General features: G+C 44.7%; 1 protein-coding gene and 1 long non-coding RNA gene across 7 annotated transcripts; both read left to right on the plus strand.

Moving 5' to 3' along the window:
- The first annotated feature begins 8,365 nt into the window (after positions 1 to 8,365).
- On the plus strand, positions 8,366 to 11,581 carry LOC119028856. The gene is made up of 3 exons (XR_005077826.1): positions 8,366 to 8,402; positions 8,538 to 8,569; positions 11,493 to 11,581. It is a non-coding gene; the product is annotated as an uncharacterized LOC119028856 (long non-coding RNA).
- An 8,472-nt stretch (positions 11,582 to 20,053) lies between these two features.
- On the plus strand, positions 20,054 to 80,206 carry LOC119028652 (ephrin type-B receptor 3-like). 6 transcript variants are annotated; one of them, XM_037114875.1, is made up of 16 exons: positions 20,054 to 20,812; positions 51,682 to 51,746; positions 56,329 to 57,001; positions 60,724 to 60,879; positions 61,817 to 62,152; positions 64,581 to 64,717; positions 65,325 to 65,487; positions 66,016 to 66,124; positions 67,729 to 67,781; positions 68,030 to 68,248; positions 70,200 to 70,447; positions 70,955 to 71,170; positions 72,365 to 72,514; positions 72,939 to 73,138; positions 76,251 to 76,406; positions 78,434 to 80,206. In XM_037114875.1, the coding sequence occupies exons 1-16, from the start codon at positions 20,749 to 20,751 to the stop codon at positions 78,540 to 78,542; spliced, it is 3,054 nt and encodes a 1,017-aa protein (XP_036970770.1). In that variant the 5' UTR covers positions 20,054 to 20,748; the 3' UTR covers positions 78,543 to 80,206. The 6 variants fall into 6 exon arrangements, with proteins under 6 accessions (XP_036970770.1, XP_036970772.1, XP_036970771.1 ...); XM_037114877.1 differs by having other exon boundaries at positions 68,030 to 68,164; XM_037114876.1 differs by having other exon boundaries at positions 64,581 to 64,705.
- The last annotated feature ends 63,973 nt before the right edge of the window (positions 80,207 to 144,179 follow it).

A 144,179-nucleotide genomic window follows, 5' to 3' on the forward strand; every position in this document is an offset into this window, starting at 1 on the left:
AGCCAGCTTTATATGCTGATGAAGATTGAGAGAAAGCTCGAAAAGAGATGGTAAGTTGACCTTTGAGTTGAGTTAATTTTGCCGCACAGCACTGTTTCGTTTCAGGGTAAGCGAGTATCGGCGTCATGAAACTAATGATCCGACACGCACATCCTCTTCATGCCGTCATTGGCCAGCTGTGCAGTAGTGAAAACAGAACAAGTTCTCTCTTTGACTCTCGTTTTTCATTCTTGGCAAAGCTATTTCTGACTTTTTCTGTATTCGTCCACCAAGATGCCCCACCTATCCATTTACCCCACCCCCACCAGAACCTTCTAGGAGATTGAACAGTATGAAGAAGCGATATTGGAGTCATTATGTCAAACTTACTGGAGTGGCACTTATCATAAACCCATTACCTTTTCATTCAAGTGATATTTTCATTTCTGCAATTCTGATTCTTCATATGCAAATCATATTATCAACCCCAGCTCTACAGAGAGGGTCATTTTATTTTCTTTGCCCTTCTACCAATTTCTACCATTTGCCTCATTTGTTACGGTTGGAACTGAGCAGATCTGGCTCGAAGGTTGACCGCTTTGAATCTCGGGTCCAAAAGCCACCTTGAAAATCTGTCGGAACAAAGGGTAACTTGACACCACCTTTCGTCTTTGCTGGCTGCAGTGAAACGGGGGGGATACAGGTGGACTCCAGGACCAGATGCCATCACTGCTGGTTTTTGGTGACGGTGAACTTTTCCGACCACACCTATCAGTGATCCTGGGTGTAATAATCAATAAAAAAGCTTGAAACTTTCCATGGGAGAGGGTAGCAAAATCAAAAGTGTTAAATTGTACCCTTACCACCCTATTTATTTTAAGAAGCCCAACCACCCCTGTAAAGAAGGAGGCAACAATGAGCAGTTAGCACCTTCATGTTTCTGTTAGCTGTAAATAACCTCGAGGGGTGATTTGTAACCCAAATCTTAACTGGACAGTCAGTGTTACCTTTTTCACAAGTGGTCAAGAAACAAGCTGCCAAAATGTTTTCCATGACATCAGTCATCAGTGAAGGCTACAGTTGAGAATGGCGATAGTTTGTTTCCATTCTACAAGGCCACGTGAGTTATTTGGTCTGTTTTCAACACTCTGACACTCAGCAACCTCCTCCCCCAGCTAAACCAACAGAGCACCTTGAAAACAAAAGCCACACCCTAGCCACACATCCCTGACCAACCGGCAACCCTTGATTTTAAAGTCCGGATCCTGCCTTTTCTGTTAACATCCTACAGGGCCGGACCCCCTTGAAGGATTAAAATAAGTAGGGATGGAGACAGAGAGGAAAACAAGGAAGGGACGGAGGACAGGATGAGTGCCGGAGCGGCAGCTGACAGAAGCCACATTGTCAATAGGGTGTGAAATTCCTGCTTGGATGGGACCTCCGTCTGGTAAATAGCTGAAGGGACAGTGGGGGGTACGGAAACGAGTCAGCCTGTCTGCCCACACTGCTCCCATGAGCCTTCCCATCATGCCCAGGGAGAGAGGAGGGTTTATCTATGCTCGCCGATGCCCAACCACTGACCTCTGTTGGCAACCAGCAGGGAGGCTGCCAGAAAGGCCGACCGAACCCTCGGCAAAGAGGCCTTGTTGTGCCACTGTGTGGCCTGAAATAGCTCCGGGTACATCATAAAATAACACCGCCAGTCGGGACCAAAGAGGAACAAATGAAGAGAACGTTTCACATAAATGAATCCGAGACCGCACAGAATTCGAACACACATATTGCCTCAGCACATCACTGTAATTTCTTAGTTGATGTAATGTGAAGAAACACATCCTTTGATGAAAAAAGGAAGGGGGATAATAGACTCAGCTGTCAACTCGAATGCGCAGCTGTCACCACAATATGGCTTCAAAGCAGCCTGAATACTTTACATATTGCTACCATAATACAAAGAAATGACAGTGTTAGCCGTTTGACAGGAAAGTCCAATGGGGCATGGATCATTCTCTGCTTTCTGGGATGAGAATGATACAAAACTTAACACAGAAGTCGACGAACTTGAAAACTTCCATTTGGCTAAGATGTGACCTGGTTCCATCCTATTAGCAAGGACCTCGACCTTTATTGGACTGCTCTACATCACCTCACCTCAAACTCCCGTGACACATTTCTTCCGATAACAGCCCATTAATTAGTTGAGCGCATTGCACTGTTCAGAGGTGGGACAGTTCGTTGCCTGAAGCTGGCCACCCCGTCTCAGGCGGATAGACACATGCAAATCTGTTTGTTTCATCAAGTGTGAATTCAATTTGCGAGGTTCGTTTTAATCTAGAGCACCTTTGCCCCCAGCGCATAGGAGGAGACCACAGAGCTCCCGTTTTGGTGAAGTTTTGATGGAAATTAGTAAAAAAAGGAAGGGCAAAAGGAGAAGGAAAGGAAGAGAAAAAAAAGAAGTAATGAAAGACAAAGGTGGGTCAGAGGAGCACTGAAGGTCCTGCAACCTTGGGAGTCTGTATGAAACGCTGCCAGGATCTTTTTTTTTTTTTTTTTCCCACCAGTAGCCATGGGAAACCACTAAACATTCACATGGAACAGCAGAAAACACCCAAGACAAAATAGCAAACAATGACAGATAGTTTATTCCCTGATGGAGACAGGGGGGGGGGGGGTGAAGAGATGAAAAAAGAAAAGACTGACATTATCAGCATTTCTGTACCCGTGCTCGCTGTTTGTAGTCTGTTTTGTCAGGGTGTTTCTCAGGCTTGTCTGTGGAATGTGTTCTGTTTCCCCGGTGGATGCAACCGGTTGCGAAAACGGGGATTCGCTACAAAGGCAGAACACTACTTTAGTGCTGGAGTGGGTAGAGGAGAGTATTACGGTCCCTCGTGAAAAGTTTTTTTTTTTTTCCCTGAAAGCATGAGAGAGGAAGTGAGCCTGGTTTGTTCACTGAGACGTGTCAGGATACTCACATACTGTGCATCCATACAAGAATGCACACACACACACACACACACACACACACACTCTCACACACACATATACAAGCTTAAAAAACCCACTTTGATCCATGTTCTCACACACCAAACCCTCAGTCCCAGATTTTGTTCGAATCCAGTCACCACCTGTGAATAAACACACATAATAAATCCAACTCAGACTGATCCTCGTCTTTCAAACTGCTGATTTTTTTTATGATTAAGTGCAGTGGAATGTGTTTGGGAGTCCAACAGGAGGCACCTTCCTTTTTGTACCCACGATGCCTCACTCCGGTCTGAGTGGGTGTGGGCCCGGGATGTGTCAGCGTGTGCCGATGACAGACAGCCAGTGTTGGCCCCACACTGTCAATGTCGAGGCGTGCAGTGGCATGACATAGTCTGTTATCACATGAATGTGAATCAGCCCCAGAGGAAACGGCCACAAATCAACAAGACAACATTTTCCATTTTAGGAATGGGGTTAAGGGGGATGAGTAAAAAGGCTCCCCGGGCCAAGCGGAGATGTTGTCTGCGGCAGGCTGCAGTTTTGTCATAGGGATGATTACATTTTGTGAGGCATCATTGTGTGCACAACATGACATCATTTCTTTGAACTTGTTTTCTTATACTGCGCTATGGCTGATTTAGTCATTTTCATTTGCAGCCTTTATTTTTCCTTTTCTCCTTTTTTCTCTTTCACTGTGAACAACAAATAACTTTTCTTTTTTTTTCTTTTTTTTGGGACATGCTATTTATTCCAAAAGAAAAATCTTGCCAAGAATCAGCTTGGCAAGTGTCACCATGAACAACTCAATGAGCAATTACACCACGGAGGACCCCAGTAACAGCAACTGCACGCATTATTTCATCGGTTCTTTTCTCTGTACTTTTGGGGGGAAAAAAAGGCAGAGTAAAAAGGCAGCAGAGGGAGTAGGAGGTGTAGAATGGGCTTGTTAGCAAATACAATAACAGCAGGGGTGTGTGTAACTGTAAATATATGTAAATACGCTGTTCAATTAAAAACAGCAAAAGGAGATGACTCATCACAAGCGGGTATGGGAAACAGATTAAATTCTCAGATACAGCAAGGACTAATGGCTTTTGAGAGAGTGTTTACAAATAAATGAATTGTCAACTGATCACATTTGTTTTTTGTTATTCTTTTGTCTCATTAGGTTTTCTTTTTATTGTGTTGCGGATATTAAAGTGCACAGCGTGAATCCCTTCAAGCTGATCAAATTATCAGTGTTTCAACTTGAAACTGAGGCTACTGTAGTTTCACAATTATGTCCCAATGTCCCAAAAATATGTTTAGTACAATTTGGTTTGATTTGGTGGTTTGATTTTGTACTGTGAATTAACCAATGAAATGCACTTCTTCCTCCAGTAGTTTGTAGTTTTGGGGTAAAACAAAAAAAAACAACCCCCCCCCCAAAAAAAAATAACAATAATCAGAAGACGAAAGTGTTTATTGATTGATTTTTTTATGCATGAAGAAATAATAAATGATCAAACTGATCTTAAAGGTGCACAGTTTTATTCTGTTTTACTTTGAGTATATTTGGCGGACCCTGTCACCTTTTTCTATCTTTAAACAATTGAAGCTTGCTTTTTTTCAGTTCGGGGAAAAAATATTCTGAGTTTGTGTTCATTACCTCATTAGTATTGTAAACATAAAAAATCCTACCTTTCTTCTCCAAAACTACATAGTGCTCCTTTAAGCTGGATGAGAAATTCCTCCTCTTGTTAGGTCCTGTATCGAAAAACTTTTCTCCATCTACACATTTTTCTTTCTGTATTTGTACATTCTCACACTTGGCTTACACTATGTGATGACCCCTGTAATTTCACCCGATTAACAGCGTGACGGTTTGAGATCTGGCTTGGCTCACTGGCTAACTGTTCTGATGACAGGTCGAGGCAGCCCGCAGGGACGAGGACAGACAGTCTTGACACACACCACGCCGCGGCACTGCAGCACCTCTGAGGGTCGCAGTAATCCTACCGTATACCATTACACCCGGTATAGACTAAACACAAGGCCAGGTGAGGGGATGACGGAGCAAGTGGTGTATGTGTGCGCGAGCGAATGCGTCCGCCTAAGCATGCATTTCTCATGCAGTAGTGTGGATGTGTGTGTGTGGGCCTGCTGGCCTGTCTCACCCCGCGTCTCCTCCGCCCTCTACACATCGACGGTGACCAAAGGCGAGTGTGCGTGCCAGCATGCTCGTGTGTACGTCTGCGTAATGCAGAACAGCCTCGCCTCTCACCCTAAACTTGAAAAAAAAAAAAAAAGTCACAGCCAGGAGGCCACTTTGAAATACCAGGTGCTCATTTGGCAAATCCAGGCAACTGGGGTGTTTACATTTCAGCGACTGAGAGGGGAAAAAGACCAGATGCCCCCGTGAGCTGCTCAGCAGCGTCCATACAGAGATCACTCACAGCGCCATGGGTGACAGACCTGTGTGTGTGTGTGTGTGTGTGTGTGTGTGGGTCTGTGTATGGGAGGGGTAGAGGTATATAGAGCGCTGGGTAAAGTCACTAAACACCCTCTGATGACTTGCAGCAGGGCGACATGATATAATGCAACAATGCTGAAAATTAGCCTCTTTGGTTAGTTTTGTTTGTTTGAACAGCACCATTTTCTGTCCCCGCAAACCGCACGAATACACACACACACACCTCGCAAACACACGCTCTGTTTCTCTTCCCCTCTTTCCCTCCTTATTCCTTATTACTCGGCTCTCCTTCTCTGTGGCTTATGAATAGCTCTATTGTCCTCTCCCATTGTTGACTCACTGTTTGCAAACAGCTCAAGTGCTTCCTTATCAGTTAAGAAAACAATGGGGCATGAATGAGAGTACGTGTAATGTGGAGTTTGGGCCATCTGCAGAGGCAGTAGATCTCTTCTAACACACACGCACGCACGCACATGCAGTCACACATATATGCAACAACAGAGCACCTTGTCCCGGGGCTGGCGCTGCAGACGTTTTTATTGTTTCATTATGTCTACTATCAATTTACCGGCAGTAAATTCACTCTGTCTCGATAAAACATTGCCTGTCAATTTTCTTCACAGCACCTGCTCATAACAAATCACTGAGGCACTCTTTTCTGACTGATTGCTTCTTGGCAGAGCGTTTTGTGTTGTCTGTTTGTATCAGCGGCAGGCATAAGGCGGCTGAGCGGTAGTCATGGGTTGGTGTGTGGGTAGACGCTGGCATCGCAACTGTTTCCTTGTGTGTGTGTGTGTGTGTGTGTGTGTTAGCCATAAAAATGGGTGGGGCTGCTTAAAGAAAGAGGGGAAAAACGGGCAGCGCGTTCCGAACTGGTCTCCCGTGTGTGTGCACACGCGTAGTGAAGCGCGCTTACTTCTGCGGACATCTCAACATCGAATAAATCTTCGAGACAGAGACTGCAGACATGCAAATATGCTCGTGCAGCTCTCTGTTTGCGCTGCATGCATTGCTTGGTGAGATTAGAACTTAAATACCATTACGATATCACCTTCAAACATTTCCCAAAGCTGCTTTAATGTTTTCACAAGTGTGCGTCATGTAAATGTCACCGGGGATTGGAAAGTGGTTGAACTTGGCCCTCCTCCTGTGTGTTGCTGTCTGTCAAACGCTTGTTGGGTACAGTCATGTGTTTGTGTGCGCGCCTGCACAACTGCATGCATTCATCCCGACTGCCATGTGCACACTGTGCAGGCTTGTCCGTGCATGGGCGCGCGTTCTTGAATTACATATCCGCTTTGCAAAAAAATTACCTTCTCTGCCAGGCATCTTGCTTTTCTCTCCGCCCGCCAGTCGTCTGTCACGGCACGCATGAGTAGAGAAAGTGAGAGGGCAACGCGCCGTGCTATTATCCCAAACCTCGTATTTAAGGCTGCACAACAAGCTGCAGTCTTCACGGAGCTTCTAACTAGGACTTTATGTAGCGTCTAGGATAGGAGAGGACACTTAAAAACATGTCCTTTTCAAAGATAGAACAGCACTAAAAGTTGACATCTTTTACTCAAAAGTACACAAAATGACACATCTTAACAACAGAAAAACGAATATGCACTTAAAAAAAAAAATGAATCTAAGTCCTTGTGTAAGTATTTTCGAGCTCAATAAAAGCTGAATCAAAAACTCATCTGTAGTCAGTCCATGATTATTGGCTCTGGTGGCTGCTTTCTCCGATACCAGACAAAATTCGATAGTGACTACGTGTGAAGCAATCCGGCTGCAGCTATAGCAGCAGGACTGGTTGTGTGACTCACAAGTAGGTGAAATATTATGAGTTGCAGCCTAGCAGCTGAGTTTCACTTGTTGCCCAAAATATTGATGATGTAATCATGTGTAAGTGCACGGACAAGTCGGAGCCCCGAGGCAAAACAATAATGTTGCCCTGCTGTGTCTGCCTCCAGTCTAGCGGAGACAACTGCGAAACTGCAGGGTGGTTGTGTTTGTTTCATCCACGGCTAGACTTTTTTTTCTTCTTTTTTTAATGCTTTTGGGTTTCTCATCCAGGCGATATGTACGCAAAAGCTCAAAATAAAATTGCAATAAAGACAAGTACAGTCATATCAGCATGGAGCTGTGAACAGACATGAGACTGCTGCAGTAGTTTTCTGCTCGACAGAAGAGCAGTTCGCTGACATACATATCGTTTCACTATTGCATACAGGCTTTAATACTGTGTTGTACAGCATCATCTGAACAGCAGATGTGGTGAGTCAAATTTCTAAAATGTTTAATTTTAATCTGATTATTAAAACGCGGTACATCACGAGATCTAAAGTTAAATATAAATCAAACGGCTGGTTTACCAAAATTACAAAGGAACAAACAACAAATACAACCCCAGCATTGCCACAATTACAGTCAAACACGTATTTAACGACAAAGTGCTTCATAGCATCACCAACAACAATGAATTAAACATACCAAGGATATGTTTAACAGAGCTGTTTGCATCCACCTCAATACAATGAACATTAATGACACCTTGTTGTGGCGCTCGGAGTATCACTGTTCCCGAAACAACGTCCTGATTGCTCTGTAAAATCCACATTTTCAGCAGAATAGGAACTATTTCACTGACACGAAAAGGTTCAGAAACTGCTCAGACCGAAGCCTGTGGATTATCCGGAGTGAAGCTACCAGTATGCCTTATCAGAACGTCTCATCTGATGGTTGAACAGCTTCAGAAACCCTTTTGATGAAAGATTAGGATGGGCTGTCTCTCACAGTTTCTGAAAGTATAAACCACCAATTTCACATTAGTCAGTATTCCATGAAGTATCGATTTCCGAATGTGATGTAACATGGGGGACAGTTAAGGTGGAACGCTCCTGTCTTCCGGCAGCAAGTATCCACGCGATATCTCACGTGACTTTTCCAGCCTTTGATTTTAGTATTGTTTCTTACACGAGGCTCCTTTGTCAACTTTGAGGTAAATATTGTTTTTTGCTAACAACAAAACAACAAATTGTCCGTGTATTTATATGGAACTAAGCTTTAAGAGTGGTCCATCTTAACTGTTCGCCATTTTTCGCCGTATTTGGAAATCGATACTTCTCACTGACAGGACGGCGGCTAGCGGAACAAACAACCGGTAAGGTGAGTTGTTCAAAAAAACTTTCTTTTTAGTAAACTCTGTGTACACAAACAATGTTCTCAATGCTCATGTTCATGTGTAGAGACCCTGGTGATACTACGATACTACAAGTTTCATGTTGAGTCGAGACTTCGTAGTGTTTTAAAAATAGCGATTTTGATGCTAGCGTAAAAGCACTCCCACTGAAAATGAGCTTGACTCTACAATATAGTTATGCTTTTACACAAACTTTTGATTCGGGTACATTCACATAAAAAGCCTAGGTTGCATTTTGGCGAGAGATTCACTTTAACACCAGCGCGATCCGCTCCACCTGCTGACGTGACATTCAGGTCACAAAACATGTAATGCCAACATACTGTTCTGCGAGTGGGCTGGCTGTGTTGGACAGCACTTATGAGCATGAACGACTTCTTTAAAAGCATAAGCCGACCATTTGTAGGAGGGTTCCCGGGAAGACTGCACCTGCTATCAAGGTGGCGACTTTTGATTTTGAGACTCATATTTTCCAGTGCTAAAATCTGGACAAATGAAACAAAAACGCGACATGGCTAAATGTTCTTTCGTGCGTACAACCTTTAGGTGAACCAAATGTTTAATGGATGGCGGTCAATATCTGAGTTTCGGCAGCAAAATATATTGTGAGCGATTGTGATTTATTAGTTTCATTAAAGATCTCTTGCATCTGTGTGAGTGTCATGACAGTTACTAACCTGCGATGGGGTGAATTCAGTTTTTACTTGATGTTTGTAGTAGTCCTGGCAGGTCCCTTCTGTCATTTGTTGCTTTACATGCTAACTAGTGCTCAGGAGGTATCTGGGTGAGAAGAGGGAGCTAATAAGGACAAACACATGCACATACATGCACTCAAATGCAGTGCTACGCCAGGGTAATAAGTACGTTGGTTTCATTACGCATACGCTACAGTAATAAGGACTTAGCACGCACGCACACACACACAGCCCACCTCACACTCACCCACGCTGAGGTAATAAGGGCTTGGCTTACACATAAACACACTCACAGACATACACACTGACTGACTACAGTCTTGCACCATCTTGCCAAGTGTCTGCTCTCTCGCCACATGCCCAGCAGCCAGCGAGCCAAGTAAAAGACCAGTTAACCAATTGACCAGCTGACACCCTGTCGCAGCAGCACCTCTGCAGCACCATCTACTCTCATTCAGACACATTTATTCAGGTTCCAGATCACTCAGCTGAGCCCTCTTACCCAGAAAGCCAGGAGTCATTAGAAATATTACAAGCATTTACCCTAAGATGTGCATGACATATCGTTTTTGGGTGTCCAGATTTTGGGGCTGGCGGTGGTGGTGGTTAAGCCTCCTCTCTGCTTCCCATTACACGGCTTTTGGGTCATGGTATGTCGTATACGTGTGGTGTGATCACGCAGAGAGAGAGCAACCAGATGGGAGCCCCGTCGAATGGTAGCGAGGGCTAAACTGAAACCATGTGCTTTTGCGGTTAGAAACTCTGTCATGACTAACTACCTCTGGGAGAGCCGCAGTAGAGCCGGACGCTGAGGGGGGAGAAAGTCGCATTTCACCTGACTGACAGTAACTACACAGGGATGATTTGTTGTATTTGATGCTCGTAAAAAGTAGACACCAGAGCTATTGACCTCCGCTTCTGTCAGTGGCCTCAACTCGGTCTCCTGGATGAGATCGGAGCGCGGCAGTAACTGCACAATCAGGAATTCTGACATCCTTTCAAATAGCAGAAAAAATTCCTGCAGGCCTGGTCAATGAGCTAGTTTTTGAGCCTGTTTATGAGAGATGTTCATAGTAACCTCCAGTGACCTACAGTAGAGAGGATCCGCCACCATCTGCCTCTGTTGGCAACACTCGGGGTCACAGCCTGCACGGAAGATTGCATTTTGCAGCTGGACATGCTGAAAGGTCATGGGTCAACAGTGGGTTTCTGGGTACGGCGAAAGAACGGCGCCCGCGAGGGAGGCACCGTGTTGACATTGTGTTTGGACACTTTGAACAATGTTATCTCAGACAGTGTGGGGCTTTGGGCCAATCAATCATTCTGTTATTGGACCAGCAGCGGTGATTATTCATCCTGGACCTTTGATTTCGCCTGACGTCAAATGGTCCGTGCGTGTGCCTCCTTTTTTTCCCCCCCCTTCCCCGTCTGGACTTTGTCCTTGGGAATTTGTCATGGCTGCATTTATCGCATAACATTTAGTTATTAAAAGTAAATTGAGTGTTCTTTTCTCAGTCCAACGTGAAAGCAATCCACTGCCGCAATGGAAACGTCCAGAATATTTATGAATCAAAAGCGATTTTGTTGGCACGGGTCGAGCTCAAGATATTTCAAGCTCAGCCATGGATGCAAGGAGACAGCACATAAATCTGGAATGTACAGGCAGGAGTGCCTCGGGAGCAGAGAGGGAGCAGGTCGCACACTGGGGAGGCCATGCATTTACAATGGCGGTGATAGTAGCAACCAGCGGACTTTTTTCCGTCGTGTTAATGGGAAAGGCTCTGGAGCGTACAGTGGTGTTTCTCCTGGCCACTGCACCTGCCTTGACCCCCCACCCCACGCATACTCTGTCACTCAGGCCAGACAAAATACAGTAATACAGAAAAGGGAGGCATTGTGGGGAAAAAAAAGAGAGAGAAAGAGAAAAACATGTTGGAGGGATTAAGGGTTGACACTGAGACGTTTGTGGACTGATGTATGTTTGCTTTTGTTATGTTTTCAAACAAGTGCTTTTGAATTAAGACCATATCCATTTTGGAAACACGCTCGCCTCCTCCGCAACAGATGAGTGTGAAAAACGGCCTTCGAGTGCAAAAATCATTCTGAACAGTGAAGGTCAAAGATTCAAGTGAAGAGCGATGAGTAAAATACATTTAAATGGCCGCTAATTAATTCCACTAGTTTTCTTTTTCAGGTTACCATTTGTGATACAAGTTATGCCCCAGTGTTTTGTCAGGTTTTGGAAAAATGGCAAAGCGGAGAAGAGAATTAGTCCTCCGAAAGGTAAGTGTTAAAAAATCCAGCATGCAGGCTTACCTAGATTATGTATGTGGTCGTAAATATTGTGACATTCAGTAATCTGAAATCCTGGATAAGCACTGGCTAAGTTAAGCAAGTTAAGCACCTTCGGTTAAAGGCACAGTGTGTCATTTCTGCTGCTAAGGATGTTTAAATTAAAGATGTGTTTTGATGATGTCGTCAAGTGGCATGGGATGATGGGAGTTTTTTACTTCATTGTATAAGTATGATAAGATACAGTAAAATTTCATTGTCAGTTTACACTGAGGTTCATTTTGCATCCCCAGCAGGGGAGGCAAAAGTAGAGTCATTGTACAACGCACATGCAGTGAGTGGAATTCTGTACTTCGGCTGAGAGCAACGAGAAAAGAAGATGATTCCCCGGGACGGAACTGTCAAAGCAACATGCAGATTTCTGATCTCTATATAGTCTATATTCATTTAAGGTGCAATCTGATTTTTTTTTTTCAAGATGTGTTCTTTGCAATGAGTCAATGACAATGTTGAATCATTAGGAGGCATTTGGACTGAAAAAGGAGGTAGCATTAGCAATTGGACTGGTATTGACCACTGAACACACTGAGAAGCTCACTCAGACACACGGACTGTTAATCACTGGACGACAACTTTTGGTAGCTAAGCTAACAGCTGATGCTGCTGACAAGCCGGTTAGCACTAACCCAGAGTCCTGCCACTTAAGAAGCATATATAAATGTATTAACATATGAAATGTCATTTGTTAATTGTACACATAGTATATTGGATTGTATATAGTTAGATGGGAGCATATGAAGGGTATACAGGTTGAGGAATGGAAGTAAATTGATAAATGTTAATTGCTAAGTTGTGGAGAAGGGGCAGGATGAAATAAGTGTATACTTCTTCCTACTGCTTTTCAGGCATGTCAGTGCGGAATATACTTTGTAACATGCTTTTTAAAATGTTATTCTTCTTATTTGTAGAACTGATCAAAGTTTTTGTTTGTCCGAAACACATTTTCATTCATCCATTCACTCGTTGCTGATAAAAATCTCGGACAGAACTGTTCGTCACCTCCTGACTAATCATCTGATGTTTCCCCAGGAGTCAAAGCCACGGGAAACCAAGTGGAAGTGCTCTTGTTTGAGGTCAGTATCGGGCTTTTGTTGTGGTCTGAAATCTCTATGTACAGTTACAAGCTACCCCTGAAGTCGGGAACTGAACCTCACTAGCCAGAGCTGGAAGCGAGAGTGTCAGCGCTCTCTGCGTCATCCTGCAACAGGTTATTTCCCTCGCTCTTTGTCCACACATCATATAATTAGCATGCCGGGGCTGTTTGTCAGCCATACGCATGTGAGTGCCTGTGTGACACAGTGATCCTCATCCCTCATCTATGACTGCCTGTCTGCCTAAGTGCCTGCCTGTCTGTCCGTCTGTCGGCACAAAAAGACAGCGGGGTCGTGGTGATGGGAGGTTGAGTCATAAATCTACAGTCAGCTGAGACACTGAAGTATATCTTTTCTCTGTTAGGTAGAAGAGGTGCTGAAAGCTGAGAGATGCTCACCGGAGACGCGCGGTAGCTGGTTGTGGCAGAAGCTGGGGTGCTGGTGGTGGTGAGGGAAGATGAAGGGTGGAGGGGTCAGCAAGGAGGTGCTGATTTACAGCGCAGGACCTTGGCTAAAAGCGAGACAGTAGATGTGGTGTTGGCTGTGTGTGTGTTTGCGCTGGTGTGTGTTTGGGGGGGGGGGGGGGGGGTTAGGGTGAGGGTATGCAATGGTGGTCTTGAGGGGGTTCAGTCCTGGCTGCAGTTGTGATCCTGTGTTAAGTGCTCGGTCAGTGGTGAAGGCCTTTAGGATTAGACCCCCCCACCCCACCCCAGCCCCTCCCCACCCACGCAACTCTTGTAAACAGCCCCCTCTCTCTTTCCCATGAACACACACACACTCACGAACAGCAACCCGCCCATGCACCTCCTCTCTGCCTGGATTCCAGCTTTGAGCCCCTGTGAGATTCTCCAGAGCCACCCACCACCAATTCCTCCTCTACCAGCACTACCAGTACTCTTTGCTGTTCATTGACACACACACACACACACACACACACACACACACACACACACACACACGTCAAAAGACACTCTAAAATACCAGCGGCTCACCATTCCCTTAATATTACCAGAGTAAAGCGATCCCCTCACACTCACATCACATTAGTGCTGCTATTAGACCATACCCAGACATAAGAGCTACGGGGTGTGTGTGTGTGTGTGTGTGTGTGCATGCGTGTGTGAAGTCTGCCAGAGTTTTATGCATGCTGAAGGGGGGTTTACGTGTGTGTGTGTGTGTGTGTGTATGTGTGTGTTTGTGTTTGCGTCCGGGCATGTGATTTGTGAGGGAGGAAAGGTTGGAGAAGTTTAGTGTGTGTCAGAAAAGCCTTGAGTCTATGTTTGTGTGTGTGTGTGTGTGTGTGTGTGTGTGTGTGTGTGTTGCATTTAAAGAGAGAAAGTAGGGGACACTGATATCCTGGCATGAGATGAGTGGGAGGAAGGATGGATGAGGTTAGCGAAGGTCTGGCGAGGGCGCAGTAGGTGTAAGCTTGAGAAATTTCCACATGGCGGTAAAATGTCTGCCACTTTACTTATTGACTTCCTAATGCGTGCCAGGTGCTCCTCACGAGCACTTAGTGGACCATTTGTCCGCGTCTGTGTACAGTATTTGGGTGTATGTGTTTGTTTTAAGTCACATTTGGAACAAATTGTGGACTCCAAAACCAGATCGACCGCGGCCTCGGGACAAAAGTCGGTATCCGCAATTTGGTTTTCGGAGCAGTTGCATTCAGGCCCAGCTAAAATATCCTCCTGTCCTCATTGAGTTAGATTATAGGGTAAAGGTAGGGACAACGGTTAGGGGCAGGCATGTTTTGGTTATGTGTAATGGTTACGGTAAGCCTCCTAGAAAAAAATAAAAAATAAAAATCAATCCAACATTATTAGATTTTGTGTGTGTGTTGGTGGGTGTTTACACCACTGTGACTTTCACCAGTTCTCACCAATCTTGACCAGTGACTAGTTAAATGTCAGCCATCAGGAAAAATATCAACTAAGTCGACTGTGCAAGCAACTCATCAAGACTCATATTTACGTTGGTCGTTTAGCAGTGACCTCTATTGGCCACGGTCATAATAATTACCACAAAGGAGGAAGTCAGGTGACGGTGTACAAGGAGAGCCGAAGACCACATATGGTGGAGAACTGGGTCGCTGGATAGATCGCACCAAAAGTCATCAGCGAGTTATCGACTTGACATCATGTACCAAACGGAACTTAATTAACTAAGGCACAAAAGTTACATAAGTAGCCAAAAACACAATCTTTTCGAAAACTCATTTGTTTTATTTTCCTGCCTAAACCTAACCATGCTGAGACTGTATAGAAAGTATAGTTTGCCTTGATTATGTGTCGTAGGCACATGCAATTGAATTATAAAATTAAGGTCTCTGTAGTCTGTTACAATTACTGACGGAAAAATAGTAATGACATCCCAGTCGTAATCCATAGTACTTTCATCTGAATACCTTATTTTTGGTATGTAAAAGAGAACATTAACTCTGTTGACTTGGGGCTTTACGTCAAGCATGGTCTTATTTCACATCTCTGGAGCACAGCTGCTTGGACAAATATGAGTGCGACACCATCAGGGGTGGGAGCGGCTTAAGAGGAGATGTATCCGTCTAGACAGGCTCCGTTCATCACTCAAACTCTGAGTGCTGTTTGCGATACAATCTTTTGAATTTGCTCGTTTGCTAATCAAATCAGTGCACATCGCCTACATTATAATTGTATTATATTGCCGAACATCCGGAAAGCTACATGTTTATATTTCATTTCATTTCATTGTCCAGTTTAATTTCTTTGTATTTATTACATTACAACTGGTAATCGGTAATCTGTTACTTCAGTGACCATCCCAATACTGACAGTCAGTCTATAGCAACAAGGCTGTATATAGAGTATTTCTGCTGCCATTCATAGATGGGGAAACTCTCAGCCATACACTATAAAATGTAGGAAAATAAACCCGCTCCATAAGTTTTGTTAAAAGCCGATGGTAGCTATAAAGTACACAAGCGTTGATTTATTAATGTGGACGTTCCAGTCATTGGAAAAAGTCCTCCCCCCTAGTGCGTTGGTTTATACCAAGCCCATATTTATGGTTTGACACACTTATATTCTATGCTGGCAACAGTCGGGGGTTCAGGAATTCTTTGAGCCTTGCCCCTGGTAATCTTTTGTTTATCATGGGCCGAGATTTTTGATCTCCTGGGAGAAACCTTCAAAGGTGTAACATACTCCCAGCAAAACTCTGCAAAATCCTTGTTTTCTTTTCTTAGCAAAGTTGCTCTAAAGTCTTTCTACCTCATTTCCTTTTAAGAGCGGCCATAAGCGTATAGAAGTAACCAAGGTGGCAGCCGTGAACTCCGTGTGCTTCTGGTTGCCCTTTAATGGCGACCAGGCAGGAGGGCTGGGGCTTCGGTGGTTTTGGCAACAAACGAGACGGTCCTCTTTGAAGCCGCCACAGATCCTCTTACCCACGTCGTTTCTTCACTTATAAAATGATTTTCCTTTTAAACGGACTCTGTCATTGCGATATATATGGGCATCTGACAAATTTGGTGTCATTGAGACAAACTACCCCTAAAAATACCTTGACTGCGTCTTTTCATCCAACTTTTACTGCCCTTTTCTTGTCTGCCCGTAGTATTTTGATTGTTTGCTGTTTGATTGAGACCAAAATACTAAAATTATTTATTGTAAAAAAAATTAATAAATAAATCAACAATGAATGTTAACATGAAACCAATCTGAAAATAACAAAGCTACTTTAATATATATATATATATATATATTTTGTATTTTATATGAACAAAAACAACCTGTATGAGGCACCAAAACAGCAAAGCACGGTTAATGACACAGTAGTGTTGTTACAAGTGCAGTAAATATGTACAACTGTGGAACAACAGCCTGTATATGGCACCAACTCTAAATAACTGTTGACAGCCATGTGAGTATCATGTGCAGAACCACTTATCATTGTTATTATTATTTTCATATACAATACAACAGTCAATATCATGTGCATTATTGTGTTGATTATCTGGTGCAGTATGACCTTTTCTACCTTACAGTTAGTTCATTTTTAGTCTACGCTTAACTTGTCTTCCATCAATCCTTCTTTTATTAGGCACTTGTTTTAGCAATTTACGTTTTGAATATAATTTATATTTCACTTATATTATATCTTCTTGCCTTCAAATTACTGCGTGTCCCAGTGTCTGATCCTGACCCTACCAGCTGTTGCTGGATTTTCTATTGTACTGTACAATTTAGCAGAAATCTCTGGCACTAGATTTTCCCTCTCAATTACAAAAGCTCTATTTTATCTTATCTTACAACAGAGTTTATATTACTGTCACAGTTATTACGATTTCTAAGAGTTGTATCCCACATGCTGGGCTTTAGAATCACAGAGGGGAAAGACAGACTTGTTGCACATTTCTTTTCACTTGGCATTCTTCTCGCTCTGGGTCTGTTAGCCGATCTCTCTTCATAAAAAACAGCGTGGGTTAGTTTATCTCTTAAAATCTTTTTCTATAAAATGTATTTTTACAACGCACAAACCGATAAGTAGTTTCCAAACGCTAGGGAACACAAAGTGAACAACAAAAAAAAAAAAAACTCCCATTGACAATTTTGGCCCTGTAATACCAGGCTGGAAAACTTTTACTCATTCACATCCAGGAGTCCAAGCGTCGGAAGATTTTCGGCCAGCCGACTTTCCACACTTGGAAAGCAGATTTACAAAATTTTAGCGAGACTTTAACAAAGTACAGCTAGAGAAGGCAATTTCTGGTGACATTACAGCGTGAATGCTGGGTGCTGAAAAGCTGATGCTGAACTGCACTTCTGGCTGTCATTTTCTTTTTGTTCCCCTCCTTTTTTTTCTTTTTTGGTAATAAAAAGTACTTGCAACATTTCTTTCTAATAAAAGTCAGAAAAAAAATAATAAAATTCACAAATATTAATTAGGGAGATAAAGTTGGAAAAAAAATGAATTACACAAATTAGCAAAATTGTCTGAGATGATCTTTTTAAAAACTATTTATGAGGGTGGCAACACTAACACACAAGACCAGAGACACAAGACAGAGACGCACGGTTAAATCTATCTGCCTGCACCTCTCAGGAAATGGCATCCAACCTCTCAGCTCCCCTCCAGCAGACCAGCCCTTCTGCTTCACTTGGACACTTCGCAGGTTTCCCTCACCTAAAGCGTCTCCTCACATACCTGCGGAACAGGCCTTCAAATTCCACTGTGTCCACATAATTATTATTCTTTGCATACTGATTGAAAAGTTGAGAGTCGACTCACATTAACTTTAATAACTTTATCCGAGGAGCTGCGTTCAGCTCTCCAGCTCCTTCTTATCTCCAAATACAGCAGAGAGCACATCAATATTCAACATAATTAATAATGGAATCGACTTCGGCTATTTAGCAGCTTTTTTTTTTTTTTTTTAAATATATATATAATTTCTTTTTTTTTTAATGCTGACTGTGCCAAAGTTGGGCCTCTCATCTCTGGCTCTGTTTTATATGTCTGACTTAATTAAATGCATCAGTTGGCTATTACTGATCTGAACCAAACAAACTGGACGCAGCACTCAAGTCAGCATTAAAAATCAAGAGAGTGACCGGGTTCAGCTGAAACACCTCCTGTACATCAGGGTGAGAGCTGTGGCTGCTGTTGTGTCAGCAGAGCTGTAATTCCCCCCACAGATCACAGGAGTTTATCTGAGTGAGCAAATGGCTATTTCCGTCTGTTCAAAAGCGGCATAAAGACTGAAAACTGTGAGGGGAAAAGTTTTATTTTTTCTTTTTCTCTCTTTTTTTAATTTAAATAAAAGTAACTTATCCCGAGGGCAGCCGTTTGGACCCTGATGCATATTTTCTTGGCAGATTCCTTCACTTTGTTTACGGCTGTGTTGAGAGCGGGCTGAAGCGCGCCCCGACACAATAAAAGCAGTGTAAAGACTGAGGGGAGAGGCTGTTAAAGGCTCGGGCGTGACTGATGCCCCCCCCTGCTCCAACATATCCAAAGGAGGAGGAAAAGTACATTTCAGGTCTATAATTCTGCAGGGGGAAAAATAAATAATTAAATTAAATTCACTGCCCGCTGCCCTTTTGCCGGACCGACTGGGTTAAATGTCTCGCTGTATTTGAGGAGCGATTAAGAGGAAAGCGCAGTTTTGTTCCGCACCAGGGAAAAAGCGACGCGTCTGAGGAGAGTTCCTCAGCTTTGTTATTACTGTAAATTAAAAGAGAGAAACTCCAATGTCACTGACCCTGAAACAGAAATTGGTTAGGAAAGTGTTTTGTTTTTTCTTTTTTTTCATGAGCACATTCTGCAAGAAACTTTGGATTTTTTTTCTTTTTCCTTTTTTAAAAAAAAATAAAATAAATAAAAATCCATCCATATTTATTTTATCCTTTTCAAACGAAGTCTCGATTATAAACGCGCAGGACGTGGTGATGTCACTTTCATACTCACAGAAAAATCTCCAAACATCCGAGGTGAAAAAAACGTGAGGGGTGGTGGGATGTCCGGTGTCCGCCGGAGCGCTTTTCAAACTTTTCCAGCATTTCCAAGTCAAGCGTTTGATGAAAGAGAGAAAGAGTGCGGGAGAGAGAAAGGGACAGAAAGAAATGTTTTAATCAAAACAAGAACTCAGCAGAAACTTCCTCTTCGCCTTTGGATCGTAACGGAGCGACCCGCAGGGAGGCGCTGTGCGTCCATGCCTGTGCACGGGGCTCGGAGTCCCAGTGAGGAGAGGCAGGGTGACGCGCTGCGAGAGAGGATAAAACAGAAATAATGATACTAATAAAAAAAACAACAACCTGACAATCGCTGCAAAACTGTCAAGTCAAGCTTTGCGCATCCGCGAGTAAAATGCAAGTGGAGATTTACTGCAAAATGTTGCGCAAACTGTTCCCAAAACAAAAAAAAAAATCTCCCACATGATAGTATTTGTGTCTCAGAAGTGTTTTAAATCAAGTGTCTGGAGGGGAGGATCGTTTGGTTTGTCGCTGTCGAGATGTGGGGAACAAAGACTGCTCCGGGAAGAAGACGTACAAATGTTTCAAATGCTTGAAGAAAAAGAAAAGAAAAAAAAAACACGTTTCAGAACAGACAGAGATGTCATTCAGATTATAAATATGAGACTCGATGATTGGCAAGGTAGACATTTTTTTTCAATGCAGCTGCTTTAAGCGTAACCCCTCCTCCTGCTGGTGCCCCCCTGGTCTCTCTCTCTCTCTCTCTCTCTCTCTCTCTCTCTCTCTCTCTCTCTCTCTCTCTCCCTCCCTCCCTCTCTCCCGTTATTCCTCTCCACAGCCTTGTGCCTCATTCCAGCACAAGCCTTGCCTTGCGAAGACACTTTCCACGCAGCAGCCGAAGCTGATACATTTCGCTCAGGGAATAAATATCCACAAACCGCGCGGCTGTGTCTTTACAGGAATACCACTCGATCGCGGGCGCATGTGAAGCGTGCACATGCCTGGCTGGGACTAACACACCATGGTTGTGACACAAGTGCGGCTATCTCTGCCTCTGCTCCTCTGACCACAGAGAGAAAGAAAAGTCTTCGGATCTCTCCGAGAAGGCTGTTATTTTTCTTTTCTTTTTTTCTTTTTCTTTTAATTTTCATTTCAGTGACTCTCAGCGAAATATTACTGGAAATATCGTCCGGATGGTGACCGCGGACTGGACTACCTGTTTTCAGCTGATTTGCTCCACGCGAGGGGAAGGGACCGGGAGACTTGCGCCCGTCGCCTTCTCTCTGGTTTAATAAGGCGCATTGGAGATCAGTGAAAAAAAAAAGGGAGAAGGGCTGCTGTATTCACACGTTTTACACCAGAGGGGTCTTACTCCCCCCCCGATCTCCACCTCTACGTGTTTTGGTGAATGGGGGTAACTGTGTTCCCGGAGGCTTGACACAGCTGGGACAGGGACAGGGACTTGGGACGGGACTGGGTGCGCGGAGCGTCGGTCACCCAGGATTGTACTCCCTCCTCTCTCTCGTGGGTCTATTTACATGTCCGACCTGACTGCTTTATGACAATGGATTACTTTCTGCTTTTATGCAGCCTCTTGCTGCCCGCGGTGTCCGCCGTTGAAGGTAAGAAAATCCCATGTTCGGTTGTTGTTGTTGTTGCGGTGCCTGAAGCCTGTTCCCCCTCGTTCCCAGCGAGCCAGCACCCTTTTGCCTCCCGGAGGCTTTGGGCGCCGCAGCGGGTGAGGCTCCTGTGCACCCAGATTCATTCATATGCTGTCACCCCCCGAGTTAAAACTGACGTTTTTCATCTTCAAAGTGGCCATCTGTCTTCTTTTTAGGGCTCACTAATGGAATTATTGGCTTTACGCAGCAGAGTCGGCGCGGTCGCCGGCGCAGGTTTCGGCACACAACACAATTGTTATGCGCGTCAACGAAAGCTCATCCATTTCAATGGTAGTTGTGTATTCCTTTTTGTTGGATCAGCTCTCTCCGGCTGCTGGGGCTTTCTTCGTCGCTTAAACGAAATTAGCGCCACAGTGTTGCCCACCGGGGAGCCGCGGCTCCGAGCCCCCCTCCTCCTCCTCCTCCTCCCCCGGACACTTTCCCTCAGGTCGGCGGCGTGTGTTTTAGGGCTTGTGTGAGTGTGTGGCCTTTTGACATGAGCACTACGAGCGCGAGGTCAAAGTGTGCCCTTAAAAATCACGAGAAAAGTGTATTATAATACTGACTTGATTTGGGAAAAGCCGCGGTATGATTTATTTATTTATTTATTTATTTTTTCAAACGTACACACAATTGCTTTGAAACGCAAAAATGCGATTTATATAATCAAGTCAAATGATCTTCATTGATCACTGTAGATATTTCATTCTTACTTTTGTGACTGTTTCCCTCTCTGTCTCTCTCAACGTGGCATCTATCGATTATTCATATTTATGCAGTCGCCTGCAATAACAAAGCCATCTGTGTGAGCGGAGTGTTGATGTTTGCCGTGCGTAAAATCGATGGGAAATTCTAGCCGTCTCTCTTTTCTCTCTCTCTCTCTCTCTCTCTCTGTAGTGGTGTCCCACTCTTCTGTTATTGCTTTCCTATATTTTGGGATGGCTCGCTTTGCTCTGTTTTTTGGGGGGAGAGTGGGGGACGGATAAGAATGGGGAATAGTGGAAATAAGGTTGGAAGGGGCCTAGAGCTTGAACTCTGAGTGCTGGAGCCCAGGCGAGGCTCCCGGTTGGTTTGTGATGCCAGTTGGAAAGTAGGACAGTGGGCCACTGGCTCAGTGAACGCCTTCTCTCTCTCTCTCGCTGTCTCTCGGTTCGTTCCTCGGCCTGTCCGCAAGATGACTTAAGTGTTTTTATTCATTTTCTTTATTTTTCATATTTAAAACAAAGTAAAAAAAAACAAACAAACAAAAGAAGTCAAAGTCCTAATTATTTACTCCAAGTCGAGTTTAACTTTGCCCGAGGATTGTCGAGGTGACGTCAGTGAATCGAAATAAAATGGAAACAGCCACATACAGCGGACAGACTGCATATATACAGCAAATACACAGAGACACCGCCGGAGCAACGAGAGCAGAGGACAGTGCTCTGGAAGGAAACTTCATTTTCCCTTTTTTGTTTCACTCGTGTTACTTATAAGCCACCAAGTTAAATCTTTTGAAAAAGAAAAAAGAAAGAAAAAGAACACAAAAAACACACACTGTGTTTGGCTCGATACCAAGTCTGAGTGCGTTATTTCTTTATTTATTTATTTATTTTTTATTCAAACTCCTCAACTCGCTGTCAGTGTCGTGACCCTCATTTGGGAGAAACATCCGTGTCGGTGCGGAGAGAAGACAACGCCGCTGCTTTCTAAAGTCGTCATGAAATCACCATTCCGACTAAATTGCTTTTTCACAGTACAGTCGGCTTCTCCCCCTCCTCTCCTCTCCTCTCCTCTCCTCTCCTCCTGCCACGACCCGAAGGCGCACGGCGGAGGAAAGTGCCACACAGAAATAAATACGGTAGATCTTACCTGATAAGGTTTTGTTGTTTTATTGGCACCCCTGAATAACACAGCGAGTGATAACAAGAGGCACTGCGCAGGAGTTACTTTAACACGCGACATCTCGCTGGAATGGAGTTTTTATTATTATTTTCATCATGAAATAATGAATTAATTAACGTCCCACTCTCTGCGCGGCTGGCTACAATTACAGGTTAGTTGAGAGCAAACTTCTAAACAAAAAAATATTTCTGAAATTGTAGTTCCTTTACTCCCCACCACCACCCTCACCCCTCTGGACCCCCTCGCAGTGACCCCTGTGGGTCACCGGACCCCAGTTGGGAACCACTGACTTAAAACACATGGCTCGAACGGATGAGTGGATTCTTGTTGTTCAGAAGTTTTTTGTTTTTTTTTTTTTTTGGTGTGGGGGGGTTCTCCGGAGGTAGACACACAAACAGAGAGATGGGGGGGAGAGAAGAGAAGAGGAGGAAAATGGAGTGAGAGAGAGAGGCAGAGAGGTCAGAGGCAGGGGAGGAGAGAGCGCTGTGTTTTTCTCGCCGGTGATCGCAGAGGTGGCTGCGCACAGACCTGAAGTTGATGTATTTCGTTAGAACAATCTTTTCCCTACATAAGTGATGCCATAAATTGTACCCGGCTGACCTGGCTGGGGGGGTTCACCAAAGCTTTTTAATACAGCCGGATGATTTACGGCCGCTGCTGGGACTTCTTTCAGGGATATCTGGGCTTTACGGCGATTTAGGGAGAAACGAGCGGCCTGCTGGGGAGGTTTCCCCCCCCTCCTCCCCGGTCCCACCGTGCTCCTCTCCGGGGTCCCGGGGTCACACAGGCCGGGGGAGAGGCTCCTAATGAAATCAGCGTTTTCTTCTTTTTTTTTTTTCCCTCTTCTCTTTTATCCACTTCTCATCTTCTCATCTAATAGTTGAACCTCTTCCATCCTGTCATTTTTTTTATTTTTTTATTTCGCTTTTAATGAATTAATTATGGTCCCGTTATACACAGAGCGGCCGCAGACAGCACTGCTCAACGATCATCTGAATCTGTTCAGACACTTTACCACATTTAACTAACTGCAGCGAGCTCCACTGGAGGAGCGAGCGGCCTCTGAGCGCAGGGTTAGACGTCTCCTGCCACGATGGTCGCGTTTAGCGGCTCCTCTTTTTTTTTTTCTTTCTTTCTTTCTCTTTCTTTCTTTCTTTTTTTTTTTTTTTTAATTCGATAGCTTTTCTCAACAGTCTCAACATTAAGACGTTTTAATTGTCCGAGGAGCACGACCTCTTAATTCCTCTTTAGTAACTTTTCTGTCATCGTTATAAAGTGAAATTAAATCTTCTTTTTTTTTCCTTTCTTTCTTTTTTGATCAAAATGAGACGCTGATCCTCGCTCCCATGTTGAGGTCAGCCCTGCTCGGTGGCCTCGGCGGCGGCGGGCCTGGGTGGTTGAGAGACACACACATATATATATATAGAGAGAGAGAGAGAGAGAGGCCTTGACTGTTGAACTTAGAGCTGCTATCAGTGCGCAGAGGAGACAAATTGCGTCGATGACAGTCTGTGCAGCGCGGCAGGCCGTGCGGTCACCTGCCCGGTGTAAATGACTTGTGATGTGGGGAGGGAGCGCAGCAGCGGAAGGCACCAACACGGTGACACTGGGGGCCACACTTCAATGCCCCCACTTTATTTATTTATTGATTGATTTATTGTTCTAATTCCTGTTTATCTGATGAGCGAGTCTCAGATGAACCGACTCGCCTCGGGACACGTCTGGAAACGTTTTGTTTGCATGTATAAAGGCAAATGAAACGTCCAGCTCACATGATCTTTGCCCCAAAACACGCCAAACCTCCAGCTGAACAGCTCTTCTCTCCCCTGAACTTAGACAAACGGGCTTTTATGGTCGCAGCTCAGGGTCTCCCCCCACCAAGCATCACCCTCCATGTTTCCCCCTCTCTATTTATGGCGCTGTAATTCCGTAGCGTGATTATGCACAAACGGGGCCTTTGAAGCGCACATGTTAGTGTTTTTTTTACGTGGGTGAGATCACACCTCCACAGGAGCTTCCCTGCGCCTGCTCGCAGTTGGCACAACTCTCACCTAAACCTCTCTTCCCATGATTCATATTCTCCCCCCGGTCTTTATTTAGCAGAGGAGGTCCCCCCGTCCGCATCATTATTTCATTACACGTGTATTATCACACGGTGAGGCGGTGGCAAATCATAGAAGAAGAAGAAAAAAAAAAAGGCGAGGGGAAAGGGGGCTGGGTAATTTATTTCCAGTCAGGCAAAGACACTCTAACAGAAGAAAAGTAAGCGTTAGTTATAGAGTCGAAACGCACAAATAACCTGTCTAATGTTTAATTCCATACCGAGACATCCTGCCGGAGAGGAAATCTTGAAAATAAGCCTGTAAAAATCTAGTCGCACAAACACTGAAGAGTGCTCAAACTGAAATGTAAGCGGGGTGAGGTGAAGCAGCTCTTCTCAGGAAAAAAACAACTTCTAAATACTCAAAAGTGTTTTGTCACACTGAAAATGAGCGAATACGTGTGGCAGCTTGTCTCATATTTGTTCTCTTTGCTGTTGATAAAAAGCGCATAATCAAAATAAATAATAACAATATTTAAAATAGGTTTTAAAGGGGCTGAAACTTGATTAACTTGCTCGCTAGAAGCAGTGATGAGGCCATTTTGTGCGGCGCACTTGCTGTGAGAAGGCCTCTCGCGCACCCGGGCTGTGTTTAAGGGCGCAGCATCAGTGAGTGTGTGTGTGTGTGTGTGTGTGTGTGTGTGTGTGTGTGTGTGTGTGTGTGTGTGTGTGTGTGTGTGTGGCCTGAACAGAACTCGCCGGTAAGCTGCTATGTTAAACTTTACTCCAAGGAGCTCCTCAACTGAACAAATGTATTTAGGGTCACCATCGAGGCGACAAAGGGAACTATTAGCGGCTGTATGGCGGCCATCAGTCAGAGCATTCAGGGCCCGAGTGGAATTTGCAAAATAAAAGCAAAGTCAGTGTGGCAGTTCTGCTAATGAATCATTCTCAGCGGAAACGCGGAGGTCAGCAGAATGACAAAAGACTGATCTATCTATCTATCTATCTATCTATCTATCTATCTATCTATCTATCTATCTATCTATCTATCTATCTATCTATCTATCCGCTACAGCTTTAATAATTCATCAATTTTCATCAAAAAGCAAGCCCATAAAACAAGTGAAACACACTTACAGCAGTGTTGGCAGAGATGGAAATAGACGCGCAGGCAAACAGAGTGTTAAAATTGTCAACCGAAGCTGTTTTATCGATCGAGCCAATCAGCGCTGCTCAGCCTTTTTAAAAACCGCGGAATCAGGCTGGATGTGAGAGACTGGCTGTCTGTCTGCTGGCCAGAGGCGATTACCACTTCATAAGGATATTCATCAGTGCGTCCGGAATCAATAGGCTGCATGAAGAATGACAACAAAAAAGCCAGGAATGCGCACTGAGCACAAAGGCTTTCTGTCTTTACAATAATAATAATAATAATAATAATAATAATAATAATAATAATAATAATAATAACAATAAATAATAATTGTAATTTATATATGAATAAGAAATACATTAAGGGCAATAGTAACACAAGTCATAACACCAACAATGTTATTATTATAATTATAATTATGATAATAATTATCATTATCATTATTATTTTCTACATATAAAATTTGACATTTTTTAGACAATAAAATCACTTTAAAGTATGTTTTTTATTAGCAGAAAAATGTTAGTAATTCATAAGTAATATAAAACACATTTACATAAATGTGGATTTATTGTATTCTTGTTATAACTCAATTTACATTTATCTTCCTATATATTTATCTGTCCCTACTGAATAAAATTTGAAAAAAAAAAAAAAAGAATAATGAATACGTTTTTTCGGCTGTACTTCCTATTAGTAGTTTATTTCAATGTCTAATACTTGCTTGTGAGTGAGTAAATGGCACAGCGGTGTGGATCGACTGACTAGACTCGCGCTCGCTTTGAAAGAGAAAATTAAACCGTAAAGTCACGAGAGAAAACAACAGTATCAGTCCTACACCCTCATCAGTATCCTGGTATTTTGACCTCGGCAGACGAGCCAGTCAATCGGTAGGTCACAACGCAAGGCAGCGGCCATTTTGAACAGATGTACAGTGACTTAGGTCCAGACTGGCGTAAGGCGCTCAGGGAGAAGGGGGGAGGGGGGCGGGGGGGGACCGGATGAAGACATGTTGTGGAGCTGGGGTGGGGTGGTTTGGGGGTGGGGGGCGTGGGTGGGGGGGCAGGAGAGATGGTGGCCGGGCTACGGGGCGGATTTGGATCAGAGACCCGGGGAGCAGCCGAGCTGACAGACTTTACAGATGCAACAGGGCCTGCGGGAGCGCTCATGTGCACCGGCCGATGGTTCATGGCTCATGTGGCGGCCTCGGAGAGAGATTCACCGAGCTGGAATTTCACATGAAGGCAGGCAACAGCCGTGTCAGGCCTGCTGAGGCCGTCGCACGGCGGGAAGCGGACAGGGCAGGATGACCGGTGAAAAGAAGGCAGCAGGGGACTCGGTGTTGATTCTGTGGAGTGTTTATGGACGATGAGACAAAATGTGATGCTGGGGATGTTGTCAAGTCCTGTCGTTTCTTTTGCTGTGTTTGCTTCGGGCTTTGCAACACAAAGGCAGTTTCTATCTTAGCCTCTCAAGCTGACACAACGCTCTCCGCAGAGACAGAATATAAAACCAGCAAAAAAAAAATAAATAAATAAGTCAGAGAAGTGTGAGCATGTTATTACTACAGTGTGGGTTATGAGTGTTAGTTTACAGTAACAAACCCCACCATCTTTTTCTGCTTGTATAAATATTGTTCTGAATGCCAAAGGGCTGCGTCCGCTTGTAGCCACTAGCTGCTAATATCCATGCGCGCAGTGCTAAAATGGGTCCTACCTGCCAACAACGTCATCGCTGTGACTGCTTTCAAGTTAAATATCTGTGTTGGTGAAACAAGCTGAAGCGAGCTGTGGGTCAGCTTCATGAGAGAAAGGGTATTCTCGGCATATTTCCTGGACAAATTCCAAGAGCTCTTTATGCGTACGGCTTTTTTTTTTGTTTTTTCCTACACGGCGTTTGCGCGCCGCCGTTCCATCCGACAGAGGGGCCTAGTGGGATGGCAGGTCTTTGACACCGCACTGTCGAGAGGGAGCAGAGGAGGGCGAATGTGTCTGGGCCTGCCCACTGCACAGACACACTGCTGGTGTCTGCAGTCAGCCGAGCAGAACAAGGGTGGAGAGACACGCAGACAGAGGGAGAGAGAGGGAGAGAGAGGACGAGGGAGTGAGGGAGAGATTTTTGCGCTCGCAGGGAGGGCAAAATGGGTGGTGCATGTGGAGGGTAGGAGTGTGTATAATGCGCGTTTGGGAGGTTACAAGGGTTGTACAGTATGTCAGGGGTGGACCGAATTAAAAATAAAGTCATGCGACGGAAGCGTAGACAGATGGAGACACAACCCTTTTTATTCGCCCTCGTCATTAATAAGAAAACTAAGGTTGAGCCGAAACCTGACTTCGAACCTTTGCTCGTGAATGCTTAAATGCCCCCCAAAATAAAATGTTATCATGACCCTATTCCCCCAGCACAGGATAGAGAAGACAAAAAGACAGAGAGTTAATTTTTTGTGATAGTAAAGCGCAGCGTGTGTGGCGGAGATGCTCCTCGCCGAACTGTATTAATGGCTTCCACAATACTGATGAAATGTTTGACATGATATTAATGGCCATCAGAGTTGGCATTTTATAGGTCCTGTCGGCGCCGGATGTCCATAAAAATTGCTAGCTGAAATCACCATGTGTCAAAATATCCGAGTTATAAGCGAGTTAGGACCTGCTGTGCTTTTCCACCCACCCTCAGCCCACGTCCCGTGACCCCGATCCAGAGGTCACACGGGGGTCTTTTTGGATACATTTTTGAGAGGGCTGGGGCTTGCTTACTCCCCGAGGCCGGTCTCGTTGCCTTCTCAACAATAGCTGTCCTAACACAATCAAGCTCCAGGGGTTATTCTTTTCCAGTGGCGAATAAAAATACACTGCGAGAGGATGTGTACATTCAGAGGGAGCGTCTGTGCAACTTTTCCACGGCTCGTTGACACACATAAACGCTCACACAACGGGGCCGGGTGAAAGGCACAGCTGGAGACCGGGTCAGAGCTGCGCGCTTGACTTCTTTTTGTCAGCGTGGACGGCCTCACACGCTAGGGGCAGCTCTGCTATTTCCACACACAGGACCTGGAGAGCTTATGGGAGAAGACTGAGAGTCTTTGCGGACATGCGGTGGCTATTACGGAGGCAGGGATATTCAAGGGGGGAAGTCAGGGTGGAGTTTCGGGGAGCAGACTTCTCTCAACGGCAAGGCCTCCTCCAGTCATTTCTTTACGAGCCACAGACCCTTGTAACAAATTTTGCTGATGGAGCAGAAAGAGATCTTTGATATTTGTCTTTAAAAAAATGAACAGTTACATCTGTCTGGAGAGTCGACGCCGCTGTAAAACAGCGCGCCGCGAAGGGGGGGAGGGAGGCCACATCACCTGGTTTTGGTCTTAACTTAAAAAAGAAAAGACAGATGGGGAAGGGGGGGGGGATTCTTTGTTGAGTTTAACCTTGGGGTGGTGGATGGTGGGACTGTTCGAGGGGCTGAGCTCCAGGCCTTGTTCCCCTTCAAGTGCGACAGCTTTTGCTGATCTCCAAACAGTACTTACCCTACGTGTGATGATAGGAACGGCTTCAAGGGGAAAAAAGCCAAAGTCACGGCTGACGTGAGGGCCTCAAACGTCCATTGTAATTAACTGTAATGCATGTGCAGGAAGACGAGTGGATGAGCGGTGTATATTTTACTTGGTAAGGGGTCTCACTGAATGCAGCGTTGCAAGCAGGCCACCATTGCCCCTTACTCTGCCCCACTTCTCATCCTTGATGTCAAAAACACTCACCACCTGCACTTCATCTACACTTCAAAAGCCCTGCAGGCAGGACGAGGGCTCCCACTTCCATTAAACATTTCTCCTTCCCCCCCCCCCCCCTTTTTTGTCTTCTTGAGAACAGCAGCAGGTTCAACCAGACCCCTGCTCTCTCATCAACAGTGCACCGCATTCAGCTCCCAGCGTCTCCAGCGCGCTCTCTACTGTACGGCTCACGCCCAGCTGAATCTGACACATTTCGGCAGCGGCGGCAGCAGTCACACGTGACCTTTTGTCAGCATATTTACATAATCCCCCATGGTTCCACACTGTGGCCTCCTGGATGCACCGCCAGCTGTAGGCAAGCATTCATTTAACCTCGGCTCCAATTTGAAATGGAGTTTCAGTGACGCAAAGACTTTAATGTCTAAGTGAGTGCAATATTTAGAGGGCAATGAAAGAAAGGTCAAGAAGTCTGGCTGGCTATTATTAAGGCAAGCCTTTAATGGGGGGGAATCTGACAAATGTGGAGGTGTCGCTTCTGGTCTTTAGTTACTCAGACAGCCCTAACACCTGTCCATTTGGTAGATGGCGGAGCGCTATTATAAAGTCTTTGTAAGTGTGATGCAGACACACTCATGTTTTCAGCAGCAGACAGAAGAAGGGAAGGGAGGCCACCCTGCGGGCTCGCCACCAGCTTCAGTCAGTTAACGGAGCATTTTGTTTGAAGGCCTCTTTTCCCCCTTCTGATAGCAAGATGTAATCTACTGCAACTGGTTGAAAGTACTATTTTTTAATTGAAGTTTTATTTCAGAAAGGACCATATCATGTCCACACACACACACCCTCGATTCCCAAGAAAAGTTGGGACGCTTTGAAAAACACGAGCAAAACAGGATTTGGTAGTATACTTATCGGTTTTGACATATACTGACATGAAAACGGTCCAAAGACGTTGCCAGCAACGCATTTCAAACAAGCCGGGACGGGCAACAAAAGACTGGGAAAGGTTACCGAATAATAAAACATCCGTGTCACGACTGGGTGTGTTTGTCAAACTCATGATTGCATAAAGGATATCACTACATGAGCTCAGGGGACACTTCTCAAAACAGTTCACTCGCGAATCGCTGCATTCTGCTTTATTTACGTTTCCTTCACTCCGCAGCAAACTCGGCTGTGAATAAATACATTCGATTTACATACATCACACACTTTCAAAAGTGTATTCAGTGTTCGAGGGCCCGTGTGACGTGGCGGCTGTGAGTTTAACAGGGATTTGGCAACAGGGGCTGTGAAAGACTAATTGCAATGAGCCAGATGAAAGCTCTGGACAATATAGGCTGACCCCCCCCCTGTGCCAAGTCAGGCCATAAACAGCTTCCCTTTCCCCTCTCACACCCTATGGAAGTCTTTTCTGACCTCTCGACACACACACACACACACACACACGCACACACTTAACACACATGAACGGTGACAGTTGCTTAATCACATGTCCGTGCACACGCATGCACGCATTACCTCCGCCTGACACACATGCACACAGGCCCCCCTGCGAAAAAAATCCCCACCCACGCAACCACCCGCTTCTTAGGGTCAGGGCCCGCAACCACATCCACTCGCTCCTCTGCTAATGAATCAATCAGCTGGTTCCATTCATTTCATTGCTGTCAGACCCCATCGATCAGCCCCCTTCCTGCCCGTCCCAACAGAGCAGCGGGGGAGCTCGGAGATCGAGAGGGAAGAGAAGGGGCTTGAAACATCCCGGCAGTTCAAAGACTCCTCATTTCTTATCCGCTTTGGTTCCCCCAGAAATATGGTGTTTTGATGGTGTGTAGCAGTGTGTACGTGTGAAATGAAAGAGAGAGAAGAGATTAAAAAAAGATCAAGAAGGCAAGACGTCTTCTCCCAGAGTTTATACATGGTCTCTGACCTTCCTTTTACCTCTGCGAGACTGGCAGTGTAGCAGTGCGGATTCGAACGTCGCGGGAAGGCTGGACATAGCCATAGGTGGTGGATTTCAGCCAGGTGCAAGCTAGTTCCCTTCCAGGGATGCCCCCCCTTCTTTGCCATGAGGTATAAACTGCCCCGCCCTACTCTGGCGCCTCTAGCTTGGCTAGGTGAGTAATGTGTACTGTAGGTCCAACTCTCGCCATGTTCCTCTCCCCCACCTACCAAGTCAAAGTCAGAAAGGTTATCAGTTATTAAAGCCCCTCAAAGTTGGAGCTGTGGTGTGTGTTTGTGTGTGCGTGTGTGTGCCATGCAAAGTGAGCGAGAGAGGGTTTTCATTTTCAAAAGCCACTTAGTTCTGTTTATTGACCAGCCACTTCATTTCAGAAGGTGTTGAGAGAAGCAACTATGCAGGACAGAGGTTGCAGAGGGGAGCCAAGGTCAATTACGCAAAGGCTGGAGGGGGAAGGAGGGGAGGATGACTGGTAGGAGGCGGAAGAAGAACAGGAAGTACTGTGAGGAGGCGAGGAGTGGAGCAGCAGTAGGTTCTGATCTGAAGGTGTAATCTCCTGACTTGGACACTTTCCACCAACCTTTCATCCAAGTCTCCCCTTTCGCATCATGCAGCTTCCTCCCAGATACAGGATCGCGCCTGCCACCGCTTTCCACCTTTTCACTATCTCTTACCTTTCGGAGCCGTGCTCACACATACACTCGCGCGGGTCCCAGATGAAAGGTCTCAGCTTTGATGAAGTCTGGGAAGAATCTGCCAGCGGTTTTCTAATGAATCTGACAAGCAAGCCGGTGCCGATCAATGGAAACATTGTGTGACGATTTCAAGATGCAATCTCCGATAGTGTCAGAACGGGTGAGTCAACGGCAGATGGAATGAAATAATTAGAGTTGAGGCGAAGGCATACTCGCTCGCTCCGGGTAAACACAAATCTCATATGAGCAATGATGGGAAACTTAACCTATCGCTGGGCACTGTGGGTTTTATTACCTGCTCCTGGTTGATTGTGTGAGATATTCAAAGGCTTGTTAAACTAGGTTATCAGCAGGAACAAAGCATGATGTCATTTTCAGCATATGGTTTCTTTTTATAGAGTGGCAACGTTTACCTTCGCTTCAGATGGTCTGTGATTTATACAGAGCAGTATATTTTATTGCCATTTGATTAGAGGAAGTCCGAGGTTGTATAACTGTAGCGGTGGTTGAGCACAAGTTAATCAGGTGCCACCAACTTCAAGGTCCCCTGTATGCGTTTGTGCCAGCCAGACAGCTTGGCGCTCCGGCCTGCCAAAGAAGAAAAGCAGAAAGGTACAGGGCTTTTCCATCCAAAAAAAAGGGAAAAAAAGGTGGGAATTAACCAAAATCCTCTGCAGACAAAGCTCCCTTTTATACTCTGTTTACCTTCCCTTTCTTTACCTCCCTGTCACTCTCCTCGGCCTTGTTGCTTTCCCAGCCTTGCTCTCAGCCTATGATCTCTCCGCCACCTCTCTTTAACTGCCATTCCCCTCCTCTTCCTCTTTCATGCCATCCTTTTAGTCCATCGTTCTGCCCGCTGCCCCTCTTCACCTCTGTCTTCCATGACCCAAGCTTATCACATTTACAGTAGGCCCTAATTGCGGTATTATTTTCCTTCGCCCGTTATCTCACGTCCTTGCGCTATCAAAATCCCAACAGTGACAGTAAGGAGCTGGGAGACAGATGCTATTTACTGCTCAGGGACCCTTTGTTGTTGTCTACTACTTGATAAGGTCTTGACTGGCGAGACAGCTTGCCCCATTGTGAATGTAGAGGGGGGAAGTCTGCAGTTTAAAAAGGCACGGCGAATGCATGTCATCTCCCTTCACTCCACTGACCGAAATTGCCTCTTTACATGACAGGTCTGACATGCACTTTTCTTTCAACATGTCGCTGTCGCCCGTGGCTCTTTCCACAAAAAACACGCTCCCTGCCTGTCAGCTCGGACAAAAAGGATTAGCGCAGGAGGAACGTCTGCAAAAAAAAAACAGAAAAGAAAAAGGAAAAGAAAAACTGGAGAGCCTCGGTGGTTTGTAACGCAATATGTTGCTTTAGGTGGCAGAGGGTGTCTAAGTGGGAGTCGTGTGAGGTGTCTGGGTTTTAAATACCGCAGCCAAACAGCTTAGAGTGTGAAAACAATCGGCAGAGACATGAAAGTGTGAGCGAGAACACACACAGGGGTCAGATAACCCCTGGCCAGATGGTGATGGTCAAGTGAGCTGGAAAGAGAGGTTGTGGGGGTTGCAATGTTGATGCCACTAGTGTCAGGAAAGGGATACAAAAGCATTACCCCCTGTGCCACTTTTGGCCTCTGTAAATCCCCAGGGGTGCAGATATAAAAAGGCGGTGATGATTAGAGATTCAATTTGGCTTGCCATCAATCAATGCCACCAAGATAGACAGGATCGCTGCCCACAGCCCATCCTTACAACCAGATTGGGTTTGTGCCTCCTGGGATTCACGCCCTTTTTTCACGCTTTGTTAATTAAGCGACCAAGCTGCCCCTGCACTTACTTATTTATGAATCTTGGCTTCGACCGGTACTGGAGACCACTTGGTCTCCCCTAATTAGTCCCTCACTAATGGCCCTGCTTCCAGACGATCCATACGATCTCAATCCAGACCGCTGACCCCCCATTCTGTCAATGCACACGCGGGACCATAACACCCATATGACCTTGACGTTACACAAGCCGCGTTGTCTGGTGTTGTGTTTCTGTGGGCACTGGATAAAGTGGACCGCATGGGATAATGAGGCAACACTTAAAAAAAAAATCAATTTCCATCTCCGTCTGTTTTAGCAATTCCTCACCTGTTCATTAACCCAAGAATAGAGCAGCCCGGATGTGTTGAGCCTCGACAGTCATTAGATATGGAAGAGAACCTGAAGGAACAGAACAGGAGGGCTCTACGTTGGTGAAATATTAACACTTTCCCAGAGCAGCAAAGGCTTTGCAGATTTAACTCTGCCATGATTTATTAATATGTGTATCCTCTCCTCTTAAACAGGGGCTTGTTGCAAGCAGGGAAAAACAACAGATGTTGCACTGTTGACTTCATAACACCTTTGTGATTGAAATATGCCAGTGGGCATCATTACTATAACCCCAATCTTTTAATTCCCGAAACTATCAGTCTTGCAAACACCCTGCCCAACAGCCATTTCCATTCCTTTAAATTAAGTCACTGTTCAGGGTCAGAGAGCCCGTCCACTGTGGCCATGTTTGGTGCGGTTTGAATCCCATAAACACTGGTCCAGAGTCAGGTTTACTGGCCAGGGCCCTGGGGATTCATTTGTATTCTACTCACTTAGGCTGGTTCAGAGTCAGGTCCGATGACTAATCAGGTCAGTGCTGATCCACACCCTGCGGTTGGAGCATTACCAACCCCACCTAGCTCACTTGGACCACCAAGAGGTCTGGCCCATGTGTTTGTGCATGTGTGGAAGGGAGACGGAACACATGTGCGCTGGATGGAAACATACTGATATTTTTGGTACATTTCATTTCCCAGGTCTCCAGTCGGGGAGAGAAAACAAACTCGCGCCCCGTTGTTGTTTATTCCCCTCAGATTGAATCGCCACAGGCCACAACAGAACTGAACCCAGCTGAACACTCGTGCTAATGGGTGAGCTTAGGCATAAACATTGGGATTGTTATTTTTTAACTAGCTAAGTTTGCCAAAGGCTGTGTTATAAGGATCACAGTAAGGCAGGTGGGTAGGTGGGGGGAACTCCTGGGTGAGCTATGAAAAAGTTAACCATTGTTTCTCTAGGACAACCCTAGTGCAAAACAAGATTCTCCTGGTTGTGTTTTCTCAAATGTACACGTAAATGTCCATTCGCTGTATGTCTGTTAGAAAGGGGAAATGGATGTTTCTTGTTTCATGTTGTCAGACATTGTCACTTTTTATACATAATTATATATAAAACTATGTTTCCACCACTTACAGTCACAGAATAGTTGTGTTTACTTTCACTTATCTTTATTCTGATTTAATGCAACCAAAATAAACCTCCTGGAGACAGATGGTCGATTGTTAAGTCTCATCTCCAGTCATCAGATACTGATGCTTTGGGTTGCTGCTCAGGTCAGACGCCAACCCAAAGTATCAGCATCACACCATCCTCTGTCTTTCTCCAGGAACTTACAATTTGTTGCTTTAGTGTCCTTGTTTTTATAGCCTAAATCCCAAAAAGCTGGCACTGTGTAAGGCATAAACAAAAACAGAATGCAATCATTTGCAAAATTTACCATCAAACAGTTCATAAAGTGTCCCTGAGCCCATGTATACTTTTTACAGTCATGAGTTTGGCACAGTTTGTCCCATCGGCTTCTCTGGTAGTCAGTTATCCCGGTAATATTATTTTAAAACTGAGAAGGCTGCCAACAGTAAAAGGTTAATGTACAAACTGACAAGTGCCCATCTCAATAATCCGACTTTTTAAACCTCTGCAGATGTATCAACGCAACTGTTGTCCTTTAGATCTACTTTAGCTCTTTTCCTTATTTTGATATTTAGATCATTTCACTTTATTTTCCCATTTCTTCCGAGGCATCAGGTCCTGCTTTCCAGGATGTCTGACACACAGGAACAATTACATATGCGCACACACACTCGCGGGCACACACACACACACGCGCGTGCACATAGCTGCTGGTGTTTTCTGGTGATTATGTAGCACCTCCATAATACTTCTGCAGTCCTGCTGAAATTCCCAAATGACCTTCCATGTCCCTGCACATACAAATACACACACAAATGCACATCCATTTTAGTTGGAAATCCATGTTTTAGATAGAGGAAAATGTATATGTGTCTATGTATGCGCTCAGACATGCACTGTGTGTAAGCAGATAAATCAATGGGTGCCTGGCGGCCCTGTGGCTAGGGCTACAGTGTGCGTGCGTGTGTGTGTGAGTGTGCGTAAGTCTTGGTGGTGTGGGGGTAATTTGTGACACTCCGCTCCCTCCAAACTGCCAGCTTTAGTTACACATCAATGAAGGGTGAATAATACATTAGCCAGGGTAGCACATATTCCTCCTACATATCCCAAGAGAAAGACAGAGGGATGGAGAGATAAACAGATGACAAAATGAAAAATATCTATGCCATGCGTCTTCCACAGAGGAAAGAACAAGCTTGAAGAGAGAAGACGTTTAACCTAGAGCTTCCTGTTCCCTCCCTGATCTCATTTGTCATCCGCATCATTCAGCCAAAGCGTCAGGCTTCAACCTGCCTCACTTCTTGTTTAGATAGCGTCCCTCTCCTCCTCCTCCTTGTCCTGATGTACGATCAGCTTCTTTCCTGCAGATTTATGCTGCTGTTTAGGCGCTTTAAGGACAGCAGGACACCTTCAGACGAAAGAGGATTCGAGGCATAAAACTCTGTTGGCCAGTCAGCTGGCTTGGGTTTAGCAGGCTCGCTGAAGTGTGTGAGGGTCCTTGAGCGTGGATCAGCGATGCGAGCGGTTCTGTAATCATGGCGCGATTATTTACACATCCATCTTACTAGGACGGTGACAGGAGGGGTTTCTGTTTGTGTATGTGTGTTGGGGGAAGACGGGTCGCTCATTTTGTCCGTGCTGTGTGTGCAGCCGCTGCATTTTGGGACCAGTGTCCTTGCCGGTCTGTGCTGTCAGTGTGTTACTAACCGCTGTATGGTTTATTCCGTCTTTCTCCGGTGCTGCTGTCTGAGGCCCTCTGTGTGTCATGCCAATGCACAGAGGTCTTTATGTAATTGAAGTGGGCCTCTGAAAGCCCCATGCCATATGGACCCCGGCAGCCTCGGATGTCTGTCTGTCCATCCGTCAATTTCTTTTACTTGCCCAGTGCCTGGATTCTGTGCCGTGCTTTTTCTATAGAGTGGTTTCTCCATAGGTTAAATACATTAATACGTAATCAGGTTCGGGACCGCACCAATCCCTGACCACGACAGTGACCAGATAACGCTCAGCTGGGCTGAGAACAGGTAGCATGTGGATGCTAATGGCTCATGTCTGGCTGTAACTGTCCCCACTCTATCTTCATCCACCGTTTACACCCTCTCTTTCTCCGTTCCCTTTAATTTTCCCATATAAAAGTGAAATGTAAAGAACAGAATGTGTTTTGAAAGCTGCTGCCAAATTTTCCCATAAAAAGTAAGAGCTGCTACTTCCCCCTGCCACCCACCTTATTTGTTTTTAAGAGTAAACATAAAAAAATAAGAACCAAAAACAACCCTTCATTGTATTGAGATCATGCTGTTTGAAATCCTGGAACTGGAATAGAGTTGTATTGTTTGCAGTATCAATGTCGTTACTGTTTTGTGTCATAAAGGTAATCCCCCTGTGTACTGTAAAGTTGTTAAGCTGGGTTCCTGGAATCCGTGCGGCGGGTTTTGCAGTGGCCAATCTTCGCAGCTGTGATTTGTTTTTATTGTGATAATTATATTAATGCCTTAAAATAAACATGTTAATAATTTATTGACGCAGCAGAAGAACTAGTGCCTTTTAAAACCCAGAAACGTCTTCTCCCTCTCCTCGGCTCACTTTTTTTTTCGCTCCAAGTTGCATCATACCTCTCTGGGGTCGCATGAAGGTTTTGTTGCATCTGCTGTCAGAATGCTGTTGCTGATGTTTGCATTTTCTCACATCACCTTGCGATGCTGGCAATCTAGAAACCGGAGCTCATTCAGCCGCGCTGCCACGTTCAACAGAGGCCACTTTGCAGGGATGTGAGCTAAATGGCTAAAATGTAAATGCGGAATGTAAGGTCGGGCAGATAATAGCACCGACATGGCCGAGTATGAGGCCTTTTTTTTTTTTCCTGGGTGCTCCTGACACTCGGACCCTCTCTGCCTGTTTCCTGGCTGGCTCATTACTGCTGCTTTTAGCCGCTAAAGAGGCGAAGTCCATTTTCACAGAGGAGGTCTAGCGAGTCAAGTTATTACAGCAGCCAAGTGTGAGATTAATTAACTCGGCGGCGATTAAGAATGCGGGTCCAACGAGAATCTCTGGAAGTGATGTGGAGGAGGAGGACGAGAGGAAGAGACAAAACAGAGCGACGTGATCACTCTCACCCAGCCGTCGGTGGGTACGTGGCATTGAGAATAGCCATAAATAATAATGATCTCTCCTCTGCACCTCGGACTCTCAGTTAATGATGCCACACAACAAATAAACACATTTGTCTGCCACCACCCGCTTCGGAAATTAAATAAAAGCCCCGTACCCCAAATGAATATATAAACCTTTTTTTTTTTTCTTTTTCTTTTTTCTAAATCAGTCCACATCTGTTTGTCATCATAGACTATTAGCTGTTGTTCACAGCGCAGAGAATGAGAAAAGGCAGACAGAAATGAGCTTGTTTCCAGTTATCTCATGCGACGCTGCTGGCGAGGTTTGCGCACGGTGGAAACTTTAAACGAGTTCACTCCAAAGCTCCGAAGCCGGTCGGTGAGCTGGAGCCAGCAAACACACACACACACACACACACGCACACACACCTAAAGAGGAGAAAAGATAGAGAAGAATGTGAGGCTTGTTGATGTGAAGGTGAGACTGTCATAAAAAGGTAGAGACAAAAGGGGAACAGACGCGAAAAGGAAGGAAGGATTTATGAGGGAAAGAGAAAAGACAAAGCCAGCTGACCTGCCCAGTTTACCTTGCCCGCTGTTTTATATACACAGCATCTGGTATGTGAGTGCATCTGGGTCATTGGTCCTGTTCCTGCTTGCACTCCCAATGTCGCATGCATACATTAGAATTTTAATTGTTTTTTTTGTTTGTTTGTTTGTTTTTTACGAAAAGCGCCACTCCCTAAACTTCTTTGTATACGAGGGTACGGAGAAAGAGATATCTCGGTGTGCTTTCGTCTGGTCTTTGTGTGTGAGGATTTGTGCGGCTGTAACAGAAAAGGGTGTGTGCGTGTGTGAGAGTGTCTCAGTCACACAGGCCTGCAGAGCCCTGACCTGGCGGGTTGCATTCCTAACTTCAACTGCCCTAACCTCCCTTTTGTTCTCTGCTTCTTTGACCTGAATGGTTAATGACTGGGCAAGCAGGTAAACCGTAACAAGGCCTCTGTCTGCTTAACGAGCTGATGTGAGAAGCAGCAGCCTGCCCGCAGGGTTTCACACGTCACCTGGTCCTCCTTATCCTTCCTTTTGAAAGGAGGGGACAGGGGAGCAGGGGGGTGTGATGATGTGTATATGTGCTGGTGGTAGGGGTAGAGAGTAATTACTCATCTACTAAAATTCCCCATCTGCCAGTTTTTCTCCCTTTCATTTTTCCCACCCTTCCCTTTTTTTTCCCTCCTCACAGGTAAACGAGGGCATACCTGGGAAATTAACATGACTGGTGGTGATAATTGACTTGATAATTACCCTGAAACATCTTCATAAATCATCAGCAGTCGCTCGGCGAGCCGAAAGACCGCTTTCGGCGTGTCTAGCCGGAGTCCGCGCTAATAGGGTAGTCCCCAGCTCCTATTTTGGTTCTGTTTTTTGTTTATCCCGTCTGTGAAAGTTTCCGAGGAGAGGCAGAGAAGAAACAAGCAGACCTCAAAGACTTTTGGTCTCTACCACCGCAGTATTTTTTAAACTGTTTTAAAGTAATTGGAAGCCACTGGCATGCGGAAAATGCGGACCGCATCGGGGCTTTGCCCCTCGCTGCAGACACACGGGCAGCTGTTCCGGGTGTAACAGGAAGTAGCCGTCTTTAATTAGATTCAGCACGATCATTACATGCTGCACTGGAAGTGCATTGTAAGGTGATCTGATATGTTGGCAGATGACTGTATTAGGAGAGACTGTATTAAGAGAAACAATGGTAGGGGGGAATGAAGAGACAGAGAGAGAGAGAGAGAGAGAGAGGGCCACAGAGAGAGAGAGATAGAGAGAGAGAGGGCATGTGTTTGTGAGAGAGACTGAGTGGCTATTGAAACAGAATGGCAAAGCTGGGTGCTAAGCCCTTTTCTTGTGGTGCTCAGCCATTCAAAAAGCCACGGCTTTTATTCAATGCCCGGTTCCAGCTCTTTCTAGGTTACACCCCCAGTGAACAAACAGGATTTGTGCATGTGCGTGCGTGTGTGTGTGTGTGTGTGTGTGTGAGCCCTAATAACATGTCTCATTTTCTATTTGTATGTGTTTTAGTGTTATTATTGTTTAAATATTGTATTGTGCATAATGTGTATGCATTAGCATTATGTAAGTGTACAGTAAGGGTTTGTGTTCCCATGTGATTGAGCTCTGTTTGTTGAGTCAGCCAATGCTGACACACAAAATTGCCCGAAACCTGCTATTAGAGCTGTGAGGTAACTGCTCACACAATCCGACTGCACCGGCAGCACAATAGCCCGCGTCCTGCTGAACAAAAGAGTGTGTACGTGTGTGCGTGTGTGTGTGCGTATTTGTGCATGTTTATGCTTCTCGTGCCTCTGAGACAGTCGGATAATCACTAGCTTCCACCCATACAAGCAAATACTCATTCATTCACACAGGTGAGCGTGCGTGTACACACACACACACACAAACACACACACACACACACACACACAGTCCTCAGCACCAATGAAATGTTTCCATTGAATTTCACACATCACTCCCCAAGGACAAATTGCCGCTATCACATTTTCATACATTTGGTCTGGGAATTTGTGCTGATATCTTCTACATAGTCTGCTGCAAAAGCTATCGAGCTGTTGTGAATGGATGCCCCGGTTGGCACAGCAGCAGAGGAAGGCAGGAGAGGTAGAGTAGGAGGAGGAGGAGGAGGAGGAAGAGGAGACAAAAGGACAGCCGTGAAGTAGACGATGGCTCCCTGGGCTGCAGCAAGGCAATGAGCGAAAACAGTTCCCATCAGGCTCCATGTTAAACACAGACACTTGACGCAGACACACAAACATGGCCGGGACACTGTAGACGTCTACACACGCACACACATTCACAGACACACACTCACACAGTCTCTGAAGGCCACTGCATGTCGGCATGCCAAAAACACAGTGGCATTGAAAGAAGCGCAGGGGCTGTTGGGAATACAAGAAAGCGTGTACCAGCTCTCCATCCTCTCCTCTCCCTCATTTTCCCTCCTGCCACCACCGCCCCTCCCTTTTGTTACCTTTCTGGACCCCCTTGCCTTTCATTCCCATCCCTTTCTCTTGCTTCGCTCCCTCCGTCTCCTTTTGAATATCTTTTCTTTTCTCTCTTGCACTCCCATCCCCCCCCCGGTTTTCCTTGACTCCTTCCTCTTTTCTCTCTCTTTCTCTTTCCTGAAATCTGCAGAGACTTACAAGCAAACGCTGGTATAAATGAGTGTGCGCTGAATGACTTTTTTTTTTTTTTTTCCTCTAAATCACAAGCAGCCACACCCAAGGCTGGGAATCTCTCTCTCTTCCTTTCTCTCTCTCCACCCTTATCTCAACAAATAAGCCCGTATTCAATAGGTATTTCCTTTGTGCCGTGGCTGTATCTGGCTGGGAAGTAATGCACCGAAAATGCCGGAGACCGTTGACACATTTTCTATTATTGTTTTCACTGGGGTCAATCCTCATTCATCGCTTTCTGTGTCTGGCGCGGACATGCTTTTCCTGCAAACAAGTCCGTTCTGCCCTCTGCTCCGATCAAGAGCAAATAAAGGTTCTTTTTTTCCCCCTAAAAAACACTTTTAACAGTCTCCTTAATGGACACCTGCTGACCTTGGAGATATACTCTACAGTATTTTGTCTCTGTAACCACAAGGCCACTCTCCAGCAGTCTTCGCTCTTGTGAAAGGACATACAGAACCTGTAGAAATGTGAGGGGGAGTGCGGGTCAATGAAGGGAAAGTGTAAGGGCAGATTGCTGCGTGCCAAAACCTCACTAGCATACTTGATGTGCTCAGTGTGACCTGGATGGGGGGTTAGTGAGTCCTGACAGTCACCTGTCACAATGTTAGACTGCGCCACTAATACCCAAAATCCCTGAGAGAGGCAGAGGCGCCAGGTGAATTTCTGCTCACAGACACACACACACACAGGCGCAGATTAACATAATGCTGGGATGCTGTGCTCCCAGAATAAACGCTAGATAGATGACTAGATAGATTCGTCACTTTGATTCAATTTAATCAGAATTTTTTGGAGGATCATTCAAAGGGGACTGTTGAGTGAGAGTGAAGCTTGTTTCAACACTAATTAAATCACAGATGTGTTCTAATCTCCCACCCCCGCCTTCTCATTTGACCTTTTTCAGCCACTTCATGTTTATTAGCGTCTGTGCTACCTCGAGTGATTGTTATCAGGTTTGCGAGCCACGCAGCGGCGTGTTTGTTCATTAGCCACATCCACCGAGCAGCCATCTGAGCCGTCTGCAGCTTTGGCCAGTCAAAGCAGCGAATCAAAGAATATCGGCACCACTTTAACTCATCCCCCCCCATTTTGTATGCCTCTGTCTTTGTAGATGAACGTATAATGAGGTGATTGTTGAACATCACTAACAAGCTTTAAGTACACGCCAGAGTACATGGAATAAGAGACGGTTGGCTGAAGAGCTGTGTATCTGTTCGAGAAGATGCGAAAGCATATGTTCCATCACGCCGGCTGAGAGCTCGCTCCGCGCTGGTTGCGTTGAATGAAGGGGTCTAAAATAGTAAAAAGGTCAAGAGACTATTTGATATGTAATGGCCTATTTGTTTTATAACTGCAAAACACCACGGTGTGATGTTCTTTAACCCCCCTCTGCTGAAGTGCCCTCGAGCAAGGCTTTGAACCCCCCCAACATACAAAGGTAGTTGCTGCCTGGATAAAAGACAGGGAGCAGCTTTTACACGGCGTGTTATAAATACATGTATGTGTGGTTGAAAGCGAGATAATGGTGGAGCTGATGTGAGGAGGCGTGCTGCCCCGCTTGTTATTTTTCGCGCGTGTCAAACAAGTACTTTTTCCATCCATCCATCCATTATCTGTACATTATATGTACGCCGCTTAATCCTCTGCAGGGTCGCGGGGACAAGTACTTTTTTTGGGGTTTTTTTTTCACGGAAGTCGAAGACGCAGAAGTTAAACTCGTGTGCTCACATGCGGCGTGCTCGTCTGCCTTTCATCCGCGTGGCAGGCGAGTAAATCAGTTCCGGCGCGCTGAGAGTGCAGTTGCGCTGTATTGTGTTTAAAGTACGAATCGTGTTCCCAGGTACTGCCGAAAGGAGCGGGAGGTGAGACGGAGTGGAATCAACAGCTGTGGTGTCACGCACGCACACACACACACACGCTCTGTCACAACACACACAACAGACAGCCAAATTGCTCTTCCTCTCGCTTCCTATCCCAGTCTGACTAAGACGAGCACACACACATACACACAAAACTAGACACAAGGAGATCCGCATTTCCATATGCTGATCCTTGGGGCAAACGCAAACCTGCTCCTTTCCTCGCTTGTTTGCATTTTTTCACTCGCAGTTGGCTGAGTCATTCGCCAGGAAAATCAGATGGTGGCATCTAGGCGGCCTCACGCAGAGGCACACGCTGTACGAGTCACAGAGATTCAGCGGTCTAATTCATGGCTCGAGTGTTATTCTTAAACAGTGTTGAAAAAAAACTGACTGAATTATGAAATGTTGTAAAATACAAAGAGAGGGAGAGAGGTGTGGAGAATTTCCAATAGGGGGTTGTAAGTGAGAAATCGCTGAATTTACGGCAAAAGGTTGAGGCAATAGTTTCCATGTTAGGTGATGTAAACATTGCGTGTCTCGATAGAAATCTGGTTCTGTGCCTGTTTCCTGGTGGTGGTTAAACACAGCCAGACCCGATGCCCTGAACGTAATCATTTGCAAATGGGGAACATGCCTCCCCGAAAAATGAAAAACTGAGTGGTGAACGTGACACCAAACTTAACAAAATCCGTTGCTGTGATGAAACAATACTTTGTAGATTAATACCTGGTCATCTCTGACTTATCACCATCATCATTTCCTGTTAACGTGGGAGTTAGATTTCCATTTCAGATGATGTCAGGATCAAATATTGTGGCTCCACGCTTGGCTTCCAGTTATAGCTGAGTTAAAGCACCGGCAGCCTTAATTAGATCTTGTATGACAAGGCCAAACATCTCAGCGTCGTAAATCAGCGGGGTCTGGAATGACTCCTACAGAGGAGTATTTCTGCGGGGAATGAAACCTGTAAACCTCACGTCAAGCAGGGAGGCATCGTTAAAAAAAAAAAAAAAAAAAAATCAAAGGTGGTTAGGTCTTCTCAGACAAAAGTACCAGAGCTCTGTTATTAAGTCAGCACAGTCAACATCAGCAGCTCTGTGGAAACAGCACACGCACGTGAAGATAGCTGTGTAAAACGAGGCAGGGAGGGACGTGAAGATAAATGTGGAATGTTACGGACGGTGTAACAAAAGCTTTTCACATTCCCTTTCCGAAGATCAAAATGTTAAGTGCAGCTCTCACAGCCGGGGAATTGAAGCGGCAACTGAAAGGTTGCGGGTTCAAAGCTGGCCTAAGTGTTTCGGCTGAAAACACGTGAGCCGGCTGTAAGCGAAGCCGCGTCTGCTCGCGCTTTAATTGCATCAGGATTCCTGTCCAACTTTTCCAGAATTTGATTTTGCAGGTAATCTGAGGTGCCCCCGTCGGAGAGCCAAGTGGCCGATAAAACGGCCGCTAATGGCTCAACCCCCAGCTGCGAATGTGTGCGTTTGTGCGCGTATGTGCTGTGTTGTCAGTGCTGTTGATGAAGGGGCCTGTGACTTGTTCAATAGCAACCGAACACAGAGCCATTCAATGAACCCACAGGACAATGCGGACAGCTGTGAAGGGCCTGGGTCTCGGGCCGGGTGAGGGGTTTGGGTGGTTAACTAGGAAGTGGAGGAAGAGAATGTGCACATTTACCAACACAGAAAAAGGAGTTCTGGGGGGGCTGTTGTTCCTGGCTGCTCGGTTTTCAGCATTTCCATTAGAATTCATTAAGAAAATATACTTAGTGGTGACTAATTTAGAGTGAAACAATTAGATAAGCTTCGATTGGTAAGTGGCTATCATTAGAGTGACTAATCCAGAGACGTACATGGGGGGAAAAGCCACGATGACAATACAGTCGAGAGAGCCGACGCTCCAGTCTCTCAGTCACACGTACGATCAGTCATACCTACAGAGCATGAATGTGCAGACAAAATACACATGCTTGGTCAAACACACACATGCTGACGCGCATGTATTCACATACACAAACACACACACACACACACACACACACACACACACACACACACACACACACACACAGAGGCACACCTGGTTTTGTAGACAGCTGCCCTGAGGGCTACCTGTTCGTCAGATCCTCTGTGCTTTGTAATTAGGAGAGTTAGTGAGAGAAGGAGAGAAAGGAGGGAGGGGGTTAAGACAAAGAGGCCCATTCCATCAGCAGTACAGGAACTGAACTAGACTTCATGAGCCCTTGAAAAAGGCAGTACACCACTTGCTTGCAGCGCACACACACACACACACACACACACACACACACACACGTAATTTCAAAAAGCAGCTGCGCACGCTCACTATGTCCTTGTTTCTGTGATCAAAGCCCTTTATTTTTCCATTTCGGCTCCTCCGCTCCATGCCCTCAAACCCTCTGACAGAGAGGAACATGGTTGCATTTGTTTTTTGTTTATTTATCACAAGTCCCAGTGTCATCGGGTAGGCGCTGCTCACAAGAAATTGCCCCCTCAGACGAGATGGGCCAAGCAAGCAGGCAGGCAGACGGACAGACCAAAAAAAAAAAAAAAAGAGAAAAAGGCACACTGTTGTAACCCAAAGATTATTCAGCCTCCAGGTACCTTTTGATGAGGGGGGAAATAATTGAGGGCAGGGGCCCGGTGGCAAACGCAGAGGGTTAAGACCTGCGTTCATTAGACTCCCCCATGAGAGAAACGATACAAAAAGTTTGTGGGAGAGGGAGAAAAAAAATATATCACAGGCGAGGAGAGAGAGGTAGAAAGGGAGCTTATTTCCTAGGCATCAACGGCGTAACCGTGTAGGCACACACACAGGACAAACCTCTTGTGTGACAGCCATTGTGGGATGACTGACAGTGAGTGGTTGCAAGGCGAAGTGTGTGTGTGTGTGTGTGTGTGTGTGTGTGTGTGTGTGTGTGTGCGCTCTTGGGGGGAGGTTGGGTTTGTCCCGGGAGGCCAGTCCGTTCAGGAATTCCACAGAGGAATCATCTCCTTGGCCTGTCCATGTTGCAGCAACTAATTACCGTGACTGTGAGTGTGTGTGTGTGTGCGTGGGTGCTGAAGGGGAGGTCTCGCCATAAAATGGAGGGGACTTCTCCTAATCATCGCACTCTGGCCCCGCACAAAGGCAAAAAGGCTGCCCCGGACCATTTGAATTTGAATAGCATCTCTCCTCCTGCTCTCTTTTTCCGCATCTCTCTTCCTCTTTCTCCGCCTCGTGACAAAAGCCGGGCCAAACAAAGATAGCGGACAAAGCAATCAGGCTAATAGCGCTAATAAGTTGAGCGCGGGGTCCTCGCTCTCAGTGTTGACACATTTCAGTGTTTCTGTGGCTAAACAGAGGCTCAAGTGTTTGGCAACCGGGCGGCATAGTATTTTAATGGAGTGGCTACCCCATGCCAGGTTGCCATGTGCTTGGTCTGTTTGACTGTAGAGGAGCACAACAAAAAGCGGCCTCGGAGAGGAGGTGGGGAGAAGATAATTAACTAGTGGAGAAGCCTGAAGGGAAGGATTTAGGGGAAGGAGTCATTAAGGGGTTTGAAGTTCTTTCTTTTCTTTTTTTTTTTTTTTTTTTGCCATAAACTTTCTCTAGCTCAAAACAAAATCCTGCTGTCATCATGTTTCAATAAGGCGGCAGTTAGCGCTAGCACGAGGAGAAGCTGGTAGCAGGAGCTCCAGCTACCAGGAGGCTATTGCGCGGACAAATAAAAAAAATAAAATAAAAAAAAAAGGCTTTTGGTTAACCTTTCAAACATTTTCTGTAATGCCCATACATCCACGGGTGTCGAGGCATATCTTTTAAACCACCTCCCCACCGGCGGGGTTTGCCTCAGCTATCTTTCAGTTGTCAAATGACGGGGGTCACGCTAACAAAGACGAGCATGCTAGAAAAGCTCAAAGTAGTCGCGGCGAGATCCAAGCTAAATCCCCTCACCTGTCTGCTCCCCGCGTCCCGGAGACTTTAGCCCCTGTGAAACGACTACGCATTCCTCCCTCTCAATAATAGCCTTTCTTCCCCTTTTCCTCTTTCTGTCCCTCTATTTTTTTTCTCTCTTTTAAGAAGTCTTGTTTGAACAAAGAAATATTTTAAGAGGCTTGCGACTCTGGGTGTGTGTGTGTGTGTGCAAAGCGTGAGTGTGTGTTGGATGCGGCCATAGGGACGAATGCTCCAGTGCCCTCCCCTGTTATTAGGCCTGCCCTGTCATTACAGGATTAGAGTGAAGGGGTTGGTTTTGCGTGTGTGTGTGTGTGTATGTGCGTGTCTTTGCCTGAGATCTCTCCAAGCCTGTTTGGTATTCCTGCAAATGTTCTCACACAATCAGTTCGCAGAGAAAACAAATGTCACCGCCATTTATTCCCCCCGCGTTTGTTATGCTAATCCCAGGTGCATTTGACCTCTATCATAAATAACACTTTCACTAAAGCGATCCTCGAGTTATTCAAACAGTGACTCGCTAATTGAATAGTCTTGGGAAGCGGTGGGAGGTTGAAAAACATTCCCCCCTCTCCCCGTACACCGCACGTCACATCCATCACGGCGCAGCGTGAAGACACAAGTACAGATATAGAAATCAGCAAGAGAAAAAAAAAACGAAGTCGGGGGGGAGAAAAGAGCAAAATGGCGAGAGAAAAAGAGGTCAAACGTATAGCTTCCCAGCGGAGGGAGCAAGTAGTTAGAGGAAGTGTGTGATAATAAAAAAAAAAATGGGGTAGAGGATGAGAAAGAGATGGAGACGGGGGAAACAGTGGGGAATTAGATCCATCGTTTCGCAGGGATGATGAGAAAGAGATTGAAAATGAATGAGGAAAGAGAAGTGAGCGTGCATGCGAGGAAGATGGATTAAACAGCCTCGTGCATCTGTGTCTCCTGATCCGCCGCTGCCTCCCACATCTCCACGCTTCCCTCACGCTCTCCGCGCCTTATTGCAGTAAATTTGCATCTTCATTTGCCTGATTTCCTCTGTTTGCTCTCTTTCTCTTCTCCGCTCCGACCTGCGACCCGTCCCTCCTCTCATTTTTGACGCCGAAGCGTGAAGTGAAACGTACGGAGCTAAAAGGCAAACAAACTTTGTGTGTACAGACGAGGGTCTTGTGCTCACAAGTTGGTTGCTCGTCCCTCAACTCGTCCTTCTGGTTTTCTCTTCCGCCTGTTCTTCTTTTCTCTCTCTCTCTGTGTCTCTCTCTCGACTGGGCCCATTAGGCGAGCTGCCAGCGTGGTCTTAAAGGCTTAAAAAAAAAACAACTCTCTCTTTATTTATGTTGTCGCGGCGTGCCCCTCTGTCATCGTGTATCATCCGCAAAGCACAAGTTTGTTGGTTTGGCGCGTTAAAACGATCGCATCGTGTGTGTTTTACAGTTTGCTTTGTTCTGTGTGTTTCTTTTCCGGGTCTGTGCAGGTGTCTGAATTCGCTGTACGGTCATGAATATTGCGGTGTGCTTCCATTGCCGGGTGTGTTATACAAACACACACACACAAACATGGTGTGCAGAGACAAATGAGCGTATTATAGCCAACCACATGCACATGCAGGCACACACACACACACACACACACACACACACACTGAGGGAGAGGGAGCGGCCGGGTTAGGTCGAGGTCATTCAGAGCTTTTGCTCTGGCCCATTGACTCAGGATTGGCGCTCCACTTTGGGCACAATGCAGAGCTTTGCACCAAACACACACACACACACACACACACACACACACACACACAATTACCTTTCCACACATGTACATAAACACATCCACACACACGCACGCACACAAGCGCTGCGGTTAAACAATGCAGATGCATCGAGAAAGGGAAGGGTTACTGCTGCTCATGCACTACCGAATGACCAACCGCCTAAACCACTGAGTCAGGCTGCACAGCTGTGTGTGTGTGTGTGTGTGTGTTTTGCATATCGCTCTTTCTGCTCTGGTTCTTTCTCTCTCATCTCCTCTTCCCTCTTTGACTCTCCCGGTCTCTCATTGTGTTTCAACGTGTTGTCATTTTCAGCAAGGTCAGCTCTAATGACAAGTCAGTGTACCATACACACGGGCCCAGTCATAACAATAAACACCGGGCAGCAGGGGTGTATCATTGCCACCGCACCGGCTTTACCTCGCTGCGTAGCTGTAGGTAACATTTCCCTAATCATAAACTGTCACGGTGTGAGTCAGGGGAAGTCCCGCAGCTAATGTGCACTGACACAGTTTTCGGTGATGAAAACACTGGTAGGCACCTTGTTTGCGCAAGTGACAAATGTGGCTTGTTGCATCTGGTTACATTAAGAAAAAAAAAAAAAAAAAGGAGCTCTTTGCAAAAGCAGACTGCGTTCATGATCCGTTTTAGAGCATTTCCGCCATCGGAACACGGAAAATGCTGTCGGCTGACAGGTGAGAAAAAGGAAAGGAGTGTTTGCGAGCTGAGAGACAGTTCTGTGAAAGGTGACGCCTCCAGACCATTTTGCCCGAGGCCAACAAGCCAAAGCTACATTTGAAATCTGATTGTTTTTTTGTTTTTTTTGCGCGGGGAAGCAAGGAACCTTCTTGGAAGTCGTGAAGGCACGTACACATGTCAGAGACAGTGTCACTCAAAGCATGAGGGGGTGGAATTCAGTGGGAATTCCCTACTGCAGGAGCACGTCCTCTCTACAGAGCCAGGCATAACTCACAAGAGGTCCCCGAGTTCGAGGGTGTTTGCATTCGTCACAGCTGGTGCTCCTGTCATGCAGCAGTGACGGCAGCAGGTATCTGGAGAAAGGATGGTGAAATCCTAGAGCTCACTCTGTCATCTTGCTCCCAGGTCCCGGCTTGCCGTGCAAATTTTTGTTTCGGAGGATGAAAGAGGGAGAAGCTCAGAGACGGTGGCAGAGTCGCAAAGTCAGGCATCTCCGGGTTCCTCCCCTGCACCTGAACGTCTCACACTTCCTTCCATGACCAGGGACAGTGCAGGCTCCCTCTTTCTCACACTGCCGTTTCATCATCTTTTACTATCTTGTAGAACAGCACAGCGGTTGAGATAATAACGGTGGCTGCATACTGCGCCCTGAGCGCCAGGTAGTAAAAGATTCGACATTTATAGTCCTCTTCCCCCCCCCAGCTCTCACGAAGCTGGCATCTCGCAGTGGAAACAAGAGAGCGGAAAAGTGGCGGGGAGGAAAAGGGTTTTGCAGGAGAACCCATTCTGGGGCGTTTTGTGTGCATGCGTGCGCCAGGAGACAAGCGTTAGAGGGAAAGGCAAACTTCAAGTATTGACAGAAAGTGAATCCAATTGAAGTGTGTTGACCTCCGCTCTGCTCAAGAGCTTCTCTTTTGTGACCCCCCTCACTTTATAACCCGCTCTCCATTCAAGCCTTCTGTTGGGTTATATATCTTCTGGAGTTTTACAACCTGTTACTTATCATGTGTGTGCGTGTGTGTGTGAGTGTCTCGCAGCGCCCTGTGGGAAGCGGAACCGTTTTCTCAGCGAGACCCGCCGTTGTTTCCTCCCCACCCTCCGTATAAAAGCAAACGTCTAATTGAGACTAATTAGCCAGACAAGGAGGCTGCAATAAAATGTCACACAATACCTCGCGGATCACCCACATAGATCTCCGCCGTGCTCTCCCGCCGTCTCCCGGTCTTCCTGTCACATGCGGGCGTACAGCACGCCTCTGTCTAATTGAATCTAATATCGCTCGGAGCCCGCGCTTTTCTGTCACTGAGTAATTCAACCCTGTTATCTGGGAACAAATGTGGTCAAAGCGCCTTATCTCGCCCGCAGAACGCGCTTTATGACACTGTTGTAAAACTATTGAAAGTTTCTATTGATGTCCTCCGCACCCCCCGTCCCTCTTTGTGTCTGACCTGGTTGTTTTCTTTCTGCTTGTGTTTACAGAGACGCTGATGGACACGAAGTGGGCCACGACAGAATTAGCCTGGACTGCCCACCCTGAGACCGGGGTGAGTTTACTGAGCAGCGTGTGTGTGTGTGTGTGTGTGTGTGTGTGTGTTTTTGGTGGAACGCGACTGATTTATTAACACAGATGATTGTGCCCCCGGAGTAAACGGCACGGCTCTCGGAAGCTGGAGATTCCTCGACCCTTTCATCATCAAGTCACACGGCGGGATGTGTTTTAAGGGTTGGACAGGATGCGCCTCTTAGTGAGCAGAAAAAGATACACTGCAATCCAATTTCACCGACCCGCCCAGTCACAGATGTTCCCCCAGTTCTTTTGCATCGCCGCCCTTAGAACATGTGAAAAAAACGGTAGCTTCCTCGTGAGCTAACCCCTTAAAACGTTGAAATATTTCGTGGCGGTGACCCGTTGCACGCCCAGGCATCCAAATCTCCCGCACACAAAGTGCAAGTGACAGCCTCGTCTTGCTTTCCCATGTGGTCTCCACAATGGCCCAAAGAGGAGCAGAAAGAGTCTTGACCCCTCCTCGGCGATACTTCAAAGACCCCCGGCACTCCCCCCCCCATCGCCTTTGTGTGGCCTCTCTGACTTGGCCCTTGTGTTTTGCAAGTTGGGGCCCTTTTTTTTTTTTTTTTTTTTTTTATATTTTGTTTTCTGCAGGGAGATTCCGCCCCAGCTGTTGGAAGTCGCCCACCCCTCGGTATTCGCCACCTTCCTTTTACTTCCAAGTAACTAAGCACTAATGAAGCCAGACACAGTAGCCACCTCAGCCTTTCATGCACTCCTCCTGTCCGTCCATCTTCCTCCGCCTCCCTCTCCCCCCCTCCTCCTCATTAGGCGACAATACAGCAGCGACGCTCCCACCGGCCCCGTGCAGAATGGCACAGGCACCCCAAAAAAAAAATAAATAAATAAAAAACGCCTCCCTGTTTCTTTTCCGTGCAAACCCCTCAACAGATGCTCCTTTTCAAGATGTATACATACAGTGGAGAGCCATTTGCACTCCCCATTACCACCCCAAAGCCTGGAAATGAGATTCTCCACTCCCTTTTTTTGGTTTGTGCTTTGCAGCAGAATGTGCCACAGACGGCGGTTGTCCCAGAGTTATCTCTTCACCCTTTATGTTTCTCCTCCTTTTATTTTTCCCTCCCACAAAAAAAGTCAATCCTCTCTGTTGGCTCCTTTTTGTCTTTATGCACAATGTGTCCTACGTGTGCTGCGGGGTCCTCCGCAGCTCGTGTTTTGGTTACGGGGTAATGAGCGTTAAAGAGGAACCGATACGGCGGCTGGGAGGACAAACAAAGAAGAAAATGATGAAACAGGGTAGGAGGTAAAGGGGGGAGCGACGAGAGATTAAGTAAAAAAATCCAGTCCATACAGACAGAGGCAGACTGCATATGAGAGAAAAATAGAGAGAGAGAGGGAGAAAGAAATCGATTTCTAAGAAAAAAAAATCTTTGAAATAAACCCACTCCAAAAACAGTCTCCACACTCTCTCCCAGGGATGCTGTCCAGCCAAGTCTGAGTCACAGCATCTCCGTCTTGCACAACACATAAACAGATAAAGCAGCAGACATACAGCGACAAACAGGGAACGTAGGCTGTGTCTATTTGTGACAGTGGATTCGGAGGCAATCGGCGTATAGGTGCCACTACTAATGACACCACTCTCGGTGTGAAAGGTAGGTGTGAGAGCCATTTGCGAATTTCAGCCTGTAGGAGCACGTTCAATTATTGATATAGGCATTCAAGCCCCATGTTGTGTGTGTTTGTGTATTTCTCAGTCACACTGTCTGCATCTGTCTGTATGGCCTGTAGCGTGTCTGTATTCAAGTGTGTGTGTGTGTGTGTGTGTGTCTGTGTGTCTGTGTGCATGTCAACGCCCATCACAAGCTGCACTTGTCTTCTTGCTTAGATTTCCAATTTTCTCTACATCTACATTTTTTTTGCCCATATACCATATCATTTATCTTCCAAACCAGATGGGTGATGCAGGGGGAATTCCACTTTATAGCAGGGCTCCTCTCAGACATGGAATGACACCCACAGGGTTTTCCATAACCTTATACACTGGTAACAATATACAAAGTTAGTCTGCTTGTGGAGATAATAACCATTGTTATCATCTCTCTGCCTGCTTCACAGACCCCCAGCATGCCAAAACATGTTATGAACAAGCTGAAATGTCCTTAAAGTAAGCCTCGAAGAGCACATTTCAGTTAAAGTAGTAATAGTAGTCTATCAAATACCTCTTTTATACCAAAGTTAGCGTGTAGGAGTCAACTGATTGATCACAGGCACATGGAAAACCATCCAGTAGAAAGCAATATGGAGACCAGTCACCATGTTGTTTATGTGCTTTACTTCAGCCTCACTTTCAAACCAATCACTGACTGATTTGTGGCCTAGATGACAACACATCAGATCATCGTGCCAAAAAGGGGCGCACGTTACCGTGTCCGTCCGGGTGTCATGTTCCCATCGCTGCCAATCAGAGCTGAAAGCGACAAATATTGCAGAGTCGTTTTACCCAGGAATGACTGCAGGTTGCACCTGTTCCTGCTGAGGACATAATCCAGATGTTAAGAGGTTAATTAAAGCTGGCATCGGGATTGCTATTGTTCACCATAAATTCAAGGCTGAAGAATGAAAAAGAAGTATTACAGTCTTCAGGAGTTTCTTCAGTATAACCTGCTTTCTCACTCTATACTCACCTTTTGCCAAAATGTTGCGAAAACGTATTTTTCCAGCAGTGCTTTGGACCTTCAAGGTGGGCGACGGTGCGTGGCGGAGGCCATTGTTCACTGTCATCTGAATGTAAAATGCAAAGCTTTGATTGGGGAGGACGGGAGAGAAAAAGGGAGTGGATCGCAAATCTTGCATAACAATCCATCATGTTGGAAATCGATGCCGAGAAACTTGACCCTTTTTCACATGACCTACTTAATTCATTCAGGCTTGGTAAGCGGGTGCTCCGAGTGTTTGGCCGCTGGTGTGCGTCTCAGGGGGGACGACCTCTCTCTAAACACACGCATACCAAAACAGAGACACACACCAACACACATATACCAAAACAAAGTGAGTACACACCCAGGCAGACAGGCTCGCGCATTTAAGCAAACACACACACACACACACACCCACAAACACTTGGCTGCGTCGCTCTTTTGCAGTGGGTGATTTATTACACTAAACTAAATACCCATTGACACTTCATGCTTTTAGCCGTCTCATTGACCTGGCTGGCGATTATCGATTTCCCTCCGGTCGCTTCCTTCTCTCCCGCTCTGGTCGGGCCATCGTTTTAATGCCACGGCCGAGCTACGCCCATTCTCCCTCTCTGCCTCATGGCCTCCGGGGTCTTGGATGAATTGCCTTGTCTCCACCACATCCATATCACAGCCTTAATTAAGATGCTCACAGCTCAAATGGAAACAACTGGCTCCCGGGGAACAAATTGGTGCCTTTATGCCAGGGTTTCGAGACAGCCAAATGTTCGGCCGCAAACTTCGGTCCCGGGAGTGCAACCATAGACATTTAATTTTACTGTGGATGTGTCTTGGCATTTAAATTGGCAGGAGGGGTGTGAGTGATGTGGAAGACCATCCTGTAATCAGGAGGTCACAGGTTCAATCTCACGGATTTAGGTAGAAAGTCCGAAAACAGTCATTCAAAGACGTACTCTTACTCCTTTGTCTACTTTCTATTTAATTTCCCTCCTCATTGTCTTTTAAATGCTTTAATGCATTGCCATGCCTTATGCAAAACACTTTGAATTGCCTTCGAATCTGAAGGGTGCTATGCAAAATAAACTTGCCGGGCCTTGGATTAGCTACAAAATAAATGCACTCGTCTGATAGGGAAAAGGGGAGCAGATCCCTCAGCACACACTCGCACGCACAAAGATATATTATACACACAGGAATCGCTATTTGAAGTCAAATGATTTAATCGCGGTGTCCTCATTCGAGATTGAAAAATGCATTAGATTACAGTGTCTCGCAGCAACGCTTTTGCAGTCTAGTTTGCTTGCGCTCACTTAATGAAGCTGGTAATCAAAGTTTAGAAAATTTAATCCCATTTTATCCGGAGTAATTCACCCCCTGGGTAATGTAGTAGCATTGAAAGATGTTGAGGAGTGTAAAAACAGAAAAGCATGAAGGTTAACCGGCGCCTTTTCCCCCCGTCTTTATTAGAGGACGTTGCGATCATTGCTCTGTAATTGAAGCGTAATTGGTTGTGAAGCAATGTGGCTGCTACTTCCAAACAGATATGAGGTAAACATTCCATGGTGGCTCTGGTGGCGAGGAGGTGACAGGTTGCTGTAATTGTGATGAATCTGCAGTCCTTGTCCCTGGCTTTTCGCTACACTAACCAGTGATGAAAGGCGTAGCGTGGCAAAGGCAAGGGAATGTAATTGAAAACACACGGCGAGCGATGAAAAAACACCCATGCTTCTTTCTCTCGAGGTCTTAACCTCTGCCCTTTACTTTTTTTGTCTCGTTCTTTCTTTGCCATGCAAAGCGACTGAATGTATTATGGCGCAATGCAGTCGTCTGTCAAAGATATCAGCAAACATTAACAGCCTCTAACCGGTTTATGTTTTTCTTCTGCTCTGCCTTCAGTGGGAAGAGGTGAGCGGCTACGATGACGCCATGAACCCCATCAGGACGTACCAAGTCTGCAATGTCCGTGAGCTCAACCAGAACAACTGGCTACGCAGTGACTTCATCCCGCGAAAGGATGTGCTGCGCGTATATGTGGAGATGAAATTCACAGTGCGCGACTGCAACAGCATCCCTAACATCCCAGGATCCTGCAAAGAGACCTTCAACCTCTTCTACTACGAGTCCGACTCAGACTCAGCCACCGCCACCAGCCCTTTCTGGATGGAGAACCCGTACGTGAAGGTGGACACTATTGCCCCAGATGAGAGCTTTTCCATGCTCGAGTCTGGACGGGTAAACACAAAAGTCCGAAGTTTCGGGCCGTTGTCCAAAGCCGGGTTCTACTTGGCCTTCCAGGACCTTGGCGCTTGCATGTCGCTCATCTCAGTTAGGGTCTTTTATAAAAAGTGCTCCACCACCATTGCCAACTTTGCCGTCTTCCCAGAGACGGCAACTGGGGCTGAGGCAACGTCCTTGGTCATCGCGCCGGGAACTTGTGTCCCCAACGCCGTGGAGGTGTCCGTGCCGCTTAAGCTTTATTGCAACGGGGATGGCGAGTGGATGGTTCCCGTAGGAGCCTGCACCTGCTCGGCCGGTTTTGAACCAGCCATGAAAGAAACCCAATGTCAAGGTGAGTGTTTCCACAGCAGATGTTTCGGGACAGTCCCGGACTTTATCACTCAGTTGTTTGTGATCTTTAATCTGGCGGGTCAGAGAGACAGACTTTAATAGTGTACACAAGCTTTAAGCCTTGTGTTGGCCTGAGCAAGTCAGGGATTTATTTATTTATTTTTTTTTTTTACAAACAGAGCAGCAAGTTATTTTGTTGCTTAATCCACAGTCTTACCTTCCTGGAAGATGATGGTGGGGTTGGTGGAGGTGGGGGTGGGGATTTCCCAATGGCGATCAATAATGTATCACATTATTTCTGCTACGAAAAGATGCATTTGCATTTTAGGCACAGAGTATCTGACGGTTCTATGCTGGGTGAATTACAATGAGCGAGTAGGAAGGGGTCAGAGTCTTGCTGAAGGACGATCCATCTGGACGTGGACATGCACTGATTGTTGGCGAGATTGACTGGGTATTGTGTCGGCCACAGGTTACTGCCTCTATCACTAGATTGCCCAGCTGCCGTGTTATTATGAGCCATTTATTTGCCTTGTATTCTTTGACACATTAATCCAAGGTAGAATAACACACACTCAATGATAATGCCAGCAGGCGGCTGCTCACTCCTCTGACCTCACTTTTGCCTGGCAGCTGGTCGCCGAATAAATGGAAATGCGAGAGAGGCTGTCCGTCTCTGAGAGCTGGGGCGAGGCTCGGTGATGGTTTCAGGTCTGATGGAAAACATGACGGGTTCACAGAGGTTGAGAGCAAGGTGAATTTAACCAGCAAGGTCTCGGCTAAAATGGAGTGCAGGCGACAGCGGGAGGAGAGGGGAGGATAAATGGAAAAATGCGCCTACGTGTTGAGGGGGTACGGGGGCGTAAAATTAGGCTTAGGATGCACAGGTCAAATGGAGACCACGGAGAGAGAAGGAGAAAGAGCGAGAGAGAGAGGCTAGCAGAGTTATTGATCAGCGGGGTTGAGCTTGAGGTGTCTGCGAACAGTTTATGTATGGTTCGCCAGGCGTCCTCACTCAGCTGGGCTCGTTCGTACCTTTTGTTCACCCCGTGCTGGTGATCAGGAGAGTGAGCGAATACTTTACACTGGCGGCTTCTGGTAGCCCCTAAATATTGAATGTGTGCTCATTTTTAGAAGGGGGAGTGTGTGTGTGAGAGGCCACTGTAAATCTAAAGCATGGTGTGTGTGTGTGTGTGTGTGTGTGTGTGTGTGTGTGTGTGTTGTTAGAAACTCATTTGTTTGTTCCTGGCAGCTCAAGGTTAAAGCCCTGGTGACCAGGCCCTGATAAAATGTTCTCTAATCAAGCTTCACTGGGAACCACAAGGGATAAATCTCCCCCTCTGTTTCTTCTTCTTCTTCTTCGTCTTCTTCTCTTCTCCTTCTTCTTCTACCTTTTCTCTCCCCACATCACCACTCCTCAGGTCCACTCCGTGCTCATCTATTTGCCATGACTCTTCCCTTTTTCCGTCCTCGTTCCAACACACAGCGTCTCCTCCAGCTCCCCTCCTCTGCACCTACCGCTCCTTCCCCTCCCGAATCCGAAGGCCGTTGCTCTCATTAACACCCCACCAGTGTTACAGTAAAGGTGTCTGCATTAATATTAACCAATAAGCCCCCCCCCTCATTTTTTTTTTCTTTTTTGCTTTTCCACCCATTTGCTGCACATTTTTCACCCCCGATATTCTTTACTTTTTTTTTTTTCTCTTCATGCTCCACACTTTCCAATTTCAGCATACATTCTAATCAGTTCCTTAAGCTCTATGTTCTGCATGAGAGGATAAGACACAGGGGAGTGGGGAAGAAGGGGGGGGAAAAAGTGCCTGCAGGATTAGCATTTTCTATGCCTCCACCTCTTCCACCTCTCCCTCCCCTATTCTCTAGCCCCTTGTCTCCCTTTCTTCCTCCTTCTTTAGTTGTTTCCTCTGAGGGGAAAATGGATAAAAGTGAGCGGATGACCCCTTTACTCACTGGAAGTGATTGATCAGCATTTTCAGCCCTTCCCTTACACGCAAAAAAAAAAGAGCTGCTTTTAATGAGCATGCTCCCTCAAGATCTTTCGTTAGGCGAACATGTTCAAAAACCAATAGTCATCCCTTGCGAGTTGAGGAACAGCTCGCAGTTTACATGAACTCAGATGATCTTGCGCGGGTCGTGACTGCGAGTCGAAGGAGGCGCTCTCTCACCTGCTAAAGCCCGAGGTCGTTTCTTATCTGTTTATCAAGCAGTACTTCCTGTTTGCCAGTGGTGTGGATGACTCTGATTAATGGTGGAAGAACAAATACACTCAGCGCTAATGTACACGGCCCAGTCAACTGGTGGCTTTGTGCTAATATTGAACTTTGCGAGACGAGAAAAGCAGCAGGGAGCAGGAAGTGCTCTGCTGTGGGTTCGACCTCCAACCTCGGTTGTTTTCGGCCCGGGAGCGAGAAAGCAAACACAGGAGCCGTGGTGATAATTGTCATTCGGAGGGACATACGCAGCGGCGTGTCCTTGACATTGACGAGCCCAACGCACTAGTGGGTCAGCTAATCAACTGGCCCCTGTAAACTTTGCCTTTCTTACCTGCTTTCGTCTTTTTTTTTTTTTTTTTTTTTTATTAAGCACTGCGGCAAACTCATTCATCTTTTAACGAGACAGTTTATCAAAGATATGGAGCCTGCCAAAGGGTTCTGGATCACAGTGCCGCTGTCAGTGTTTCCCCATTCGTCTGGAGCTTATCACCTGAGTTATAAACGTCCAAATGGCTGCTATAAATGGAGGCAGGGCATTGACAAAGGCTAGCAGTGTTTTCATCTGATTGACTGGGCTTTGCTAATGAACAACTGGTCTAGTTAACACTACGCTGAAGTTAGTTGTGCATAGTTTTGCACCAAGAGAGATCTTAAAGAGAGTGATGCAGACATTTTTTTTTTTTTTTTTTGAGAAAAGCCTCTTTACTCTTGAGCACACTGAAGTTACTTGAGGCCACGATGGTGTGTGTGTGTGTGTGTGTCTGTGTGTGTGTGGACAGTGGTGCACAAACCCATGTTTGTGTATACATCGGTATGTGTTATGTGTTCCTGTCTGATCCTCTGTGTGTATGTTTATATGCATTTCATAAAAAGACTGACTCGAGATGAAAGCAACATGCCGTCGTCTCAACTCTGAGGGTCGTGTATGTAATTTGGGTTGACAAGTCTCCTTGTGTGAGCATGGGTTTATGCAAACAGCTACATGCTGCTCAAATACCCCTCTCCCTTTCCATCGCCGAAAATGAACTCTCTATAACTGAGGGTAAAGTGGAACATGTGGGACTGGGGAGGGGGGGACAAAAACAAATCATATTCATATGCACACATGTACATAAACAAACACATGCTTAACACATCAAATGAGACGTTTGAGTCTTTTTTTTTTGTTTTTTTTTTTACCAGTGAGCTGGAACAGTGTTTCAAAAGCGGGGTATGTGACCATAAAATTATCCGCCATAGTTAAGACATCACATCCTGTTGTGAACGCTCGCATGCTAAAGCTAGGGATTAGGGTTGAATTTTGTATTTTCATTCCAAGAGGGAGAGTGGCCGACTGCCCGTTCGGAAAATGTGACTCACACAGATCTAATATAAATGAAGCAAGAAATAGTTCAAACTAAAAATGTAACATACGATCCCTTCGACCGCTCTGTGGCCACTTTCTAAACCGTTTTTTTTTTTTCCTCTCTCTCTCTCTCTCTTTTGCCATCAGCTTGCAGCCCGGGCACCTTCAAGTTCAAGCAGGGAGACAGCCTCTGCCTGCCCTGCCCAGCCAACAGCCGTGCCAGCTCAGGGGCGTCCAGCGTTTGCTCCTGTCGAAATGGTTTCTACCGCTCAGACACAGACTCTCCAGACTCCCCTTGCACCAGTAAGTAAAGGCTGCTTTCAACTGACTCCATCACATCAGCACGTTTGAAAGTGATAATGAGAAATGCTATTGCTGCCATCCTTTTGACAAAACCTTTTTAAAATGCAGAAATAGGTTAATACCTCTTACTCCAACAGTAATCAAACGAATTGGTAGGCACTGAAAAAAGTCCTGATAACCCCCCCTCGGGAAGCGCGTTCCCATCACACCACACGGTTGGCAAACATTCTGCTTGCTTTCCCAGTGTTATCCACAACTTTATCATCACACCCCTCCCCCGCCTCCCCATGAAGTCTATCTGTTTGTCAGTGCTGACACCCCTTTACAGACTGGCAGCAGAGGAAAAAACAGCTCAGGCGCAGGAGCTAATTCATTCGCAACTGAAGAGAGAAGAAGCTCCTTTTTTTTCTGTTGCTGGGTTGGGGGGCTGATTCTCCCACAGTGCAGTGAGAGATAAGGCTCCGGTAATTGGATAAGAATTGCCGAGGCTCTGCCAATAGTTTGTCTCGCTCGTCCCCCCCAGCATTTTGCGCACACACACACAAGCAGACACGCAGTGGAAATGAGCATGCAATTCAAATTTGAACTCCTGTCTTTTTTTTTTTTTTTCTCTTTCTCTGAAGAACTGCTGGATCAGTTATGTGAGGGGGGAAAAAAATGGTCTTGTTAATGCATGACAAATGTCCTAATACAACAGCACACGGGAAAATCTTGGGTCATGAATTGCGCTGATAGTAGCTATGGAATAATGAATGTTCGTGTGTGTATAATGATATGTAAACTGTGTTTTGCAATAAAAGTCTGTGTCTATTGTCAGCCTGTCTCTGTGCTGTCACCGAGGCAAATTTCTTTACACCTATTGTGCATGGAAATTAAATTCCTTCTCAATCCAAACCTGTTTTCCTCATCTCATCCACACTCTGCCTTCCTCCCGCAGCTGTTCCCTCCGCGCCGCGCAATGTCATCTCAAGTGTGAACGAGACCTCGCTCGTGCTGGAATGGAGCGAGCCTCGTGAGATGGGCAGCCGCGACGACATCTTCTACAACGTCATCTGTAAGAAGTGCCTGCCCGAGCGGGGAATGTGCTCGCGGTGTGACGACAACGTCGACATCTCGCCGCGCCACCTCGGCCTGACCCAGCGCCGCGTGACCGTCCGCAACCTGCAAGCGCACACGCAGTACAGCTTTGAGATCCAGGCGGTCAACGGCGTGTCCAACAAGAGCCCCTACACGCCTCAGTTCTCGACTGTGAACATCACCACCAATCAGGCCGGTAAGTTCAGCTGCAGCCTCGTGGCAGCCTGTCAGAGATCAGTCCCGAACTTGTAGGCACTGCCAACTTTCAGCGACTTGGGGAAAGACACAAAGAGAGTGTCAGCGAGTATGTTCGGTGCATAAGAAGTAGAGATCAATTCCTTGTATGCATGTAGGAGTATGTTACATATTTTCCCTTTGAAAAGGGATTGAGAAGGAAGACATTCTTCTGAATGAGCTTAGAAAGGGACCTTTTTCACACGCCCACACCCTGCTCTGTACTAACACTGCTGCAAATAGCAATAGCGAGGCAGTGCGTATTCAAAGTGTTGAACCCTCAGTATTCTCGCTGCCCACTGCTTCCAACCCACCGCTCCTCCAGCCCACAGCAACAACAGTAACTAGGCCAATATAGCAATCAGTGCTGAAATGAAATTTTATTGGTTCAGAAGACTCAAACCCAGCTGATCAAGAATAACTAATGGTAGTAATTAAAAGCTGCATGTGGTCCGTATAACAAGACGTGCGTGTAAATTAAATGTAAGGGTTTGTGATTATGAATTAAAAGAATAGGAGGAGTGCACGAGTTGGTCAGTGGGTAGATGGATACAGCAGACCTTTTTTAGTTTAGCTCAGTTGGTTCAGTTTACCTCAAATGAACTCAGTACATTCCAGTGCCACTGAGCTTACTCTACGCTTCTGTTCTTGAGTTGGTCTCTTTGTTGAAGATCTCCCAGGGCTCATAAGTTGTGCCTTGGATGTGTTCAGTCGCTATGTTAAACTTCTGCAGGCTGTGACAACACCGAGGATTATCCCTAGCTTCCCCATCATCTCTTTCGTCTCTCTGTGGCCTTGTCCACCTCACCTCTAACCTAGTGTTCCTGCTTCTAAAAGTTTTAAGGAATGCCTTCTGTTTGTGGAACGAGGACCCAAAGGTCCCCCGAGTGAGGGCCTTTTTGTTTTGTGAGGGGTCCAGCATTGGGCTGACAGGGACCACTGTCCATTCGTGGGTGCTTGAGCTCGGTAGGGCAGATAAAGAGAGGTGAATGGACAGGAGGGGGGCAACAGAGCATCAACTGTGATCAGATTATCCCCCTGGTATAGTCCCAAGACCATCCCTGCATGTGCATTCACCTTTTAAGAAGCAAAATAAATACTAGGGCGGTGATAAGCCCTGGAGGCCACCTCCATGGTTACTGCAACGTCTTCTCCCAGAGGAGGGCCCCTAATCCCCTGGCTGGAGTAACCAGGGGATCTGTCTAGGAAGCATTGTCTTCTGGGGGAGAAAGAGAGACGTGGAGGGACTGGGCGGATGGGGCTGCCATGGGAGGGAATAAGGCAGGTTTGAAGAGAGAGAGTAACAGAAGGATGTCTGGCCCGAAACACAGGCAGCAGAGGGAGAAAGGAAATGCGAGGACCTCCCCCTTCAAAGAGGTAAAAAAAAAAAAGGGGGATTAAAAAGCTTGAAGGAAGGAAGGAAGAAAGAGCACTGAGACAGAGCAGAGATGGAGGCATACGGTGATGAAAAGTGAAGAGGGGAAGCGAAGAGCTGAAGAGGACGGGGGGAAATGAGCGAGGGCGATTGTGGGAGCACAGGAACGAGCAAAGGAACATTTATGAGGAGAAGGTAGACAGTTGAAGTTATGAAACAAAAGTAATGGAGTAGACTGGGAGGAGAGTGAGTGAGTGAGTGAGTCAGAGGCACAGAGCAAGCCTGAAGTTTAAAAAAAAAAAGAGGAAAGAGAGACAGGAGAGGCAGACACACACTTGGCCATTAATAGGCATATGTGAACAAAGCATGAAAAGCTCAGGTGGGTGGAGTGCAAGTGTGTTTTAAACTCTTATGTGAGAGTGAGGAGCAACGCACGCATCTCTATTTGTGTAATTGTGTGCCCATTACGTAAATGGAGCAATCTATACAGTGCCGCGCACATTTGCTGGTGTGGTAACAGAACGTGTACGCGTATAGCAAATAGTGCTCATGATCTCTTACAAAAGAAGGCTCCGAAAACAGAGAAGGACATGGCTTCCTCCAAAGTTTGGAGCGAAAGCGCAACAGTAGTTAAGCGGGCGGTTAAAAGTGTGACAAGTCGCCGTCCGTGTGTGCGTGCTTGTGTCTAAGCTTGCCAACAGTCGGTGTATGGTGGGGGAACTGCATGTACCAGAGACTTATCCATCAGTTTTTGCAATGTGATTCTCTTGTCACAGGAGAATTAGACATCCCCTCTCGCTCCCCGAGGACTCTGGGTGGGAGAATTTGAGCATTAGTGGGGAATGGTTCTGCATACTAACTATTAGCCAAAGCCTTGCACAAAGCGCTCAGCCGAAGACTTTGTGTTTGGGCTTCTGTGGACACACAAAGGGCATAGAGCTTGAAAAGACATAAAAACAGAAAAAAAACGATAAATGAATTGGATTTTCCTCTATTTGTTTTTTGCCCTGTGCAGCTCCGTCTGCAGTGCCCACAGTTCACCTGATGGCGGCCTCGGCGAGCACCATGAGCCTGTCCTGGCTGCCTCCAGAGAAACCCAACGGAATCATTCTGGATTATGAGATTAAGTACCATGAGAAGGTAAGCAGCAATGTAAGTCAACGCCTCTAATTCAATCCAATTTCATTGACATGCATGGTCTCTGTTTCATCTGTGTTTCTGTAAATGTGCAAAACAATGCCTCTGCTGATAAACACATGGCCGCAGTGAGGCAAGACACCATTTCCAATATTAGCTTGTGTGTTCATCCTCCCCTACTTATTCCCCTCTATCCCTCCTTCCCTTTTCTCTTTCTTTCCTCTCAATCCTTTCCCATATTTCTATTATGCTCTGCCCTTTTCTGTACCCCTAATTCTATCTCTCCCTCTTGCCCTCCCTCATATCCCCCATCCTTTCTCAATCTATGCATTAGAGAGTTTTCTGTTTCTTCCAGGGGCCCAGAGGGCCGTGATTTGCCTCTGGGAGAGAACAAAGGGACTCAGTGTATTGCAGCTCTGTTTGTTGTCTTGTCGTTCGCCCGTTGGATTAACACACCAGCTTCAATCTGTCTCTCTTCATTTCTCTCTCTGTCGCTCTTGTCTCCATATTTTTCTCAGCCGTCTGTATGGATAGATTGGTCAGGCACGCCAGGGAGTTTAGGGCATCAGAGGGGAGTAATGAATGGTATTGTTTTCATCACTGACTGTCTTTGTCCCTGCAGGATCAGGGTGAGGCCATCGCCCATACCATGACTGCCCAGCGGAGCAATGCCCGCATTGAAGGCCTCAGGGCTGGTACACCCTATGTGGTGCAGGTCCGTGCCCGGACTGTGGCCGGTTACGGCCGTTACAGCAGCCCGGCCGACTTCAGCACCAACCTGCAAAGTACGTTACCCTTGTACCTTCTTCATTACCAAGGGATATATTGAGATATTTGTGGCTTAGCAGCAGTACCTCTATAATAGTGCTGTGCATAAGCTTCTGAGCATAATGGAGGCTCAAAAGCTTAAAGAGCCAGAAGCCATAAGGCCTATTTATCATGTGAAATCCTTGTAGAGAAATTGACTTAGGATGTGGTGACAATCTACCATTTTTTTTTGCCATCAGTCAAGGTATCACCTTCATTCTCAGTCCACACTATACAAATCAAAGTATGTCAAAAGACATACATACAAGACATAATCAAAGACAAAGTAAATGAACAGAATAGTCTTTATAAATGCATATATTGGTTGCACATTTTTTACTTGGCTTTATACTGCCTGAGGAACGCGAGGGCGTGCTTCACAGATGTTTGGCAGAACACACAGAGTGGCAACAGCCTTCAGCTACACACATGGACTTCAGCTAGTGTGGGTGTGTGTTTGTGACAAGTTCTCCAAGTAACCACTTTTTTTTCTTCTGCCCCTAAAGCCGACCCTCCAAAGTCATGGCAGGAGAAGCTGCCACTCATCGTGGGATCAGCCACCACCGCCTTGGTGTTCATCATTGCAGTTGTGGTCATCGCCATTGTCTGCCTCAGGTCAGAACACAGCTCCTTAGCCATGCTCTCAAAAAGTCAGAGTGCGTGAAAGATGAGCATGAGCAACTCAGGTAGCGATGGTGAATGACAGCGACACATGTACTTTTGTCTTGTCAGCTCTATGAGGACTTAAAGACACATTTGTGGAAAATAGTTTTTTTTCTTCAAGATGAAAAAAAAACTGCAATAGCTTCAAATGTCAACTTTGTTTGCATGTCCTCCAAACCACAACAGTCCCAGTGGATTGCTCAGCCACCTGTGAGGCCACTGAATGCCAGATTAGCCCTCTGAATCTGTGAGCAGTAAACAGCTTTGGCCAAAATGCTACTTTGCTCGCTGGACACAGCATGGTGGAGCAGCTGCTGGGCCTGATAGGCCTGCCCTCGTGGCCCAAGCACTCAGAATCAACTGTGCGGTTGCCCGACCACAAAGAACCCAGATGCGCCCCTGTCTGCTGGGTCCAATTGACTGGGAGGATGCGAGCTGCTGCTCAGACCTTTCAAAAAGTCTGACACTGCATCAGCTGGGTCTAACCACACTCGTTTATCCTTATACCACTCATTTGTCAAGCAGCAAATGCAGTTCGTGTGTATATATGTGTGTGAAAGGTTGGCACCCAGCGCTGACTGGCGCCCACTGGGCTCCCTCCACTAGCTAGTTCAGGCAGTGGCTGACAAGCGTGGGCATCGGTCACGCTAGACTGAATAATAATCTCCCTGGCTCCCCCTCCTCTCCTTCTCCCGCCTGCCTCTTCGTTCTCTTCTATTTTCACACCGCTACATTGTGTCTCTCTTAGGGTCTTGGCTCAGCCGCTGCTCAGACTGCCACAGAAGAAGAAGAAGAAGAAAAAAAAAATAGTAATAATACAAAACACTGAGCTTCGGCATATTCCGGAACCGAATTAGAATTTGAAATAAGATGCAAATCACCATCGGGTATTATTGCCCTGGTTACTGGTTAGACAACAAAGGAAGCACATTAACATGTTATTTCAGCCACCCAGCCCCCTCGCTCTGTCATCGTCTTCATGCCTCCCCCCCGGTGCAGAAGGGACACATGGAGGAAGATGAGAATACAGAAACAGAGACACATGGGTAAAAGAGAACACAAGACAGGGGAGAGACGGCTGAAAAACAGAGGGCCCATAAGAAGAAAATAAGAGGCAGACGGAATTGAAATGAACAGTGCGATGTCTGTGGGGCGAGGAAGGCGAGATAGCTGAGCTTGCTGTTTGAGTCTGCTTTTGTCTCAGCTGCTCGTTTTGGTGGCACCAAGAGCGAATGGCTCTCGCTCTCCTCTTCAAACAATGGTGCGACATCCTTTTGTTTGGTCTCGCGTTACAGTCCCCAGGATGACTCATTCCACCACCAGACATTGATCCAATCTTTATCTACAGCGTATCCCTCGCCTACAATACCAAAAAAAAAAAAAAAAAAACACCAAAAAACAACACGTCTTCGCCGAGACACATTGTAGTGTGGCTGCATCTCTTCAGACATTATTAAGGATCTGTTTTCCCCTCATGCCTTTGTTCCTTCCCAGTATTTGCACCATGCAGCGTGGCGTCCACGTGACTCAGTTCGTCTTTTCATCTCTCTCAACAGAAAGCAGAGAAACGGCTCAGAGTCGGAGTACACAGAGAAACTGCAGCAGTACAGTAAGTCTCTTTGCTGAGATGCGCCTCCTTATTGCATTATTCTCACTCTAACTCCAGCAGTATCCCTGTATACCAACCAAGCAGTGACTGAGCATCATCAACCACTAGCTCAAACGACATGAACAGGCTTGACCACCAAGTGTCAGAAATTATTAGAAAGGATCTCGCTTTGATCTATACTTCTATACTTCTCTACTTACAGAAATTTTGTTTTACGCCATAAATTCACTTTCCTGTTCTTGCCACTGAATCCCCAATAGTAACGCCGGGAATGAAGGTCTACATTGACCCCTTCACCTACGAGGACCCCAACGAGGCAGTGCGCGAATTCGCCAAGGAGATCGACGTCTCCTGCGTGAAGATCGAGGAGGTCATTGGCGCAGGTAACCCACCAAAGCTCCTGAGCTACAGGGGGAAGACTGCTAGTCACCTCCAGGCCATACCGTTAGAGGACTTCACACCAAGCGGTACTTTCACTCAATTCATCACTGGCCCTCTCCTTGCTCCCCCTCCTCTCCCACACTCGTCACCTCTTATAAAAAAAAAAAAAAAAAAAAAAAAACCTTTTCCACATTGTTAAAGATGTCTCCACCACTCTCCTGTGTTTCTAAGCATTACTAGATACAGTCACAGTCCTAGCACCTTACATTGTTTACCACGCCATTGTGCATTTAGAGTAGCTGTGTAACCTTCTGTATGGTGGATTGTGGATTTGTCTTAAAAAAAAAACAACAGAGCCCAATCCTGGAACAAGAGACGATTTGTGTAAAGACATATATTTAGTTTAAATAAATATGAAACAGCTGTGATTTCTAATGGAAGCAGCATTCGGACAATGCCAGCCCCGTACAGACCGAGTTTATTTCTCTTGGGGACATTTTAATCCTGAGCGAGTGCATGTGTTAGTGGTTTTTCTCTTATCTGTCCCAGTATTAATTACAGCACTATTGTGTTTTGTGCCGTGTTTTAAGGTGTATTAGCTCATGAAGTTCCCCAGTTTAAGTTTCCAATCCCAATTTTAAATCTCAGCAGTTGAGTTCATTCGAGTTCATCGATGTGATATAATTTCACACGACCCCATTATTAGGTTTAGGATAGACTGTTATTGAAAGACCACGTGGACACATTGGTTATGGCTATCTTACAGCCCGGAGAATGTGTTGTGTTCTTCAGAGCAATTTCGCCAAGGAGCAGGCTAACCCCCCTGCAATATTAATCCCATCTGGACGGGGCGTAAAATGTTAAATGTTTCTGGTCCAGGATTGGCCGTCTCTGACCCTGCCCACTTGTCCTGAGAACCTCTTTACTAAAGAGGGCTTCTACTGGATCACTTTATTTGACCCATGTTCCTAGCACTTCAAGAATGCCCCCCACCCCCCCTTTAGAAACAACCCTTCCCCAACGTTTGATGTTGTAGATAGCAAATTTTTTCATGTATTTGATATATTTGATAGTAATATCTCTGCTCAAAAGCTGCAGGACTGTGCCAAGTGAGGTTGATTTTTCTTAGCATTGTATCTGAGCCAAAATGGAGGACGTTGTGATGGCAGAGATGGGAGTTCCTACTACTGCTTCTGCTACTACCATTACTACTGCTACTACTACTACAACAGCTCTTCTACTGCTGAGGCTACTACTTGAAACCCGTCGCTTCCCAGCATTCGCCTCAAAGTGACGAACCCTCAACCCCTGTCTCCCCTGTCCCCCTCCCCTCCTCTACCCCCCCTTCCTCAATCCATCCCTCCATTCCTCCCGCCCCCCCCCACCCTCTCCTCCCCTGACTTCCGCCCCTTAATCACTTGTGCACCTGTGTTGACACACATTGCTCTCATCGTCTAATTTGTCTTGCATTCTTGCACACGCTTGGTGTAGACTCTAAACGTAAAGCGTCCGCGACCCCAAGAACCCCCAAGCTTCTGTCTCCACCTCTCTCCTCTTCCTGCGCCCGCTTCACCAGCCACTCCGAAGCTTAGCACCACCCCCCCCGATCCTCACTCTCTCCCTCCTCTCTCCCCCTGAGCTCCTCTCACCCTGTCGCCATACTTTACCCATTTTTTTTTTGTTGTTGTTGTTGCAGTTTTTCAACTCTACGTCTTCTCACATTTCATCATCATGTCTCACACTCGACATGATGTGTCCTATAATCCGTAGCTTAACAGCATAAAGTCACTGTTTGCTCCCCCTGTCACCACCACCCCTTCACACTGGCCTGGAGTCCTGGCTTCTCTTGCAGTCCCCCCTGTCCCACCCCTCCTGCTACCCTTCCCTGGCTCCTTGGTTCTAACCAGTTAACTGTTCCCCTCTCCCTTCTTTTCCCCCACTCTCCTCCACTCTTCCGTCATTCCTCTCTCCCCTCTCTTTCTCTCTCTCTCTCTCCTTTTTGCTGTTTTTCTGGCTGTCTCGCCTGGGCTCTCGCAGGAGAGTTTGGGGAGGTGTGCCGCGGTCGCCTCAAGCTGCCCGGGCGCCGGGAGATCATCGTGGCCATCAAGACTCTCAAGGTGGGCTACACTGACCGCCAGAGGAGAGACTTCCTGTCCGAGGCTTCCATCATGGGCCAGTTCGACCACCCCAACATTATCCGTCTGGAGGGCGTGGTCACCAAGAGCCGGCCAGTGATGATCGTGACCGAGTTCATGGAGAACGGAGCGCTGGACTCTTTCCTAAGGGTGAGGAAACGGGGACGCACAAGAACAGCTCTTGCGTTAGCCACGCCCTGCAAAACACGTCTTTGTGATTTTATCAATAATGCAACATTAAGCAAAGCCTTATCCAAATCTGCTTGATCTTGCTTTTAGTCGTCTCACTTTTCTTCTGAGCCACATAATGTCTTCTAAAGCTCTGCAGCAGAGCCCACAATGGGTACCTGACAAGTGCTGCATTCAGGCAGTTGGTGGCATTTACAAAAGAGCTCAGTCTCCAATGAATCACTGCCTCAAAGTCACATTATGCATTGTCTGCCAGAAAAAAGGGGGTGATATGAGGGGATAGAGAGACGAGAGGAATGGGGGATGGTAGAAAGGAGCAGGACGTAACAGTGTAAAGTGATAGGAGATGAAAGATGTGGGTTATAGGAAAAATAAAGGCAGGTGAAGAAGACGACATATTCTTTTGATACCGCAGCCTTGATCTACAGTCACATTTCTTCTGTCGTTATTTCTCTTCTCTTTCTCCAGCTCAACGACGGGCAGTTCACCGTCATCCAGCTGGTCGGCATGCTGCGCGGAATCGCAGCGGGAATGAAGTACCTGTCAGACATGAACTACGTGCACAGAGACTTGGCCGCCCGCAACATATTGGTCAACAGTAATCTGGTGTGTAAGGTGTCGGATTTCGGGCTCTCTCGTTTCCTCGAGGACGACCCCACGGACCCCACCTACACCAGCTCCCTGGTGAGTCAGGGCGTTAAGTGTGTGAATGTGTTCGTCTTAAGTGTGCCCATGTTTGAAATCAATGTTTAAAGGTGCTACGCGTAATGTTTCAACATCAATACATCACCATTACGTTAAATTTAGCCAGAAAAAAAGTCAAGTGTGAGTGTATTCAGAACATAGATCTGTGTCAGGTCTATTCCCACATGACATGAACATTTTTGGTAGTTTTTTTTTTTTTTTTTTTTTCCCCTCTCACTGTGTATGATAGGTGCAGGTGGGGAGAATAAGAACAGTTGAAAGAATGCACCTAAGCTTGTGTTGTTCTGCAGTTTAATTAATGTTTATCGCTGATTTCTGGGACATTTTGAAGTCACAATAAAAGGATAGAATTATTTTTACCTACACATGTTTCCGCTTGTTGCCACTGAGGTTGGAACAGACATTTTTTACAAGATCATTAGCCGACTAATTAGTGAAATGTCCTTCCACGCGATACAATTCGTGGAATTGGCAAAGCAGGTTAAGGCACATAAGAAACGGCCCCTTTGAGAGTGAATATAATTGTCATAAATGAACAAGAGCTCTGGTATAAAGATAGACAGCCTCCTCCGGCCTTTATTCCGAAGTTTACTGTGCGTGCCTCTGGGCTGCTGGCATGTCAAAACAGGAAGAGAGTTGTCGTCTTTTCCATGCAAACCAGCTGAGGGATAGAACAAGTGATTACGGCTGATTGAAAAGTCACTTTCAACGTGTAAATCTTTGCAAAGACACCTAGAGCAATGTCAGGAAGACTGAGGGAAATTATGCTGACAGGAAGAAATGGTATTAATTGGAAAGTGTTTTTTTTAATTTGACAGACACTTCAGCATCTGCTCCAATCACCTCGCCTATAGTTCAATCAGAATGATAGTTGTATGGAAAGATTTCGTGATGGTGATATACTGATGTCGAAAAATACAGCTTGTAGCACGTTAAGTGTTCCCTATACCTTCATGTGTTTGTGCACATCGTTTACTGTGACCGTGTAACTAACCTTGTGTGTGTGTACGTGGCTTTCGGGTTCTGCAGCATGCGCCCAAGTGTTGTGCATCAATGTTTCCCTTAGCCAGTGTTTTTCTCACCCTCTCTCTTCCTCTTGTATGTGTGTGACTCTGTGTTTGTGCTCCATCCCTCCAGTATTTCATGCTCACCTACTCATTCGCATATCCACAGGGCGGGAAAATCCCCATCCGCTGGACGGCTCCGGAGGCCATCGCCTACAGGAAGTTCACCTCGGCCAGCGATGTGTGGAGCTACGGCATCGTCATGTGGGAAGTGATGTCGTACGGCGAGCGGCCGTACTGGGACATGAGCAATCAAGATGTAAGCTGATATGAAGATTTACTTTTTTTTAACCCCGGTGAGATGTTATCTCACCGACAATTTTAAAGATTATATTCTGCCGAAATATCCAACATTAAACAGTACCAGGAGACATAAATGTAGACGTTTAAGATCGTAATAGTTTTCAGCCGCTTTTGCTTCACCGTCCACAAGCCATTTTCCACTCACAACTACCACTCAAAGCTAATCTTTCTCTGGCCCTTATTTCTATAGATTCCCTAAAGCCCTTTTTCGTGTTTATCTCGGACTCTCACATCATTTCCCACATTCATCCTCTTCCATCCTCCCTCGCTCGCTCTTTCCAATCGACCCGTCTCTCTCGCCTTGAGTTGTCCATCCTCCCCTCCACACCGCACCCCTGCGATTAGAGAGTGATTGTGATTTCTCTGTCACCCCTCCTCAGGTGATAAATGCCGTGGAGCAGGACTATCGACTGCCCCCACCCATGGACTGCCCCACAGCGCTGCACCAGCTCATGTTGGACTGCTGGGTGAAAGAGAGGAACCTGCGACCCAAATTCACCCAGATCGTGGCCACGCTGGACAAGCTTATCCGCAACGCCGCCAGCCTCAAGGTGGTCACCAACAGCACACAGTCCACCGGGTAAGCCGTCGCATTGTGATGTAAAAAATGTGTTGGTCGCTTTGAGTTCAGACTCAGCGCGGAAGCCCTCGTCAAGCCAAGCTTAAAGCTCTCAGTTTACCTGGAAGTTATTTGGCAGATTCGGTATTTACATGAAGGGCATTGATGTCAAAAATTATAGTCAAAGCTTTAAGGATGGTAGTGCTGATGAGTTCTGGTTTTCTCGAGTCATATGTTGGAGGGAAAACTGCTAGACTCTTGTGACTGATTAAAGTTACAGGTTATGAGTTTACTGAATGAAGTCACTTGCCATTTCAGCCGCGAGGGAGCTGGCATTTGTACCTGAGCCAGAGCGGCCGTGATAATGATTTCCATTGTACAAATATTCCTTATCCAATTTTGATACAGCGTACGTGAGTCACTCTGACTCTGCTGTAACAGTCGCCTCCCGTAAAGTGCACATTTCTTCCCATGCAGCTGTGCAGTTCCCACGAATGCAGCCTGGGCCACTATGCAAATCCAAATTTACCACAGCTCAATACGGCCCTTAAAGCGACACCCTCGCCAAACTGGGAGCTCGATCAATGATGTCGCATCTGCATTTAGCCGCGCTGCCTCTCTCCCCACAACCTGTTTCTTGGAAAGAATTCGGAGGATAGAAGGTGGCAGCAGTTTGGAGCGACAGCGAGGAGGATGACCTACCTATCTGTTCCTGCATCAGGGTCTCTGTGTCTTGAGGGAGGGCCGCAGACAATCCTGGTTCGGGCTCATGGGGGAAACCAGGGTCTCGGTTGGCCACCGGAGTGACGTTCTTAGAAGATTAAGCTTGCGGTTAATTAGCTCGATTAAGGCGATGCAAAAAAGAGATGGGAGCGCCTTTTAATTAGCCACTAACGAGATTTTAAACGGGCCAGCGGAGAGAGGTGGCCTCCTGCCGACAAACCTAACAAGGGAGAAGTGAGAGATGATACCGTCGTCCTGTTCACCATTGAAGGGTGGCTGGAGGTTAGCTAACACTGTCTGGGATCAAAGTCCTTCGGTTGTGTGTGTTCGGTGCACTTGACGTGGCTGCATGTAGTGTCATGAGTAAATGAGCTACGATGGCCTTAGGCTTCTGGCGCCAACGGCATGAGTCATTTCTGTGTTTATCTTTCTACTGCTGAGTCTCTGTTCTGAATTCACACTTGAAAAATGAATCGCATCCACTCTCTAAACTATTTAGAAAATACTCAGAAGTAGCGGTGATTAGGTGCAGACCGTTGCATTGTTTCGTGTTGCGAAAGGGTTGCACTTGAATGCACCACAAAGTATTCAGTCGAAAGTGTGACAGTGGCCGACGGTTATTGTTTGCCTGGTGTGTCGGGGCCTTATAAGATGAGACTTTCCCAGCCTCTGACTTTGGGTAAGGGTTAAAAATGTTCTTTTGGCCTCGGCCCGCAATTGTTGCACTGGCTAGCATACAGTATAACTTAGCTCTCCCGCTGTGTTTTTGCTTGTGGCTCACATATGTTCAGCGTCGAGTCTGGACCCTTTTGAAGCCAACTTAAGAGGAGGAGGACTAACAATACTCCATTAAGAGAAGCCAGAGTCTAGCGTTAACGACGGCCCGAGGCCTCAGGCTCCGAAGCACAGGCCTTATTAAAAATCACTCCATCTACACCACTCAATGGAGCCTCTGTATCACTGTTATTAACTCCCCCCTTCATGCTTTTTCTCCTTTCTCCCTCTTTTCTCTCCCCATTCCTCTTTTAATTGTTAATGAATCTAATGCCATCAAAAAGGATGACAGGGATCAACAGAGCAGAGAGGAGCCCAGACAGTGGCGCTCTTTCAGCTCGCCTGCTCCCTCATCTGTTTCTCCTCCTTCAGCTTCATGCCTCCCTCTCCACCTCCACCTCCACCTCCACCTCCTCTCCTGTTCATCCGCTCCACTTCGCTCTGAGTTGTAGCACAGGTTTATTAAAACTCCCAAGGTGGCCTCTCTATCTGCAGCATTGATCAGCACAAACTTTCTTCTTTAGAGAAAGGCCCTTTTGGGCTGTCAACAGGTGCGCAGAAACATGCAAAACACACTTAAACGCAGTTTTAGAAGTACACACACACACACACACACACACACGGCACCACCGCACGAGCAAGTACAGTATGGTACACACAGATGCACAGTCAAACACGCCATCCATGTACTGCCAGAATCTGCATATTGATGAGTCAGACCTACTGTGCACATATGAGCAACATCTGAGCAACATCTGTGTTTACATTCCACAAATGTTTCTCCACTGTCATGTCGGGTTTTTTCAGCTCAAACACACCCTGAGCCAATGTATTTTAAAAGCAACAATAATGCTCTATGGTGAATATATGGCTTATTTCCTGAGAGTTAGACCCGTGTTCATACCAGCAGCCCGAATTTGTGCTGTCCATTAAAACTGCATGGAATCCAATCGTTCCAGATCAGATTCAAACCACATTTGTAGGTGGTTTGTAAATGCAATGAGAAAAAGAGTACAACAGATCAGATTGGATTTCATGTGGGGTTGTTTTCAGTTTTTTTTCGGTCCCCATGTGACCCAGCAATATCTCATTTCATCAGGAAAAACAGGAAGTGAGTTTTCTAGATACTTGGAACAGTTTCGTGAGGGTTCACAAAGGAGGCATTCCACATTCTTACTTCATGGATGCAGCCAGTAAAATGCAGCCTTGACAGAAAAAAAAAAAAGAGAGAGGTCACCTTTCACATGAATCTTATCCAGTACCTTGTAAATAACAATGTGGGTAGTCCTCAGTCGAGACCAGATTGGACATCTGCTCTGTTGACGCGCACCATCTCGCCTCGCCAGCTGCAGCGCCAGCATCCACCACCCAAGCCTCCAGCCAGTCTCTCCACAGTCATAAAACTGCCCCCACCACCACCACCACACGCTCTGCACACAACTCCTTACATGTGGAGGAGAGGAGAGGAGAGAGAGGAGAGGGGGGAGAGGTGGAGAGATGGAGAGGTGGCGCTCAGCGGGGGGCGTTTAGGGGTGAGGTTGGCCGGTAGAGGCAGTAGAGTGACGACCTTAACCCTCTCTCTCTCTCTCTCTCTCTCTGTTTCTCTTTCTCCTCCCCCCCCAACTCCCCGATGTAGGGTATCCCAGCCCTTGCTTGACCGCTGTGTGCCAGACTATACCACTTTCACCACTGTGGGGGACTGGCTGGACGCCATCAAGATGAGCCGCTACCGTGACAACTTCGTCAACGCCGGATTCGCTTCCTTTGACCTGGTGGCCCAGATGACAGCAGAGTGAGTGGAGAGGGAGCGGATTCAGCTAATCAGGCCTGAAGTGATTGACTGGGCTGAGTTTGATAGTCAAATTAGTTAGATACACATTGACCTTGAGGGAATAAAAATAGTCTCAGGGATAAATAAAACACGACAAGATGTGGAGAGAGGGCTCTGGGATGGCTCGAGCATCAAATGACTAAATGTAAAGGATGACAAAAACACATCTTACTTTACTGGTACACCCGGCAGACATTTCTGAATACATTTGCAATGAAGATAAATTATGTCTTGGAGATATACAGTAGTCGCCACCAGTTTTAAAAAAAAGGAAAATGTGAGATTTACAACCTCCCCAGGAGACACAAGAGAGAGGGATTCTGAGTGCTTTTCCTGTAATTTGGTGTGTAATTGACCAATCGGGATAGTTTTGCTGTATAAATGCGAAGGATCATTTCACCAGGAGGGGACTAGTAACAATCACCCGCCTCCGATGAACAACTCGCAAACAACAGTCGCACGGTTCCGCCGCTCAGCGCAGTTTGTCAGCGAGCACCGGTGGCCGCTTCCGTAGCGACGATCTGCAGTTGACCTTGACGACTCACCCACCTTCTGCCGTGTTTACAAACAGGAAATGATGTAATGTAAGTCATGGAAATTGGAGCCCAGTGATGATCAAATAAATGAATTAGGATTATAATGATAAATAAATTATCCTCATTAGCCGCATAATAGGCAATGGAGGTGGGGGTAATTTGTTTCAATTTGGCCGGGCTGACAGGTGTGGCGTACTGTGGCTCTCTGTTGCCCTTAATGGCCAGTAATTCCTCTAATGGTGCCCATTTATTATCATTTCATCCTCCATCGCTGCTCTGATGGGGATGACAAAATATGATAAAAAACAGAAAAACACCATTTATTTGTGTGAAATTGCGTTGATGCACCCTTATTTGGAGTTGGAGAGGATGGATTCGCAGTGTGGGTATTTCTGTAGGTGTGCACATGCACTCACTGTATGTATGTGTGTGTGTGTTCATGTGTAGGTCGAGGTGTACTACAATAGATGGGGCCACAAAGTCATTGAGACAAGCAGAGTGTATGGTGTCTGTGCGTAATATTAGATTATCCAGTATTTGTGTGTGTGTTTGTGTGTGCGCGACTGAACGGAGAGGACACAGACTGTGGCAGAGTCCCAGCAGTTAGCTAATCGCTGCCCCAGACGCCGTCCGCTCTCTCCTCAGCTATCGACTGGGGAAATCAAACAAGTGAGCGGAAAGGAGAGCTTCTCGTGATGTTATTGTACAGTGTTAAATCAACATGGCCGCAGTGATTAGATTATGCCATCTGACTAATGGCGGCCAAAGCAGGTGCGCTCTCCCAGGCCTTTTTAAGGGTGTAGTAATGTCAACTGTATGTCAACATTTTCATTTTTTTTCTCGCTGCGCCGCCGACCCGAGGTCAAGGCTCACTCACTCTGATCTCACCGTAGCTGCCGAAAGACTGATTAGCACTCTTTAGTCTTATGTGGCGTGTTTTTCTTGGATATTTTAAGCACTGAGCAATGTTGTGCAATAATGATTCTAAGCATGGAGGACGGGCTTTTAACTGAGTAGTTTGAAGAGTATCTCCCATAAAAAAAAAAAGAAAAAAAAAAGAGAGATCCTTTGGTTCCTTGTTTCTGTAGCTAAGTGGTGTGAAGTCTACCAGCTGCCCAACAGTAGCTACATTTGCACGTTAATCATCGACTATCACATTATGGACCTTTGACTCCCTCCTCTTGCCCACCTGCCAGGCTACAGAAGTATGTTGGAGTAACCATAGCTGGATGAGTGTCCCCATTCTGTTGACATACGCTCTTGTCAGCCATTTTTTTTATGGGCGATTGCCAGGGTGCTCCGTTCCCAGCCGGTAGAGTGTGTTTACTCATGGTTGAAAAGTGAAATTTGCACTTCAACTTTGGGCATGTGATGTTTGTCTCCTTTTTTTTTTTTTATGGCTGAGCCACCTGTTCTTATTTTTTTTTCTTCTCCTTTCTTCTCGCTCCACAGGGACTTGCTGCGGATAGGGGTGACGTTGGCTGGCCATCAGAAGAAGATTCTCGGTAGCATTCAGGATATGAGACTACAGATGAACCAAACACTTCCTGTCCAGGTGTGAGCGACAGGACACACAGACCGTTACAGTCGAAGGACAGCCGGACAGGAAAACGGGGGAGGAACTGTGCCAGAGAGAGCCATTGGAAAACCCTAGCTGCCTGACCCATCTCTGCCAATTAGACGCTATGAAACTGGCTTGCAGTGCCTCTGACTTTTTTTTTTTTGTTGTTGTTGTTTTTTTTTCTTTATTTCACTACCACTTCCATTTCCTGTTCCCGCTTTTTTGTTGTTAATCGTCACCGTTTCTTTTCTTTTCCATCCAATCAGAATAAGTGTGTTTTTTGAAAGAGGAAGACAAGTTGACCCCTCCCCCCCATACCCCATGCGTGCCTCACCAGCTCTGGTGTGGGTTTGACGTTTGCATGCATGTGTGTTCTAGTGAGGTTGGCCTTAGCCCTGCAACTGAAACGTCACACTCCGATCCTCATGCAAGAGTCCCCCCCCCCCCGCCCCCCTGACCTCTCAACCCAGCTTCGATGGACGTAGTGAAGAATGAACGCCCCGGTGTAAAAAAAAAAAACAAAAAAAAAGTGGACAGACGTTCACACATAAAAACAAAAAAAAAACAAACAGAGGACCCGCAGGAGATAGAGGACGGTTCTTTCCCTGATAGAAGTTGTTTTACTGTGCACGTGTGTGTCATTCTCCATCTTCATATTGAAGGTGTGTTATCTAAAAGGGCACTTGCTGGAGAAGGGTGAGGTGGTGGAAGAGGAAATATTAGGTCAAAGGTCAAGAGGATGACAGAGGTGAAATGGGTCAATGGAGAGCGGCCACATTTTTGGACACTTGTTTTGGCCGCTGATCGACGACCTCTTCACTCTGACCTGGAGTGACTCAGGATAGCTCCACAGCTTGGGATCACCTGCTCGTCAACTGTGTTTTTACACATGAAAACCTTTTATTTTTGTTTGTCCACACTAGTTTTTTCTTTCTTTTTTTTTTTTTCTTCTCATGGCTTTCTTACACAATTTTATTGGGAGATTTGTGGTTTCAAAATGGCCGGTCAAACCCCCACTGGACACTTTACTGTGATCGCGGGGAGACAAGGACTGTGGCAAAACACTATAGAAAGACCACTTGGCCTTTTTGTGTGCATTTTTTGTAAGTGTGTGTGCGCGCATGTGTGCGTGTATGCGTGATTACGTGTGCTTGGATGTGCGGGTGTGTCAAGTTGCACACGAGTATACTGTACAATACAGCTTCCGCTATTTGCCACCGTGGAGAATTAACGCATGAACTGAACCGTGACAAGGAGCAAATATATCTGAAACAATTACGCTATATTCTGTGGACAACTGTTAAACATTCTTTTTTATTGAATCCAAAAAAAAAAATGAACTTAGGACATACATATATATATAAAATTCTATATATATATATATGCATCATGCAGAGACTGAGAGGAACCATGACGGACACCTTACTTTCTACTTACTATTATCTGGATTTAGAAATAATCAAAATTCTTGTTTTAATTTCTTGACATCCTGCCCTATGTATTTATTTGTACCCCCACCCCCACCCACCGGCACCCAGACGGACTTCAGGCCATTTGGGACAGTGGACTTGGAACAATCAGAGAGGACGAGAGAGACTCCAAGAGGATTCACCTAAATGAATTGATGATTATTAAAACAAATGAAAAATTGCATATAAATTGGATATTGTATTTTTGTTGTTGTTCTAAACAGCCTGTACATGTTTTGTAACAAAAATACGATAAATAACAACAAAAAATGGTGTTTTGACAAAAATGGAAGTGCTGTTGTGAAATGTTTGATCCGGAGCAAAACTAATGGAAAGAAAGAAGAAGGGAGATGGGGGGGAGGTAGAGAGGAAGAGATGAACCCATGGTTGGACTACATGTTGCCCTTTTGCTCTCCGTCCACTGTTCGTGTGAGTGTCTGTGTTCCAATTTTGTCTGTGCAAACCTGTACTGGACATTAAGCTTCCCCGATCCATTCTCGTTCTTGAGCGATTGCGAAGCGCCGAGCCGTTCCTAATCGTCTTCCAGGCACATTGTTTTCAACTCCAAACCTCCTGAGAAACAACTCCAACGACATCTCGGTGGTCTGCTTGTGTTTTGATTTTACTTCATCACCATCAAACCCGATAATGAGATCCTCTTAACCTTCTTATTTAGGGCTGTTAAAGAGTCATTAGGGAGGGAGGTTCAGATATAAAGCAGCCTGCCTGAGTCGGCGGAGCCTCCATCACTAGGCCTGCAGTTTTGCAACTCGTCTGAGAATCCAGAGCCGTCAGAACACGGACCTGTTGGTCTCTAGCTGTCAGGTCGATTAATGCCAGTTTGGCATCGCGAGGATACGAGCAATGCGGCGAGGGCAGACATACGGCGGGCTGACCTATCATTATCTCTCTTCATTTCCTGTCTGGCCTGCAATCATCCTGTCTCAGCTCAGGCTGCTGCATGATTAGTACAGTGCAGGATCAACAGCCCTGGCACGCAGACAGCGAAAATCTGCAGGCCCCCCCTCATCCTAAATGATAGCAGCTGCATCACGGAGACTGTATTATTTCTCTTCTCACGGGGGGGGGTGTTTGAAGGTGGAGGATGAGGGGACGGGGCTGCATCACTGGTGCGATCCTCCAGACAGTATCCATATTGTTTTGGTTGGAGCTGATCAATGCAACATGTTAATATTATTAGTTAGCTGTATAATGATAGCGTGCTTAGTGGCCATGCGGTGTGTCGTGCCATATTACTCGTGTCGGCCTCTCTGTGAGTCCCCTCAGAAGTCGTGGAGGATATTATGCAAAACGTTCCTGTTGTTACTGTTCATTGTTATTCCACAGACACGTTTCTCACCACCGCTCGTACATTCTGTAAAGGGCTTACTAACCTGTAGCAGTTGTGGTACACGATCGAGTAGTGATTTAACTGTTATGCACTCAAACTGTGCAGGAAATAAGTCGTATATCTTTACATTTGTTTTCAGCCAAGCGCCCCTTCGATTTCTGATACTGTGTCTGGGCATCAGAAGCGCCGGTGTCGTCAGCATGATTTGCCATCATGACGAGACAGTGTTGAAAGTGCCTGTTGGATGTGCAAACATTTAGTTCTTTGTCATTTCGTAAAAAAAAAAAAAAAAAAAAATCATGTTGTCTCTCCGGGAAGCGATGCAGCAGTTTTGATTGGAAAACAGTGACACAAACAGTCCACATATCGGAGAATTGATGCAATCAGAAAATCTCACTTTTACCCAAAGTCTCCCAGAAATACAAAACATTCACTCTCTCTTCCAATCAGGTAAAACCCCGCTGTTGCATACTCGCATGTGACACCAAAAGACACAGTTGATGAGCACGGAGAAGAGAAAAGGAGGGGCATACGTGGGCTAAACACAATCAGATGGCAGACATGCCCACTCATGAAAAATGGCAGCGCTTTGGAGCCCGCACGAACTATTGATGAGGTGCACATGGTGCAACCGGGGTCTGGAGCTGTGTTCGCCAAAGTCAGCGGGCCGTGAGTGATGAGCTCAACTGGCACTGTTGCACATCTTAAAATGATTAAACTGCCACCACATCAACTGCAAACAATTCATCTTTTAGCAGGTTTTTTTTTCTTTTCGCACATTCGCGGGAGTGTTTAATATTCGACGTTCAGAGAGAGGAAAGAAAATTCACCCTCTCTTGTGTGTGTGTGTGTGTGTGTGTGTGTGTTTTTATTTTGTTCATCCCTCTGGCTGCGTGTTTGCTGAAATTAAGATGGACTGTTATGTTCTAGTGTGTGTGTGTGTGTGTGTGTGTGTGTGTCAGAGAGTATGTGTGTGAAATAAAAAGGATTGCCATTTTATACAGACAACACTTTGATCAGCTGCATTTAAGCTTTGTCAGATGTGTTTTTTTTTTCCTGTGTGTGCCAATAGGATTCAAACTATTCCAACATTCCTTCCACCTTTTCTTTCCCTATTTTACATCCTCCACAGATCATGAAACAAACACACCCACCCTTCCCCCGAAGCCCCTCACCACTCACTAACTTTTCTTTTCTTCAGTTGGTTTGTTTTGAATAAATATATACAGTACTGTCTTCTCCTTCTGTCTTCTAACAAGCTCACCCCACATCTGTCCCTCGGTCACTTTTTTATAAACCCCCCCTCTTCAAACAAGGAAGTGATATGTTTCAGAGAGTACTGTACATGTGTAGTGAACCAGGAGAGGAGCGCTAAGAAATGCAATTGTTAGTTCCTCTTTGAAGAAGCATTAAGATGTATTTAATGGTGCAGACATACACAACAAATTACTTTAAAAAAAAAAAAAAAAATGATGATGCATTCTTGTAGAAATATTTTTAAAAGACCCTTTTTGCAATTAAATTATTTAAGAAATGTGACCCGATCTCCTGACTGAGTCTTTATGTTTGTGTTTCCGAGTCGATAACTCATCCGTGTCGACCAAATTGTTCTTCCGCGAGGGACCGCGCCAACGCGTAATCACGCACATGTTCCCCCGGTCAAGACACGGCACATTCAGTTTTGCTGCTTATCATTTATCTCTCGCTGCTATAATCATTACCAGGGCTCCATAGAGTTTTTCAGCGTTTATCGCAATAACAATTTCTTGATGAGAAAGTGGCGCCAGGGCCTCAGTTCAGACAGCCGTCGTCCTTCGTATAAATGCACCACACCTCCGGAATCAATCCTGCGTGTTTCTGTAAACGTGCTTGGTGTACCTGTGAGCTGCGATCGTCATTTCTTTCATCTGAAGCTGTCTGATTAGATTTGTTTGTGTCTCAGACAGGTTCAGGTTGGCCTTATTCCCGTTGCTGTGGAATAGCCTGAGGCCATTTGAAGTAGCACTGTCTGCGAAAGAAAATATTATTTCTATTTTCTAATGCCTCCTCTCATCTTTATAGCTACAGGCACATGATGAATGGATATTGATCTTTTGGAGAAGTTACACAGAGTTCATCTATTTCTAATGTTCCTTCAGTTGCTGTGTTCCTTTGCCATTATCCAGGTTGTAACTGTGACTTAGAGACCGCTATTATGAAGTGGCGTCCGGAATACAGTCGCGCGAAGCTGCACGCGCTCCGAGGACACCTTGCAAGCACAATCCCGAATCAGGTATAATCTCTCTAAATGGTGCCATCACCACGGGGGCCGCTATTGCATGTCGGGCCTCCCAAGTTTGCGAGAGATGTTGTCACAATCAAACCGAAAAAAAAAAAAAAGTTTTGCAATCCAAAAGTACAGCTCCGTCAATGCTACGCAACAACGAAAGCTCCCCCCGTATTGTCTTTCAAGTCCACTAATTTATATGAGCTCCACTCATCTCTGCAGGCACCGAGCCAACAGTCTTGTTTTGCAGTGAAAAAAAAAGGGGGGAAAGATGCTCAGATCATATATTCTACCTCATCCGCCCCTCGCCTTGTCCCCGGGCTCCCCCCCCCCCCCCCGGTCCAATTAAATTCAGAGCCATGAATCGGGTGGTCTCGCTGTCTGGGTAGAGCAGACGCGCTCGGAGAAGTTTCAACTGAGGATTACGTGGTTTCTTTTTTGCGTTGCAGCAGGCAGAATAAATATCATCTCAGAACTTTTCTTTTTTATAGCTTCGAGTCGATCATTTGACAACATCACCATCTCCACTGATGGCGTTGGATTTGCCAGGCACGTGTCGAAGGTCGACAGTGTCACAGGCACGTAATCTGCATTTTCTTCTCGAATCAAGTTTCTGTGTTTCCATGGTGGCAGAAGAAAACAAAAAAACAAAAAAACAAAAAAACAAAAAACGTGAACATATAAGTTAACCACAGCTGTGCTTATCCCCGAGACAGACCGGAGACCGTATCATAGGTTGTGAGTTGTTTCGACTAGCCTGGACGGCAGGTGCTCCTTCAGCGCTTGATACATAGCATAATCTGTCAGCTTTGGAGTAAGTATGGACCGATGCCAAGATGAACTAAAAGCACTGTATACTTCCCCATGGCTGTTGACACTGTGTCACATTACTCCGATGCTGGGGAAAAAAAAGAAAAAAAGATTGATCGCGTGCAGGCCTGTTTCATCTAAATATGTCATATAATGCGAGGGAGAATTATTGAGATGTCAATAGAGATCAACGTCTTATCCCCACTCGGTCGGCGAGGCTGCATTAGCATAAATATCGCTCGGCATTAGCATGTCTTAGCTGCGCGTCGGTCAGGAAGAGGATCAATGCGAAACATGATCGCGAGGCAACATGAAGAAAAAAGAATAAAGAAATCCACTCCTTTACATCCTCCTTGCGCACCCCCACCCCGCAGACTCTGTCCCCCTTTATTCTCTCTTATTCCCTACAGAATCTCCCTCACCAGCTCCCCCGATGGCACCCCCACACCCGTCCTCTGTCTACTTTTTGTTATCCTCTCCCATCTCCTCTGCCATAATCCCTCTCTTTCACTTTAGCTTGGCACAGCTAATTGGTCACGTCTGTACTGTGACATGGGGACCTGACATAATTGCTGGACAAATAGCAAGGCGTTTAGCTTCGGACCTGTCTGGGCTAAGCTGTACACAGACACCAGCCGACTGGAAAGCCTAATTACCACTCCGGCCCTGCAACTTGCTAATTGGCAAACGCGTCCAACAAAGAGGCATGTGTGTCTACTTGCATGCGTGTGTATGTGTGTGTGTGTGTATTTGTCTGCACCTTTGTTTCCTTCCTGTAGCCCTAGCATGCGAAAACAAAAAGTACTTTACAAAAACTATGTGCATGATATGAGTCATGGTTTCCAAGAGTTTCAAACTGTGTCATTAATTTTAATTTAATTGCATTTCCAAATAGTCATCTGCGAAGTGTCAGTTTCAGTGTGTCGGGCATCACATTTCTCACTGCTGCTGTATTATTTTGCTCTCCGTCATGACGATGCTAATTAAATTTCCCGTTCGATTAGCTGATCTCATTCCAGACTTTCTCCACACACCGTACTTTAACTTTCTTCTCTCATTTTTTTTTTTTTTTTTAATTGTCAACACCCCCAACACAGCGTCTCTTCCAACACATGCACTCACTTACAGACCTGAATGAACCGATTTTCGCATCTCAGGGATTTTGGTCTTTGATTAGTTCCTGTTACTTTATATGTTGCACTACTGACCTATGACTACAGATAGATAAATTATAAACTACAGAAGTAAATGTTAAAAAAAGCTCTTGGTTTACACTTTTCTTACTTGCAGTATTGGAAATATGTATTTCCAAAAATGTGTATGGGGCTGAACAAAACAATTGCAGAATGCTGTTTTAATTGCTATATTTGATAATTATGTCTCGAGGTGAGTGCATGTTATTCATATAACTGCAATTAGCCAAGAGGCAAGAGGCATCTATAGTCTCTGGACAGGTTGGACAACCTGAAGCCAGCAAAATCAAAAACAAAAAACACGTTTCTAACACCAAGCATGATGTACGGCATGTCGATTGCAGTGGATGGATAAAACAGAGCGAATTGCGGCAATACAAAACAAAAACAAACAACACAAGCTAACGCAGACCATTAAACAAAAATTACAGCAACTTCACAGTAAATATTTCAGACAAACATTTCCGTAGTGGAAGGGTGCATGTTTTAAATCTGCAGGCGAACTCTTCCGTTCACACAATCACAAAGGGCTGTCCTATTGCAAAACCCCCTGAAATATTTGACCACCCGCTCACATCACCCCCTTCCCCAAAAATGGGGACCCGACCTCTTCTGTCCCAGAACAAGCATCCTATTGTTGGGTGTTTGGGTGCAGCTGCATGGTCTTTCTGTCTGATGGGCTGAGCACGTCTGCCAGGGAAACAATATTCGACGGGACTGCGCCCGGGGTCCGGGGGGGTGACCTGGAGTTCACGGTCGAAGATGGACAGTCGGTGGGAATCCATCACATGTGAGCGGTGCGGCGGCCTTCAGGTGCGTCAAAGCCAATGAACAAGCGCGTCAAAGTGCCGCTGTGGGGAGATAAGATGTCCTCATGGCTGCAGTTATCAAGATAGAGCCTTAATTCACTGTAAACAGAGCATAATAGCAGCGCCACTATGCATAAATCACACGGCCTAGCATGAAAGCGCGCTGACGCGGGCCCCGCCACTCGGGGGAATAGAGCTCACACGTACAGCAATGCATAAATGATGCTTGGTGAGATAATGAATTTACTTTCCTCCGGCCCCCCTGCTGAGCTCATGTCCTCATCACAGTTCAGCAGACAGCGAGCAGGTTTGTGTTTCGGTGTCTTTATGGGGGGTTTATGCAAAAAAGGCTTTTGGCGTGTTTACTTAAGAGAAAACCAGTGCTGCGTCATTAAGCTAACCAAAAACAAAAATTATCTCTCTGTGGAATTGCAAATAAGAACCCATTCATTAGGACTGCCCCGAAAATCATACACCGATAGTTCAACATGTCGAAATCCCCTCAAAAGCACTTCATAAACGCCAGGACTCAAATAGCACAGTTTTGTTTTTGTTTTTTTACCAAATGTCTCAATCAGTATTTTGATGAAGACAAACAAGATACTACAACAAAAAGCATTTTGATAAATAATGATCAGTAATGTGGATAAATATGACTAAGTGGGTAAAGACGAATATGAGAGCAGTCTGATGAGTCTAGTAAACGACATCACTTGACTCTAATGCGGCCTTCAAAACCAGGAGGACAGAACACTTATGCCGTATCGCAGCATAACAATATCCAAAATCTGAGACAATATGTAGTATTACAGGACAGTAATGTTATAATTTCAATATATAGCCCAGCCCTACAAATTATATTATATTGTTATAGCTTAAGCTCAATAATGGGCATTTAGTAGCATGAGCAGCACAGTCAATAGGAAAAAAAAACCCAAAACATTTCAGATAATCTCTTAATTGACTAATTGACCTTCCTGCAGAAATGTTTTTTCCCCTTTCTTTCTTTTTTTTGCTTCGTCCGTCTGAACCGGCTGAATGTTGGATTGAATAAAAATGAAGAATAATCGCCCTCAGTTTCACTGATGTAATTATGAGGAATAACACCCCAACAAACATCTGCTGGCCATTATTTCTTTGATGTGAATAATCCAGCTGTGCCATCGATAATCTCGCCCTCCGACCGCAGAAAATTAATCGCTTGTGCTTTGCACTTATGGAAGGCGGTCATGACATTGCCGAGTCGAGGTCATTTTTCCTCTCCATTGGTGTCATCGGTGGGCATGAAGGGAAGGGCCTTGTTCCTGCCTGACATCTCATTAACTGCTTGTCGATATTTATCAGTCTTAATCAGAGCTGTGGCAGGTCTGGTGTGATTACTTCCTGGGTGTGAAAGCAATCACACCTCGTCCTTCCCACTGTCCTTGATTTACGGATGGAAAAACAGTGTGGCGTGTTTGAGGAAGTTTGAGTGGGGCTGTGCGGAAAATGGAGATGGAATTGAAAAGAGCGCATTCCCAGCTTTATCTCTCCTCACTGCAAACACACTGCACAAGATAAAATACAGCAGCGATGATGACAGACTATTTGTTTTCTCTCTTGAAAATCCAGTAAAGGGTTGTAATACTGTGAGTCCACAACGAACGATGGGCCATCAAACTGTCAAGGTTTTAAAATCTCAGAAAGGCGACACATTACCTGGCAACGTGAAATTTTCCATTAAATTCAGAATGGAATGAGGAATGGCTTACTTCCAGGACCACATTACCTGTCAAAACTTGTTTATTTGAATGGGAAATGAAAATGTAACACACATACAACTTATTTTGAAAGTATTAAAGATTAGATACAGATTATTATGAAATCAAAACAAGATGTCAAAGAAATGATTGACTGTTATTTTGATAATTTTCCTCTCTACCTCTGTACTTTTTTCCTATGGTTAGAAAACAAGTATAGAAAAGTAAATGTCACTGTATAAAAACAGCAACAATAAAACCAGTACTATATAAAAAAAAGAAATGCACAAAAAAAATACGTACATTATTTTTTTATTTTTCCCATTTTGTTGAGTCAGGCGGGTCATTCACAAGGCCATGTGAGTGGATACATATATACATATTAACCCTATGTGATATATATATCTATATATATATCTATATATATCTATGTATATATATATATATATATATATATATATATATATATATATATATATATATATATATATCTATATCTATATCTATATATATATATATATATATATATAATGATTAAGATTGAATAAACTGGCGCAAAGTGAGATTTGATTCCCGATTTTTTATTTTATTATTTTTTTTTTTTACAAACCTGCTCCAAAATCATCAAAATGACCTGATAAAAAATCAGATCAACTGGGCAAAATTAATTTTTTGATCAAACAAAAACTATATTCATTTACATCCAGCATCGGGTGTCCAGTCTTACCCCTTGACCTCACTGAGGATCTCTAACGAGGCCAAAGTGAAGGAGTCTAATGTCAGGTGGCAGGCACACAAAGGTGACGCAACAGGGGGGTGTCGGATAATGCGCTAACATTCTTGCAGCTGTGTGAGTCCGAGGGCCAGTGAGGTGTTTTAATGTGAAACCAAGTGTCAACTCATTACGGACTCGGCCTCACCTCTCTGCACTGCCAGTGACCTGTAAACAGTGCGAGTCGCCCGGAGTTGTCACGAAACAATGGCGGAGAGTGAAAAAAAAAAAAAGTGCTGCTTGAGTGCCGTCCGAACACAGCGGGATTGCCAAAGCGCTTTCTGTCCAATAAAACAAGATGAATCATGAAAAGTGGGGCATTGTCCGACTTCACGGATTAAGACTGGCCGTGTTATGTCGGATTTTTTTTACCCCTTTTTTTTTTCTGTCGTTTTTGTTTGCTGCGTTCGCTCTGCGACGCTTCTCCAATCGCGTTGGCCGACTTCGCCCCAGCACCAGTCGCAGCCAGTCAGCTGCAGCCGAGGATTCTGATTGGGCGAGAGTGGCCGATGTGTGACCCCGCCCGCGGCCAGACATTCGCATCATGGCGGACGGGGTCAGACAAAGGCCACTTCGTGATGCATCTTGGGTAGAACGTGTCCTCTTTTTCCAAGAAGGAGGAGGGCAGTTGTGAAAGCAAAAAAAAAAAAAAATGTAGGACAGCTGGTAAACAGAGAAGCCATCACTCTGTTACACTAGACACGGATTTGAATAAACTAATCGGACGCTGACGCTTTACGGAGAGTTGTTGCCCTCATGCTACACCAGTGACTGTGTTTAATAGCTGTGTTGAGACAAGCCTAAACACACAGTGCCCGCATATCGCTCATTAACAAAGATTTGCATCAAGCCTAATTTAGCAGAGTGCGCTATCAGGGTGTAAATGGTGTCCAATAAAGAACAATAAAGGCTTTCGATAGAGGCATAGTTAGCGCAAGCAATTACCCCTCATTACATTATAGATCGTTAGAGCCGTCATATTAAACACATGGAAAATGTGAAATAAAGGCTATGTTCCACACTTCAAAGGCCGCCCGTAAACCCATCTTCTATAATAAGACTAGAATGTGCTCATTTGTGAGGCGCTATTATCTTGTTCTATGTTGCAAGTGTTGATAGAAGCAGGAGAAAATGTCAGACTTGCCGGCTGTAACGGCCACGATGTTTGTTCTACTCTTCTCTTCTACCCTTAATCCTTCTCCCCTTAATCCTACACTCGATGGCGTACATTGGTCTGCAATTCCAGAGAGCGCTTTAATTACAAAGCCTGTGATTTTCAGCTATTGTAGCTTTTACAACAATAACTGTGGCATTATGGCTGACATCATCTGCGCTCAACTCAGTGACACTGGTTGTGATTTTTCGGGCTCCTTCGGGTGGCTGCACCTGTACCAGAGCTGCGACCACTGTCTGCGTCTGTGGCTGTGTGTGGTCAGACCTCGGGCTGTTCTTGTTTACTTTCGCGTCTTCATACTCGGCTGCAGATAGTATGCGTGTCTTCAGAGGAGACGGTTTTGCTGTGTTGACATATGAACTTCATCCCTCCCTGACGGGGAGCAGAAAAAAGGATTAGCGGCAGGTTAAAAAAAAAAAAAAGAAAAAAAATCAAGACATGCTTGACAACAACAATACAAGAACTCCTCCTACCACACATGCTCCAGTGGTCCCGTGTGATGTGATAAAAACCATCACATAGGCTGAGAGGCATGGCAGACAGTTGGAAGACAAGCACAGACACAGCACAGTCCAAAAGACATCTCTTTCTCTTGGCACACCATGTTCTGCTGAGCTGAAAAGGAGCAGCACCTGCACCTTACAGAATGCTTTCAATGGTGGCACACATGTACATTTAATACGGTGCATTACTCGATCCAAAGGGTAACATTTTCTATTTGATTTAGTGTCTCCTAGTGTTCTTTGAATAAATCGGATTTGGCTTGTGTATCACACCACGTGTTTAGTGTAGTAACTGATTAGGTGAACGTTTGATGTAATTGAATTTCAATTTTTCTTGTACCCACTTATCCTCAACCTGTCATACTCCCTTAAGCAGGCATCTGCTACTCCAGGTAGGTAGGCTATTCATAAGATATCATAATCATGACTAACTTTTATACTTTTCTATTCATGCACTTTTTGTTGTTGTTGTTGTTATTGTAAAGCAGTTGCAAGTGCTTTTAGAACTGTGATTCACTTTGCACAGTCACTACTCAGAAGCTCTGTCAGGAAACGAGACGTCAGGACTTCACTTGAACAGTTTCTTGTTGACACCCATAAAACAAGTATGACCCTGATGATGACCACAACATACTTGTTATTTGAACAACAATATACAAAATGCTGGGATTGCAAATGTTTATACATTTCGTCAACTCTTTATTGGATGGATTAGTTTCAAATATCGTACACACATATAAGAGCTGACCCGCCTGCGTTATCTTTGTGCCACTGGCTGCTAAATCGCTCCACTTATAGCACTTAGAGGGTCACGTCTCCTTGCTCAAGGGCAGAAAAACAGTAATGACGGGGTGAGTTTGGGAGGCAAACAGACACCTGGCGCACCTTCCTGTTTAGACTTTCCAAATCAGCTAGAACCGCCGACCCTCCGGTCAAAAGCTCAATTCTCTCACTGTTAACTTGCCGCTGTGTGTACTTGAGATAATGTGGCTGTGGTTACTCGCTGAGCCAATTTCTCCTCAGGACACACACCTCCATGGACCGGTGATTATTGCTGGACTTTATTGCCTCTGCCAGGGAACATTCTCTACAAGCTCACGTGCACACACACACACACACACAAACGGTGTACACAGATGTGCAACCGTTACACACATACATACATGCGCACTCTACATGGACGCACAAAACATGCATTCCTGCACACACACCAGCGCACAGGGCTCACCTTGAGCTCAAAGATACTGATGTTTCTCCCAAAGGACTTTGAGAATTGAATCGATTTGATGATAGTGGAGAAGCGGTGATTATGGTGATACGTCTTTGTTATGGCATATAGAAAAGGCGGGAAAAAAACACAGCTAACCTCTTAAAGGGACGCTAATTTATCGCTACACTCCACTTTTGTTGTCTCCTCTTTGATTCTCGGCGCATCGCTCCCCCCTCCTTGTCTGTCGCCTTCGCTTTTAATCCTCACGGCCATCTGCCCCCCTGCACCGAGGGTCAAAGAGCGGTCATGTTTGCTAAAACGGAGTTCGGCCCTGGTGAGATGACGTACTGTAGGTTTATTACAAAGCCGTGCTGCTCATTCCCTCAATCATGCTCTCCCTCCTCCACGGACTGTCTCCTCCTCCCGAGCCCTGCGCCACCATCCTCCCTGCAGAAAACAACCTCATGACTGGGGAAAATCAGGCGTGTGTGCTATCAGTGTAGCCGACATGAAACACTGCACACTCTGTGTATCTCTAATCCTGCGTATCTCTTCTCGCCCATTTCATGAAATGTGACAGCGTGGTCACCTGAAGGCTTCCAACATTCATGACATTGGTTATCTGAAAGGAATGTTCTGTGGACGTAGAATTTTTTTGTCCTGCACGTTTCCATACAGCTCTACCGCTCACTGACCTTGAAGCTAATATCAAGGGAACCACTTCTGTTTGGCCAGTCATAGTTCAAAATAACAACTTCCAGGTGTTTACCTCTAACACGCCACATGCAGAGAGAAGACTGCAGCTCGATGTGTAGCGCCTCGACCAAAGAGAGAGATTCTGTCACGATCCGACACGTCCGCACAAACTCTAGTTTGTATTTACTCCCCGAGTTCTGAGTGTTTACCACATGAAAAGCGCAAAGGCCTCTAACTTGCCCTGAGCAGTAAATACAGGCAACGGACCGTCATGCTTGATTCTGAAATGTAAGAACCTTCTTGCGGAGACGTGGCACACATACGCACACGGCACAGAAGTGAGGAGACTGCCAGCCGTGATGAATAGCTTTCAATCAGGCCGCAAAATGGGTTCACACACCTCTTGGAAGAGGTTTAGTCACATAATCGCCGCTCAGAAGAAAGGCGATTCGGATTACTTTGGAGGAAATTCATTAGAATCTGATGGGGTTCATCAGTGGTAAGCATTTTAAAGAAAAAAAAAAAAAACGTTAACCTTGTGAGAGATTGAATCTCTTTTTAAACACACTTTTAAGATAATTTGTATTCGCCTAAGATCAGTGGAAGTTAAACTTAATTTGTGTGAGATCTGAAAGTTGGCGAGGTTAGCGGGTGCTCCTCCGGACGAGGATTTGGCAATATGAGCGTGTGTCATCAATCTGTAGAATTTAATCAAGCTGAAGCGAAGTTATAGTTTCATTTATTTTTATTGCGCCATTGTCTGAAGTCATATTATCCTTTATTACTGCATACTGTCATTTTTAACTCGCTAACTGTGGACTGAAGAACAAAAAAAAAAAAAAAAACAGTGAGCAGGAAACTATGAGCAATTTGGCCAAATATGCATGTCAATATGGGATACGTAACCTTTCTTGAGGACATGTAGCTGGTTTAGCTTTCTTTGCATGAAATGTCATGTCTTTCATCCTGTAAAAAAAAAAAAAAAACTTAGATGATTACACTTTTTGATGTCTGAGGACAAAAGAGACTCAAACCTCACCAGCAGAAAATTGGAAAAAAGAATGAATGCCGCTGACATATACAAGAATCAGTGGTGAGTGATCTTCTTAACTGTGTTGTATTTGGATGCAAACCTGGAGGAGGGCGTGACATGAACCTGATCTGCAAGAATGCTTTGTGTGCTTGCCTCACGCCTGGTGTTGGTTCCCACTGCCATGTGCATTATTATAGATAAATCGTCATACATGTAAATACATGATATTTAAACAAAGCAATTAGGAAAAGACACACAAGGAAATCCAAAACCCCCAAAAACTTCAGTCACTGTTTCGACGACTAAAAAGAAAAAAAACTTGACTGCAGCGGTCCCCGTCACTCTCTGCCTCGCCACGCTGTTAGTCTCTCCTGTTTGCCGGTGAGTGAGCTCAGTCTAACCTGTCCCAAGCCAGTTAACCTGATAAGAACAGGTGCGCCAGCTGGCATGCTGCGAGGAAAAGCAATCCCATTCCATCTCCATTTAGCGCTCAAAGCTTGCCCAGCCATGCCACACAGCGGCACAGTGCAGACATGCCTTGCCCTGTCCCGAGGCAATCAACCTGCTTTGGAACAGGCGGATGGAACCACATCCTCTCTGTGCCTCCAGCTGGTAATCAAAACACACCCACACTCGCCGCAAAGCTATTAAGTATAGGTTTTACAAGTATGATTCCGTAGCGCCGTTGGAATTAAAGATTAAAGGCAAGTGCAAACATCAAAAAAGGATGTGGTACGATCTCGGTCTTGTGGGTTATGTGGTAATCAATAAAATAGGGGAGCCAGCAACAAGAAAACTGGAAATGTATGCTGAGACGTTGTTGATTTAGGTATCCAGCATATTCATATGAAGAAAAACACTGTCACCATCAATATGCAGTGGAACAAACCTCCGCCATCTGACTGATTCAGGATGGTATTGGGAGGTTACAGTACAGCTAGCCATAGGTCAGCTGTTCACACACTGTATATGAGAGAAGCCTTAAGGGCTAAGGCCAATTTAGCATAATGAATACATGGAGTTCAGCACGCTAACCTGCTATCGTAGTAGTCATATAAGCATGATTACTGCCATCATTGGCATTGTAAAGGGGTCACCCAGATTTAATTCAGCCATTGATATATTGGTTATATATCATGTTGGCATGATGTCCTATCCATATTACATGCTGGTCTTTCTTAAATTTTTATTCTGTTATTATGACTATTGATAGTTTTTATTCTTATTTTTTTTTAATTTTTCTGCATATTTTCCTAAGACTTTTGAAAAGCGCAACTGAAACGCAAGCAATTTCCCCTCGGGGATCAATAAAGTGTTTCTGATTCTGGTCACGGAAGTCGGAGACGGAGATTATTTCAGTGTTTCAGAGAATTGTCATTGATTAGAACCCAAAACAACTTATGTCATAAATATTCATAATTGGGGATAAATGAATAATGAATAACGATAAGATATGATTTCCACATATAAATGATATTTGTATGCCTGCACTGATTTTGACTAACTTTGCTTTTGTTCTGGTCGTGAGTGGAATCCTGGAGAAAAGAAACTCTCCGACTCAGTTGAAAGGCGCATACCTCCTGGAAGCAGCATATGCTAGCTACCCAACAGTCCAAGCCTCGCCCCAGTCTGTTTTGGCTGTGTGATGTGAGCCACAAATAAAACAAACTGGTGAAGATAACTGCTGCCTCCATGTGATCTCCCTCCACCTTTTTCTCCCAGTCTTTTTTACAACAGCCAAAAGCAATAGCCTGGTGCCACCTCATCTGCTCCTTCTGCTCCCGGCTGGAAGCTAAGAAGCTCAGGTTATGATTTCTTTTTGGTCCCAAATACTGTAAATGTATCCAACATTGCAGCATTTTTAAAAAGAAATAAAATAAAATAATTCTCACAATGGTGTTCAAATCTAAAGAACTTAGTTCATATTTTCTGAGCTTAAACAATATGGGAATATGAAGAGTATCATCTAGACCTGCTCTAATTTACAAGTGTTAAAAGTGGTGTTTTCTTTTTCATTTAACCTTTATTTAACTGTCACATTGAGTCTTTTTTACAAGTGGGACGTAGCCAAAAGAGGGGCATAATAGCAGCTTCAAGAACTTGCCAAAACAAAACCATTATGCTCAATACATTCCAAAGGCTGCATCAAAACAATACTGTCTAATTCATATAGGTGGTCAGCCGGGCAAAGGCAGAGAAAGATGATAACGAGCACGTGCTCTGGTCGGGGACAGAGCAAACTTTTCTTTTTGTGCATGGTCAGCAGCTTTCCTGGAAATGAACAGGCCATCGTATTTAGAGTCCTCATTCAGAGTCCTATCGATGCTGAAATTCGAGCAGGCTGAGGCGGAGACAGGTCAGTCGTGAGCTGACATTGTTGGCCTGTCTGAACCAGTGGGGGAACATCGCGAGGTCACAGCCGAACTGGGAGCGTGGCGCCAGAGGTCATCAAGCGGCTCAGCTCCCACAGGGGTACAAGACATGTTGTGTCTCTGCACCCCAGGGTGTTCTGTTCTGCAGACACGGAATCAACTAGACAGTCACCTTTGAACTTAAACCCTGTCTGGTCCAGAGACATATGATAGTATTCATCTGTTGTGACCTGTGGGAAGTGACACAAGGTTAAATGCTAATAGATTATGGTTCAGATTTGTTGATTCAGATGCTGTGATCATGGTGCATCCTACAAAGGTCAATATGACACAAATACAACATTAAAGACAACGGGAGAGAACACTGAATCATGAGTGAATGATCGTTTTTTTGTATTTTACTTGTTCTTGTATTAATATCTATAGAAAAGTCTAGATATTGAATGGGAAAACACAATAAAGCTCAGCTTTTGTTCATGTAAATAAAATCATGTAATAAGACCTGTATAGAAGTCTATGAGAACATATATCAAACATTTTCCTGATGAGTTTATTGTATATCTAATTTCAAGTCTCCATCAATACAGCATGAAAGTTTATGTTGTAAATTATGTTCCCTTTTGGCATAGAAAATGGACACACAATGGACAAAGCAAGGAAGTCTGTTTCTCTCAAGCAAAAATTAACATTCCAGTTACCATCACAGTTAACGTGAATTACAGATGCTCCTTGTTAACTGAGGTAGCTAACTAGCACTAGCATTCACGCACAGAATAGCATTTGCTGTGCTGTTTGTCACATCCGCCACCAAAAAAACTCCGTCCGAAAAAGAAAGAATCAAAGCCTCAAAACAGTCGTCCACAAACCTACGGGTGACGTCACAGTGGCTCTGATACAGTCAGCCTGGCTGCTGTAGTTCACAGTCACTGTCAACACTTTCATTGTTGAGTTCTTTACTTTTCACAATTGGTCTTTCATTTGCCTTCTGCTGTACATTTCTACTTTGATAGCAAAAGATACGGAGGTGTATGTGAGTGTGTGAAAAGGTGACTGTGCTCTTTTTATGTCTTTGTGGCTGAAATTTAATGTGATAAATAAACACAGTAGGAGATTAATGCCAAAGGATAAATCAATGATTTTATTATGACAGCATAATAGTACATGATCTACAACTAGTCCACCTTTGAAACTCAATAGTCTATACAACTCAATATTGTTTCATTCGCTTCCTTCAAAGACTGGTACATTATCCAAAGCCATTACCTACCTCTTTCCAATTCAAGCTTACTTTGCCCCAAAGTGGAATAAAACACGATTAATGATTTCAATTACTCTGACCCTGCTTGCCGTTTACAGTGCCTGAAGTCTGGGCGAGGGAGCTGCGCTGCATAAAAGCCGATGGTGAAGGACATTTACTAGGGGAATGATTCAGTGAGGGGACTGGCAGTTTGTGCTGGCTCATCAGTGGGGAAACAGAGCTTCTCTTTGTGCCGGGGCCTTCCTAAAGCTCAGCTCGGGAACCACGTTGTAGATTCATGCTGCCGATGCTGCTGGCCTGCCGCGCTCTTTTACAGGTCTAAGGATGGGATACCTGTGCAACGGCAGATTGGTCCCATAAAATTTCAGAATGAGGAGGAGGTCTTAAAATGTAAATAATCTGGGCTTTGGCTCAAAACTCAAGAACATGGCATTTTATATCTACATAAAATATTTGGCTGTGAGGTTAAATTAGATGAATTGTATGCTGAAATTTCATCGGAATCAGGATAGTTGTGTACACTCAACTTTGACTACATGAATTCAAGCTACAGTGAAATACAGTTTCTATTGAAATCTTCATCCAACCTGTAATAATGGTGATTTTTTTTTTTTTTATATTATTCATAATAATTAATTTATCCTTGTTTTGTCGAAATGTGAACCCAAGTCAGTGCTTCAAGGAGACAGTGAAGACATGGTGATGGGAGGAGAATTTGTTTCCGGTTGCGACAGCAGAGCTGGTATTGTTTGTCTGTGTATCATCGTGGAAAAATGTGATCCAGGAGATACCATTAATAGCAGGAACTGTAAGTGGTTTTGAATACTCCGGCAAGTGTGAATAAGAGTGTGTGAGAACAGATTCTATCACCGTGATAACATCACGAAGCGCAAGTCACGACACTTTACAGCTGTGTGGGAAAAAAGTTGAAATGAAAGCCACGTTTGAATGTGGGTGTTGACCAAGCGAGGGTGCTGGAAGGTTGGGGTAGGGAAGCTGCTATTGGTAACCCACAAAACAACCCAGGTTCCCATTGAAGATATGGATGTCTGTACCCCAGTTTCAGCCATTCTGTCCATTTTAAGAAATGAAGACTACAGACTGTCTTGTGATGGGATCGAACCAGTTGCAAAGCCACATCGGTGTGTACGGCACAATCGAACGCATGACATGAGAAGAGTGAGTTTGGCAAAACAAGCGAACTGTATCGTGTTTAATGTTGAACAATCATTCTATCTAACAGATAGTACACATAAAGTACATAAGTCAATACTAGCATGGGCTCACCTGATTTGGTGAAGTAACTTCTCTCGTGCCGAGTGTTCTCCTCAGTTATGTGTCGTGGCTGGTGCTGGTCTACTGCAAGGCGGTCTCCAGTTTTTATTATCCACTGGCACCTACTCTGCTCTGCCTCTTTTCTCTCTATTTAAGCCAATTTTCTGACACTCTATGTTAAAATGCATCATAGGGAAATATGAAAATGCTGTGCAGAGTCAGCACTGTACAGTGTCATAATGGAATCTCATTGAGCCAGCATAATAGAATTTTTTTGGGTTCTGCAGGAGTAGAATATTATCTGAGAGCAACAACATGAGGTAAAACCCGCATTTAAATACAGAAGAAATATTTGGTTAAAGTTATTTTGTCATCAGATGTTGCCTGATATTAAGAATTACTCAGTATTAAACCTGCATTAATCACTATATTACTTTTTAAAGGTTGAATCGGATGACTCTGTTTCAGGGTGTTGCTTGTGGAAGAGTTTCTGTTTTAGAGGCTGTGTTTACTGTCAGCAGCAGGATGAATGTTGGACTTTCATGCATCAGGTCACCATGACACCAACTGAATGCTAATGTTGCTTTTCGTCTGCTGAATCTGAAAGCAGAGGACTGTTTGTTGGTGCATTCACCATGAGAAATTTATAAAGCAAGAAGAAAGCAAAAAAAAAAAACAAAAAAAAAAAAACCCAATGTGCTGGGGTGAAGCCAAATGCTGAGTTTAAATAGTAAAGAAAAGCATTGTTAGAAACCTTGTTCAGAAAGGTCTCTCAGAGGTCGAGTGTGTAGTTTAGCAAAAACACACGCGAAGGCAGGAAGGTTTTATTTCTGCAGGGCTTAAGTCTGAACATGTACCACCCATACTAAAAATGCATGCACTTTTAATACCGTAAGGCCCTTTGGATAATGATACAGCGTATGAAAAGGAGATGACGCAGGGAGACAGAAGAAGGAATGTGAGAAATGCTTGAAGACTTTTTAATTGAGAGAGGTGGGGTGCATTAGCTTGGCTTAAGGTCAAGAACATAACACCTTTTTATTTTCGTCTTTACGGGCAAGGCTGAGAAGTCCAAGGTTGCCGGCTCCAGATCAGCTGAGTAAGCCCCACTCTACTGGGTACTGCTCCATCATATTCACATCGAAAAAAAAACCTTTGACGACATGATCGCCCCAGGACGTCTTGAATATTTGACAGTGAAAAAATGCATGTGCAGGCAGCAGCCTTGTGTGCTGATGGATTGTTTTGATTGCCTGCTTGATGCACAGCTTTTAAATAGAATGGCTCATGATAGCAGAAGGTGTCTGATGACTATAGCTCTGTCAAAAATGTCAATATTTTGAGGCATATCTATTCGGCTTATTTGAAACTGGTAAACTCGGTACAAGCTGCAGTGCCCACATAGCTGTGCCTCATCTCACCACCTCCTCTGACTCACTCACTCACTCGGTGCTTTCTTCCCATCACTCATCTCATTCACACTGTTTTGTCTGTTTTGTTATGGTGTAAGATGAATTAAGATCGCAAGTGTGGTGCCCTTGCAATCAGGTCTGGTTGACAAATACCCCTTTTCCACCAACACATATGGAGGGCCAGTTTGGAGTCAGCGCTTACTCTCGAACCAGTTCTTTACAATTCGAGAGCCAAAGTACTGGCTCCTGGCCAGGAAAGCTTGTCTAGAACAGAGAGCCTCTTAGCGCTGGGGGCGGGATTATCATGACACAACTAAAACCCTATAACTGCCATTTATAAAAAAAAAAAAAAACAGCACCTAGTTGAGATTTTCCACTGTGGATTAATACCAGTGTAGTAAAAGCTAGATAGCTAGCTAAAACATTATTAAGCGTAATCGCCGTCCATGGTAATCAGAACAAGTAACACAAATGCGTTGGACCAGCGCCAACCAGGTAGGCACGCAAAGCCAGGAGCAATACTTGTAAACATTCGATCTAGTCCACCACAGTCGTTTGAAATTGGATACAGTCACATAACGACGTGACTCTGCGATGGCTCTTTAGCCCTTTGAAAAGCAAACTGGTTCTTGGGAGGTTTGCAGGTTGAACTAATTCCCAACCAGCAAATTGAAGCACCTGAAGATCGACTGTGCCAATGGCCCACTGAACTGTTGCTGATAAATGTGTCTTCCATTTGTTGGCCCAACAGCCATTTGGGAGTCTCAAAGATGACCTAATCCTGCTCAGAGCTAGCAATCTCAGACAGCAAAGTTGCTGCTGGATTTAATCAGTTCAATTATTCATCACAGATTGTCGCTGAGGGTGTATTTGAGGGGTAACTCTCAGCATCGGCCAGTGTTGGGGGAAATGCCTCCTATAATTGCTTCAGTATGGTGTCATTTGACATTCCTGATGTTCTTCCCTCTGCCACCTCATTGGATATGAGGACTCTGTGACCCAAACCTATTGTCATGTTCACAGAGCCTGTCATTCGACAGGGTGTTAAGTATCAGTGTGTTGAACAATTATTACAACAAGAGGAAAAAAACAAAAAAAACACAGGTGTCTCTCTGCAAGCTAGACTTCAAAGCTCTACAGTGGCCTTTGAAGTCATGGTGTGCCAATACCTGGCTGCAGCAGATAGACAGCATTCCCATTTGCGCATAATTTCTCCTTTTCATACATCCGGCCCTGAGCAAATAGGAGGAGAAGAAAAGATAGAAATACAAAACAAAACGTGTTAAGTGGATTCTTTCGTCGCCCGTAATCTCCCTGCGCCGCTGAAACGCCTCTGGAACTCGGTGGTGAGGTCGGACAGTAACAATGTCCTTTTCAGCGGGCGATGAAAGAGTTTCAAGTCATTCCCTATTCTGTGTGGGCCTTTGTGGTCCTTATCCACTTATTCAAATCAGTATAAACGGCAGTGTGTCATATTAGCAGGCTAGGCAAAAGAACGAAAAAAAAATGCTTTGATATGTATGGAAACAAAAGTGAAAAGACTAGCAGAGAGGGCAACGTGAACACACAGGCCCAATCCACTGATCCTCTCTAGGCTGCTTTGTGACATTCCCGCTTTGGTAGAGGTTACAGAAAGCCTGTGTGTGTGTGTATATGTGTGTGTATGTGTGCATGCGTGTGCGTGCGTGTGTGCGTGCACGTGTGTGTGTGTGCAGCTGTAGTCATCTAGATCTGCATATGTGCGCTTAGGGGCGATGGATTTCAAGTGAGGCCTTTTTTATATGCTACGTACAATGCCGTCCTCGCACTCAGACACCTCCCTCCAGATAGAGAGAAAGGAATTCTGGGTATATCAGTCACCCAGGCTGGGGCCCAGATTGACACAGCAAACTCAGAGTGAGAAAATAGAGAGGGAGGCACCGGGAGCAGCATCGGGAGGCTGAATATGTCAGCACCATATCCATCATCCCCGCGTATTAGTGAATGCAAGAAGTATGAAGCATAATCGTTAATTAGTTGGGGCATGAACTCGCCTTGAAAGAAGCCCTGAACATTCCAAGGTCTTCCCACCCTCCCCTCGTGCTTTCATTCGGTACCCCCCTCCCCACCCTTCCCCACTGGCCCTATCTCTCCCTTTGCACAAGTGAGGATAACCGTGGCACCTCTTTAGCTGGCCGTGCCATTTCATCATTTGAAGAAACAAAAGGAGAGCGGAGAAAGAAAGGAGAGGGGAGAGGGTCGGGGGGGAAAGGCCATTCAGAGTTCTGAGAATGTTGCTAAACAGGATTAGAATTGGTGAGAATAGGGGTAAACAGTAGCATGCTGCATGGGGGGGCCAATAGGATGGGAGTTTGCTCAGAGAGGCAGGGTGAGGAAGACAATGGTTAGATTAGCCATCTGTGGGGCGTCATTAACCGGCTTAGGGCCCCACAGTAACACCAGACACCCTCCTTCCCCCATGCATTAAGTATCAAGCCGTGCGAGACTTGTGACAGCGGGGAGATAGTTGTGACAAGGTAATGTCTGATGTGGCTGATAATTGCATATACGAACAGACATACGCACAAGCACACATGCATAAGCACACTAATGTGAGTTTGCGCACATCTGCTTGCACGCTTAAACCACACACACACACACACAAATTTAGCATAACCTCCCCACGACACCAACAGGCCCCCACCCCTGCAGCCCAGTCTCAGTTCAGAGGAACACAGTTTGACATTTGCTTTGTCTCTTTTTTTTTTTTGTCTCTTGAGTAGATCGTTGCCATTTTGCATATCACTGCGCATCGGCTGGAGCGGACACATGACTAATACTGGGACCTCATTCAAGTATTTACCACAGAGCAGAGCAGAGACGAGGGATGATGAAGCGGAAAATCTAGTCTGTTCACAGTGGGCATTGATGCTGTTTTAATTCCCAAATGGGAAAATATGGTGGGTACCCACTGCCTGCCATGTACATCTTCTACTTAGTGTCGTGACCGTTTAACAGCGGTTGACACTGATCTGTCCTCATTTACTTTACTATTTCTTTGCTTACTGTTTATTGTCATAATATGCTGCACATACTTGATGAAAATTGGAACATGCGTAGAAAAAATAAAGGTTGAAAAAATTGTATAAAAATAAACTGTTGGATAAATACAACACAATGATGAACTGAGATGCAACTGTTCGATGTCATGAGCAATATTTTACCTTAACTGGCCGTTATCTCCACCGTGGCTATAAATCATTCATGGCTGCACCGTTAACTGCTCTCCATGTAGACTCATTAAGGCTTACCCCCTGTCAAGTGTTTATATTATGGCCCTGACGTAAATATATGGTTCACCGTATGAGGTGGAAATGCATGAGGAGCACAATAACTGCGGTGCAATTACAGTGATAACCTGGCAGTGTCAACCTAATTTGTAAAGCTTAATTGCTGTTCGTGTCATTTTGTTTTAATCGACACAGTCTTATTTACTTTTTCTTTTGCAACCATTTAAAATTGTTTTTTTTTTTCACAGACATATGAGTCTGGATGCAGTTTATGACAAAGTTAAAATCTTGAACTTGATAAAACAGGTACAGCCAGTATGTTTGATGATCCACTTAAATGGTTGACACAAAGGAAATGAGGAGGGAGTCAGCTTCGCGTGTAATCATAGTGAATGCATCATTTGAAAGAACATACTGTATCTATATGACCCGGGTTATTGATTAAAATATTACTAATGTCTACGTTTGTACATTCTGCATAGATGGAACTTCCTCCCCTGACTCTCTCATTTAAATTGTATGGAGGCAGTGTATCCTCCGCAAGAGGACATTACTGTTAAGATAAAGATGTCATTTCCAACCATTTGCCGCAGCCATAAAGTGCTTCTCACACTTTCTTTTGTTACACATCACTAGTCACCATCTTTATCACCAGCCACCTTCTTTTTCATGTCTTGCCATCTGGCTCTTAACTAGAGGTTACCTAATAAGGTCAAGGCTGGGCCGGCATGGTTCCCCCACTCTCCCTTTGTGTTTAGCAACAAGACACCTAGGTGTGTGTGCCTCCTGCTCTGTATGTGCCATTGTCAGCTCACCTTGTAATCCTCTCTGACATCTCAATCCTCAATACTGGTTAAAAAGCTGGTCTACATAGCAGGCAGAGAATAGACATTGTTCGGTCTAATTGTTAACGTGCCGTCCCACAAGGTGAGGGGGAAAGGAGGAGAGCCGGCCCTGGGAAAACTGATTATGTAAGACGGGAGGAATGCGATGTGCTGCATTGGTTTACGTATGATAGATGGGGAGATGGGGGATGATACGCACCGAGGTCTGACTATATCCTGATCATGTGAACCCGAGGGGATGGAAAGTGCTGGTTTGCTTTGGTCCACAATAGATATCACTTACGTGCTGTATTGGGTTGGTGTAAGGTCTTGTTTTGAGCCTTGTTTCTTGGGTTGCATAAGGGTGAATGAATGAATGAGTGGAGGACATGCAAACGTGAAATGTGTTCAGCTCTATAGTCTCAAGAAACAATAGGTTAGATTTTTTAATCAATCCTGCAGTCTGTGTATCCGACATGTTCAAAACTAGGATGATACCCAGTAGAACACATACCTCTGCCAAGGCCAAACAGTTGTTATGCTTTGTAGAAGATATTTAGTATGACCCAAAAGCAGACACAAAAACTGAGGGAAGGTATAAGGGAATTTATTGAACGCTTGTAGAATGTAGTGGTGGAGGAGGCTGAGGCTCAGGCTGTTGGCTCCACTGCTGTAGGGGGTGAGACTCTGGGTGGCGCAAGTGGAAGGCTTGAGTGAAGTGGAAACACGGAAACCCCAACAGTTGAAAAAACTACTGTAGTTACTTGGACACCAGTTTGAAAAATACAGAAGTTACCCTCTAAGCATTGCATGAGAAGCCATTGTTATGACAATGATGCACAGTGACAAACACCCTCAGCAGCCCACTGCCTACCTGATTGGCGGAGGAGAGCTGTTTGCCTTGGACTGATTAGCGTCATTATATCCATTAACCCTTCGGATGGAGCCACGCAAACATGAAAACTCAAGTGCCACTTTGCTATGATGGCCACGTACAAACGAGATCCCGATTAATGGATCATAGGATTGTTCATCAGCACTCCACCTGCCAGAGCAGAAAAATGCTAATTGTTTTTTGTTTTCCCTCCCCTCCTCCAATCACCTTTCAAGTGCTATCTGAAGTGCTGCCACGCTTTGGGCACATTTGGGTGCGGGTAACTGGATTAGGGTGGCGGTTCAGCTCCGACCCACTTCCACAGAAAAGCGCTTGTTTCAGTACAAACCCGAGCTCTCCGCTCCTTGTTACTGGCTAGTCATTTCAACAGAATACTCAAACCAGATGAATGTTTTTCTATGTCCTTTTCTATGTCCTTCAGTGGCAGTATAATTCTTAAATTGTCCTTGTTGGAGGTGTGATGGTACAAGGATCAGATTCAGAGGAATGTATTATTTATTATCTCTAATGCTACCTCCTACTTGTTCTCCAGCTCAGACCTTGACAGAAACATTTGGATATGAGTCAGGGACAAAATTTTCATCTTTGAGGTAGACAGTAACCGCTTCACCAACGACACCGATGGTAAGTTCTCATGCTATTCATCGACATAACTATTACATTCTGATTGAAAAAGTGTATTGAGAAAATTATGTATACGATTTGATTTAATCGGATAACAAAAGACTAAAGTAATAAATTACTTTTTTTTAAATGCAGTATTTCATTAATTCAGCTGAGTAAAATCCATAAAGTGCACCAAAAATGTCTCAAATTTGAGGCTTTTTGAATAGAGTAGTTGAAGCTGCTTGTGAAAATAACAAGTTCCTTGTCTCCATTATGCCTATGAATATTTTTTTTCTCAACAGATGAGACATTTAAAAGCAGGATCTGACCCCACGACTTCTCTTACAAAACCTGATTCTCGCTAAATGAGTTCCACAAAATACTCTGAAGCTTCCCGAAGGCTGTTTAACACTGCTGTTGGTACATTGCCACTCGGCTCAAGCGATGAAAATGATCAAATAATATAACTGAGAAGTATTCACTGAGGATCCCTTAACTATGTGCGTGCTGACATGCAATTGCCCAGACTATTTTCCATTTCCAACAAATTAAATGAAATGCTTGTATTAGAATTAGGAACAACCATGGTATGAGTTGTCCCTCACGTTTAACCATGAAAAATAATGTATAGGCAGGAGAATAGCTGTATCGCCATAAATTGACAATCAAAATGGGCACAAAACACTAATAATATAAATATTACAATTTTCTGTTATCACCTCAGTGCAACCATTGAAACTCTGTTCCAGTGTAAGGTCTGCCTGAAAAGATCTTTCTCTACAGTCGAACGTGGAGACCTTCAGCATAACTGATTCATGTCGTTCTTCAAAAGATTTGACTCATCCCAGTGTAAGCCAACAAATCCACGCTGACAGTCCTTCTTAATTAATCCTCAGATCTGTGGCTCACACTATTTTCTGGCATTTTACAGTACAATGATACTGCCATGGTTGTTCCTTCAGGTACTATCCATCTGGGAGTGATGGAGAGGGCTCCATGGGGGATTGTGGAGATTAGGTGTCTTCCTAGATTAGGGCTGACAGGGCGCCACGGCTCATCCCCTCTCTCCCCTGGGTATTTACACAGCACTTGGCTTGCCCACAGGTGGCTAATATGCTGTTAGCTGGGCCTCCTTCAACCCCTATATGGCTTGTGCACATGTGCGTGTGTGTGTGTGTGTGTAGCCAAAAGAGAGTGATAGATAGTAAAGTATAAAGGTGCTGAGAGGCTGCTGGATAATCAATCAAACAAACAGATAAAGAAGTGTGCACACAAAGATGTGCTCACACCGCCAAAACAAATAAAAAATAAAAACACAAATAAAAATGCACACTGGCGCAAAAGCGGCCCTCTACAGCTCGTATGCAGTGTGACTAAAGGGTTCATGTGTTTCTCTTTTCTGAATGGTTGCCGGTTGTGTGAAAAGCAACTGAGTCAAACAGCTGCAAAGTCTGCAGACTGGCCTGCACAGGTACTGCCTGTCCAATCATTTTGATAAGCTAGCATTTCTAACATGGGGTCACTAATCATATATGGTCGATCAAAGATAAAGCACTGTTGCGAACAGGGGAGGGGAATCCAGGGTATAATTGATCACCAGTCCTGCTATTTCTTGGGAATTTCTTGAGAAATTCAAAGACTTGGACACCTAAAGACTGACACTCATTCAGAGCACGAGCGACATTTGTCATAGAAATGCAGGTTTATTTTATTATTATTAATTAATTTTAATTATTAATTCCCTTCCTGCATATACAGTGTGATAAGTAACTGCCATAACTGACAGAACGCTGCCCGCTTATCGATCCTACTGCCTAAAGAGTCAGGCCCTAGAGCTTTCAGAGCCCACTTTGCATAATATGATGGATAGACATAGTGAAAGGTGGTTGGCAGGGGTTGCTGAAAAAGGTATTCTTTGCCCTTATGAGGTCCCAGCCCTGTCAGACTTCTGTTTTACTAACAGCGAGTAGGTCAAAACAGTTGAGGATTTGGGCTGGAAGACGCAGAAACCGGGACATTGACCTGTCTCGTTGTTAAGGACATATCTGGTATTTCCATACTATTCTTGTCCCAATAGCTTTCTGAGCATGTAGAGAGTTGGGTGAGGCCTCAACCTGAGGGTGAGCCTGAGTCTGTCTGGGTTTTACGACCTGAGCTGACAGGGGGAGAGTGAACATGTACTTCAAGTTGACCCCACCCCCTGATGGATAAAGATTCATACTTGGAATCGAGGAAGAGTGTGAGGTAATCATACAGATGTTTCTTATCATGGCATAAGTATTTATTACTTGTTTGTATGAATATAGCAACACCTGGAGCATTGTCTAAGTTCGGGTAGAGCCAGTCAGCAACCTTCTGTGTCACTCATCAGTGGCTCACAGCTGATCCTACTACCAGCTGACCGATCAAGGAACCCGTCAGCTATCGACTGATGACGAGTTAACCTCTGTCAGTTATGGGCAACATTTTGGGGCTTTTTGGTGTCCCGAGACAAGACGTTCTCCCTCCTCTAGCCTCCGTTTAGCATGGGAACGGCTCCGTGGTCAAGACCTTCGCAAAACGCATACTGAGGATGTCACATTGTAGTACGACTTGTAGACTGTTGTGTGAAGTTGTGAACCGGTCATGGTTTGGTTAGCCTAGTCAACAAATATCAACAGCCCAGCATCCAGGAAAGATCCCTTTTGGAATCATACTGCATGCCTCTTCAGCCTCCGCGTGTGCTTGTGCGTTGCATTCATGTGTGTACTTATGAACGTGCGGATCTGCAGCAGACAGGCATGCATGTGAGCCTACACATCTCTCTTAACGCTGAGCAGAAACAAAACTAACCACGTGTTCCATGTTGCCACTGTTGGTCCAGTAATGGGTTTTTGGTGTGTTTTCTGCCTCTTGGGGCCTTGTTCATGTGAGCAATTAATTTTATCTTGTGTATTTATGTCAAGTAGAAAGTATTGTTATTCATCATCTTGAGTAACTGTAGCTTCTGGTTCACTTGCCATTTTAATCCATTTCAAAGTGAGCCCGCTAAGACCGTGGAAACGATGAAAGCGAGGCGAAGGGAGAAGGCGTAATGCTTGTGTACACAGTGGCACACAGAGAAAGAGTGCAGATGGGAATTTCATCAGGTGTTGGTGAAAGCTTAGATATCACTTAACTGTGTTTCTTCTAAAGGGGAAAGTATAAGTGAAGTGGTGGTGGTGGAGGGTAATGTGTGTTCGAGCGGAGGACTGCAGGGCTGAGGGCTTTCTTAGCAAAGATGTGACTCAGCTTAAAGAACAAAGGAAAGTCTGGCAGCAGCTAAACCTTGGGCGACGCGACCTTTAAATCTTTATTCAACACACAGAATCTATTCAACTGATCAACATTTGGTAACCTAATGGTAAAAACACTGCTGAGAGACGCATCAATAAACACAGTGTCTTTTGCCACAGCACTGAAAGCAGTGATTATTAAAAACTTGTCTTGAATGTCCTGCATCATGTTCTCTCTGTGGGAGGACATTTCTGAAGCACAATCAACTCTTCTGTCCACGACTCCTGAGCAAGTAATCAGAAGTGTCCAGGAAAAATAAAGACGACTTGAAATGTGATGGTAAGAATTCTGTGTTGCAGAGAAAAAGGTAGCGCGGTTCAGCGAGTAGGAGTTATTAGCGTGGGTTGGGATTGTTATGGGATCAAGTCCAGTTTTTTTTTTTTTTTGTAGCCGTTGTTGTTTTTCCATGAACTCTGCCATTCCTTCTGTTGATTTCCACTGACTTCTTTGGAGGAAAGAAAACCACAAGAACCTCGTTAAAGCCCAAAGTTTGCCAGAAGCTGGTCTCTGCTGAAGTGTCCGTGAGCAGGAATCCACCTTAGCACTATAACTTTTCTGAACTTGATCCTGACAATCCCTGAAGAGGGAAAATATCACCTTATATGAACAGAAATGATTTTAAAACAAATGCATATCAGATGTATATAAGCCCTGCTTTGTTTTGACGGTCGTCTCATTGGATAACATTAAATACCAATATAAATGTATGCAGAAAAGCATATATGGGCTATTATGTATGCATGCTGCAATGCTCATATTCCCTCTAACTGTCTACTGCTGTGTTTGTTAATTAATGTACAGTGAATGACTTTATTATCTGGGCCTCTGTGACTAAAGGGCCATTAATTACTTGATTAAAGCAGGAAAACACTGTCTCAAGCTGCAACTGAGAAGAAAGTGTTTGAGCAAAGCTTGAAAAGGGGGCAATAATGGCAGGAAAAGGCAGGAACACAACTTCAGGTTTCATTTCGACTGTTTATGGATAAAATTGCAGACAGTATCTGTCTCTATTTTTCAGTTTTAACTGTTAGGTTTTTATTAAAAACATTACTCTTTAGGCATTCATCCAACCAGAGAGAGCGTGTTGTTGAGCCCCTCTGCCTCTACAGTACACAGACACACATATATACACCTTGACAAACTCTATCAAGCGTGTCAAAAGGTCCACTTTAGAACAGTGATAAAACTGTGACTTTAAAACAAAGTCATAGTGGTGAATCAACAAAAGTGCTAATACGATGTCATGTCATGTCACATGTCATCGTCTGTAATCGTGTTATCCCTTTTTCAAGGGGTCGCAGGGGTTGTTGCTGGAGCCAATCCCAGCTGTCTCTGGGTGAAGGCCGGGTACACCCTGGACAAGTGGCCCTCACTGATGGAAACCGCACATCAGGAGCAATTTGGGGTTCAGTATCTTGCTCACGGGCACTTCGACATGCAGCTCAATTCAGTCCAGGGGAGCTGGGATTTAAACCAGCAACCCACCGATCACAATTGCAAAGTTAAATTAACATTAAGTAGTACTTTGTTTTTTTGTAATACTGGAACAATTCCTCAGATGTAATGTAATGTTACATGCTAACTCCAAACAAAACTCGGCGCATCACAACATGTTATGTCTCCAAAACGTACACTTACAGCTTATGATGCAAAACTGGTGAGCTGCAGCAACACAAAACATAAAACTTGGCAAGCTAGCTTGTATTAATTAATATTCAACAGCAGAAAGTCCATCTCTGTTTGTCTTGCAGCCTTTTATTTAGAAAAGCTGTTGCCAGTGATGAAGCCAGCCTGACATATATCCGTTCATCTCTTGCTCGGTCATTGTCTCGTTTTCTCTTCTTAGTGTCCTCCGTCAGCATCTCTTCACCTCTGTCACGGTGTCCAAATCTGCTGTCATATCGACGCCAACACAAGCACAGTGGTGACCAGAGTCAGCTAACAGAGCTAAATTGCAGCTTCTGTCCACAGCAGTTACAGGTTGTTTTCATTTTAATTCGGTAAATCAGAGCGTTTGAGGCAGAGCAGCCGGAGGGAAAACCGGAAAAGCAAAGTGACCAAGTTGAATGCCTATGAAATATGCAGGGAAAATAAACAAAAAGTTTGCATCGTGCTGACATTTATTTGACTAACATTCAACTTTGCTTATTTTTTATTAGGTGCTTCCCCCCTGTCATGATCGATGATTAATACGGCTTGTGGGGATGTGGGCCACAAAGCCACTCCCTTATCTGCACCAGTGTAAACGAAAACAGCGGTCATCAATCAGCTCAGTCCCGTGTAGAAACAAACAAATGTCTCATATAATTGCAACGAATGTCCTGAGCATCACATCCCTCTTGGTGAGAATTATACCTGTCTTAAAATGAGTTATTTAGAAATCATCAACATTTTACAGCTAAATGGGAAGAAGCTACTTTTAGCCCATCATCAAACAGCATAAGTATTGATTGTGCCAGGTAGAGCAGAAGCATTACTTCAGCAAGTAATAAAAGGGGGGAAATGACTGAAGTCCAAGGACGAAATAAACTGAAGTGAAGCACTGTTAGGACGCCTCTGATTGCCTGGATGGCATATTTGGAGAATAAAAAGTGAGAGGGAAAAAAGATAAATTGCGTTTCCCTTTTGACCTACAGCTTTCCCATTTGAAGGGGTGTAAAGTAAAAATCCACTGACACATTCTTTGAAGACCTGAAACAGATTGTTTTTATAGTGCCGGATACAGAAATGTATCGCTTAAAAGAAGCTCTAATCCCAAAAGTGCACCCAGACCCAAATACACCAGCCAAACATGAAATGTGTCTCCTCTTCGGCGACATGTTTCAGCGCTTGTTTTCGTCTCAAAAACAAGACGCATCGGGCTACATGCAGAGATTCACAGTTGCTTTTTGTTTTGTTTGTGTACACACTTCCCTGGCATTGACAACCCACAAACCCTTGCTCCCCATGTGGTTTTTGTACACTCAGCTTGCACAGTTGCCACCAGCGCGCGCTACAACACATCAACAGATGGGAGCATTCCAGTCTTGTCGAGGAACTTGCTGCTCGTTACAGATACACGGAGCCGAGCATTATTTTTTGTGTCTTTGACAGATCGCCTCGAAGCCCCTTTCAGTGCACGCCGGTGACACCTTGCGAGCAGATGTGCACGCGATGTAAACGAGCGGAATGGAGAGGGGCCTTGTGCATTTCCACCATGCCAGCGGTGCATTTGGCTTTGTAACGACGGGTCTAGATAATCATAGGAAGAGCAATGATGGTAATAACCATTACTGGGCTGTGCGATAGGCCCCATGGTGATACTTGTTTACAGTTATTAGTCAGCGCACCGCCCCGTGCGGCATGATGCACATTAATAATGAGTGTGTGCGTGTCAGAGATGAAGTGTTATGGGTTAAACGTCTGCACCTGAATGTTGTGTTTATGCGCCAGTGTGATTGTTTTCACATGTGCATGTACCCACCAATTTGGGAGTATTTTTACAATGGTATCCTTAATCCGTGTGTGTGTGTGTGTGTGTGTGTGTGTGCGTGTGTGTGCATGTGAATCCATTTAGGCTTGTGTGCATATGTGTGTGTGCTTAAGTGTGTTTTTCGGAGCTCTGTTTCTGCTCAGTATCCATCTGCAGGGAAGCCATCCATCAATCTGTCGACTCCCCGGCCCACCGTATCACCTTTCCTCTTCCCTCTTGCATTCCTCCCATCCTTCCCTTTTATCTCACACCTCACTCTCTCGCTCCTTCCCTTATCCTACTTCATCCCTGTCACCTACTCACGGTCCCATTTTAGGCATTACCATACCACGTTGCCGCCGTCGAAGAAAAAAAAAAAAAAACATGCGTGCGTGCGCGCTGAGTGTGCCCTCTGCCGCCGTCTGTGCTTTGGATCATTTTTTTCATGCTTTTAAGTGTCCAAAACTTGTACATCTTGCTGTGCGCACTGAAAACTTTTAAATCAAGCGGGGAAAAAGAAAATTTCAGAGTTACAGTCACAGGATTTCTCTCGCTCACACATACACACACACACGCGCGTGCACGCATCAAGACCTTTTCATCCTGCTAAGGCCATTTCCTCCACTCCTGGGGGCACCCACTGCAAGGAACTAGCTGAGGTCAGTGTAATTGTAGCGCCCTTGATCAATGCTCATTTGCTTCTATGGCTGCTGTCGCTCACTTGCCCTCCCTCCCGACACTGTACCGAACTCCAGCCAGCCATGCATCATTCATAAGGAGCGCAAAGAGAAGCTCAGCGACTCTGGGGCCATCTAACCTCTAGGCCAAGTCTGGCACCCCCGGTGCCCTTAGTGAGTTATGTTCTCTCCGGCCTGTCTGCAAACGCGACAAGGTGTTCGTGTTGCCGGGCAGAAGTGTCATCTGTGAACAGAATTTGACCGTCAAAAGACAAGTATGGGGTGATCCAAGTTGCGCCAGGGTTTGAGGTGGTGGATCGTCTCACACTTGCTCTAATTATATCCACCAAGAACCCCCTCCTTAACTCATTTACTCAAGTAACCTAGAGCGTTGTGTGTACTGTACATGTCATTACCCGGTTACATTCTGGTTATAGTCCACGTAATCACTGGAAAGGTGGTTAAAGTCTCAGCTTTAAAAAATATGTATGTTCAAGTACGAAATAGAATTGGTTGTAAACAATGCACAAGCTTAAACTGAAAGTGTTACAAGGAAGTACTGTGGCTTTGTTCTGCGACTGTAAGCAACTCTCTACAATTGTCTACACATCTGTGTTTTTACATGTCTTCACAAACATTTCCTCCTTCATGACTACAGCCGATCAGCGAGGCCACCTTGCAGCCCAGTCATCACTTCAAAAAATGTTAGCAGTTTCTGCAAACCAAAGACATGTCCAACGTTGGCATTTGCACCAAACATAGAAGCCACGAAGCTGCCAGACGGACAGCAGCAGTACCAGCCGTTTCTTTGTGGTGACCAAACCCGTGTTTTTTGTTGTTGTTGTTGTTGTTGTTTTTTTGTTTTTTTTAAGGAGACCAGGGGACGTTTCCTGCCGTCTTTGTGGTGACCAAAGCAGGTGGGCTATTTAAAGCCACACCGTGATGCTTTTCCCAACCCTAACCAGACTGTTTATGTGCCTAAACCTGAGCAGACCATGAGCGCAGCTCTACTCACAGCGAGGTTTACATTGTTTTGTGATCCCCGCCGCAACATTGCTGCCAAGCCTGTCAGAGGTAACATTCTGCAGCTGTGACTGTGAGGAGCCAAATGCTACTCATTGTACCTGCATATATTTGAATGTTTGTTGTTGACCTTTTTAGTGTCTGTCTCTTTAGAAAATAAGCTAAGACATGTATGCAGTTCACTGCTTTGCATTGTTTATGCCATCAGATCCACCTCTGACTCAGTGTTCTGTATACATCTGAATACAAAACACAGGCTCACCAGCACTGGAGAGATGCTAGCAACAGCAAATTAAGAAGATATTTCTTGAAATATAAGTCTATTGTACACTTGAATGCAAAGAATATATGATTTTTATTTTTTATTATTATTATTATTTTTAATCAAAGTAAAGCTTTGACAGCCACATTCTTCCTCAGAGGGATGCTGGAAATTTTGACGTTGGGGAAACAAGTGCAAAGAAAATAAGCATTTCTTTTCCCTGCATTAGAAGCAGCTTCAAGCAGGGGGAGGAAACATCTCAAGCTTTTCCTTTTAATAGTTTGGTCTAATGACAGGACATTGCAGGTAGACAGGGGGACTTCTGATAACTGCTTTATTTGTGGAAGTGGGGATATCCTTTTTTTCCCCCCGCACCTCTCGGATCTGCATACAAATGTGCACGTAAACATAAAGCGTGTGTGTAACTCAAAATAGGAGGAAATAAGATTCCTTCCACACCTCCTGCATCAAGGAAACAAATCCTCCTCTTTGATCTGTGCATCCCAAGGCCATGAAAGTCGAGGTTGCAAATTAATATCTCATTAGCCATCGCGCCGCCACGCAGGAAATCACAATCTCGCCCATGTTACTTTCTTTCTGTCTTTTCCCACCTCACCCACAAGACCGACACATGAAAGTGCGAGCAGGCAGGGAGATGTGTAATCAGGGAGGCATTATGTAAATAACTTCCTCTGCTGCTGTGCAGGAGCCACGTGTATTTAAACTTTCCTGCTGTTTCCTCGTTTCGGCCTCCGCCGGTAACCGTTCATTAGTTCGTCGAGCCCGGCAAATGAGGTAATGCAGGACAGCGGCGTAACATTCACAACATCAGTATTTTCTTTTCCGAATGTGGCTACTCTATGGCCGGGATAACAAGGCGTAACTGTGAGGCGCAGTGTGACCGCATCTTTCATGGCCGCCGCCGTGCTTCCTCTGCCTGGCAGTTGCAGAGCTGGTATGAAAGGTGGTGACAGTTTGTTTGTGCGTGGGGGCGTGTGTGTGTGTGTGTGCATCTGCCAGGCAAAAAAAAAAAAAGAGGGGCTCATGAAAGAAAAACATTCCCATAAATAAAGATAGTGCACAAAACAATAAAGTTTCACCGTGCTCAAAGGCCTTGTGGCTTCCACTGTACCTCCCACTCTTCCCCGTGTCCCCCCCTCTTCCTCTCCCATCGCCTCATCTCTTCTTTGATCACTGCCCTTTCTTTTTACAGGCTTCACTCCTTCTGTGGCTATGTACTTTCTGTGTGTGTGTGTGTGTGAGTGCTTTCTCCTTTCTTTCTTTCCTTCCCTCCCTTGGTATCACCTAGACTTTGATCTGCATCACAGACTTGTATAACCCTTTTCCCCCTTTCTTGTTCCTCCTTTGCTGTTCCCCTGTCTTCCTCTCCCAGGCATCTTCTGAGCCTATACCTTTGTTCCTTTGGGTTTGTTCCATTGCTTACTTCCTTATGTTTCCCCATACCAACACATCGCACACCTCCTTTAGCCAACCTAGATCACCAGCTAACATCTTCCCCATTAAATCCTACAAAACAGAGACCTGTAACCAAGGCAGAATTCGAAATGGCTTTCCGAATGCTTACCGACGCCAGGAAAAGTCAGCCCTGAATTAACAAGACTATCAAGCCCCAGTGACTTTGATCTGAGGTAAACAATTAATGGACAAACAGGACAGCAGGAAGGCATGTATCTGGCACTCGTTCAGCATGACTTTCCTCCGGCAGCGGTTAATTGAAGACTTGAAAGAGATAAAGATTTAAGAGGGGGGGAGAGAGAGAGCAGGGCAATGATGAATGGCAAGAGTAGCATATGCCCCTGTATCTTCCATCAGTCCTCTTGCCTCCCCATCTCATTCGGAGAAGGCAGTAGCCATGGTAACAAGGACAAAGGAGGGCAGAGTGAGAAGAAAGTATGAAAGAGGAGAGCGCGCGAGAGAGAATCAGGACGGGGAAAGGCAGCGGAAGAGGCAGAGCGCCATAGACGGGGAGGAGTGCGAGGAAGAGAGAGGACGGAGACGGTGAGACTCAGTGGAAGAGGGAAGGTGTGAGCAAGGCGAGGCAGGACACAGACGGGTCATCTCCTCCGAGGTGTGACCCCGAGCCAACGGCAGGTCCTTCCTGCTGCATGAAGACGCGAGCCCCGCGAGGACGGTGACATTTGCAGACATCACGTCTCAAGGGAAGCAATTTCACAGACAACGTGCACTGCAGCAAGAACTTCCATTTAGCAAATTTGGCCCTCCGGGATCATAAAACCGCAGGGCCATTTACTACCTCCGCAGCCTTTGTTTTTTTTCTGTAGATTTCAATCTGTGTTCATCATGACCTGTCCTTGTTATGAACGGTCAATTCTCTCTGTCTGTGTTTATCTGTCTGGCACGAAGTCGCTTACAGATACTTTGTCAAGTTCTGTGATTGATGATCCCTTGGCATCTCTTCCTACACATGCACCGCCGAGCCCATTCCTTGGAGCAGGAGACAGTTGTAACCCTGCCAAGTGTCAGTGTGCATGGCAGTCTCAGTGGGATTGTCTTCTCCTGCCCCCCCCCCATAGGCACAACCTTAGGATGTACAATCAGTTTGAATGTCTCCCAACACACACAAACACTCTGAAGTTGGTAGTGACAGCGGCAGCCAGGTAATGCAGCAAAGTTTAGAAAATAATGTAATCCAAGCCATGTGGCAGCTTGCTAGCACCGGAGTTGTCAGAAGCAAACTTGGTTCGCTCAGGCTGACTGCTTCAGCTTTACTCAAAGCGTGTTGGCCGACAACAACAAAAGCGTCTGCTGAGGAGTTGAATAGGTTTTTGTACAGATGCTAACATTTTCACCTAAGACGCCAATTCCCCACAAGTTGGAAGATGTACATTATGAAACAGAAATAAGACAGATAAATCATTCATGCACTTAGAGGTAGAGCGCTTTGGAATTATAGGTCGGGTCGCCATCTAATGTCAGTATGTGATGAGTGAGGAAAGAGACTCAAATCAGCTTCCTTACAAAGTGGACTTTTAAAGCTGTAAGATACTCAATTTTTCCATTTTCCACACATGTATTCACTTTTCTAAAATGTCTCCAAAGTGTTCTTCCAATCCATAAAATGTTCTCTCTTCTAAATGTCTTCACTTTGTAACTCGGATCTGAAAACAACTTGCTGAAAACAGGGACACCAGGTAAAACACAACATCACAACAATTTAATGGTTTGCTAATCCTATTTATTTATTTATTTATTTTTTTTTTTACATGTACTCAATCAAATACTGTCAAAAAAAGAAAAGAAAACATATTTCATGTTTCACCTCATCAAATTGATTAATTGTATATATTTGCTTATTCTGCATTTGATGCCAACAACATGTCCCAAAAAGAACAAATTGGGACAGGAGCAGCAAGCATGCTCCAGTCAAAGCAGTCCCATTATGTAGTACTTGTTGTCTTTTTATTTGAGCTGAATTTCACAATCCCTCTGGATTGACTGCGGTGGATCCAGATCACCTGTGCACACCGTGTGCAGATTGGCTCCTAATTAATGAGTGGAAGCAGCTTGGGGCATTCCCCTCCCGGCCGATCAGGGTGTGACGGAGCCCTTTTGTGAAGGCTTTAGAGAGGTGGGGAACAGCATGCCCAAGTGATTCTGGTTCCGTCCTTGACACACAGCAGACATCATCTGAGCAGGTTGTTAGCCAAAAAAACCTGGTGTGATCGGGCGCTGTGAAAGTTTTCCTTTCTGTTTGAGAGGATGTTTTGAGCATTCTGCAACATAGTTAATTGACTATCAAAAGTCAACATTCGATCAGGTCCTCTGCAGCCGGGCTGTGCTTATGTTCAAAAGACGGGCACACCCACCTGTGTTTCCAATGAATACTGCTGCTTTTGTTCAAAGCATAACACTGTGTGGACAGAGACTTCAATATGAATATACATGTTATGGATGCAAATGTGTCTTGCTTGCAGTCAAGCGTTTAAAGTGTTGTTTATGCCTGTAGTCCACTGGATATTTCTTGTCTGGTGTAAATTGCAATCTAATACAGCAAATTTAATGGTAGAACACGACTGCTTCAAAATTCATAAAAACTCCACACACCAGTGAAATTTAATGTTTTCCTGTGTGGGTAAAAATCCGTCCACCAAAATCCTTGTCCCGCTAATCGGTCCGCAAATGAATGCTGCAAGAGGCAATTATTCCAAACCGACTTGGAGGTAATTAACACCTTTTTTTAAGTCATTTTTTCTTATTCGCGTTTGCATACAACCGCAATGCGTTGACATGAAAAGTGGTTTGTGACATTTGGAAACGGTTCCTCACCAAACAGCTGTCCTGAGACCGCGAAACTGCTGTAGTGTCAACATCGTAAAATCTGGTGGAGAAGCATTAAGAACACCTCCTCTGTTTATGTTATTATTTATTGATTATTGATTCAAAGTTATCCATGTAAGTTAGCAAATTTGGTCAACTGAGATACTCTTCATTGTGTTATCTCTGTTGATACATACATTCCAAGACTGGGAAGCAGCCCTGACCCCTCGCACTCATCTCTCATCCCCCTCATCACTCCTGAGGTCTATAACAAGACAGATGCCTCTGGTCCAACTCGGAACAAACCACAGTAATTACACTTCCTGTTTCTAGGCAGTTTCAAAAGTTTTAAAGTACATGGAAAGCTCGTGCTGGGTGCAGTGCACAGGGTTAGCTTTAACAAGCTATTGTCTCTCAGATCAGAGAGACCAATTCTAAGGAAAGCATTCGTTAAGGAGAGGGAGAAAAACTAACCCCGGGCTGACATTACCTGCCGCACAACAAGTCTAGCCTCATGTTAGAATACGCAGTTAGATTCAAACTGTTTTCCTTCCTTGCACTTAGATTCAGCAAGCTTACTTGAAAATGCTGTTTTATCAGCATTTGGTCATGAGTTGGAACCCTGTAAGAGAGCTACGCTCCAGAAAGCAGAGTGGAAATTAAAAGTGACAATCAAGATGCACTGCAATAAAAAGAGAAACAATATTCTGATGCACCTTTTCTGTTTTGATTTTGTTTTCTTTTTTTTTGAGTTGCGCATCAAGTAAGACCTATTATTCTCTTTTGTTTTTTTCTTTTCCTTCAGTGTTTTATATAGTTTTTTTTTTCTACATATAAAAGTCTGCACCAACAGAAGCTCCTGTCTCCCACAGGGAAAAAAAATGCCCTCCTGAAACACCACATCAATAGTCTCGCCTTTTAACTCATAGGGACTTTGACCCTATGTCACAATGCATTTGCATAATTTATGCTAGATACTGTTTTTTTTTTTATGCATGAAAGAATTAAATTAAAACACTGCTGCTCTGTTGTTTAGCGGTGCTGGCTCAGGCACGTGTGAGCTGACCAACCAGGCGACAGCTATTCAAGGTCCTTAAAGAGACAGGAGCTAAAACGTCATTAAAGACCGAAGGAGGAATGTCACTGGACAGTATGAGAAAACCAATGTGTTCTTGAGCATTATAGTGTGTAAACCTCCTTTAGTAGTTAAAAAATAAAATAAAATTAAGAACCTGAAAATGAGCATAATATGTCTCCTTGAACTTTTTTCCTGATGTGTTTGATTAAAGATTGCGCCTGAAGGCTCATTGCTTCTCCTACAGGTTGGAAGTTAGTATCATCACTGCCTACTTGCCGCTGTGAGTGGGGAGTGACGAGGTCAAGACCCTTGATGCCAAATACATACCTTACCTGAAAACTACCATTCCATGTAAACTGGCTCACTAATTTGTATCAAAGAACAGAGTGTTGCTCAAGCCTGGTTGTGCAGAAAGTAAAGCTGTATGTTAAAAAGTACAGTCAGCTCTGCTTTGAAATTTAATTTAGAGACACTCAATTTAGAGATTAGGAGCTGAGTGCGCAGCAGTACAACACAGCCTGATTTGCTCGTGCTTTGTCCTCTACCTTTACTCGCTTCCTCCCTCTCACGTCTCTCCCTCCTTCTCTCCCCCCATAAAACGGTTTGATTGACCCAACCCAGGAGTTCACAAACATGCCCATGAAACTGGCCATCTGTTCCAGGCACAGCTTGGGAGGAAAATAAATAGATAAACTGCAGTGTGCATGCGTGCGTGTACTTTTGTTCGTGCTGGTGAGTATGTGACTGAGGAGGAGGAAAAAGAGATAGCCTTTTGGAACCTCATGAATGCGTGAGAACATGTTTAAAATGCAGCAAACATAACGTGGTTTGCTCTCTAAGAAATTGGTTTGGGCTGAACTCAGACACCGGGGCGTGGACCCATTTCCAATAAAGCCTCCTGTGTCGGGAACTTCAGACATCATTAATCAATCGACATACTTAAGGTGTCAAGATGAACCCTGTCAAATAAATGTGCATTGTATACATAGCACAGATTAATAGCAGCAAAACAGCTCAGCTTAAAGTCCATTCTTATTCAAGATTCACCTACGAGGCTCAGTTCTGATTTATAATGGCCGACACAGTGACAGGTTCTATCTAGCTGCCACTTTCTTGAACCTGCGTGACCCAGAAAGCCCAAATAAATGTAGGTCTGGCAGCGGAGAGTACAGGAAGAAGATTATGACAAGTGGCGCACGCACGCACGCACACACACACACACACACACACACACACACACACACACACACACACACACACACACACACACACACACACAAGCAGACAGGTTGCACTGGTACATGTCCAGGCAGGCAGTGCAGGGTGATGCTTGAAGGGCCTGTCAGCCACTTGCTTGCCAGTTCACTCCTGCCCTCGCTCCTTCCCAGGTCTTAATCCTCTCCTCCTCATTTTGATGTAGCAGGACTTTGGGTTCTTCCTATAATTGGACCGCACTGGCTGTGGGCAAGGTGTATGTGTGTGCATCTAAGTATTATCCCTGTGTGTGCGCGCCTGTAGACACACAGTCAAACACGACCTTGCAAAGTTATAAGCCACTGCAAGAGACATTCAAATACTGCGTTCCACTGGACTATGTTAAAGGTTTTTGATTATTTAACTAGAGGCTAAGTTCCTCAAGTATTCCATTTCAAATATTTGTATTTTTTCAAATTGTGGCCACTCTTTCTTTTGCTTTACAATTGAAGTTTTGTCGTGCAGCATACACAAACTTACATGAGGACATTTTCAAAGCCGATATTATGACTTGCCATAGTGGCAAGAGCTTTATGGCATATGCAATGGCACTGCTCCGTGCACGATGCCAGGACACTGATGCTGATCCAGCTAAACAGTAGTTCATAGAACACAGATAGCTTGTTTGCTGAATATAATAGTCATTAACAGTGCAGAATGTTGGCTAGTGGGAAAGCTGGTCTGGGTTTTGATCAGTATTTCACCTCCTGAACTGCTAACAGGCTCATCGGGGAACTCCAGCAATATCAGACATGTTCTATATTTTCTTATGTAAGATCTTGATGATTACACAACTGCTTTCTGAGCCAGACTGCAACAATCAATGAGAGGCACCCCAGAGATGCTAATGATGCAGCCAGGCAATGGTAAACACCCTAGCCCTGGAGGCCAATGTTGGCTAGCATACTGCTGTTGACAGAACCGTAGCATCTCACCGTGTCTCTCACCCGACCATATTAATTTAACCTTTCTCTTTTTGTTTTTGTTTTTTGCACTGCAACACATTACTGCAGCAAGTTGTTGCCTATAATTTTATTTATGCCTGTTTTCCCATGAGGTCACGCAAGCCCAGCTTTAGTTTGCAGAGCTGCAAAGCCACAACCCTATTACTGCAATGAGTTCACAATTTATCCAGAATGTATGTACGTATTAAACCTGTTGCATGCCAAAATTGCACTTGTGTGAAGATGGTGTGAAGAAGATGGCATGAACCATCTTGAGAAATACAATAACGCAAATAGACAGATAGTGATTCTTGAATTTATATTTAGATATTTTGACCAGAGTAGCTTTTCTAAAACTAACCAAAATGTTATTGAGGCAGCGAATTGAGATAAAGCCCTGAAATCATGTCAGTTGCTTGGCTTTGTGCTTGCTTCTTGGCCACCAGCTGACCACCAACAGTCAATGATGTTAAAGGTGGAGACAAACCAAAGCTATTTCTGCGTGTCCAACAAGAACAGGTCCAACAAATATTTTGAATGCATTTCCTCTGTCATGTAAGTTCGTGTACTGAACATGTTGAACTCATTTGCTGATGCACCTCCACTATGCACTAAGCTTTCACTATTGTTGACTTTATTAAGTTTTTACACTCGCAACTGTTATTAAGGGAGGATTAGTTTACCCTGCAGATTCCTTTGGGAGCCTTTCCCGGCAACTCTAACCCTATTACTAGCTATAAATGGAAAATTCCTTCACGTACAGTAAGTGACTGAAATGTATTTAGCGTACTCTAACCACAGTTCTGTCTTGTTCAATTTACCAATAAACAAACTTGTTCTCTTGTTCTCTGGATTGATGAGCGTGATGACTATCGGCTTGTGTCTGATGCGTGTCTGCGCCGCCCAATTGTCTTGTGTCTGTGGTTGTTCCATGTCTGCATCCTTCAGCCTCTGTTTATGTCTGTTTGCCAGTGCATAGTTACCTGAATGAATTGGCTGGGGAACAAAGCTGCGCTTCCTTGTTGTGGTCCTCTGTGAGGACAAACATGTCAAGGTGCTAAAATTCTTTAATCACAACTCAAGCCACATTAAAGCTTTGGGTGTCTCAGCAATCTGAAATGTTTGTACTTGTCTGTTGGGCCACTTGAAGGAGCAAAGCTTAATCTTGGATGACATAGTTCAATGAAAAATACAACGGAGCAGTGCTCTGTCAGAAATGCAAAACACAAGTTGGGACTCTGCTGCCACCACGGAGACATAGTGGCGGTTTAGAGAAAGTGCTGGGGAGGGCTTTCTATGCATTAAACCACAGCTTTTTAGCTCTGCTAGGAGGGGGATCTCGATTAAAACAATGAGAAAAGACCTCATTTGATTACATCACACACACTGCAACATCAGCTGGTGTTTCCTGCGTTTCCTTGGAAGTCGTAGCAACTACAAGGGGTTGAGGGGGGGCATGTGAAAGATTGTGTCTGGTCATTCCTAGGAAGCTGTGAGTCAACCGCAGCTATGAATTTTCGAGGAACCGGCGCCACCGAAAAACAAAAAAAAAAAAGGCAGAATCAACTGCTGTGACAGGCCTTTAGAGATAAATATCCAAGCACCTTGATGGACAAGAATGCTCCGTCAATCTGGCACGCATCAGTGCTTTTGTCACCACAGAGACGCATGCTCAGACAGATACAGTCACACATGCCGACACTCACTGGTTCACACCCTTTGGTAGTCTCCCAGAGGCGCAGTCAGTCAGTCAATGTCAATCTGCGAGTGTCACTCATAACGTGCAAAGAAAACCAAGTCAGCTGCCTGCATTCCTCAGATGCTATTGCTCTCCCAAAGCCCATAACGACACGTTTAAAGGGAAATCCTTGCTGTGAAGCCTTATCAAATTCTTCATAAATGTATATGACAAGCAGAGCTGGTTTGGCATATCAGGCAGCTGGGACATTCTGACAATCTACTTAATACAATTCCATCTGGTGGAAAAAGGCTGAAAGAATGAATGTGGTTTATTAGGACTTTTTTTTTTTTTTGGTAGATTAGGCAATGATTTCAATTAGTAGTAAAACACTCTTTAAACTCTTTAAGTGCTGAGATCTGGCCACACAGCAGCTGAGCTAAAAAGTCCCAAGGATAACCACACTCCCAGGATAGCCAAGGTAAATCCGAAGAAGAATTATTATCCAAACTGTCTATCTCATTTTACAGACTGACTTCTTGGTAAATTTTTACTGTACTACGATATTTGCTGTAGTTTTCCTCTGCAATGAGGGGCAGGCTAACTTTTTTTTTTTTTTCACTTCCAAACAAAGAGGTTAAGATCCTTTGACTAAATTCTTGGCTTGTACACAAACTGTCACAAGGTGAGCATTTTGGCATCTCCATTTGGATGGCACTCCATGCAAAGTACCTGATGTAACACCTGAAACTGTGTCTGTTTTTATAATGCATCCATGCCGGTGACAGCTGGGGATGAGGCATTACGTTTTGAGGGTTTCCTGTGAGATTATGACATCTGATATCCAAGAGGATCCCAAAGGTTAAATGCACTGTGACATAATCTTGATGCGCTTATTCTAGATTGAGACAGAGTGACTAGATTCAAGCGCTAAAATCCTGGCATTGCAAAAAGAAGTGTGATTACATCTGGAGTTTGTACTAATGGATACACTGAGTTGAACAGCAGAGAAGATCAGACAAAGCAAAGACGTTTGTCACTTTAAAATAAAATCACCATACATGAAAATGGATGTTGTTTTGTGCTGACAAGTCCCCAAAGCCGTCCATTGTGTGAGCTTGCTTGTAGCCTTTGATTTAATTGAAATGGTGTCATATGAACAGAAAGAGACAAAATAAACTTTTTACACTCCACAAAACCACATGTCAATGCACTCGTACCCATTACCTATTTCTCTTGAACCTAAAATCTAAGAGCAGCTGCTTCTAACAGATGTGAAGGCCACATTCTCTCCACAGCGAAATTCAGAAAGTTTGCATTAATTGTCCCATTGCGGGCTCCTTATGAATAACCATGAGTAGCCGCCCGGTACAAGGTGTTACCCAGGCCGTTCTGTATGCAGCTGATGTTAGTGATTTTGAACTTATGTGAAGATGACTGTTGACTGAGTGATGTGAAACGTCTAAGTATTGCGTGCTCTCATCTCCATACTTCTCATGCCTGTAGAAGGTGATTGCCCCTCTCCCTCTTCTCTCTCTCCTCGTCTCTAGTTCTGTCTCTCTCCGGCTTTATGTCTTGTTGTCAGCTGTAACCTCTCCGGGGAGATGTATTGCTTAAGGCGATACAAGAGACTATATATTATGCTCTCTGTCTTTTCCACTCTCCCTCCCACTATTTTTCCTGCTTTGTTGTCAGTTTTTTACTTGATGGGAACAGTTGATACCAGACAGATGGACCTTGGTGTATTGCACTGTATCAGGTATAATTTAATAAAACTTTGGCCTCATTTTCGTGGTTTCTGCCATAATTTTTGTAATGACGGGATATTCAACTGAACTCAATTGCAAAGATGTGTGAACACGGTGACAGTCTGCTGGGGCATGACACGAGAGGTTTTAAACAAGTTCACCCACATTGTCATTCTACACCACTTCATTTTCAAGTGAAACTTAAGGGGTGTTTCCTGTGTTGTAAACCTGGGCCCCATGTTTACATATTTAGGTGTGTGAAATGCCAAAAGGTAAAAAGGGTTTCTGAATTGCGTCCATGGATCACCTCAGCCAGCAGCCACAACAGTGCCTTCAATGGCCACACAGTAATCCCTGTGGGTAACCATCAGTGTAAGTACACTAAAAGTGCTTGTTCTTGCCACTGACAGGCTCGTTTGTTTTTTCTTTTTGCATTGTAAATGTCTGACACCATATTTGGAAGCGACCAAAATGTTGGCAAAAATGCACAGTGAAAACACAGCAAACAATCTATGGGTTTGCTTCAAATCAGTCTGCTGGTGCCTCTAGACCTCTCATATTTCTTAGGGAATGCTGAAGAGTTCTCAGATCTCAGTAACTTATGAGTAAGTTGTAATAAAACTGAATCATATTTTTTTTAAATCCATGACACAGTAGTAAATGTAGAATTAGTGCCATAAAAGTGACTGCAGTGAAAGTAAGAATTACCTTTTGAGAAATGTGTCCAAGTAAAAAGTAAGATGAGTGACTGATTAAATATTGCTTCAAGTACGGGTTGCTTTTAATTTTTCTCTCCTAACAACTAAAAAAATACTGTTTTACTCATCTGTTACTTGTGGTTGGCAGGCTGTGGCCGAGAAAGAAGAGTGGGTCGTCCAGTAAACGGAAGGTCACCGGTTTGATTAGCCCCACTGAATGTCGAAGTATCCTTGAGCGTGATACTGAACCCCAAATTGCTCCCGGTGAGCAGGTCGGCACCTCACGTGGCAGCCTCTGCCTTCAGTGTGTGAATGGGTGAATGTGACATGTTTTGTGGAGCACTTTGAGGTCAGTAGACTGGAAATGCATTATAGAAATGCAAGTCCATTTACCACTGTGACACATTACTTTGCACAGCGCAGTCAGTGGCCCTTTACTTGGCGGCTCGCTGTGTTAATAATATTCACCATGACACGCTCAAATTAACACTTCAATCACTGTTTACTGAGCTCAATCAAGCTTTTGACTGTAATAGCAAATAAGAGCATCTCGGCTTGAAATCCTCACTCCAAACAGCAAATGCTGCCACCAGATAACGAAAAATTAACCTCGTAACAGTGAGTGAAGTGCTCTCAGCTGCTCCAGATAACAAAATGACATTCATCTTACATATTTATCTGCATTATAGACATTTAGCCGATGCTCTTATCCAAGTATAGTGAGCACGGCGGCAGAATTAATCATCAGATAATGTCGTCGCTGCCAGTAACGCGTTGAGGAGTGTAGCCGTGAGAGTGTTCAAGAACAATATCACTGCTGTAAGAGAGGAAAAGACACTCTATGTATGAAAGAGTGAATGGCAGCATTGTCAAAGGTTTTCCACATTTTCTAAAATGGCCACTGCATTATACTTTAGACTCTAATTGTAATCATTCATGAAATTATGATTTTGGCTAGAAAGTTCAAATTAAAGTTTAAATTAACATTAATTTATGCTGGGGGCATTGCAAAAATAATTCATTAAATATCCAGTTCATAAATATTAATATTCCCATTCATGCCAAGATCAGAGGGAAAAATGTGGTTAAATCTGCAAATGGCTTGATTTTCTCCTTTCTTTCTTTGTTTTTTTTTTTTTTTTTTTAACAAAAGATTACTGTAGACAACATAAGGTCAACATTTTGGCAAGAAACACAACAGTCCAATTTCTTCATTAGTTTTTTGGGTTTACAAATAAGCTAGAATTGATGTCAGTGAAGCAGGTAATGAATGTGTTCTGCTGCTGAAACAATGGTCTGCTTTATTCTTTATTTTTGTGTGGATGACACTGTGTTCTATTTTTAACTTATTGATTACCTTATATCAGTACCTCAACACTAAAAACATTATTGATTAATCAAAGACCACAGGAAACGCTTTTCAACTGTTTCCAAGTGCTGTTTGCCCTTTTACTCTTTTGCATCCATACACATCCAGTCTTTGTGCAAACACGGCACAGAACATAAAAGGGCCTATTCTTAATCACCAAAGTTTTCGCCCGTCAGTGCATACTTGATAAATGTGTCTCTTCTTTTTTGGCAATTAGTCATACTGTTCTTTGGTTGACGCACATAGGACAGTGAGTTTAGGTGAGCATAGAGGGTAGGGTTGACTTTGTTTGACATTTGCTTGTTTGCTAAACTTAATCCTCATGGATGATGGATGGACAGAAATACCAGGATGAGGAAAAAAAAAACCAAAAAAACAAACAAACAAAAAAAAACAAAACTGACAGAATTAGCCTCCATGAGAAATCAGGCCTATTCAGACTGTTAACCTGATATGTTTATGAATCACAAGTTTGAACCACAGGTCGAACTGTTTTTGTGAAAACATGATGGCTGTTGTCGTAGATAGGTGCTGACAGCCGTCATCGCTGTGGTAGACCTCTGAGCTCATGCTTGAACCATCCTTCCGCCTGCTGCCACCCCCACCTTTCCTTGCTCTCTCACATCGCTACTGTACTGCATGGTGATGAGAGATTTACAGACTGATGCGGATCAAGGAAGAAACGCATCTGGGAAAGAGAAGGGGGCGGGCGAGACATGATAAAACTGTTGGTTGATAGGCATCTGGAACCGAGAAACATGCAGGTATGTGCTGTAGCATTTCTTCAGTGATAAGACAAACAGTTTCCAAATGAAAAACAAGGCTGACTAAGGCCAGATCGTGGTAAGGATTGGAGACATGGCAACAAAACAGAACTGGTGACTGTGTTTTAGGTTTTCAGCGTAGCAGTCAAAAAAATCACCAAGTAAGCTTCACTTTACTTGGTGCACTGTTGATGATAGTGGATGGTAAATGGTAGAAGACAAGTAAGGGATTTACTGTCTGGTAGCTGCTGAGATATTTCAGTGTGGATCAAGTGTAAACCAACCATGACGTTGCCCGTAACTGTTAAATGAGGTAAAATATCAAGTGATTTGGATAATTCTCTCACGGTCTTGCATAGAATCAGACTTGCTTTTGAAACCAGTGGAGTCGCCCCCTGCTGGTCCGTTGATTGTCATGCACAACTTATTGTTTTGTTTGTTTCACGGAAGAGGGTGAATATATTATGAGATGTAACGATAAATAATGATGATAATAAACTATACACAACACAGACCCAAAAGTCATGTCAAAAATACCCTTCCATGTCTTGCACTATCCTATACCGGTACAGTCCATACCATATTCTATACTTATAGTATTAAAAGATATGATTTTCATTGTGATAGCATGTTGTAGCTGGGCTTAGGTAACTCTTTAAAAAAAAAACGATTCTGTTTTGTTCATAAAACAATTTGCGTCAGCTGCTCATTGCCAGAACCTGTGCTCACACAAAAGCTGATAATGGCCATCTGTAGTTTCTTTATCTTGGCCATGAATTGAGTCACAGTGTTTTTTTGAAGTGAGATGTCCTTTGTTGTTGTGTTTACCTTCTCCATGCCTGTTGTTGTCTTTGCTGTTCCAGCCCCCTGGCATGTGCACAACATGCTGTGTTCTTGTTTTATCTGATACTGCTGAGGCCTAACTTCTGACCCGCTTTACTGTCCTATCATGGCACTTATCCATTACCATCAGGGGCTCTGAGGCTCAAGGTGAAGATAATGTGGGTAAAGTCCAAATCTCATATATGCTGTGATATAATGCATAGAATATTGTGGAATATATATATATATATATATATATATATATATATATATATATATATATATATATATATATATATATATATATATTATTCACTACTTTGTGAAGGATGTGAATATTGGGAAAAAATGCTTACCTTACTGTGCTCCTCAATCAAAAATAAGCCACCCACACTGCTTTTTCAAGCCGTATCCTGCCAGTGTATAACCGTCTTTTAAGACATAAAACGGTGCAAAATGTGAAACATTAGATAAGATAGAATCAAACCTGTTTAGACATGCAGCTGTCTCTGCACTTAAATGGTCCCCTACTCGTGCAGAAGTACCTCAACAGTGTCTTTGTGTCTGATGCTCCCTCATTGGTGTTATCTTCAAGCATCCGTTTGATCACATCCTGCGAGATCAACCTCTGACTCTGCCCTTTAACTGTGTCTTGTGATCACTGCCCTATTCACGTCCTTGCTATTTTCAGACTAGATATGTTACAGGAGTAGTAAATGCTGGTGGTTTGATATGTTTGGTTAAATGATGTCTAACTAGGAGTGCTAAAAAACGGCTTTTTTGGTCTATGTTCTTATCAAATCCAAAAAACAATTTAGTTATCATATATAATCATTTAGTTTTTTGTATTATTGAGTTTGGGTATTTATTAAGATTTACTGTACAGCAGCTTCCTTTCAGCTCTGTCTGTTGAAACGGAAGCCATCACACATAAAGTGATGCAACCATAACCAACCCGACAATGTCTTGATTCACCGGATGTAGACTGTTGGTACAAGGCTGCCACTGGCTGACTATTTCAGTCAGCATTCTCCTCCTTTCCACTGTCTGTGCGTCACTATATCAAATCGCCTCCAATGTACATATTTCGAATGCTGAAAAGATACCCTAACCCTTCCAACACATCCTCATTCCTGAACAACTGAAAAGGTCAACTGGCAGTGACTCCAACTGGAGATATATCACTGTTTCCAGTGACTGTTGCAGTGTTACTAGCTAAAAGAAATGCCAAACCTTCATTGTACGCTTAGTCAAGATAAAGTATTGGTTATGTTTGGGTCACTGAAAATACTTGGTTAGGGTGAGGAAAACATTATGATATGAGTTCAAATAAGTGTGCCACATGTGTAATTTAAGTAATAATTTCACCTGTATTAGCCAATTTTTCTCCACCCACAACCTCCAGCTAACGAGGACTTGTCACTCTTTATACTTCAATGAGATTTCCTTCTTTGTTGCCATGATAGTTAATGCAACAATTAGAGGTCTGTTGAGGATGAGGTGACCCTAATCTAGTTGCTTATGGTAGGAAACTTAACAAGCTAGCAGCTCTCACCTTTTTTCTTTTGTGCAGATTCAACCACTTCATTCCCCCCCGACGCTATTTTGCAGGGACATTATCGCTGCATCCTGGGTTTAGTACCGCCCCAAGACTACCGCAATTATGTCATGTCATGTCATTATCCGTAACCGCTTATCCCTTTCCATGGGGTCACGGGGTGTTGCTGCTGGAGCCAATCCCAGCCTTGTCTCAGGCCGAGGGCAGGGTACTCCCTGGACAAGTCGCCAGCTCATCGCAGGGCCGACTACCGCAATTAGTTTAAAGAAATACAAAACAAGCCGAGGAACTTTACGCCTATACCGGAATGATGAGTGGTGCAGCCAAACCTTTCTCCAGCTCAGTGAAGACAGGTGGGACGATACTTTCACATTTGAAAAGTCATGTGGTGTCATGATGATCTGGTGTGTATATAATCACTTTAGCAAATATATAACAATATATCAAAGATGGGTTTTTTTTTGTTTTTTTTAATGGTTGGTGGATTGCATTTTCCTCCAGCTAGCTAAATACTGCAGCTCTTTAAAAACAAAACATAAGACAACACTTTCACCAAGATGCAGTCAGATTGTGCATCATGTAATTATTCATTCAAATAGTTACATCACAAGTTGCCTGCTTTTGTTGTCTTCGAATGAATGTTATTGTATTGGTACTTACTAGAAGCCTATCGCTGCAATGGAAATTAAAAAAAATCTTTTTGTATACATCAACTAGCTAAAGTTATTAATGAGAGTTTACTGAGACATTTGAAAAAAAAAAAAAGTCACGGTCAAAGGAGAGTAGACTCAATACACCCGTGTAATGATTTTCCTCCCCTTTTTTTGGGTGATTTTAAGAACTGAATACGCTTTTGTAACAGCAGCTTTCATAAGCGTCAACTCAGGTGCAATATGTAAGACATGTCCACCTGTTGAATTCATACTCAAAGCAAAGCAACATATTGGTAGTGTGAGTACCAGCTGCTGTGAGCCAGTTAGCTGTGCAGCTAATGGTCTGTATCAGGAAGTATCAACGTTTGCACAACTAAGTGCCGTGGCTAGCTGGTTAGCATTCTAACTCTCTGCAGCACAGTACATCATAACATCAAATCTTGTATTTCTTCACATTCTGTTGATGATTCAAATTTCCTTTTAATATTGTCAACAAAATTTTTATTGTACATATTGCACCTTAACCCGCTTTTACTTCAATAACCTAAATGTGTTTAACCCAGTTCTTCCCCTGGAGCAACTAACTGGTCTATCCACAACCATGACTCAGGGAGGAAAGAATCCTGCCCTTACATGCTGGGGTACTTTCTTGAGTTGGTGAGCATAATTACTCCTAAAATTGAGAGTAATAGCTGCATTTAGGGTGTAAATACAAGCGGGACTTCAGCGTGCACATACCTGAGAAATCTCCTTTCCTTGTTCTTTTCTCAGTTTAATGTACGCCCCCAAATGAGTGCTAGTGAGCTAACTGTTGCGGCCAGATTAAACAGGTTTTTCGGAGTCTGTTTGTGTTTCTATTTTGAACCTTTGGTGAACAAATGCCTTCGGGAGTTTTGGGGCATATTCAAATGCTCCTGTACCTGACCGTGTAATTATTTGGGCCTTATACAAGCAATGGATCTGCCTGGTATTTTAATTGTCCCTGTGGCATTCCAAAATGACTATCGCCAAACAAAACAAGTAAATTGTTCCTGGGAGTGTCGCTTAATCCAGGAGACGCTGCGCAAGATCTCTATCTGTGCTTCTCATAAGCAGGGAGGCAGCCGGTCTGGGGCTGCACCTACAGCTCCATCAAAGTAGCGGAAGAAGAGGAGAGCACATGCAGGCTGTCTGATTGTGGAGTCGTCAACATAATCCATTCTGACACACTCATATTCAACAACCACCTGTCGCAGGATATTCATTTCTAGTTCTATTATGCGCACATTATATATTTATGCGACGACTACGGTAAGAAATAACGCAGCATCGGGCATGATGTTAGTGTTTTTTAAGCTTGGAGTCGACTGATGTAAAGACGAAGTTCGGATCGACTTCTAAGGCCGATATATCAATTGCAGTTTGATATATTTTACATGAATACATCATAATTAAATAGGTTTTTAAATATGTCACAGCGCAAATCTAGCTAACACGCAGCCTGTGGTAGACTCTCTCACGTTTGCAAACTTGTCAGTAAGGTTAACTACCTGTGTTGCACTGTAATCTGTGGCCACTGAAATGTGTGACCAGCATTTCTACACTGACAGAACAGAAGGTACACTGGCGTGAACATACTGTATTTACTAGAGCCTGTCAGTGGCAGTGTGCTGATGTCAGCCAAAGAGGCCGCATCATCACACACTGAGTGACTAAAGACATCTGATGATACGACAGCTCCGACTGTGCCCTCACTATTAATGAGTAGAGTGTGCCGATATTTATGGCAATGCTACTCTGACTCAGATATTTGAATACGAGCCTGAAAGCGGTTGATTGGTTAAGATTGCTGAAATTACGGTCTGGTGAGGCCAGGATAACTGTATCGCACCAAACAGAGACGTCTGTCTCTAACAGGCATCTCTTACCGGACGCATTAAGGTTGTATTTCCCGACAATCAGATAAATAGAGGTGGGTTGCACAGCCATTAACACACCAACAGTTTCTTTGCCTCGCAAAAGTGGAAAATAATCACCGAATAGCTCAAAGAAAATAGTGCATGCACTGAAAGTCTGGGCTGAACTTTCTTCCTGGAAAATAGCAGGATGACCCAGTGATAAGCAGCCGCAGCATAAAGGCCTTGTTTAGTAAACCCTGTAGTGTAACAGTGCATGTGACACAGACTGTCTTCATCTTTCTAAAGACATATTAGGAAAGCGCTTAAGCTGGCACCATTCTGCCGACACTTCTGTCAGGATCAGGGACAGGTTTTTAAAACGCAAAACACTTTTTCAGCGCTCCGCAGACAATGTTGCTTTCAGCGAGAGTGAGGACACACCAGCTGGTGGTGTTGCCAATTCAAAAGGGAGCAGGGCTTAAGCTGCCAGCGGGGACACATAAATTAGCATCCTGAAAGACACCACCTAGATTTACTTTGCAACTGGGAGTGTACAACTCGACAGGGGTCACTGTTCTCTAAATGAGCTGCCTCAAATGTAGACCCCACTAAGTGCAATATACACACCACAGGGGCGGCCTGCTTGGCTGGAAATAACTGCTTGATTTGAATGAAGCATCTCGTGGGCGGGTTTAGGGTTCACTGTCAATCTATATGGTCTCTTGGCCACTCGGGACTCAGCCTCTAATTTGGCTGAATCGTACAAATGCATTGTGCTTAGTCGCCTAGTTTTCCTCTGACATCCACCGGGGTTGCGCGATCAAAAGTGAATGCTGGAACAAAAGAGGTGAGTGCTGCCAAAATTAAAAAAAGTGCAAAAAGATCAAGTGATACACCGCGAGAGGTATAATGACTTGGATACTAATGGGTTTTGTTTGGCATCTCAAGGCTCCACCACCAAGTACACACACACAAGTGTTTTGTTAGATATATGACAAGTGGATAAATGTGAGGGAGTTTGTTTCTCCGGCATATAATTCATTTCAACCTTTCAAAGGAAGAAAACATCTTTCAGCACATTTTTACAGCATTATGTGCTGTGATGCAAAACAGCACGTCTGAAAACAGCATATTTTGATCATGATTTCTGACAGCTTTGTTGAGAGGAGTAACAGTAACTAGTGATAATGTCCAGTAATTAAAAAAAAGATGTAAAAGTCCTGCTGTTTTTTTGTTTTGTTTTGTTTTTTATAATGGCGATGTTCTCGTCAGCAGGCCAAGTCAAACAAAGAAGGTAGTGAACCTGGACCTTGGCAGACACCCCCACCACTCCATCCTGCGCTGTTCCTCCCTTCCCTCCCTTTCTGATATATCGCTCTCGTAGTCAGAGCCTCGGGAGGGTCCTGCAGCTCCAGATAACTCCAGACAACTCTGACATCCTCGCCTCCCCCCCAGTGTCAGGGAGTCAAAGCCATATCTCTGGCTTATTCTGTGGTCTAAATCTGGGTTTGGACTGAAACAAGTAGGAATCGGTGACATCGCTCTGTGTGACTCCTGCATGTTTAAACAAGGATCGATTAATCGGGATCAAAGGGAAGCCACTCAGATACAGATGGGAGTTTTAGCCTCGGAGCAAACGAACAAACTCGCTTACAGCCCCGGAGTCGTACATTTGCGCACACTGCAGCATTTCCTTGGCGGGAAGGCGGGACGTGGCCACATCAGACACTCAGCACAATATTTGAACACGTTAATCTCACTTACATCGGCAGCGGTTGTCCGTACACAGGTTACACAAACGCACATTGAGCTCCCCGTGTAATCTACTTTTTTTCTTGCTTGTCCTCGGCGCCGAAGCCTTCGTTATTCTACCGCAACCTTAGCGTTTGGGAAAACACAAGAGCCCATTAAAATAATAGGCCTTTCGCTAGGTGCTGCACATATCTTCTCTGTCCTCCAAGGTAGTCTGCCGGACAATGTTTGCTCTGTTACGGGATCTCACACAGCTGACCATGTGTTTCTGTATGAGACAGAAAGATAGTGTGTGTCCCTGTGTGTGTGTGTGTGTGTGTGCGTGTGTGTGGGTGAGGGAGTACATGCGCATTCACAGGCGACTGCATGTCTGTGCATGTGCACGATAAAGAAAAGCTGTTATCGCTGCATATCAGCGAGGATCTAGCACAAGACCCATGCCACTTCTGAATATGGCGCTTGTTCTGAGGCAGTTCGACTTACCTCTCTCTTTAGGCACAGCTGGATTCACACAACACAGCAGCTTGGATCTGATCCACGCTCCAGGTTGAGTATGGTCTCTCTGTGAGCCCGCTGTGAAAACCATGATAGTCAAACCAAGTCCTGGTTTTCTACCCGGAGCTGATAATATCACCTCCGAAGTTCCACCGTTCCCCCGGGACATTCAGTGAGCTTTCAACTCTGTGAAAATATCACTGTACCGTTGAGGGCAAAAAAAGAGATTATTTTCAACTGGAATTGATGCTGTGTATGCGTAATGTTCTGCTGTGGATCAGCTTTGACCTAAATTAAAAATCCTTAATAACAAATGCACGATTAATAGATAGCTGACGTTAAATGCTTACACCATGATCCAAATCTATATGCTCCTGAGTTATGTTTGGAGAAAAATAACATTTATATTTACCTAGCAAAGTCAGTGAAATGTATTACTATTACTTAGAACAAGCTTATTGATAGTAGAGTGCAAATACTTTTACAAGAAATTGGGTCTGTGTAAAAGACCTGGACAAAGTAGGGCATGATGTCTGGGTTATGTTCTCCAGTCTGAGGCCCACAGGAGCATCCTTACTGGCAGCATGCCATGGTAGGGCCTGCTTACAGAAAAGTTTTACTTCTATGTGTCCATAGAAAAAAAATAAAACGTGGAGGTGGTTCTGTTCCTGGAGCAGAAATTGTCCTCTTGGTTGGTCTATCTAGGAAAAGAAGATGACAACTTTAATAACATTTTTTATTCCTTTCACTGACTTGCTGTGTGCTAGCTAGTTATCTTACAGCCTGTCATGTTCCAGATTCCTGAATTGCTTTTCTCAGTTTTGTCAAGTGATTCAGAAAGGTCTGTTGTCGTTCTTGTGAGTAGAAAGTAGAGAGTCTTGCCCACTCTCCCAGCTAACCCTAACCCTCCACTTGTCCCCGTAGCTCACTGGGCTGGCTCAAGTTGAAAATATTTTTAAACTGTTCATCCTGCAATTAATTTTGACAGCTTTTTTTTTCTTCTTCTTCTTTTTAATTAAACCAATACTTTGGCACTATGCTCATACAATTTGATTTCTTGGTTTGTCTTGATGATAAGATTGACACTGGACTCACAGGTTAGCGTAGCACAAAGACATACAGAAAAGGGCAACTAGCCTTGATCCTCTGATACCTGACCATTTGCAGTGCCACACTGAGTTGTTTTTTTTTGTATGGACTAAATGAGGGATATGAAACCTTTGGATTTATGAGCTTTGGACATGGTGGCTGGTGGCCTTTGTGACCTTTGAAGAACGGCCTGGCTAGTGTCCTGTCCTTGTGCTCAACTAAGCTAACTCGCCGCAAGCCGTAGCTTCATATTTCTCATATAGACATAGGACATAGACAATATCCGTAAGTTAGTGAGTTACATGTGAATGTGGATTTGTATTCACAAAGCATTTTGTACAACTCAGTTTATAGAGAGGGCAGATGACTGCCTGCTTTGATTTTTCATTCCTAATGATATCCACCTGTGAAGGCAGCGGGGTGGGGGTGGGGGGCTGAGGGGCTATCGATCAGATTCTGCGGCAGGAAAGTGAGGGTGGGGGGAGACCAGTGAGGCCGTGTCAGTTTGAGTGGGCGAGCAGACAGATAGGCCTTCTTGACAAGTTACAGACCATTAAGGCATGCAGATAATGTGAGAAGAGGGCTCAGCAAGGAGACACAGTCAGAGTCACGGACAGCACTGTGAGACATTGCTGCTGCTGCTGCTAACAAAAAAAAAGGTAGGAGGACCAGAGAAACTCCAGCTGTTTAATTTTGAGCTTCAACTGCTCTCAAACCAACCCAACTAGGCTTAGACTACATATGCAAATGATTTGTTTGAGATCCTGGAGAGCCAGATGGGTGGGATTTCTTGTGAAACAGTCACATCTAGCACGGTGCTGTAGCAAAATACTTTGCAGCAGTTTTCTAAGCTCCTTGTTACTCATTTCTCTCTTTCATGTGGAAAATGCAGCACCTGCTTTTTCCAAGCAGACTGACAGAAAAAACTGAGAACGATGTGCAATTCTCCCACCTAGGCTCTGCAGGAGAGACACAAATCACATATTTAACATCTTGCAGTTGTTCTGTAAAATAAACATTACATTGATGCCTTTTTTTTCGCGGTGAAGCCTGCTGTGATGCATCTGAGATCACTGTGGTGCGAAACACAAGGAGGTGTTTTGACTCAGAACAGCACATATGTGGGAGCAGCGTTGTGCGCTTTAAGAAGAATCCGAAATCAGACACTATGGCTTTTTATTAAAACTGCACCGGAGCTGAGACAGCAGTCATAAAACAAAAAGAGTGTTGGCAGGGGCCTCGAACCGTTGTCTCAAGGTTACCGAGGTATCTGCTGGAACGCCTGTGAACAGGTGTACTGATGCCCTGTTAGCCATGTTAATGAAATCATTAGTGCCAGGCTTCTGGATGATAGTGTCTCCACGGGATTCGGGGAAGAAACCCTCGACCGTCTGTTTGGCTCACCTGTCACACTCGAGATGGCTCTCATGATTTAATTAAGTAAACAAATGCAGCCGAAAGCTCCCCTTCGAGAGCACGGCTTAAACCTCAGTTGTGTCCATTCATTAAAATAGATGAAGCATTCATCAAGCGGTGTGACGTGTTTGTGAAAAGGATGCATGGAACGAAAAGGCCGATGTATAACCAAATGCAAACACGACGGCGAAGGTTCAAAAGATTTTTGTGATCACTGGATGGATCGCAGGCTGTGCGTACTGTTTTTTTCGGCATTGGAAAACTTTAGACGTTCATGGTCTTTTCATGTGTTGCCATTGTCAGAGTTAGATTTAGAATAGACCTTACCTTCAAAGAGCAGGTCTTTTGTCTCACTGGCAATTAAAGGAATTTGACTTAAAATGCAAAGCTTTTAATAGCATACTGTAATTAGACTTCAAGAGCGACAATGTGTGGGAGTTCCCACATTCTTTGTAATTAATTTATCCCAGCTGCACACCAGTGAAAACAGAAATGGAGCTCTGAAAAGACAGCAATAATTAGGTATAATACGATGTGTGTATAATAACTTGTTACACACCGTTTTCATCTTCAGTTTGACCAGTTTCAGTGACTGAGGGGAAGTCAGTTTTACCAATCGCTCGAGAACAACATATCTACCTGAATAATGCCATTAACCCTAACCCTATGCAGAAAAGCACTAGTGCTGCATTCAGGAGCACTGTGGAAGAAGTGTTTGTGCCTTAAAAGAAAAAAAATATTGTTTGCCTGTCGTGCAGCCCGCCAAGCAGTTTACTCCTCTCCTAAGTTGCATGTTCTGTTTTTTAAAGCGGTGTTAGAAGTTCAAATATAGTCAACTTTACAGCACCACGGCACGGTGTATCCCATTAATTACATACGATGGTTGAATGTGCACACAGACTGTCTCCACATGCACTCCACGCCGTTTTGCCCAGAGCAGGCTGTTTTCAATGCTTTTTAAAAAATGTTTTATAAGCGACCACACCTGTAGCAACGCGTCTCTGTGTGATTACGGCCGTTTACCAACAGTCTACCTCCACTAAGTCAGACTGGTCTATAGTGTAATTGTCGTTGCAATTGTAGTCCTTGGTTCCAGCGCACAGCTTGACAGCGGCGTTAGTCCTGCCCATGGCACTGATTGGATAATCGTTAGTCCCCCCAGTGGCGCTCAATGAATGGCCGGCTTTTTTTTAGAGGAGAAACTACTGTTCCATGTCACAACGCCAGAGCTGCCGGATTGGAAGGTCTGGACCAAGGCACTTCACGGACAAGAAATAAGCAGATAAAAAGTGAGGAGACAGTCGAGCAGGAAACTGTGGGTAAAACAGGCTCAATCAACTGAGCTGAACGATACAGAACTCAACGATCAATGGAACCACGCGCATCGGAGCTGCGGAATTAAATATTGAAGTGATTTTGATTGGCACACGTCAGCAGAACCAAGCAGCTTCAAATATGGATGGGTGGACGGGGGAATCGAGTGGAGAAGAAGTGACAAACAGAAGCAGATGGCTGTGCTGAGTGTGAGTCAGCGGGGCCTGACTACACCCATTTTGACCAGCTGAATTATTTGACAAGTAGCAGGTGGAAGACTTCCCGAATGCCCAACTGCTTGGGCCATTTACCTTTACTGCACAGTTCAATGCCTTTTCTAACATACTGTTCATTTCCTGTGCATGTGCTACACACTGATAAAACAAGAAGGAGAAAAAAAAAAAAAAAAGAAAAAAAAGGAACGGCTTATTTCTAGGGAAGAAATTCATTTTTTCGATGCGATGCCAGGAGGAGACTTTTTTAGAACGTTTCCTGTTACTCACGAAACAACACTTCAACGGCTTCCGGTGTTATTTTTCTCATCGGGGCACGTTTATTAGAATTCAGCTGTATAACGCACGCATACTTTTTCCCAGTCGCCTCAGGAGTAACAGAGGGTGTACGTACACAGCTGTCACACATACTCGCTCTCACTGCTATTCATAAAATGTCCATCTGCAGGAGAGCTTTGACAGCCAGATCCACATGCCCGGTTTATCTTGCTCATTTTATCGAGCATCTCCTCCAACTGAAGACAGAAAACACTGTAGTGGAATTGATTGGTTGTCAGCATGCGGAGTAATAGCTCTGCTCATTTTGCATCGAAAATACATATCCCTACCCCCTCCCCTCTGCTATGAGAGACTGATGCGGTGATGAGGGGGAGCAGGAGTGATCAATGAGCTGCTGCCTTTTGTGAGGACGCACACACCGAGGATGTATCATTGATTCTTGTGCTGAATGATTCAGTGGATCACCTGACACTGAGCCGGGGTATATCATACACCCTCAGCAGAGCGTGCGACACTAAACTTCAAATCCTTTGACAGGGTTTATGGTAACATCTTGGAAACTAATGGATGCATGATGAAACCATGGTGCTAAAATGGAAGGGGGAAAAAAAATGGCTGACCACACTTTGGAAGCAATTTCACCATGCCTGAAAGACAATTTGTGAGATGCATTTACAAGTCGGTTAACGCGCACTCCATGGTTCTCCGAGCCATAGTTGTTTTTCTACAGCATGTCCTGCAGTCAAACAATGCCTCATTCATTCCGCAGCCTGCGACGTAACAAGAGGGTGATGCAAATTAAAGTGGCATTAATTTCATTACAAGCGGGGAACAGTGCGGGATAAAACATCGGAGTAATTCAATTGAGAGGCTGACAGCGAACTGAGAAGGCAGCGGTCCACTCGCCTGCAGCTCTTACAGTGCAAAACCCCAGAATAACCCGAGAGGAGCAGTAATTTCTTTACAACACGGTTGCCAATGGCTGAGTGATACGAAGCATTTCTATAAGCTGAGGGCACTGACTATGAATGTGTAGCAGCATTTCAAAATACTGTCACATCCACCAGCAGGCCAATGATCAGCTGCCAGTTTAGAATAATACACATTAGTTTACTCTTAGACATACAGAAAACACAGAATTTAATTAATGACATTTATTTTTTACCTGCTTTCACTGTTTTATATAGGTTCTTGTGCATGGAAACTGTCTTGAGAGTTAAAAAGCCCCAAAGTCTGCACCCACAGAAGCTCCCATCTCCCACAGAGATCACTGCTCCAGAAACTCACCACATCACACTTCATCAGGGAGTCAAACATTTACATAATGAGCGCCTTGCGTTAATTAATGGCACGTAAGAATTGTTCGAGCACAGCTGCTCTGTTGTTGTTAGCAGTGTTGGCTCAGGCGTGTGGGAGCTGGCCAATCAGAGAGGACTGGGTATTAGGGAGGGGTGGGCCTTAAAGAGACACACGAAAGGAGCTAAAACGAAGCATTTCAGACCGAGCACACTGGACAGTATGAGAACACTGACACAGCCTGTAAACCTATTCTAGTAGTCACCTAGAAATATAATAACGATCCTGAGAATGAGTATAATATATCTGCTTCAGAGTTTCAGATTACAATCTTCAGCAGCAGATGAAAAAAGAACTTGTTTAAACAACACGTGAGAATTTTTGTGTCTCAAGAGCGTTTCTGCCTTTGTTATCTCGTGCACTCGCCTGTAAATGGCATCTCCTTGCTTGGTCACTGTGGGGTCGTGCCACACCGGCCTGGTGGGGTTATTTTGAGTGGTTGTGTGAGATGTGTGTTGGTACTTGAGTCTCAAGTGGACTGCTGGCTATGAGAGGAAGGGAGGCTCGCAGACATCCTTTAAGTGTCACTTTACAAAGCACATTGCAGAGCCCAGCGCAGAGGGGACTTCGTGTTACTGCTGGTCCTTGCAGGTGGAAACATCCCACACTTTGTACGATTAAACTCTCGACATGTTTGACATCCGAATGCTGCACTCGTGCTGCCCGCGCTGTAAGACGCAGCCGAAACCCAGATGCTGGTTTCACATTATATCACATCATGTATTGTCACCGCCGTGTGAGAACAGGTAGTCGCGCAGGCGTAGCTGCTCAAAATCCAAACATAAACTCTGGCAAGTTTGATCAAAGGGTGCATATGCGATGAAGCAGTGTTGTGGGCAGGTGTGTGTGTCAAACCTGTTTGTCCTGCGGTTGCCTTATCTCATGAGCGAGCTGACGAATGACTGAGCCACCCAGAGCCAAATAATCATTAGCAGTCTGGAGTCTGAGGCTGAAGAGTGGACATATTTGCGACTTCAAAGGAGCACCCATGCTGTGAACACCCATGCAGCAGCCGTCTTCATGGCACAATGCTGAAATAATTAGCTCCTCGTTGTTGCGTGAGAAATGGAGACAGTGTCTGTGTAGCGCGGTTTTATAAACCCTCCAAAGCAACACAGCTAGTTATTAAGGGCAGGTTTGAGTGGTTTTATGTGTTTATGTACAGTTGCAGTTTGATCATTAGTGACTTGGCTCGGAGTATTGGGGAGTGTCATTAAAACGGCGGGGCAAAATGATCACAGCTCTACTTGACTTAAATGTAAAGTAAGTTGAAAGCAGTTCTGTTGCTTTGGCGGAGGCCTCTAATTGCTCTGACTGAGGCTCTATAGAGCTTGATGTTTTCAACATGATGGCATTACATTAGACAAATACATTTTTTTTTAACAGTTACACAGCAAATACAGCATGCTCATTTCTATCCACGAGTGGCACACTCTTGATGTCTGTAATATAAAGGTCCAGTGTGTAGGCATTCAATATATTATTCAGTCATGTTTTGAGTTGCGTATAATCACTTTGAAATCATCAATATTGACTTTCTGTTACGGAGACCGCCATGTTTCACTGCCATGTTTCTACAGTAGCTCAGAGCAGACAAACCAAACACAGGCTGTGGACAGAACCTCCTGTTTTTTCAACCACTTTGTTGTTGCTTCACATGGAGGGACGTGTCTGGATGCCACTAAATCCTAAACAGTGGCCCCTGAAATCTCTTCAGATATGTCCAGACTATCACTCAGTTTTTTTTTTTTTGGCATATCCAGATTGATTTGAGTTAAGTCTGGACAGCAAAAATAAAAGAACAAAAGCACATTAAATGCAATTTCTACTAATCAGTATGGAGGAAAACACAAAGAGCAGTCTGTGGACAGATAAATTGTCTGCTCTGTACAGCGACCTATGAGGACGGGTTAGTCAAAAATCTGATCAGATCACTTACAAATGACGGTACGGACACTCCGTCTTTAGGATCTGATTTTAGAAACGAATCTGATTTGCCTGCTGTCTGAAAATCCTTCGTGCTTTGAGCATCACTACTACGTTTGAAATATGCTCGAGACAAGACAGACATCTCTATGGCCAGTATGTCCAAAAACTGCGACTCACACCAAAAAAATCTAACTGGATAAATGGCACCACAGGCAGGAGGGAACATATTCAACAACGAAGAGAGTGACGCAATTTAGAGCAGTAGGCTGTGTATTACTGTCACATGCAGTCTTGCGTTCCATCTTTGCTGCTAGACCAATGTCAAACAAGATCGTGAACACGCAAAAAAAGAGAAAAGCCAGAGATGATAATCAAAATGTGCGATAAGTAACTCGGTTCTCAGGTAAAATTCCTTGAATTCCTGTTTCAGCACAACAACAGGAAGAGTCCATGTGACATGTCTACATGCACTCAGCGTTTACGAATGTAAATTAATGGATTATACAACTGCTAATTTTTCGGTTCAGCTCATCTCGTCTACCTTCGAGAACGCAGGGCAGACCATAATGTAATTATTAACATCATATATATCGTTTACGGTTGAAGTGACAGATAGCGTGGATGAGCCACGGTGCTTAGTAGCAGACCAAATGGCCTCACTGTGGAACATAAACATTAGTGGTTGTGGTACTTTAAATGTCCCCAGTTGGACGAGCTCTGAGCTGAGCCGGTTCTCATTTAGAAAAGCTTCATTAACCACATGCCATCAGAGTGTGTGACTGAGCAGTACCCATTATTATTGTGTCTCGAGTCAGAATGCAGAATTACTGTCAGCATTAAGAGAACGACCAACTAACCGAGCTGTCAAATCAACCTCCAGTGCTCTCATGAGAAGGCAGAGTGGTTTGCTCTGCAGCGCTGTGAATGGTGTGCCTGCATCAGATCAGGTTCTAAAATTGAAGAATTCATTTTTAGCTTTTTTTTCCATTCTGAAATCAAATTAAAACTGACTAACAGGCGATGTAGTCACGAGAGAGACATGAGGAGGAGGAGGAGGAGGAGGAGGAAGTAAAAGCTTGAGAGAGCAGTTTATGCAGGGGGAGTGAACGCTGTAAGGGAAGATGAGAGCTACAAACGACAGTGTGACAGTGCGGTGTGTCGCCTTGGCAGAGGCTTAGACGTACAACGGGTTGCTGTGACACTGACAGGCCTAGCAGACGACAACACATCATAGGGTGACCAGCGCTGTAGCAGTGGGCAGCGATGATGACACACTGTCTGATGACAGAAAGAGAAAGCTTGTTACTGGCAGCGCTCGCCGGCTAATTGGGGATAATCTTCAGTGCTGTCCAGGGCAAAGAGTTTCGG

The sequence above is a fragment of the Acanthopagrus latus genome, chromosome 11, assembly GCF_904848185.1.
Source record: "Acanthopagrus latus isolate v.2019 chromosome 11, fAcaLat1.1, whole genome shotgun sequence".
Taxonomy (NCBI): Eukaryota; Metazoa; Chordata; class Actinopteri; order Spariformes; family Sparidae; genus Acanthopagrus; species Acanthopagrus latus.

Excerpts from the sequence above, each read along its gene's own strand:
- LOC119028652 (XM_037114875.1), top strand. The coding sequence starts at position 20,749 with ATGACAATGGATTACTTTCTGCTTTTATGCAGCCTCTTGCTGCCCGCG. Across the intron at positions 62,153-64,580 it reads CATCACCACCAATCAGGCCG|CTCCGTCTGCAGTGCCCACA; the intron begins GTAAGTTCAGCT and ends TGCCCTGTGCAG. Across the intron at positions 73,139-76,250 it reads AACAGCACACAGTCCACCGG|GGTATCCCAGCCCTTGCTTG; the intron begins GTAAGCCGTCGC and ends TCCCCGATGTAG.